The 130,860-nt window shown below is 44.3% G+C and overlaps 4 protein-coding genes and 1 non-coding gene across 6 annotated transcripts; 4 read left to right on the top strand and 1 right to left on the bottom strand.

Annotated features, from left to right (window-relative positions):
• Positions 1 to 12,469: 12,469 nt before the first annotated feature.
• Positions 12,470 to 41,580, top strand: LOC139010978 (zinc finger protein 14-like). Of its 2 annotated transcripts, XM_070416116.1 has the most exons (4): positions 12,470 to 12,536; positions 36,311 to 36,437; positions 36,841 to 36,913; positions 37,721 to 41,580. In XM_070416116.1, the coding sequence occupies exons 1-4, from the start codon at positions 12,534 to 12,536 to the stop codon at positions 39,582 to 39,584; spliced, it is 2,067 nt and encodes a 688-aa protein (XP_070272217.1). In that variant the 5' UTR covers positions 12,470 to 12,533; the 3' UTR covers positions 39,585 to 41,580. The 2 variants fall into 2 exon arrangements, with proteins under 2 accessions (XP_070272217.1, XP_070272218.1); XM_070416117.1 differs by lacking the exon at positions 12,470 to 12,536 and having other exon boundaries at positions 36,352 to 36,433.
• A 21,704-nt stretch (positions 41,581 to 63,284) lies between these two features.
• On the top strand, positions 63,285 to 80,817 carry LOC139010979 (zinc finger protein 14-like). Its single transcript, XM_070416118.1, has 4 exons — positions 63,285 to 63,379; positions 77,221 to 77,347; positions 78,225 to 78,297; positions 79,142 to 80,817. Exons 1-4 carry the CDS (start codon positions 63,377 to 63,379, stop codon positions 80,424 to 80,426), a joined length of 1,488 nt encoding a protein of 495 aa, XP_070272219.1. The 5' UTR covers positions 63,285 to 63,376; the 3' UTR covers positions 80,427 to 80,817.
• An 11,099-nt stretch (positions 80,818 to 91,916) lies between these two features.
• Positions 91,917 to 102,407, top strand: LOC139009836 (zinc finger protein 709-like). The gene is made up of 4 exons (XM_070413957.1): positions 91,917 to 91,987; positions 99,162 to 99,288; positions 99,488 to 99,548; positions 100,149 to 102,407. Exons 1-4 carry the CDS (start codon positions 91,985 to 91,987, stop codon positions 101,554 to 101,556), a joined length of 1,599 nt encoding a protein of 532 aa, XP_070270058.1. The 5' UTR covers positions 91,917 to 91,984; the 3' UTR covers positions 101,557 to 102,407.
• Positions 94,806 to 94,954, bottom strand: LOC139011886 (small nucleolar RNA SNORA57). The gene has a single exon (XR_011471701.1). It is a non-coding gene; the product is annotated as a small nucleolar RNA SNORA57 (small nucleolar RNA).
• A 6,705-nt stretch (positions 102,408 to 109,112) lies between the features above and the next one.
• LOC139010974 (zinc finger protein 709-like) lies at positions 109,113 to 123,898 on the top strand. The gene is made up of 4 exons (XM_070416111.1): positions 109,113 to 109,192; positions 121,550 to 121,676; positions 121,882 to 121,942; positions 122,335 to 123,898. The coding sequence occupies exons 1-4, from the start codon at positions 109,190 to 109,192 to the stop codon at positions 123,806 to 123,808; spliced, it is 1,665 nt and encodes a 554-aa protein (XP_070272212.1). The 5' UTR covers positions 109,113 to 109,189; the 3' UTR covers positions 123,809 to 123,898.
• Positions 123,899 to 130,860: the final 6,962 nt, after the last annotated feature.

Raw genomic sequence — 130,860 nt, 5'->3', positions numbered from 1 at the left:
CAGCCTTTGGTTCTCCACCTTCTAAGTTCTAAGAGTTTTTTGCTTTGAATGCTTATTAATTTCTGAACGTCTGCCACCTGCTTCTTCCGGAGCTCAGTGTAACTGCTGAGCCTTTGCCTGTGATGACAGGCAGCTCCCTCCATGGGCCTCTCCTGGTGGTCAGGGGGCAGATTGCACAGGTGACACAACAGCTGTAGGTCCTCCTCTCAGAAGAGGGTCAGGAGCATGTGCTTGTGCAACAAGCACCTCTTTCTGCCTCCTCTTCTTGCCCCTGGTGGTCTGGAGGAGCTTGGTCATGTCCACCATCCTTCCCAGCTGGGTGTTGCTCCTCACATGCCTCTCTTCACATGGGTGACGGCACACAGGGCAAGGGAACCTGTCCTGTAGATCAGCCCTGGACTGCTGGATGCAGGAGTGACGGACATTGTGCTCACCTTCGATAGTGACAGGCTCTCAGGTCATCCAGACAGATGGGATCATTGATTTCTGCTGGGAGTCCTGCCAGAGCTGCTTCAACCGCCAGTGGGCCCTGAAGGCATGGACTGAGGTGGGTTTCTTCGGGAAGCTGGGCTCTGCAGTGAGAAGTGGATGCCCGGGAAATCTCAGTCCTCACTCTGCTGCTGGCCTATGAGTCATGCAAGTCCCCTGACCTTTTAATTCCAGCTGCCAACAGAAGGCCTTCCCCCAACCTGCAGCCAGTCAGAGCTCAGCTGGACAACTGCTCCTCCAGATTTGGGAGCGGAAAGAAAATGAAGCCAGCTAAGCAGCTTTTTGGTCAGAGGAACAGTCGTTTCCTGAAATCATTAGTTGTTGTGTGTGAGAAAATATTTCTTCCTTCAACCCCTGAGTTTATTTCAAGTGGTTCCAGTCAAACAGATTTCTCTCCGGGCACCACCATCCATGAATCCCATCAACTTTCCATTCACCCACCTGGGGCTATGGAAAGTGCACACGCTCTGGGATAGAGGGATGGACCACACCCAAGTTACAATGCAGCCTTCGTCACCTATCCATATATTTTGAAAGAATTTATCTCCTTAAGGGGTTCAGAGCATGGCACCTCAAAACACTGAAACACAAAAGTTGGACTGGAAAGCATGGTGTTCTTCTGGGCAGGATGATTCCCAGGTCCTTGTCCAAGTGGAGTTGAAGGAAACCATGGACAACCGATGGTATAATAAAGGATGGAAATTTATTGAGAAAGAAGCACAGACTCCCATGTGGGGAGAGTGAGAGAATCCCACTATGTCCCTTTTTTCTATGGCTTATAAAGGGTGTACTTCTTTGGGCCTTGATATCCCCTCTGATTGGTCACTATCCCCTCTGATTTGTCACTATAGCCACTCCAGAGCTCAAACCACAAGTGAGGTACCTGAGGTTCTCTTCTTCTCCCTTATTGGTGTCCTAGTCCCTTTGGGCTTTCTTCTTCCCTCTCTGAAGAAGGGGCTTCCTTCCCTTTATTTTGTAAGTGCATTTCTTCTGCAGCTCTCAGCTCCCTTATTCTATGGAAATGTGTACCTTCTGGCAGCTCCCTTATTCTGTGAATGTATGGTCTTTGTAGCCCTGTGCTTTCCCTATAGACCCCTTCATTTTTTAAAATTTCCTAAACCTGCCTATTTTGCCCCCAAAAGCTCCTTTCACCATTTTGGATGTGGCTTATTTTGAGTTGAAGGCAATCAAAACCCAATAGACTCAGGAAAAGCCCTTAGTTCTTCCTGCACTGCCCCCCACCCTAAGAAAGTATAACATTCCCCATTTGTGAGATAATCAGCAATTATAAAGGAAATTTACACTAGGAAAGGGGCCTTTGTACCTGGAAGAGAACTATTGTCAGAGACTAGAGACCCAATTCACAAATTTGTGCACCAGTGGGTCCCTTGGGGTGTTCTGTGGGGATCGAAGCCCCAGCATGCGCCCGCAGCCCCTCCTGGCTCCCTTAGCACCTGGGAGCCAGGTACCAGCCTCAACCCCCGTGGCCACCACTGGTCTCCATCTACGAGGCTATCAGGCACCCACTCACACATGCTTTGGATTGCCCAGCCCGCTCACCTCCATGCCACCATGGTCCTGCTCTCTTCAGGGCCCATCGGGGCAGGAAGTGCCTCCACTGCCACCCACTGCCAGTGCCGCAACACTGATGCCTACCAGGTTCCATGCAGCCTCCTTGTGGTCAGCACACGTCATAGCGAATGGTCAGACTCCAGGTCGAACTCCTTCAGAGGGAAAAATTTGCATATTTAGCTCTTTTTATATAGGACTAGAGGCCCGATACACGAAATTCATGCATGGGAGGGCGTCTCAGCCCAGCCTGAACCCTCTCCAATCCAGAACCTCTCAGGGTATGTATGACTGCCGGTTTAGGCCCAATCAGGAAACCGGCCTAAACCGGCAGTCAAACATCCCTCTCACAATCCAGGACCACTGGCTTCTAACTACTCACCTGCCTGCCTGCCTGATAGCCCCTAACTGCCCCCCTGCCAGCCTGATCACCCCTAACCACCTCTGCCTGCCAGACTCATTGCTGCCAACTGCCCCCCCCCCCCACAGCCTTGTCATCCCCAACTGCACCCCCTGCTGTCCTGGTCACCCCTCACTGCCCCCCTCTGCTGGCCTAGTTACTGTCAACTGCTCCTCCCCTCCCCCCCCCCCCCCCCCCCGCCCCTGCTGGCCTGGACACCCCACACAGCCTGCTGTTCAGTCGTTTGGTCGTCCCTCACTAACACCCCTGCCGGCCTGGTCACCCCACATGGCCTGCTGTTTGGGCATTTGGTCATCTCTCAATAAGCCCCCTGCCAGCCTGGTCGCCCCAGGCAGCCTGCTGTTCTGGTTGTTATGTGTGAGGGCATCCCAGACAATTTGCGTATTCCTCTATTATTAGTATAGATAACTTTTTAAGCTAAGAGACTTGCCTATTAACTGGACCACCTTTGCTTAACAAACATTGCTTCCTCTCACCTTCAAGTGAATTGCCTCCCATAACCCCAGAAGCTCCAGACCCCTACCTTCCTCACCTCCAGATGGCATAGAAGTCTCACTTCTCTGACTGCCAGTTAAGTCTCAAATCTTTGTGAAATTTCTGCATGTAAAAAATCCCAATGAAATTTTTTTTGTTTCTTGATAACCTGTGTTAGGCAGTTAGGCATGAGGGGTGCAAGGAAGCAGGGCCAGTACAGAAGGTCACCAGGGTGGAAAAGCCCCAGGTGCCCAGCAAGGAACAATCCATTGTAGGGTGGGACCCTCCCCCCGGGTGACTTCCTCACCCTGCATATCCACACAGTTTGGGCCCCCTGACCTTTCCTCCCTGTAGACAACCTCTATTCCTCAGTATTATTTCAGCTCCAGGCCCAGAAAAGCAATAAAATCAGCCTGAGGACCAGCTGCATTGAATAATGAGTCCTTGCCCTGGTGCCTGCCAATCAATCAGTGGTGACTTCAACCCTGAAAGGACACACCTGGAAAACTGCAGAATATTCTATTGAGCTCTTCCCCTGGGGCCTCCCCTAAACTCTCCACCCCCTCCCTAACCAGTGTGGCTCAGTGGATAGAGTGTCAGTCTGTGGACTGAAGGGTCCTGGGTGTGATTCTGGTCAAGGGAACATACCTGGGTTGCAGGCTCAACTCCCAATAGAGGGTATGCAGGAAGCAACTAATCAATGATTCTCTCATCATTGGTGTTTTCTATCTCTCCCTTCCTCTCGGAAATCAGTAAAAATATATGTATTTTTTAAATCTCTACCCTTAAAACTCTTCGGTTTGAGAAACCTGAGAGCATCCGCATCACTTTTCCTTCATCCTTCCTCGCCCGCCCCCCTCCAGCCCCAGGAACGGTACCATTCGCTTCCTCATTTCCAAGCTCCCAGGGACCTTCCTTTATCTCTTTAATTTGTTTCCTCAGCCCATCTGTTCTAGGAATTACTTCTTCTATCTGTGATTTACCAAATAAATGTTCTCTTACAGTCTGGGGTGTTGGCTCCTAATTCTTTCCCAGCCAGAACCCAAGTACCGAGGTTGCTGAACCCAGGTTTGGTCTGACCCTACCAGTCAGACATCTATTGTTGTTCCCATTTCCTGCAACAAATGTTTCTTATGTCCATTCAATTCTTAGACCAGCCTAGAATGGTATACGGGAAATTTGTTCCTCCCATACAATCCCAAACTCTTAGAGTCAGGTATATAAGAATAATAATATCACTATAATTTTTTGTTTTATGAGGCTATAGAAGTTTTTAAGAAAACCCTGGTCTTGAGACAGTATTTATAATGGCCCCAAATTCACATTTACCAAATTTAGTTTGCTTTTTCAAGCGTACTCCTCTACAGTATATTGTATAAGGAAATACAATTGTCCCTCTACCCTCCTAGGTTCTGAGCTGAGAAATTCCTGTAACAAAAAGACATACTAAGCCCTAGCCAGTCTTGCTGAGTGGATAGAGCATCAGCCTGGGGACTGAAAGGTCCCAAGTTAGCTTCTGGTCAAGGGGTCACTTAAGACCATCCTGTATATCAGATATTTACATTACGGTTCATAACAGTAGCAACATTACCATTATGAAGTAGCAACGAAAATAATTTTATGGTTGGGTCACAACATGAGGAACTGTATTTAAAGGGCCAGAAGGTTGAGAACCACTGGTTTAGAGGAAGCTGTAACAAATCCAGTATAAACAGCCACCACAATTGTGTTCCTTTTAGTCGATGGAGAGTTCTCTGTCTTGGTGGTGATGTAATTGTATTACTGAAAACTCATAACTACTCCAGAAACTGTGTGCAAACATTAAAAACAATATAAAATAACAAAATTGGTCCTAGCTGGTTTGGCTCAGTGGCAAGAACATTGACCTGTGACTGAGGGCTCCCGGTTTTAATTCTATTCAAGGGCACATGCCCAAAGTGGGCTTGATCTCCATAGGCAGCATGCAGGAGGCAGTCGATCAATGATTCTCATCATTGATGTTTCTACCTGTCCTTTTCCAAGCCTCTCTGAAAGCAATAAAACTATATCTATAAATAAATAAATAAAACGACAAAAGTGTTTCCTCTGCTGGGAGAATGCTCAACTGTCCTGAGCTTGGAGCGCTATATGTGCAACACTTCCTTCCCCCACCTTGGGGTTCTTATAAAGAACAGAGTTCTGGGGGAGGACACAACAGAATTGAATTTCAGGAAACACCCTCTCAGGCAACCTCTGCCCTCATTCACACAACTGCTGAGACAGTGATAGGCTCCTGGCCCCCACCTTTGAGGTGATGCCAGGGTTCTGGAGTCCTATTCAGGAAATGGTATGATCTGAAATGGGGAATCTAACTGGTCAGCACAGGTGAGGTCAGCCTGGGAATGTCCTAATCCAATCCTTGGGCATCAGCAGGTCTTGAGCCTGTTTACAGCTCTTAAGTTTCCCATCTCAAGCCGACTCTGCCTGCTCTCTGGGTAACGTGTTTATAGGCAACATCAGTCCGACTCTGGAAATTTTCTGTTGCCACCTCAGGTGACTGTAGTGAAGCAGTGATAGAACCCAGAGCCCATGTCATGAGGAGCAGGCCCCTCACACACAGTGATCCCCACTGTTGCGTGACCATCACTCCTGTACCAAGAAACACGTTGCACAGGAATCTCAAACCCCCCAACAATGTGAAAAGGAGATGCCCTGCCTGCCCTAGCTCTAGGAGTCCCTCAGGAGCCGGGCCATCCCTAGAGCGCCTTCCCTGATCCTGTGGGCCATCAACCCTGTGGTTTCAGAAGGGAAGAAGCTGACCACACCCGACCCTCTCTCCTCAGAGTTGCCTCCAGAGTGAGTGTGGAGCCCACCCACCAAGTCTGGTGCCTACTCTTCTGGAACAGGACTCCCCCTGCAGAATGTCAGCCCCATGGACGATGGGAAATAACATCCCAGCCAGGAACTCAGCATCCCTGTGGGATCCCCCCTTGCCTCACGTGGCTTGCAGAATGCAGTGCAGCACCACACCTAATAAGGGGCTGAGAATACCAAGTATTTTGCCTCTTCCCTGAAGTGAGCAGGCACAGCAGGTGGCTCCTCGTCCCCTTGTTTGAACCACGCCCCTGTTCTTGCAGGAAGAGTGAGAAAAGAGCCCAAACTCCTCCCATGGTCTTACAACAGCTTCCCGTGTTTTCCTGGGTCACCAAGGTCACCTGTCTGTGGTTCAAGGCCCCCAGGCTACCACCCATCCCCATCAAGGGACATTCAGTGAGAGGCAGAGATGAAAGGCTGGGTGAGGACAGGCTCAGGGGGGCTGACCCAGGGAGGCCTGTGCACAGGGGTGATCTCAGGGAGGTGGTGGACACCTTGTCCATGAACCTGCAGCTGAGGATTTGGCAGCTGAGTGAGGACATGTGACTCTTTGTTATCCTCCCTGAGCTTCCAGTGGGGAAGCAAAGTGAGGAAGGGCCCGTGCTTTGTCTCAATTGAGATGATCCTGTCGTTTCTGAGGTTTATTCTATTAATGGTATGTTACATTAATTCATTGTCAGATGCAAAACCAACCCTTCTTTCCTGGGTTAAATCTCACTTGGTCATGGTGTATAGGTCGTGTTATATATTGCTCAGTTCATTTTGCTCTTATTTTGGTAAGGCTTTTGCATGTATATAAAAAGTGTTCTCTGATCCTAGTTGGTTTGGCTCAGTAGTTAGTGTGTCTGCCTGTGGACTGAAGGGTCCCGGTTTCGATTCTTTTTCTTTTTTTGAAGTATATTTTATTGATTTTAGAGAGGAAGGGAAAGGGAGATAGAATCAACAATGATGAGAGAGAATCATTGATTGGCTGCCTCTATCCATTGACCAAAACCAGCTAGGACCCAGGTTTGATTCTAATCAAGGACACATGTCTGGATTGTGGGCTCTGTTCCCAGTTGAGGGTGTACAAGAGATAGCTGATCAATTATTCTCTCTCATCATTGATGTTTCTATCTCTCTCTCCCTCTCCCTTCTTCTCTGAAATGAATTTAAAATTTTTTTTAAAAAATGGTCTCTGTGTATTCTATTATAATGTACTAGAGGCCCAGTGCACGGAGTTCATGCAAGGGTCTTGACCCTTGCAGCCCCAGCTACGTCTGGAAGGTCGTTTTTCCATCCAGTCTAATTAGCTTATTATGCTTTTATTATAGATTATCTAGAGAAAAATTACTATATACTAGAGGCCTGGTGCACAAAATTTGTGAACCCAGGCGGGGGGGTGTCCCTCAGCCCGACCTGTGCCCTCTTGCAATCTGGGAGCCCTCAGGGGATGTCTCCCTGCTGTGGAGGTGGGAGAGGCTCCCGCCACCGCTGCTGGGCTCACCAGCCATGAGCCCAGCTTCTGGCTGAGCAGCACTCCACCTGTGGGAGCACACTGACCACCAGGGAGCAGCTTCTGCATTGAGTGTCTCCCCCTGGTTATCAGTGCATGTCATAAAGACTGGCTGTTCCCCTGTTTGGTCGATTTGCATATTAGCCTTTTATTATATAGGATAGTTTGTATCTATGTGCATCTGTGTATGTATATATGATGTAGAGTGTGGTATATTTAGTATATTTTTATAATGTTGGTAATATATAGTACAGTAGTATATCTTAGCATATATTTTGGATCATTAGAAAAGTTATATAATTAACATATAATTTATTTTACAGGGTTTCGTATAGCATAATTTTACAGAATAGTATTGCAGTCTTCTCAGCCTACAGTGTAGTGGGTGTCATTTCCATGTCTGTGCACAGAAATATTAACAACCCTATTACATCCTCCCTTAAAGCACAGGGACACCTCGCTATCTTGATACTACAACCTCGGGTTCTCTCACCCCTGTTTTTCTCTCTACTTCTGAGTGCACCTGAAGTGTCAGTGTGTTTCAGAAACTTGCACTAATTTTTCTGGCTATGATGGAAATGAAGCCCTGCGGTTTCATTTGTCCTCCGTGCAGAGATGTGTGACATTCCCTTCTTTTTGAGTAATTATGAGTAAAGTTATTCCAGAGCGCTTTATCCCAAAGGGTGATCTTCGATTAGGAGTTGTTGTTCTTGGTGCCAGACAGCCAGACCATTGGCAATGGCCTAAAAGTTGTAAAAATGTACAGATGAGGTCAATTATTTGCCAAGGCATCCTGTGGCATGATTGCCTGGAGGTGACTAATCTTGCTGTTCATTGGGTCCCATTTCAGAGCAGGGATGGCCGGGTTAGGGTCAGTCACAGCAGCTCTCCAGGGTTCTCTTCTCCATCTCGTGTGCTGGTGGCACAGAATCATGGACATGAAAATTAGAGCAGGATTTGTTTTTAAATGAACGAGAGAGGAAAAGCATCTTTCAAAACATCTGTGGAGAGGGAACAGTATACTTTACATGGTGTCCTTTTGCATGAACACTGAAAAGATTGAAAAGAAATAAACTCTATTGCTCTCTATAAGGAAACCAGCCCCCTTTGTTCAAGGACAAGCTAGAAGTGTTTCCTCAGGCACACTTCTCCATCTCAGCTTTAGGTTTTGACACTTGATCTTAAAATAAACAATTGATGATGGAAAATGTTGTATTACCCATACTGTACTTCTGATTTATGGGTTGACACTCAACCACTGAGCCATGCCAGCTGGGCCACTCATGAGTTTTAAGTGGCAGTTTTTAAAAAAATATATACATATTTTATTTGTTTTTTACAGAGAGGAAGGGAGAGGGATAGAGAGTTAGAAACATCGATGAGAGAGAAACATCGATCAGCTGCCTCCTGCACAACCCCCACTTGGGATGTGCCCACAACCAAGGCACATGCCCTTTACCGGAATCGAACCTGGGACCCTTCAGTCCATAGGCCGACACTCCATCCACTGAGCCTAACTGGTCAGGGTTAAGTGGCAGTTTTAATAAATAAAGGAATTTCTATACCAGGTTGGTCTAGGGTGGACAGAAGAGGAGTAGACCTCCACCCTGCCCATCAGATAATTCAGAATTTACCTAATCACTTTCACTGGGTCATGTACACAGTTCAGGTGGGGTCAGCAACACATTGGTCTCTCAAAGCTGTGTCCTTTAAATGGCTTTAGTTCTCCATCCGTGGGCAGAACATATATCCCAAGGACAGGGGTGGGAGGAAGGAATCTCATTGCCCAGCTCATGGGTTGACCAGCTGTCACGTTTTCTCAGTGACCCTCCCACAGAGCAGCTGCTTAAACCTTGTGTGACTCTTTCCATTAGAGCCATATGCCAAGGCTACGGGGAAAATCTCTCTGTACATACAAGGAACTCCTTGTGCCTTTTCAGTGGGGCTCTTTGGCTGAAAAGACCATCTTGTAGGGTGAGTCTTGAGACCTCATGGTTTCCATGGTGCAGGTGGATGCAGCAACACTAAGTCTATTCTGGCCCTTGTGTTTGCCGTGATGGAGATCACAGGAATCACCTCTTCTTACTAAACACAACCCAGTAATTCCAGCACCTTGAAGAGCAGCATGAATTGGTCTCAGCAAAGCGACCAGCTCCCCCAGTTGTTACTCGTGAGAAGTGGAGCATTCTCTACCCAGATGGGGCCACAGCTGGAACTATACAATTCCCACAGGTGCAAGTACCAGCAGGGTGTGGAAGGGCAGGGATGGGATGTAATTTCTGCAGCAGCAGGTTCCTGAAGTTCAGCCGTGTGAGAGAAGAGACCAAACATGTGCATCTTCCCCAATGAACTCGAATTCTTAGTAGGAGGTCATTTATTTGAGGTTGAGATGAGAGAGGAAACAAAACAAAAAACCAGAGGTATTCCAGACTAGAAAATCAGAATGATTTCTAGAAAAAATGCCTCGAGACTATTGTTTTTGAGATAGCTGTGAAAAGGAAGGTGAAAAAAAGGTGATGAAATGCAAATATATTCTCCATCTCAGTTCATGGTGAATACCCACAGACCGTTCTTCCTGCTGTGTATGGTGACTGATGCCGCTCCTCCCCGTGTGGTCCTCCTGGTAAGCTGAGTCCTGGGTGAAACGTGTGCCCTCCTTTCCTCTCTCCATGGAGGTCACCTGTGGTTCTGTGGCTCTGCCCTCAGGCTGCCTGTGTCAGATGGCCTCCAGGTTCTTCTGTGTCCCAGGCTGGATGGGGTTATTGCTGCAGTTTGGGTGGGGCTGTTTGTCTCAGATGATACTAAAGGTGAGCATTTCCTCAGGGACTGGAGAGAGGCAATGGTCAGAGCCAGGAAGCTGTGATACTCTATGGAGAGGATGCCTGGCAGGGAGTGCTTCCATCATGGTCAGAATGAATGTTATGCTAGTATCACAGACTCAGCAATCAGGGGGATTATTGAGATTGGGGATGAAAAGAGTCCACATGCTAACCTGCCAAGTTCAGGGAAGGCCTGTGTGTGATGGCCTTGCAAATTAAAAGACCTAAAATAACCACAAGAGCTGGTCTGAAATGAAAATATTTTAACTAGAGGCAGTTTATGATAGATAGTCATGTTCCAGAGTAGAATCCCCCTAACAAACTCAACCTTTCCCTTCCCTATGCTTGCCCATTGTCTTTTCCATATATGATTACATATCTTGGCATTGTCAGGGCAACTCCCCCTATTTCAGACCTTTCAGTGCTCAACCAATGCAGAAGAAATGAGACCATATCTCCTCTCATTGTTATTATGTTAATCATTAACTATTACCTACTTTGTACCCACCTATGTAAAATATATATGTATGTCTATCATTTTACTTTTCATCGTAACCCCGGGGCACCCTGCTTTACTTTCTCCCAGCTCCCTAATCTATCCCCAGTGGATTTCATGTAACCCACTTGAGTCTTCTCTTTTGATTGTAATGTATAAAATAAAGCACCAAACTGCCATACTCCGGACATTATCTCAATTCATTGACACTTTGCTTCCTGACATGAACTCATAAAAATACTCTATAGGTTTGAATGATTCTTACATTGATGGGAACCAATTTTCAGTTAAATTTCATTATTGCTGGATTAAACAGTGTAACCGTGGTGGCAGCAGGAATGGCACCAGGTTTCTGATTGGGCTCAGACCAAATGTGAGTTCAGCAGCCTGGGTACTTGGGTTTTGGCTAGAAAAGAATTCAGAGCAAGACCCAAACTGTAAGAGAACATTTACTGGGTAAATTACAGAGGTAGGAGAAGTGATTCTGGAAAGAAATGGGCTTAGGAAAGGAGTTAAGGAGTTAAGGGAAGGGCCCTTGGAGCTTGGGAGGACAAGCTAATGGTAACCTGCCTGGGGGAGGAGGAGAAGGAGGGGAAGGGAAAGGTACAGGTGTGCTCCAGGGAGGGAGAGCGCACTGGGTCCTCCTTCCTGAAGGTTTTAAGGGTGGAGATTTCAGGGGAGGTCCCAGGGGAAGAGCTGAATGGCATATTCTGTAGCTTCCAGGTGTGTCCATTCAGGGATGTGGCCTCCACTGATGGATTGGCCGGCACCAGAGCAGGGGTCATTATTCAATGCAGCTGGTCCTGATGTCAGCCCTGGCATTTTGTTGCTTATCTGAGCCTGGGGCTAAATTCAATGAGGCATAGGTGTTTTCTCTAGGGAGGAAGATCAGGGGGTCCAAACTGTAGGACCAGTGATCTGCTAGAGGAGGAAAAGTCACCCTGGGGACAAGGCCCCACCCTACAATTGGTTGCCCATTGCTGGACACCTGGGCCTTCCACCCTGGTGACCTCTGTGCCTGGCCCATCTCCTTGCTCTGGGTAGGTCTGTGGAACTGCCCACAAGACAACCACAAGGAAGGGATGGCTCATGGCCTCAGAGGACCTTGACTGAATCACCAGTGGGAACACATGTTTTCATGTGAAAAACATTTTCTAAAGTTAACCATTCTAGCCCTAACTGGTTTGGCTCAGTGGATAGAGCATCGGCCTGCGGACTGAAGGGTCCCAGGTTCGATCCCAGTCAAGGCTATGTACCTTGGTTGCGGGTGCATCCCCAGTGGGGGATGTGCCGGAGGCAGCTGATCAATGTTTCTAACACTCTATCCCTCTACCTTCCTCTCTGTAAAAAAATCAATAAAATATATTAAAAAATAAAGCTAACCATTCTAAATGCACAGAAGTCACTTTTTGCACTGGAAATGATGGCTTGTTTCTGGTTTCAATTCTCTTTTTGGGAATGTGGCTGTAGTTCTGGAAGGATAACACCCTAACGTATCTCTGCTACCTGAGCCTGTGCACCTTTTTGGCAAATGCACACGTCAGACTCCAGTTGTCAACAAAGATGAAAATGGAGCCAGAGTCATTAGGAGCCTTTTCAGTGTGTGTGTTTTCAAGGAAGGACCGCTGTTCCCTGGGGACTCTCAGCGCTGCCTCTCAGTGCAAAGGTCCCTGGACAGGAGATCTGGCTGCTTTGGGCTCAGGTCTGTGCCCCTCAGCTGCTAGGGGGTGAAGTCGTGTAAAGTGTGTGTCCTATGAGTAGAGGTCGGAGCGGGCGGGTGGGGCTACGCTCTGCCACAACTCGGCTGTTCCTTTGCTTCAGCTGCATTGGGATCGCATCTCCCTTGTTCTGTCCTCATCTGCGACCCATAAGGTGGTGGGAGCTGCAGGCGGGACTCGGGAGGCCCAGGAACTAGAAATGGTGAGTGTGCGGCCGGGCGCGGGGACGGGGAGGAGGGGCGGGTGGAGCCGCTGTGGCGGGACCGTCTGTCCACGGTCAGGTCCGGAGCCTGCGGACCCGAGGCGCCGGGGGCTCCGCTGAAATTGCAGGCCCCTCGGGCTCGCAGGGTGGGGCCCAGCGGGGACCCGGGCGTCCAGTGTGTCCCCGCGGCAGGGCCTTGGGCTGCGGAGCGCGTCTGGGCAGCTCTGCACCCTCATCCCCGCGGCTCCGCAGTCGGTGCGGTGACCACGGGGAGGGTCATTGGGGACAATGGTGACTCGGTCCCCGCGGTTCGTGCATGGGAGGAGCTGTGGTCTGGCGGGCCCCCTGTCCCTCCTTTCTCCCCAGAAGGACCCCGTTTTCTCCTGAGTTTAGATGTTTGTGGAGCAGGCTCTCAAGTCCATCTGCTGCCCCCCAGGCCTAGCTCTGCAGCAAATGCCTGCATTTCCAGTCTCTTCCCCGAATCCTAAACGCCATCTTCCCTTCTCTGAGTCACAGCATCTTTATCAGCTATTTGTTTTGTGGTGGTTTTCAAACGGTTAAAACAAAATTCAGCTGAATAAAGTGGAACGTCTAACTGGCTTGATTCTCCGTTCCAGAATCCGGCCGCATCTCCTCTAGTAAATAGAATCTGAGTGTCTGTACAATAGGCAGAAAGGAAGTGGCTTTGAGAGGTTATTAGTAAAAGAAAAGAGGGGATTGCTTCAGGCAGGGTCACCCTTCCTTAGGGGAAGGAACAGCAGGAGTCTTTGGACAGATTAGTGTTGTCAACGTAAAAAAACCATTGAAACCTGTAACGAATTTTTGTGAGGTTATTTGAGCCAAACTGTCGACATATGCTGGGAAGCAGAACCTCAAGGAATTGAGATAGTTCTCCGGAGAATGGCAGGGTTACATCCATATTTATACATGAAATTCATTGGTGACAGATTTAAGGAAGTGGGATTAAGCTAAGCCGGGAAACCTCTAGGATAGGATAAAAAGTAAAATGATGGACACATACTTAGGTGGGTGCAGGAACAATTAACATGATAAATGAAAGAATCTGCTGCATCTGTCCTGGGCCCAGCACACCTGGTTGTGCCCCAGGGGTTCCATAAAAAGGGAAGTCACAAGTTACCCAGATATCCCAAGGATATGTTATCTTAGATGCAAAAAAACAGATAGGCTCAGTTACGGTAAAGGTTGACCTTGTCAGTGAAGAAACTGGCCTAGGGCGTAACTGCCCACCATAACTGCTTTCAGTTTCAGTTTAATTTCAGACCATCCTTTGTGGTTATTTTAGGTCTCTGAGTCTGCTAGGCTGCCACGCAGGCCTCTCCTGAGCTTGTCAGGTCAGCATGTGGCCCCTTTCGTCCACAGTGTTGAACAAGTTGCAGAGTGACTGGGCTAAAATTTTACTCCTGGGAGAGGTTGAAACTGCAGTTACATACAGTCCTGCACCCCTGAACCTGGGAGGACATCCTGAGGCAGTTTTGTTGTTTTCAGTTCTCTTACAAACCTGCATGGTGTAGCCTGCTACACACCTAGGCCATATGGTGTAGCCTGTGGGTTCTACGCAACAAACCTGTACAACATGCTACTGTACTGAATGCTGTAGGCAATTGTGATGCAGTGGTAGGAAGCATTTATGAAAAGGTGCAGTAAAAATGTGGTGTGCAAGATACAAAATGGTACAACAGCGAGGGACACTGACCCTGAATGGGCTCCAGGACTGGAGGCTGCTCTGCAGGAGTCAGTGATTGGTCAGTGAATATGAAGGCAGAGAATGTTACTGTACCCGACTGTAGACTTTATGAAAGTGTAGAGTTAGGACAGGAAATTTACAAAAAACAGATTCAAGCAAGCCTAGGAGGCAATGATGCAATCAAAATGTATAGTCAACACAAGACCTCTGAGGCTGCTGCCCGCATGTAACAGCATACTGCTTCACAGCAAAAAATTTTTCACTATGTAGGAAGCTCACAAAGATAAAGAGGATAGTATAGCAAATGCATAAACCAGTTTATCATCATCAAGTATTCCGTGTAGTGAGTGTAACTGTATGTGCTGGACTTTCATAGGACTGGCAGCACAGGAAGCTTGTTTACACCAGCGTCATCATAAACATCTGAGTAATGCATTTCCCTATGACATTCTGATGGGTATGACATCACTAGGTGATTGCAATTTTTCAGATCCACTGAAATCTTTTTTCTAGAAGGGATTTTATTTTTATTTATTTCTTTTTTGAATGTAATTTATTGATTTTAGAAAGGAAGAGAGAGGGAGAGCGAGATAGAAACATCAATGATGAGAGAGAATTATTGATAGGCTGCCTTCTGCATGCCCCCTACTGGGGATCAAACCCGTAACCCAGGGATGTGCTCTTGGCCAGAACTGAACCTGGGACCCTTCAGTCCTCAGGCTGATGCTCTATCCACTGAGCCAAACCACCAGCTAGGGCAGGGATTTTATTTTTCATTAAGATACAATTGCTGCCGAAACCAGTTTGGCTCAGTGGATAGAGCGTCGGCCTGCGGACTGAAGGGTCCCAGGTTCGATTCTGGTCAAGGGCATGTACCTGGATTGCGGGCACATCCCCAGTGGGGGATGTGCAGGAGGCAGCTGATCGATGTTTCTAGCTCTCTATCTCTCTCACTTCCTCTCTGTAAAAAATCAATAAAATATATTTTTTAAAAAAGATACAATTGCTATATAACATCATATTAATTTAAGTTTTACATCACAATGATTTTATATATATATGTACATATATATATATAAAATTTGTGCACAGTGGGGTAGGGGTGGGGGCGGAGGGTCCCTCAGCCTGGCCTGCATCCTCTCTAATCTTGGAACCGTTGGACTAAACTGGCTGTCGGACATCCTTCTCACAATCCAGACCACTGGCTCCCTACTGCTCACCTGCCTGCCAGCCTGATCACCCGTAACTGCCCTCCTCTGCCCGTCTGGTTGCCCTTAACTGTCCTCACCTGCCGTCCTGGTTGCCCCTAACCACCTCTGCCTTGGTCCCGGCCACCATGGCTTTGCACGGAAGGACATCCAGATGGATGTCCGCAAGGTGTTTGGTCTAATTAGCATACTACCCTTTTATTAGTATAGATTATACAACATAAGCTTTAAGGCAGAATTGCATTATTACAAATGAAGAGACATTTCACTTAAAAATGTATATTGGTTTGACATGATTCAAATCCACTTATTTATGACAAAAATCAAGTCTTTAAGAATAGGATTGCTTGCCCTAGCTGGTTTGGCTCAGTGGCTAGAGCTTCAGCCTGAGGACTGAAGGGTCCTAGGTTTGAACCTGTGCTCTGTATCTATGGACTTGCTTTTTTAAAGGTTCCACAGATAATTGAGAACACATGGCATTTCTCTTTTTCTGACTTATTTCACAAAGCATCCTGCCCTCAAGGACCATGAATGTGTTGTTACAAAGTGGCAGAATTTCTTTTTCTAATGGATGAATAATACAGTAATTGTCCTCTGTGTGTGCGTGCACCATTTTCTTTAAAAAAAATTTTTAAAAAGTTTTACGTGAGGATATTTTTCCATTGATTCTTGGAGAGAGTGGAAGAGAAAGGAAAAACAGAGAGAAATATTGATGTGAGAGAAACACATCTACTGGTGCCCTCCTGCACATGCCCCACCAAGACTCAGGCCAGCGAGGGCACTTGCATCCAAGGTCCTTGCCCTTGACCGGGACCCATCAGTCCACAAGCCGACACTCTATTCACTGAGCCAAACTGGCCAGGGCTTAAAAAAATTTTTTTTCAATAAGTTGACACAATACATTAGTTTCAGGTGTCAACATAGTGGTTAGACATGTACATAACTTATAAAGTCTAATACCCATCAGATACCACACATAGTTAATAGAATATTATTGACTATATTTCTTGTGCTGTACTTTACATCCTCCTATTTTGTAACTACCAGTTTGTACCTCCTCTTTTTAAAAAAATAATTTTTTATTGTTGAAAGTATTACATATATCACCTCCCCCCCCCCCCAGACCTCCTCTATCCCTCTTCCGCCCCCCCCCCCCCCCAACACAGCCCCCTTCCCAGTTGTTCAGCAACCTATTGCCTGTGTTCATGGGTTATGCATATATGCATTCATGGCCTTTGGTTGATTAAATCCCACCCACCCACTGTCCCCCACCTTCCCTCTAAGATTCTGCACTTTCTCCCATGCTTTCATGTCTCTGGATCCACTCCTTTTATCAGTTTACTAGTGGCCCAGTGTACGAATTTGTGCACATTGAAAGGAAATTAATAAGAAGAAATATTTTAATATCGCTATTCTCCCTTTCTCTATAATAGAACTGTCAAACAAACTCATGATCAATAATGACAGATTGAAACACACGTGTGCGATTGGCGCCAGTGAGAGCTTTATATATATCGTGCAGGCGCGACTCAACTTAGCCTTTTATAGATATAGAATAAATTTACTTAATTAGACCTGCTTTCTGATGTAGCTAAACTTTTTCCAGCCCAGTGAAGCACCCCTATTTCTCCTTTAGGTAATTGTCAGCAACACAACAGTGAATATCAACACAAAGCAGATCATTATTATAGATCATGCAGGGAGAACAAAGAGTGAAATATTTAACTGCAGCAGTGTTTGACTATATTCTGTGCAGTGAGAAAACCTGAAGTCATTTTCAAGGTCCACCATTTCTTACTTCTTTTCAGTCAGGTCAAGTTCCTAAGCTTTCTAAATCTCCGTTTTCTGGCTAATGAAAAGAAAATAGGATTCCATTGAGTCTCCTATCTACCTACTCCCAGACTTCTGTGAGGATCAAATGAGATGAGGCACGGGAAACGCTTCACAGACATTTGGTTACAGTGTAAATGTTCCCACCTGCTATAAAGCAAGTTGTGTACCTGTGCTGAAGAAACTGCAAGGAGGCTAGTCACTAGGGAGAGGAAGCTGGGTATTGCTACATGATGTCATTACCAGGACGGTGATACTTAGCATATTAGCCTTTTATATATATACTAGAGGCCCGGTGCACAAAAATTTGTGCACGGGAGGGGGGGGGTGTGGGAGGGGGGTCCCTCAGCCCGGCCTGTGCCCTCTTGCAGTCTGGAACCCCTCAGGAGATAATGACCTGCTAGCTTAGGCCTGCTCCTGGGTGGCAGAGGGCAGGCCCAATCCCTAGGTGCAGCCCCTGGTCGGGCTCAGAGCAGGGCTGATTGGGGAGTTGGGGTGCCGCCCCGTCATGCACAGAGCAGGGCGGATCGGGAGATTGCAATGCCACCCTCAGTCACGCTCAGGGTGGTGCGGATTAGGGGGTTGGGGCACCGCCCCCTGTCACAGTCAACGCAGGGTCGATGAGGAGGTTGCGGCACCACCCCCTGTCACGCACAGAGCAGGGCCAATCAGGGGGTTGGGGCGCTGCCCCCTGTCACGCACAGAGCAGGGCCCATCAGGGGGTTGGGGAGCTCCCCCCTGTCATGCACAGAGCAGGGCCGATCAGGGGGTTGAGGAGCTCCCCCCTGTCACTCACAGAGCAGGGCCCATCAGGGGGTTGGGGAGCTCCCCCCTGTCACACACAGAGTAGGGCCAATAGGAGAGTTAGGGCACCGCCCCCTGTCATACACAGAGCAGGGCGGATCAGGGGGTTGGGGCACCGCCCTCTATCACCCACAGAGCAGGGCCGATCAGGGGATTGGGGCGCCGCCACTGTCACACTCAGGGCAGGGCCAATGGGGAGGTTATGGCTCTACCCTGTCACACACAGAGCAGGGCCCATCAGGGGGTTGGGGCACCTTCCCCTGTCGCAAACAGAGCAGGGCGGATAGGAAGGTTGTGGCCCCGCCCCCTATCACACACAGAGCCGCAGGGCGATCAGGGGGTTTGGGCGCTGCCCCCTGTCACGCTGATCTGGTGCCAGGAGGCCTCGCGGCTCTGCTGATCCCGGTGCTGGGAGCCATATTACCCTTTTACTATATAGGATAGAGGCCTGGGGGCCGGCTGGTTTGCCCTGAAGGGTGTCCTGGATCAGGGTGGGGGTCCCCACTGGGGTGCCAGGCCAGCCTGGATGAGGGAATGATGGCTGTTTGCAGCTGGTCACACACCCTTCAGGGTGGGGGTCCCCACTGGGGTGCCTGGCCAGCCTGGGTGAGGGGCTGAGGGCTGCTTTCAGGCTGGTGGTTGTTGACTGAAGCTCCCAACCCTTCCTTTTTTTTCTCTTTTTAAATTTTATTCTGGGCCAGCTTTAGCTCTGGCTCTAGGTCTGAGGCTTCCTTTCTGGTTTGTTTGCCGTTCTATAATCGAAATAATGTATAACTTCAGCTCTGAGATCCCGGCAGGCTGAAAGCTGGTTTCTGGGGTTTTGTTTATCTTCTTATTTGCAACATAGTACATAGTTGCTTAGAGTTGCAACTCAGGCCGGCAAGTCAGGCGGGGAACGTTGGAGTCTGCAGTCACTGGAGCAAGCAAGCCTCATGTTCGCTTCCAGCTGCCTGGCTGCCGGCCGCCATCTTGGCTGACAGTTAATTTGCATAAGGATATGCTGATTAGCCAATGGGAAGGGTAACGGTCGTACGCTAATTACCATGTTTCTCTTTTATTAGTGTAGATATAGATATAGATATAGATATAGAAGATAGATGTTTTGTTAAGTACATTCCACATAATGGTGAAATCGTGTGATACTTGTCTTTCTCTGACTGACTTATTTCCCTTAGCATGATACTCTCCAGGTCCCTCTATGCTGTCTCAAAGAGTAAAAGATTCTTCTTTTTTACTGTTGCATAGTATTCCATGGTATAAATGTACCACAGCTTTTTTTAAAAATATATTTTATTGATTTTTTACAGAGAGGAAGGGAGAAGGATAGAGAGTTAGAAACATCGATGAGAGAGAAACACCAATCAGCTGCCTCCCGCACACTCCCCACTGGGGATGTGCCCAGAATTGAACCTGGGACCCTTGAGTCCGCAGGCCGACACTCCATCCACTGAGCCAAACCAGTTAGGGCTCCTTTTGTTTTATTGATGGTTTCTTTTGCTGTGCAGAAGCTTTTTGATGTAGTCTCATGTGTTTATTTTCTCCTTAGTTTCCTTTGCCCTAGGACAGTGGTCGGCAAACTATGGCTCGAGAGTCACATATGGCTCTTTGGCCCCTTGAGTGTGGTTCTTCCACAAAATACTGACTTCTGCACATGGGCCAAGAAGTTTCAATCACACTGTACATGCGTGCCTGCACGTGGTATTTTGTGGAAGAGCCACACTCAAGGGGCCAAAGAGCTGCATGTGGCTCGCAAGCCGCAGTTTGCCAACCACTGCCCTAGAAGATATGAGTATAAACGTATTGCTACAAAGATGTCTCAGATTTTGCTGCCTATGGTTTCTTCTAGGATTTTATGGTTTCATGACTTACATTTAAGTCTTTTATCCATTTTGAGTTTACTCTTCTTTATGGTTTAAGTTGGTGGTCTAGTTTCATTGTTTTGCATGTACCCAATTTTCCCAACACTTTTTATTGAAGAGACTCTCTTGACTCCATTGTATTCTCTTGCCTCCTTTGTCATATCTTAATGGAGCATAATGGGTTGGTTCAATAACTGGGTTCTCTGTTCTGTTCCATTGATCTATATGCCTGTTCTTGTGCCAGTACCAGGCTGTTTTCATTTCAGTGGCTTTATAGTATAACTTGAAATCTCCTGTTGTGATTCCTCCGACTTTGTTTTTCTTTCTCAAAATTGTTGCAGCTATTCAGGTCTTTTTTGATGCCATATAAATTTTTGGAGTATTTGTTCCAGCTCCATGAAATATGCCGTTGCTATTTTAATGGTATTTCATTAACTCTGTAGATTGCCTTGGGTACTATGGGCATCCTAAGTATCTTTTTTTTTTTTTTTTTTTAACCAGAATTTTTTTTTTTTTTTAATTAAATCTTTATTGTTCAGATTATTACATTTGTTCCTCTTTTTTCCCCCCATAACTCCCCTCCTTCCAGCTCCCACCCCACCCTCCACCCTCTCTCCCCACCCACTGTGTTCATCCATAGGTGAATGATTTTTGTCCAGTCACTTCCCGCATCTCCCACACCCCTTTCCCCCCCAAGAATAGTCAGTCTATTCCCTTTCTATGTCCCTGATTCTATTATAATCACCAGTTCATTTTGTACATCAGGTTATTTATTCACTTGATTCTTAGATTCATTTGTTGATAGATGCATGTTTGTTGTTCACAATTTGTATCTTTACCTTTTTCTTCTTCTTCCTCTTCTTAAAGGATACCTTTCAGCATTTCATATAATACTGGTTTGGCGGTGATGAACTCCTTTAGCTTTTCCTTATCTGTGAAGCTCTTTATCTGACCTTCAATTCTGAATGATAGCTTTGCTGGATAAAGTAATCTTGGTTGTAGGTTCTTGGTATTCAGCACTTTGAATATTTCTTGCCATTCCCTTCTGGCCTGCAAAGTTTCTGTTGAGAAATCAGCTGACAGTCGTATGGGTATTCCCTTGTAGGTAATTGAGCCTCTTTCTCTTGCTGCTTTTAAGATTTTCTCTTTGTCTTTTGCTCTTGGCATTTTAATGATGATGTGTCTTGGTGTGGTCCTCTTTGGATTCCTTTTGTTTGGGGTTCTCTGCGCTTCTTGGACCTGTAAGTCCATTTCTTTCTCCAGATGGGGGAAGTTTTCTGCCATTATTTCTTGAAATAGGTTTTCAATATCTTGCTGTCTCTCATCTTCTGGCACTCCAATAATTCTGATATTAGACCGCTTAAAGCTGTCCCAGAGGCTCCTTACACTATCTTCACACTTTCGGATTCTTTTTTCATTTTGCTTTTCCAATTGGGTGTTTTTTGTCGAATCTTTTGTTTGATTATTGTGCTCCTCTGGTCTGCTATTGGGTATAATATTCTTTATTTCAGTCCGTGTATGCTTACTTTCTAATTTCTTTATCGTAGCATCGAGGGTCTCATTAGTTTTCGTGAGGTTCTGCACAAATTTATGGCAAGCCCTCAAAATTGCGATTCTTAGCTCCATATCCTCCATTTCTGTCATGTTTTTTTGTCTCCGCATCTTTTATGCTTTCTTGGTGCACCCCCTTGTGGTCTCTGTGCGCAGTCTTGTTCTAGCCAAGCCTTAATTGTTGTAGTTAACACTAGAGGGGTTTGACCACCAGGCCGACTGGCTATAGGAATCAGCTGTATGGAAAACGTCTGCCTTCTGGGGAGGCGCTAATCCAGCCTTTGCCTGAGGCGATCGGCAAATGGCTGTGCGCAGAGTTTGGGCGGGGCGGGCTCAACAGGGCGGGCGGAGGGAGCAGTTATGGCCACGCTCAGTCCCGTTCCCAGAGGCTCTGCTTCACAGAACCCCGGGAGCCGCTGCAAACTTCGGAGAGAAAGCTGCCCTCAGGTTCCAACTGATGCCGGATAATCCCGCTTCTCCCGTTTGAGTCTGGGTCCCTAGAGACTCGCCCGGATCTGGAGCCCAGAGTCTGAGACTCACTCCCGACAGAAAACGACAACCGCGCCCTCAGCCACCAGCCCGCTTTGCGTGCGCACCTCGGTACCTTTGTATTTTCCACACTGCGCCGCCTCTGAGCCTCGATTTGCTGTTCTCTTTCCTTCTAGTTGTAGAGTCTCTCTTCAGCCAGCCTTCCTGTGGTTCTGGGTGATGTCCGTTCAGTCTTTTAGTTGTATTTTTGAAATGGTTGTTTGTGGCAGCGGTCTCCGGTGTTTACCTACGCCGCCATCTTGGTCTCCTCTCCTCCATCCTAAGTATCTTAATTTTTTTTCGTTGCCAAAGTAAATTGGATTGCTTGTTTAGTTTCTCTTTCTGGGAATTCATTATTGGTGTATAAACAAACTATCGATTTTTGGGTATTGATTTTGTAACCTGCTACATTGCCAAATTCATTGATTAAATCTAGTACCGTTTTGGTGGAGTCTTTAGGGTTTTCTGTGTACAATATCATGTCTTCTGTGAATAATGAGAGTTATACTTCCTCCTTTCCAATTTGGATGCCTTTTATTTCTTCGTGTCTGAATGCTGTGACTAGGACTTCCAGAACTATGTTGAATAAGTGGTAAAAGCGAACATCCCTGTCTTATTCCAGATGTTAGGGGAAATGCTTTTAGTTTTGCCCATTGAGTATTATGCTGGCTGTTGGTTTGTCATATGGCCTTTTTCATGTTGAGATATGCTCTTTCTATTCTCACTTTGCTGAGAGTTTTTATGAAAAATGGATGTTGGCTTTTGTCAAGTGCTTTTTCTATTGATATGATCATGTGATTTTTGTCTTTCAATTTGTTTATGTGATGTATCACATTTATTGATTTGCACATATTGTACCAGCCTGGAATAAATCCCACTTGGTCATGGTGTATGATCTTTTTAAGATATTTCTGGGCATGATTTACTAATATTTTGTTGAGGATTTTAGTATCTATGTTCATCAGGGATATTGGCCTGTAATTCTCTTTCTTTGTAATGTCTTTTTCTGCTTTTGGAATTAGGATAATGCTGACTTCATAAAAAGTGTTTGGAAGTGTTCTTTCCTCTTGGATTTTCTGAAATAGTTTGAGGAGTAAAGGTGTTAGTTCTTTGAATGCTTGGTAAAACTCCCCTGTGAAACCATCGGATCTGGGCTTTTGTTTAGTGGAAGTTTTTTGATTACTGCTTCTATTTCATCAGTTGTTATTGGCCTATTCAGGTTTTCTGATTCCTCCTGATTCAGTTTCAGGAGATTGTATTTTTCTAGGAATTAGTCCATTTCATCCACATTGTCCAGCTTGTTGGCATAGAGTTGTTCATAGTACTTTCGTACAATCCTTTGTATTTCTGTGGTGTCAGTGGTTACTTCTCCACTTTCGTTTCTGGCTTTATTTATTTGAGTCATCTCTCTTTGTTTCTCAGTAGGTCTGGCTCACAGTTTATCAATTTTATTTATCCTTTCAAAGAACAAGCTTTTGGTTTTGTTAAAAATTTATATATATATAGCCCTGCACACGAATTCATGCACCAGTAGCTCTCTGCAGGGCCTGGCCGCTCTGCTCCCACTGCCCAGAGGCTACCTGTGGCCCAGAGGCCCATCTGCAGCTGGGTTTGGAATTATTGCCTTGTCGCCGTAGCGACAAAGCAAACATTGTACCAGGCCGCTCACGCTGCCCGCTCTCAGCAGCTGCCCCCTCAGCCCCGACCCCCTGGGACTGGGGGACTCCAACAGGGCTGAGAGGACTTGGCGCCACCATCTTTGTGACAGAGTGATGGTTAATTTGCATAGTACCCTTTTATTAGATAGGCTGTGTTTTAGTACTATGTTATTTGTTTCTGCTCTAATCTTTATTCTTTCCTTCCTTCTACTTACTCTGCTCTTGTTCCCTTTCTAGTTCTTTAAGTTGTGGGGTTAAATAATTTATTGCAGGTTTTTGTTTTTTGTTTTTTTGAGGTATGCCTGTAGTGCTATTAACGTCCCTCTCAGGACTGCTTTTGGTGTGTCCCCGAGGTTTTGGTTTGTTGTGTGTTCATTTTCATTTGTTTCCATTTCGTTCTTTACTTTGTTGGTAACCCATTCATTTTTAATAATGTTCTCTTTAGCTTCCATGTGTATGAAAGTTTTTGGGTGTTTTTACTGTAGTTGATTTCTAATTTCATTCCACTTGATCTGAGAAGATGTTTGATGTGATTTTAATCTTCTTGACCTTGTAGAGACTTGTTTTGTGTCTTAATGTGGTCTATCTTTGTGAATGACCCATGTGCACTTGAGAAGAGTGTATATTCTGCTGGTTTGGAGTGAAATGTTCTATAAATGTTCATTAAATCCATCTGATCCAATGTGTCTCTTAGAGTTACTGTTTCCTTGTTAACTTTTAAAAAAATATTTTTATTGATTTCAGCAAGGACAGGAGAGAGAGAGAGAGGTAGAAGCATCAATGATGAGAGAGAATCATGGATCAGCTGCCTCCTGCATGCCTCACACTGAGGATTGAGGCCACAACCCTGGCATGTGCCCTGACTGGGAATCGAACCCTGACCTCGTGGTTAATAGGTTGACACTCAACCACTGAGCCATGCGGGCCGGGCTCCTTGTTAAATTTTTATATGGAAGATCTATCCAGTGAAGTCAGTGGGGTGTTGAAGTCTCGTTCTATGACTGTATTGTTGTCAATATCTTTTTTAAGTCCTCCAGAAGTATTTTTATGTTTTTAGGTGCTCCTATATTGGTATATTGGGTGCGTATATGGTTAACAGGGTTATATGCCCTTTTTGTACCGATCCCTTTAGTACTGTGCAGTGACATTTGTTGTCTCTTGTGATGGCCTTCATTTTTAAGTATTTTGTTGGATATGATTATTGCTACTCCAGCATTTTTTTTTTCCATTTGCATGGAAAAATTTATTCCATCCCTTCACTTTCATCCTGTGTGTGTCTTTTGTTCTGAGGTGGGTCTCTTGTAGACAGCATATAGTTGTGTCATGTTTTTGTATCCATTAAGCTGCCCTATGCCTTTTGATTGGAGCATTTAATCAGTTTACATTTGGGGTTATTATTGCTAGGTAGCTATTTATTGCCATTTTCATTCTGTATGTCTAGGTTTCTCTCTCTGTTTCTTCTTCTCATTTACAGGAGTCTCTTTAGCAATTTTTTAAAATTTAAATTCTTTATTGTTTAAAATATTACATATATCTTCTTTTTCCCTCATTGAACTCTTCCTCGCTACTCCCACCCCCTGCACTTGCCCCCACCCTCCTCCTTTTTGTGGCCATTACCTATGCTTCTATGCATGCAGAGGGCCTTGACTTACGAGTGTCCTGACTAACGAGTTTTTTGAGATACCAGCTGTCTCTCGGCCGATTTTTTGCATTGAGTTGATAGAGTAATTTGAGTTAATGAGCTCCTTAATGAGCTTGGTCTCGGAACGAATTAAACTCGTAAGTCAAGGCCCCACTGTAGAATATTCAGCAGCTTTCCAGATGTGTCCCTTCAGGGTCTGAGTCTCCACTGATTGATTGGTTGTGGCCAGGGCACAGGTCATCATTCAATGCAGCTGGTCCTGAGGTCAGCCCTGGCATCGCTTTTCTGGTTTTGCTGCTTTTCTGGGCCTGCAGCTAAAATAGAAGTGTGGCCTAGAGGTTATTTCTAGGGGGAAAAGGTCGGGGTCTAAACTGCATGGCCAGCGATATGCTATGGGATGAAAGGGGATGAGGTCTGTCTGTTGCTGGGCATGACCTTCTGCCCCTGGCCCATTCTCCTTGCTCTGCTCATGTCTGTCTAACTGCCCACTACATTTCCATTATTCCCCAGGGAGAGGAGGTATTGGAGCTCCCAGACTTCATTCCTGGGGTGGCTGCTCAGATGTCATCCTCTGCTTCCCCAGGGACTGTAACACTCCAGGGGTTCTGTCTCAGCCAAAAGAGTGTAGAATGTGGAACCTTCTGAAAGTGTCTTTCCTCTGTCCTGTGGGAAGCAGGCTGCTCATCTGTGCTGAATCCAATGGATGTGTTTCTTTCCTTCAGATCCTTTATCCACTGACTAGGGAAGCCCTTTCACTCTAGTTTCCCTGAGAATGAAGATGTCAGTTGTTTGCAAGAGAGCCCTAACCGGTTTGGCTCAGTGGATGGAGCGTCGGCCTGTGGGCTGGGGGGTTCCAGGTTCGATTCCAGTCTGGGACATGTGCCTTGGTTGCGGGCACATCCCCGTTGTGGGCTTGATCCCCAGTAGGGATCAAGCAGGAGACAGCTGATCAATGATTCTCTGTTATTATTGACTAGAGGTACGATGCAAGAAATGTGTGCAAGGAGCTCAGCCCTCGCAGCCTCGGCTTTGTCAGGAAGGTCATCTGGATGGTTGTTCTGCTATTCCGTCTAATTAGCATATTAGCTCTTTATTATATAGGATTAGAGGCCCAGTGCACAAAATTTGTACACTGAGGTGGGGGGTTATCCCTCAGCCTAGACTGCACCCTCTCCAATCTGAGACCCCACAGGGATTGTGCCTAAAGTGGCAGTTGGACATCCCTATCACAATCCAGGACTGCTGGCTCCCAACCACTCACCTGCTTGCCTGCCTGATTGCCCCTAACTGCTTCTGCCTGCCATCCTGATCACCCCCTAACCACTCCCCTGCCAGCCTGATAGACGCCTAACTGCTCTCCTTCCAGCATGATTGCCCCAACTGCCCTCCCCTGCTGGCTTGGTTGCCCCCAACTGCTCTCCCCTACCAGCCTGGTCACCCCTAACTGCCCTCCCCTGCTGACCCGGTTGCCCCTAACTGCCCTTCCCTGCAGGCCTGATCGCCCCCAACTGCCCTCCCCTGCTGGCCCTGTCAACCCTAACTGCCCTCCCCTGCTGGCCTCATCTCTCCCCACCTGCCCTCCCCTGCAGGCTTGGTTGCCCACACCTGCCCTTCCCTGCAGGCCTGGTTCCCCCCCTCCCACAACTGCCCTCCCTCCCCTGCTGGCTGGGTTGCCCCAAACTGTCCTCCCCTGGAGACCATCTTGTGGTGGCCATCTTGTGCAAGGGCATGGCGGTCAATTTGAATATTATCTCTTTATTATGTAGGAGGCCTCTATCTCACTCTCCATCTCTCAAATCAATACAAACATTTTTTTTAAAAAATATGTAAATTTCTTAAAATTCAATACACATTATGTGCTAAGCTGTTATTATTTAAAAGAATTACATTCTAGAATGGTTTATTAAGTGCAAAATATAAAAAGAATATATAAATTGCCCTAGCTGGTTTGGCTCCATGGATAGAGCGTCGGCCTGCGGACTGAAGGGTCCCAGATTTGATTCCAGCCAAGGGCACATGCCTGGGTTGCTGGCTTTATCCCCAGTGGGGAATGTGCAGGAGGCAGCCAATCAATGATTCTCTCTCATCATTGATGTTTCTATCTCTCTTTCCCTCTCCCTTCCTCTCTGAAATCAATAAAGATATATTTTTTAAAAAAGAATATATAAATTTCTGCATTTATTTCCAATAAGTCTGTAAAATAAAAAGGTCCAACTTAAGGCTCACGGCCCACATACGCTGATGTTGTAATGTGCCCCACGACTAACACGCAGGATGCAAGATCAAATCAATGAGTCATTTAATCAATAAAGCCGGCAACTTCGAGGGAGAAGCGGCTCCAAATCTTGTAGTGCCCCGTGGCCAAAACATCAGACTTATATAGGCCAACATCACAAAGGTATTGATTACATCTCGAGGTTTGGAATGAGGAACCTGGTTTGCAAAAAGCAGTTTGTTAAAGAAGCTAGATTGAGCAAGTTAGTTAACTACAAAGATTAATTATAGTTTCAGGTCTTGGGACCACTGAGTCAACGGAAACACATTTTCTGGAGCCACTGGGGCAATTTAAAGTAATTGTGCTGTCCTGGTCTCCAGGTGCAGAGGAATGTGTTTTTGAAAGACCAGTAAAACCACAATCAATGGGGTATTCAATCCACAGTCAATGGAGTATTCAATCGAATGGGATGATTTATATAAGTTCAGAAAATCAAAATAACTTTTCTACTATTTTAGTAAGCAAATAATTACAGAAGCCAGAACAGCAGGGTTAGAATATTAAACAGCAATTTTTACCCGAGATGGTTGCTACCATGCTTCACTGATACCTCCAGCACTTGTTACTCTAATCCCCCACAAATACAGTTTTGATCATTTCTTAGGAAATGTCCCAACATGTACCAACTTTAGCCACTACCACTGGATGCCCCACACCGTTGTGGTGGGGCAGGGCCTCAGGAAGTCCTCAGGATGAGGCCAGCAGAGTTTAACAGATGCAAACAGAAGGGAGGACTCTGTACAGGTGGTGCCTGGAAAGGAAAAATGGCCCCAGACCATGAGCCACACAACTCAGTCTGTGCCAGATTCTCCAGGAACCTGATATCTGCAGGGCTGGCCCACCAAGTGTGAGGCAGGTGGGGCTCAGGGTCTCCCTTGAGGGGGAGGCACCCGTCAGGCTTGGGGGAAGGTGGGTGGAGTGGCACTCAGCCTTGAGCACCCAACTCAGGCTGTCCTGGATTCTGCCCACCCCTCAGCATGGTGGAGACACCAGGAGGGGTGTGCTGCTGGGAGTCCAGAGGTGGAACTAGGGCATCTCTCTTGAGGGGGGGGGACCAGTTAGGTTCACGGGAAACTTTGGGAAATGACCCTTGTCCCAAAGGCACACAACTCAGTCACTGACACCTTAGAGTCTGCCCACACTCAGGCAGGCAGTGACTCCCCAGCAGAGCACAAGGTCCGCAGGGTTTGTTTTTTGTTTTTTTTTTTTACCTTGTAATAAGCAGCTGGACTAGGCATTTTTTGGTGGTTGCCTGCTACAGCTTGAGCCACAGTCTGCACTTGTCCCTATTGCCTCCCACTTGAACAAGCTGATAAGAAAGCCTGGGTGGTGTCTCCTATAGAGCAGGCAGGTGATTCCAACCACAGAATCCCTGTCTGTGCAGAACTCTTGTCCCGGACCCATCTTTGAAGCCCCACATGACCTCACCAGGCTCCATTTCCGGCTCTGAAGCCAGGTCTCAGCTGCTTGAGAGGCCAGCCCGGCCCTCCTGAGACCTCTGTGTGAGTCCTAAGGCTTGTCCTGCTCTCCTGGTGTGGGTGTGAGGGGTGTGACACACTGAGCATCACTCTCATTCACACCTCTGCAGGTGAACATGACACTTGCACTTGCTGCCAGGAACAGCACATGCCAACATTACCAGCCGTGTGGGTCTGACTTCTGTTTCTCAGCCTTGCTCACCTGTGGCTGCCAGGCAGATGGTGCTGGGAGCTGTGCTGCCCCATGTGGCATTGCTGAGCCTGTTGCACCTCACTTCTATGTACCAGAGTGGGCAGTTTCATGCATTTCAAGGCAATGGGCAGGCAGAGTATGGTATTGGGACCTCTTGAAAGTGGTTCTGGAATCATTTGCTCTGGCTCTGCCAGTTAAATAAATGTGTGACCATCAAGGGGAGAAAAAAATAATACTCTTTGTAACACTTTAAGCAATAAAACAATTAAAAATAAATAAATACCTAAATAGATAGATAGATAGATAGATAGGTAAATGTGTGACCAGCTATAGCAGACTAATATTTAAGTTGATGATATTGTATGGATCATGAATGATGTTATAACTATCCAGATGGCCCTTGGCAAAAAGAAGGTTCCCACCCCGAGCTCTGTAGAAAAAATAATGAGGGCTCAACCAGGAGCTCGTCTTATTCCTTCCTCTCCCTGGACCTAAGACAAGAGAGGTTTTTCTATTTTGTCATTGCTCTACTGCAGTGGTCGGCAAACTGTGACTCAGAAGCCACATGTGGCTCTTGGGCCCCTTGAGTGTGGCTCTTCCACAAAATACCACGTGCGGCGCGCACGTACAGTGCGATTGAAACTTCGTGGCCCGTGTGCAGAAGTCCATTTCGGCCTGGGCGAGTCTATTTTGAAGAAGTGGGGGGTGTCGGTTGGTTGGGCGAGGGGAGATGCCGGGCAGGTGGGCCGCGGGATATGCAGCGTGGGGGAGGCGCGCGCGATTCGTGCGTGAGTTGAGTGAGCCAGTCAGCAGTCTCATGTGCAGTGGTTAGTGCTAGTCGCATCCGCAAATCGCACGCGGGTGACAAAAGTACCTACTCGAAGCATAAAGTTACCTGTATTTTTCCAACCAGCTGCAAATCCTACAGGTATTTTTGTCATCAGTTTAAGAATTGTAATTCTTTTGTGTTGGTGGCTTTATTATTATAAAATGAAACATTTTTGTAGGTGCCCTGTTTGAGATGGCTACAAAGAAGAAGCAAAGAAATACAGAAGACGAAAACCGTGAATTTAAAGTTGAATATACCTACCTATATAGTTTAAGTTTAAAAAATTTGGCTCTCAAAAGAAATTTCAATCATGTACTGTTAATTTTTTTTACTCTGTTGACTAATGAGTTTGCCGACCACTGCTCTACTGAATAGATCATTGGTTTTTCTGGCATCGCAAGTGGTGAGTGGGAACCTTTTCTCTGTCCCCTATACATAGACATCAGTGGGTATGATGTCTCTCTGGGAGCAGCATTAAGGGAATTATGCTGTTGGGCAGGTCCTGTGCCTGGGATAGACTGTCCTGCTGCTGGATCTCACAGGAGAGCTCAGAAATGAGACCAGTTGGGAGAAGAGCCTCTAGAGTAGCATCAAGTTCTTGGAGAAAATCACTTTTGTAAGTTTTATATTTTCAGATTGGAAAAATTTTTAACCTATTGGGATGACATTGGCTAGGAAAATTATATAAGATTCAAGTGTACAATTCTATAACACATCATGTGTATACTAGAGGCCCGGTGCACAAAAATTTGTGCACTCGGGGGGGAAAGGGGGTTCCTCAGCCCATCCTGTGCCCTCTCCCAGTCTGGGACCCCTCGGGAGATAATGACCTGCTGGCTTAGGCCTGCTCCCGGGTGGCAGAGGGCAGGCCCAATCCCTGGATGCAGCCCCTGGTCGGGAGTTGGGGCGCCGCCCCCTGACACGCACAGAGCAGGGCCCATCAGGGGGGTTGGGGCTCCATACTCTGTCACACACAGAGCAGGGCCCAACAGGGGGCTGAGGAGCTCCCCCCTCTCACTCACAGAGTAGGGCCAATAGGGGAGTTGGGGCACCACCCCCTGTCACACACAGAGCAGGGCGGATCAGAGGGTTGGGGCGCTGCCCCCTGTCATGCACAGAGCAGGGACCATCAGGGGGTTGAGGAGCTCCCCTCTGTCACTCACAGAGTAGGGCCGATAGGGGAGTTGGGGCACCGCCCCCTGTCACACACACAGCAGGACAGATCAGGGGGTTGGGACGCCGCCCTCTATCACCCACAGAGCAGGGCCGATCAGGGGGTTGGGGCGCCGCCACTGTCACACTCAGGGCAGGGCCAATGGGGAGGTTATGGTTCTACCCTGTCACACACAGAGCAGGGCCCATGGGGCGGGGGTGGGGGGGGGTGGGGGTGGGAGTTGGGGCACCGCACCCTGTCACACACAGAGCAGGGCCCATCAGGGGGTTGGGGCGCAGCCACTGTCACACTCAGGGCAGGGCCGTTGGGGAGGTTATGGCTCTACCCTGTCACACACAGAGCAGGGCCCGTGGGGGGGTGGGGGGGTTGGGGCGCCACACCCTGTCACACACAGAGCAGGGCCGATCAGGGGGTTTGGGCGCTGCCCCCCGTCACGCTGATCCGGTGCCAGGAGGCCTCGCTGCTCCGCTGATCCCGGTGCTGGGAGGCATATTACCCTTTTACTATATAGGACAGAGGCCTGGGGGCCGGCTGGTTTGCCCTGAAGGGTGTCCTGGATCAGGGTGGGGGTCCCCACTGGGGTGCCTGGCCAGCCTGGGTGAGGGGATGATGGCTGTTTGCAGCTGGTCACACACCCTTCAGGATGGGGGTCCCCACTGGGGTGCCTGGCCAGTCTGGGTGAGGGGCTGAGGGCTGCTTTCAGGCTGGCGGTTGTTGATTGAAGCTCCCAACCGCTCCTTTTTTTTATTTTATTCTGGGCCAGCTTCAGCTCTGGCTCTAGCTCTGAGAGCAGGTATCTGGTTTGTTTCGGTTCTATAATTGAAACAATGTATAACTCCAGCTCTGAGATCCAGGCCTATATTTGTTAGAATGTTTCAAACTGCCAGCTCAGAGGCCAGGCAGCAGCAGGCGGGGAACGTTGGAGTCTGCAGTCCCTGGAGCAAGCAAGCCTCATGTTCGCTTCCAGCTGCCTGGCTGCCGGCCACCATCTTGGCTGACAGTTAATTTGCATAAGGATACGCTGATTAGCCAATGGGAAGGGTAGCGGTCGTACGCCAATTACCATGTTTCTCTTTTATTAGTGTAGATTGTATTGTGTGTTCCCCACCCAGAGTCTCCTTCCATCACTATTTAATCCTCCCCTTTTCCCCCTTCTACCTCTGCACACCCCCCCTCACCCCCTTTCCCTCTGGTAATCCCCATGCTGCTGTCAGAGTCTGTTTGTGTTGCTTAATACCTTCCCCTGTTTTCATCCAGTCTCCCTTCTGACAGCTGTCAGTCTGTTCTCTATATTTGAGTCTTTTTATACTTGGTTAGCATTTTTTTCTTCCTTAGGTTCCACAGGTAAATGAAATCAAGTGATATTTGTGTTTTTCTTGCTGGTTTATTCACTTAGCATAATGCTCTCCGGGTCCATCCGTGCTGTCACAGAGGGTAAGATTCCCTTCATTTTTATGGCTGAGTAATACTCAATTGAGTTGGATCACGGCTTTTTTATCCACTCGCCTACTGATGGGCACTTGAGCTTCTTCCAAATCGGGGCTGTTGTAAATAATGCTGCAATGCACGCAGTGGGGCCTATTTTCTTTTGAATTAGTGCTTTGAATGTCTTTGGTATAATCCCAGAAGTGAAGTCACTGGGTCAGGAGCCAGTTGTATTTTTAAGTTTAGAGGAAACTCCATGGTGACACTCTATGTCCTCTTTGTGGAAGTATCTATCCATGTCCTTTGTCCATTTTTTTTTTTAATATATAAGCTATTTTCTATGTTGTTTTTTATTTCATGTTTTTAAGGCCGCACTGGCGGGTATGTTTTTTACTGATTTTGGAGAGGTAGCTAGGGTGGGAAAGAGAGAGAGATAGAGAAAAACATCTATTGGTTCACTCCTATTCACACCTCAATTGGGAATCAAACACAAAACTGGGGCATGTGCCCTAATCGGGAACTGAACCCACCACCTTTTTAAAATTATTTTTTTGGTGTTGGGTTGTATAAATTCTTTATAAATTTTGGGTAATAACACCTTACCAGGGGTGTCATTGGTGAATATGTTCTCCCACTGGGTTGTTTGCCTTTTTATTTTGTTGATGGTTTCCTTTTCATTTGATGCAGTTCCATTTGTTTATTTTTTCTTTTTTTCTCTTTCCCGTGGAGACATATCAGAAGAAGTATTGCTAGGAGAAATGTCCACGATTTTATTGCCAGTTTTTTTGGCTAGGATTTTTATGGTTTTGAGTCTTACATTTAAGTCTTTTATTCTTGTGTATGATGTAAGATGCTGTTCTAGTTTCTTCTTCTTCTCCTTCTTTTTCTTTTTCTTTTTAAAATATATTTTATTGATTTTTTTACAGAGAGGAAGGGAAAGAGATAGAGAGTCAGAAACATCGATGAGAGAGAAACATCCATCAGCCGCCTCCTGCACGCCCCCCACTGGGGATGTGCCCGCAACCCAGGTACATGCCCTTGACCGGAATCGAACCTGGGACCTTTCAGTCCGCAGGCAGACGCTCTATCCACTGAGCCAAACCGGTTTCGGCACCTTCTTTTTCTCCTCCTCCTCCTCCTCCTCCTCCTCCTCCTCCTCCTCCTCCTCCTCCTTCTTCTCCTCCTTCTTTATCATTTTCTTAGCATCATTTATTGAATATACTATCTTTACTTTATTGTGTATTCTTGCCTCCTTTGTCAAATATTCTGTGACCATAAAGGCATGGGTTTATTTCTGGGCTCTCTGTTCCGTTCCAATGATTTATATGCTGTTGTTATGCCTGGACCATACTGGTTTGATTTCTATAGCCTTGTAGTACAGTTGGATATTAGGTAGTCTGATTCATCCACATTTGTTCTTCCTCAAGATTGCTGTTGCTATTCAGGGTGTTTTGTCGTTCCGTATAAATTGTTGAATATTTGTACTAGTTATGTGAAATACACCATTGGTATCTCAATATGAATTGCATTAAATCTATAGATTGCTTTGCGTAGTATGGACATTTTAATGATTTTCATTTTTCCTACCCATAAACACCATATATGCTGCTGCTTATAGTTTACATTATAATTACAATTTACATTTTATTTTATTTTATATTAGTTTCAGGTGTGGAACATAGTGTTTAGACAAATTTTACAGTTCTCTGTCTGATATTTTCAGTACCCCCAAGACCCCTTATGTATATTGGAATCATGTGCCACTTCAACATGAAAATATTGCAGATTTCAATAAAGGGCCTTGCACATGCCAAGTCTTAAATTATTCCTCAAGGTCCAGGCCCCTGTTAGAGTGTCACAATTCTGCCGGAAAGACTTCTTTTGAGTGTGATCTTATGATTTCAATATATGTCTATGTGTCCTAAAAATCAGTTTGAAGTAACCCTCAGGCTCAAGAGTAGGACTTTTGTAGAAAGCTAAGTTGCCCTATCTTGCTCATGCCTGAGCTCTAACTCTAACATCCTATCTCCATGAAATGAGAGAGGCAAAAGAAGGTCAAACTGAGTTACTAACAAATAATATAAAAAATAAATGATCATTCATACTCCTTCACAGGAATATTTTCATTCATTCAGGTGTATCTGACTACTTCTAAGAATCTGGAGTACTTCTGGACAATATGGCCAAGTGCATTTTCTTCCAAGTTGAGTTTCCACACACTGCCTGTTGGTGATGAGAATAGAAGAGAAAGCTACCAGGCCCTTATTGTATTCATAGTTATGAGTCTTCTCTCCTGGCTGGGACCAGCACGGCTAGAGAGTGGATGAGTCCTGAGTAGGGGCAACTGGGTGTTGAGAAAAAGAAAGAGACAGTAGGGAGAGCTGAGACCAGGTGGGACACTATTCTCGGATGGAGAGACAGTGAGTGACCCAAGTTAGTGCAGCGCATTTATTATATACAGCAGGACACCAGAAAGTGTTACTACAGTTTGAGACAAAGGAAATTATGTGAAGTCATGGTAAAAGATCAAGCTGCAGTTCTTCATTCTTGTGGCTTCTCATAATCCATAATCCAGGCCTGACTGGTCCCTGATAATTGCATCCACACCTGTCACCTGGCTGAACATAGATATTACACCCACCCCCTGGCGCCTGAGCTAAATGTCAGGACTGACAACATTCCTGCCTTTGGCAAGGTATGTCTCCAGGACATGGCTTTGCTGACTCAGCCGATGACCCTTGGCTCGGGCACTCCCTACAATAGTCATTAAAACTTTATGCAGATATGACAGTATGCTTCATGGACTGCTGCATCAAATGGTGGTTATAATGGAGATGAGTCTTCTCACAAGGAATTGATGAGCTTAAAATAGGAGTATTTTAATTTATTAATATAGAAGTTGTTTAAGGTGCTCTTTACCCTGACATTAGAGAGCAATGAAGACTTGAAGTGATCACAATAAAATAATATCAATAAATTTCATGTGTTCATGAGGAAGGGAGTGTGGCAAATAAATAATGGTCTTACAATCAAGTGATAGACTGAATATTGGGGAACACATGTCCTATGTGAACTTCTTTAAAAAAAATTTTTTTTATTGATTTTTTACAGGGAGGAAGGGAGAGGGATAGAATCAGAAACAGCCCTAACTGGTTTGGCTCAGTGGATAGAGCATCGGCCTGCAGACTCAAGGGTCCCAGGTTCGATTCCAGTCAAAGGCATGTACCTGGATTGTGGGCACATCCCCAGTAGGGGGTGTGCAAGAGGTAGCTGATGGATGTTTCTCTCCCATCGATGTTTCTAACTCTCTATCCCTCTCCCTTCCTCTCTGTAAATATCAATAAAATATATATTTTTTTAAAAAGAGTCAGAAACATCGATGAGAGAGAAACATTGATCAGCTGCCTCCTGCACACCCCCTACTGGGGATGTGCCCACAACCAAGGTACATGTCCTTGACTGGAATCGAACCTGGGACCCTTCACTCTGCAGGCCGACGCTCTATCCATTGAGCCAAACACTTTAGGGCCTATGTGAACTTCTTATGAATTATGTATATATCCCCAGTGCTGTCTGTTCACCCATTCTCCTATATGCATATGTGGGATGTTTTAGGACTCAGTGGCCTTTGAGGATGTTAATGTGGAGTTCACCATGGAGGAGTGGGCTTTCCTGGATCCGACCCAGAAGAAACTCTACACAGATGTGATGCTGGAAACCTTCTGGAACCTGGCATCAGTAGGTAGTTATAGCAAATTCTTTTTTTAAAAAAAAATATATTTTCATTGATTTTAGGGAGGAAGGAGTGGGAGATAGAAAAATCAATGATAAGAGAGAATCACTGATTTGCTACCTCCTGTGCGCCTCACACTGGGGATCTAGCCTGCAAACTGGGCCTACTGGGAATTGACCTGTGACCTCCCAGTTCATAGGTTGACCGTTAACCACATAGCAACTCTGGCCTGCAACACCTTGTTACTTATTTAGTGAATTAGAAAACTAGTGTTGCTTGCTCATCAATGCTGTTTCAAGAACTGAAATATCGAAAGGGAATACATTGGTAATTAGGAATGATCACAGCTCATTGTGTATCTAAAACCTAACCATTTTTTATATTATTTAATAATTTATAATGCTTTTTCTAGCATGTATTTTAGAAGACAAATGTGAAGGCCATGTCAATGAAGATCAGCATGAAAATCCTGGGATGAATCTTAGGTGAGTCGCATTGACATGAGAAAGCATTAAGAGCACTTTTGTGTTTTTTTACACATGTTTTTACATATTTATTTTATTTATTTATAATTTAATTTTTAAAATTTATTTCAGAGAGGTAGGGAGAGGCAGAAAGAGAGACAGATCTATGATGAGAGAGAATAATTGAAGGCTGCCTCCTGTACGTTCCACACTCATAATCAAGCCAAGAACCTGGGCATGTGCCCTGACTGGGAATCGAACTGTGACCTCCTGGTTCAGAGGTCAGAGCCGATGGTGTGAAAATATATTTTTATTGATTTTAATATATGGAGGTGAGAGGGAGAAATAGATACATCGATTGGCTACCTCCTGCATGCCCTGTACTGGGATTAATAAGTCTGCAGTTTGGCCATGGTTTCTTTTGGAGCATTGAACTGGCAACTCCTTGGTGGGTGGGTCCATGCTGAACCACTGAGCCACAAAACATTCTTAAAAACAGGTAATCCAATTGTATCAGCCTAGTTTTAAATTTATTGACTCTTAGAATAATCTCCTCAAAATTTTTTTTTCTGAAATATGACCTAATATTTAGTGTATAAACAATAAATACACTTCGAAACAATATGTAGAAGTACCATTAAGAAATATAAGTGTTTTTATAATATCTATGATTCAGCCTATTTCAGAGGTTTTAGGATATCCACTTTCAAAAATCAGAAGGTACAGAAACCTGGCACTTTCCTTGAAAACAGTAAAAATGTCATTGTCATGCTATTAATAAATATTAAATCGTTAACACTATTAATAATATGGTTCTGATTTTTACAGCAGTCATGTGGTAGAGAGACTCTGTACAAGGAAGGATGGTTGTCAATGCAGAGAAAACTTCAGCCAGATTCCAAATCATAATGAGAAGAAGGAAACTCCTACTAAAATAAAACAACCTAAAGCCACATTGTGTAGGCAAATCTTCATGGATTATTTATCCTTGAATAACCACCTGAGCTCTCACATTGGACTCAAACTATACCTGTGTCAGGAATATGAAGAAAACCCTTATAAATTTATGGAACCTGAGAAACCTTTCAAGCCTCACCAACATATTCAAAGACATGAAGGCAGTCCCAGTGGGAAAGCTTTCCACTATTCAGCTTCCCTTACAAATCATGAAAGAATGCATATTCCTGGGAAACTGTATGAGTGTAAGCAATGTGGGAAAGTCTTTAGTCGTCTCAGTTACTTTAAACTTCACAAAAACACTCATAATGGAGAGAAACCATATCAGAGTAAGCAATTTGACAAAGCTTTCAGTTCTTCCAAGTACTCTGGAGAAAATGAAAGAACACACACTGCAGAAAAGCCCTATCAGTGTAAGAAATCTGGCAAAGCTTTCAGTTCCACTTCTCTTAGAAATCCTGGCGAGAAACCTAATGAATATAAGGAATGTGGGAAAGTCTTCAGTTGGCTCAGCTCTCTTGAAGCACATAAAAGAAGTCATGACAGAAAGAAGCCTCATGAATGTAAGGAATGTGGTAAAACATTTTCTTATCCCTCTTTTCTTAGAATTCATGAAATAATTCATACCCGGGAAAAACCCTATGAATGTAAGCTTTGTGGTAAAGTTTTCTCTTATTCAACTTCTCTCCAATATCATAAAATAACTCATAGTGGGGGAAAACCCTATGAATGTAACCAATGTGGGAAAGCCTTCAGTTTTCCCAGCTCTCTTGCGAGACATAAAAGAAGGCATGACGGAAAGAAGCCTCATGGGTGTAAGGAATCTATTAAAACATTCTGTCATCCCTATGCCCTGAGAAAACATGAAAGAACTCATATTGGGACAAAACCCTATGAATGTAATCAATGTGGTAAAGTTTTCAATATCCGATCTTCCCTCCGACGTCATGAAAGAATTCATACTGGGGAAAAACTCTATAAATGTGAGCATTGTGGCAAAACTTTCTTTGATCTAGGTGACCTCCAACGTCATGAAAGAATCCATACTGGGGTAAAACCCTATGAATGTGAGCATTGCGGTAAAGGTTTCTGTTATTCAGATTCCCTCCGAGATCATGAAAGAACTCATACTGGCGAAAAACCATATGAATGTAAGCAATGTGGAAAAGCCTTCAGGTATCCAAAGTCCTGTCGAAGTCATGAAAGAATACATACTGGGAAGAAGCCCTATATATGTCAGCAATGTGGTAAGCATTTTAGTTTTTCCACATCTCTTAGAAATCATGAAAAAATGCATTCTGGGGAGAAACCCTATGAATGTAAGCAATGTAGGAAAACTTTCAGATATTCTGCTTCTCTTCGAAATCATGAAAGAATACACACTGGGGAGAAACCCTATGAATGTAAGGAATGCGAGAAAGCCTTCTTTTCTACCAAATGTCTTAGAGAACATGAAAAAACTCATTATGGAAAAAAGCCTCATGAATGCAAGGAATGTGGTAAAATGTTCCTTTATCCCTCTTTCCTTAGAAATCATGAAAGAATGCATACTGGGGAAAAACCCTATGAGTGTAACCATTGTGGTAAAGCTTTCTCTTATTCAACTTCCCTCCGATGTCATGAAAGAACTCATAATAAGGAAAAACCCTATGAATGTAAGCAATGTGGGGAAGACTTTCTTCATTCCAGTTCCCTTCAAATTCACAAAAATACTCATAGTGTAGAGAAATCATAATGGATGAAGGAACTCACACTGAAAATAAGCCCTATCGTGTAAAGATTGTAGAAAAGCCTTTGACCATCCTAATTCTTTTTCTTTCTTTATCCTCACCTGAGGATATTTTTCCTTTGAGAGAGTGGAAATTGGAGAAAAAGACAGAGCGATATTGATGTGACAGAAACACATCAATTGGTTGCCTTCTGCACACACCCAGACATTTAAGCACACATGGAGAAAAACTCTAGGAATGAAAGGATTGTTGTAAAGCTTTCACTTTCTCCAAGTCTCTTAGGAAGCATGGAAGAACATATACTGGGGGAAAACCTTATGATGTAAGCAATTTGGGAAACCTTCAGTTGTATCACACATCTCGGAAGACATAAAAGAAGACATGATGGAAATAAGCCTCTTGAGAGGGCCTGGCCTGGGCCCTGGGGTTGTAGGAGGAGACACCAGGGTGGGATGGAGTCCCCATCCAGCCAGCTTCCACCTTATTTTCCCAGGTCTCCACTGGGGTGGGCTGCTGTGTGGTGGCTGCTGGGATGCCCGGGCTGAGGGAGGTGGCCAACTTATGTGCAGTGCGCATCTGCTCTGGGAACTGAGCACTTCACCTGACCTGCACCTGGCCTCTCAGTCCTGGCTCCATGCGCATCCTGGCCGCTGAGCTCCACTCTATCCTGCCTGGGCACGTGGGGCGAATCTCCCCTTCTTGCAGGTCTCCTGCCTTGGCTCTGAAGGGTTGTGGGACCTGGAGCAGCTACAACAGGCAGGCCAGCCACCAACGTCCCATGGGAAGACCTGTGGCTATCATCCCCAGGAAACCGACTTTGGAGAACAATGGGATGTTTTGAATTTAGGCAGGCATGGTAGGAATGCAAGGATTTTTGAGTCTCCTTTCTTAGATGGATCCAAAATAGATTACTAGAATACAGTGCCGTATTTTACAGTGTACAGAGTGATAGCATAATTGCAAAAAATCTTTTCTTAAGTATATTGCAACACTTTTAGGGGAAACATATTTGTGCCTAGATTTAACTGAGTTACCCTGCTGGCACAAAATAAAATGAGTGACCTTGAAAAATGCAAAGTTGAGACATTAAAGACTAATTTGGATTAATAAATTAATAGAAATGTTACTGTGATGTTATCACTATATGAGGTCCATCAGGCAAGACATGAAATACAGTTCCAGCCCTACGAGAGCTTAGATGGTAAATAGTTACCATGGATTCCTAGCCATTTTGGCTCAGTGGATAGTGCGTTGGCCTGTGGACTAAAGGATCTCAGGTTTGATTCCAGCCAAGGCCACATGCCTGGGTTGTGGGCTCGATCCCCCCAGTAGTGGATGTGCAGGAGGCAGCCAGTCAAGGATTCTCTCTCATCATTGATGTTTCTAACACTCTATCTCTCTCCCTTCCTCTATGAAGTCAATAAAAAATATTTTTTTAAAAAAATTTACCATTGTTCAATTAATCTTGAGTAAATAATGACCAAATAATTCCTAATAAGACTAAAAATTCCTCCTTTTTTACTTGGAAGTAGATTTGAGACTCATATTTAAAGACAATGTGGCCCTAGCCGATTTGGCTCAGTGGATAGAACATTGGCCTGGAGACAGAAGGCTACCAGGTTTAATTCTGGTCAAGGGCACATGCCTGGGTTGTGGGCTCCAGTTGGGGTCGTGCAGGAGGCAGCAAATCAATAATTTTCATCATTGATGTTTCTATCTCTCTCCCTTCATCTCTGAAATCAATAAAAATATATTTTTAAAAGTATATCTCTGAGAGAATGAAATAAACTTTAAAGACAATTTGATTGTTTCTAAATTTTTAAGTGTGGCATTCATGAACTGACAATGTATGGAAATAAAATGAATAAGTAAATTGAGAGATTTACAAAAAAGCATGCAGTAAATTGTTCTTTTTTTTTTTCTTAAAACCTTCTTGGTTGATGCTAAGCTATGCCAGAGTTCTTGGATCTGTAGCAACAATTACATAGCTAAATCACTTTCAATCTGAGTAAGTTGCCTGCTTTGGTATTTTATGGATATAAATTCTACCATTCAATAAAAAGCTAAAAATGATCTGCCATCCCATAGGCGCTCACACTTCAATGACTTCAAAAGGTGAAGGCTTTTTAGTGGAGGTTAATTGTTTGCAAGCAGTGAAACCAACCCTGGCTAATGTAAGGAAGGCAGGCATTTCTCTGAAATGGGGCAGATGAACACAGGCCTGTGAAAGGACCCAACAAGGGCAGCTCAAGTCCTGTCAGGGTCTGCCTGGAATGGATCTGCGATAACCAGGGTCTCCCTTGGCTTTACTACCCACAGAGTTGAATTGCCCAGATCCCTTTACTTCCATGACCAACCCTAGGCCACAGGAGGGGGAAGACTATTGAAAAATGTTCCCATTGAGACTTAATGCAGAGGTAGATGGTGGGTCCCCCGTGAAAATAGTATTGTTACAAAAGAAGAGAGAAGAGATATGGTGTGGGCAAAAACAAGAGATATGTTCTATAGGTAGGAAATGAAATTATTTGTATTCGGGAGGCATCTTCCCTTTCACTTGCAGATGCGAATTAGAAAATGATAGGGTGCTACTTGTATGGATTTATTATTTCCTATCAGATCCATTGGACAGTGTATTTAATGTAGGCATGTATTTATTGAACATCAGATGGGAGACAGAAGACACTGTATTGTAGGACCCAACACCTTCAATGTAGTCATGCAAAATAAGACAAGGCAGTGTAATAAATATTGCAACTAAATATTAAGGGTAGTATGTTTCATAGGAGTTTTCAACTAGAAAGAAAAGACTTGTCTGGACAAGTTTTACAGAGAACAAGTTTTGTTTGGTTGGGATCTTGAAAGATGAGATGGATTTTAAAAGGAAATAAGAGTGTATTTGTGGGGCTCTCCAGAAAGTTCATTCAGGCTAGAGGAGAAGGAGCATGAAATGGAAGTTGTGGGAGATAAATAAACAGCCATTCCACTTCCCTCAGTGCAGTGCACTCTACTACCTTACTTAATATGTCTTTGGATGTGGATTTGTACTTTGGAAATGCAGTTATATTAGCTCTGAGTTTCTTTTCAATAGCCTTTTCTTTATCAGCTAATCTTGAAAGATCTGCTTTTTAAAAAAAAATATTGATTTTTTACAGAGAGGAAGGGAGAGGGATAGAGAGTTAGAAACATCAATGAGAGAGAAGCATCAATCAGCTGCCTCCTGCACGCCCCTCACTGGGGATGTGCCCGCAACCAAGGTACATGCCCTTGGCTGGAATCGAACCTGGGACCCTTCAGTCCACAGGCTGACCCTCTATGCACTGAGCCAAATCGGTTAGGGCAAGATCTGCTTCTTGATCATGTTCTGAAAACCGCCTCAGGTGTTCAGATTCACAGAGTAATTCCAGCCTTTGGTTTTCCACCTTCTCTCTCAGTTCTAAGAGTTTTGTTTATTTTTTGCTTTGAGTGCTTATTAATTTCTGAACATCTGCCACCTGCTTCTTCAGGGGCTCAATGTAACTGCTGTGCCTTTGCCTATGATGAGAGTCAGCCTCCTGCATGGGCCTCACCTGATGGTCGGGACTGAGTGTACAGGGGACACTACAGCTGTATGTCCCCCTCACAGAAGAGGGTCAGTACCTTGTGCTTGTCCCACAAGCACCTCTTCCTGCCTCTTCTTGCCCCTGGTGGTCGAGAGGAGCTTGGTGATGTCCACCATCCTTCCTGCTGGGTGTTGCTCCCATGCCTCTCTTCGCATGGGTGACGGCACACAGGGCAAGGGAACCTGTCCTGTAGATCAGCCCAGGACTGATGGATGTAGGAGTGAAGACATTTTTTTTTAATTGCTAAAAGTATTATAAAGGGTATTACATACGTGTCCTTTCTCCCCCCCACGCCCCCTCCCTTGACAATCCCCTGGCCTCCCTTACCCCCCAGTGTCTTATGTCCATTAGTTATGCTTATATGCATGCATACAAGTCCTTCGGTTGATCTCTTACCCCCCTCCCTCCTGCCCGCCAACCCTCCCTGGCCTTCCCACTGCAGTTTGACAATCAGTTTGAGGCAGCTCTGCCTCTGTATCTATTATTGTTCAAAAGTTTATAATGGTCTTTACTATCCATGAATGAGTGAGATCATGTGGTATTTTTCCTTCATTGGCTGGCTTATTTCACTTAGCATAATGCTCTCCAGTTCCATCCATGCTGTTGCAAATGGTAAGTTTCTTCTTTTTTACAGCAGCATAGTATTCCATCGTGTAGATGTACCAGTTTTCTAATCCATTCATCTACTGATGGGCACTTAGGCTGTTTCCAGATCTTAGCTATGGTGAATTGTGCTGCTATGAACATATGGGTGCACATATCCTTTCTGATTGGTGTTTCTGGTTTCTTGGAATAAATTCCTAGAAGTGGGATCACAGGGTCAAATGGGAGTTCCATTTTTAATTTTTTGAGGAAACTCCATACTGTCTTCCATAGTAGCTGCACCAGTCTGCATTCCCACCAGCAGTGCAGGAGTGACAGACATTGTGCCCACCTTTGATAGTGACAGGCTCTCAGGTCATCCAGACAGATGGGATAGTTGATTTCTGCCAGGAGTCCTGCCAGAGCTGCTTCAACCACCAGTGGGCCCTGAATGAAGGACTGGACTGAGGTGGGTTTCTTCGGGAAGCTGGGCTCTGCAGTGAGAAGTAGATGCCCCAGAAATCTCAGCCCTTACTTTGCTGGTGGCCTATGAGTCCTGCTAGTCTCCTGACCTTTGAATTCCAGCTGCCAAGAGAAGCCCATTTCCCTACCGGCAGCCGGTCAGAGCTCAGCTGGACAACTGCTCCTCCAGATTTGGAAGCTCAAAGAAAATGAAGCCAGCTAAGCAGCTTCTTGGTCAGAAAAACAGTCCTTACCTGAAATCATTAGTTGCTGTGTCTGAGAAAATATTTCTTCCTTCAGTCCCCGAGTTTATTTCAAGTGGTTCCAATCAGATTTCTCTCTCCTAACCCCAATCTTCCATTCTCATGCTTTTATCATCAAGCCCATCTACTTCCTCCCACTGGACACCACCATCCCTGAAACCCAACTACTATCGATTCACCCATCTGGGGCTATGGAAAGGGCACGGGTTCTGTGACAGAGGGATGGACCACACCCATATTACAATGCTGCCTTGGTCACCTATGCATGTAACCTGAAAGAATTTATTTTACATCCTGAAGGGGTTCAGAACATGCCACCTCAAAATATTCCATTGAAACTCAAAAGTTGGACTGGAATGTGTGGTGTTTTTCTGGACAGCATGATTCCTGGGTCCTTGTTCAGGTAGAGTCCAAAAATGAAACCATGGACAACAGATGGTATAGTAAAGATGGAAATTTATTGAGCAACAAGCACAGACTCCCATGTGGGGAGGGGGAGAGAATCCCACTATGTCCCTTTTTTCTATGGCTTATAAGGGCTGTAGTTCTTTGTGCCTTGACATCCCCTCTGGTTGGTCACTATCCCCTCTGATTTGTCACTATAGCCACTCCAGAGCTCAAACCACACGTGAGGTACCTGAGGTTCTCCTCTTCTCCCTTATTGTTTTCCTAGTCCCTTTGGGCTTTCCTCTTCCCTCTCTGAAGGAGGGGCTTCCTTCCTTCCACCATTTTGGATGTGGCTTATTTTGAGTTGAAGGCAATCAAAACCCAATAGACTCAGGAAAAACCCTTAGCTCTTACTTCTCTGCCCCCCCCCCCCAAGTAGAACATTTCCCATTTGTGAGATAATCAGCAATTAGAAAGGAAATTTACATAAGAAAAGGGACCTTTATACCTGAAAGAGAAGTATTGTCAGAGACTAAGTTTTCAGGTGCATGAAGTTGTGCCCCTGTGAGTCCCTTGAGGTGGCCGGTGGGTATTGGCCCTCATGCTCGCACCCCGCACTTGCACCCACAGCCCCACCTGGCTCCCCAGCGCCTCAGAGCCAGGTGCCGGCCTCACCCCCCTGCCGCTGCTGCTGGTCTCCATCTACCAGACCATCGGGTGCCCACTCACACTCGCTTTGGGCTGGTGCTGCTGGCTCACCTGCTCCACCGTGCCACCATAGTCCTGCTCTCTTCAGGGCCCTTCTGGGCTGGCAGTGCCTTCACTGCCACCCGCTGCCAGTGCTCCATTGCCGATGCCCGTGATATTCTGTGTCACCCCCCGGTGGTCAGCACACATGATAGCAAGTGGTCAGACTCCCGCCAGACTCCTTCACAGAGGACAATTTGCATATTTGGCTTTTATTATGTAGGATACTTTTAAAAAATATATATTTTACTGATTTTTTTACAGAGAGGAAGGGAGAGGGATAGAGAGTTAGAAACATGGATGAAAGAGAAACATTGATCAGCTGCCTCCTACATCCCCCCTACTGGGGATGTGCCCGCAACCAAGGTACATGCCCTTGACCGGAATCAAACCTGGGACCCTTAAGTCTGCAGACCGACGCTCTATCCACTGAGCCAAACCTGTCAGGGCAGTAGGATACTTTTTCACCTAAGAGACTTCTCTATTAACTGGACCACCTTTGCTTAACAAACATTTCTTCCTCTCACCTTCAAGTGAATTGCCTCCCACAACCCCAGAAGCTCCAGACCTCTAGCCTTTCCTCACAGCCAGATGTCATCGAAGTCTCACTTCTCTGACCACTAGTTGAATCTCAAATCTTTGTGAAATTCCTGCATATAAAAAAATCCTAATTAAAAAGGTTTTGTTTTTTGTTAACCTGTGTTAGGCAGTTAGGCATGAGCGGAGCAAGGAAGCAGGGCCAGTACAGAAGGTCACCAGGGTGGAAAAGCCCCAGGTGCCTAGCAAGGAACAATCCATTGTAGGGTGGGACCCTCCCCCAGGGTGACTTCCTCACCCTGCATATCCACACAGTTTGGGGCCCTTGATCTTTCCTCCCTGTAGACAACCTCTATTCCTCAGCATTATTTCAGCTCCAGGCCCAGAAAAGCAATAAAATCAGCCTGAGGACCAGCTGCATTGAATAATGAGCCCTTGCCTTGGTGCCTGCCAATCAATCACTGGTGACCTCAACCCTGAAAGGACACACCTGGAAAACTGAAGAATATTCTATTGAGCTCTTCCCTTGGGACCTCCCCTAAACTCTCCACCCTCACCCTAACCAGTTTGGCTCAGTGGATAGAGTGTCTGAAGGGACCAGTGTTTGATTTTGGTCAAGGGCACATGCCTGGGTTTCGGTCTCAGCCCCCAGTAGGGGGTGTGCCAGAGGCAGCTGATCAATGATTCTCTCATCATTGGTGTTTCTATCTATCTCTTTCTCTCCCTTCCTCTCTGAAATCAATAAAAATATATTTAAAACAAAATCTCTACCCTTAAAACCCTTAGGTCTGAGAAACCCGAGAGCATCCCCATTCCTTTTCCTACACCCTTCCTTGCCATCCCCCCCCCCCCCCACACACACACACAAACACCCTAGGAATGTTACCATTAGCTTCCTCACTTCCAAGCTCCAAGGGACCTTCCTTTACCTCTATAATTTGTTTCTTCAGCCCATCTGTTCTAGGAATTACTTCTTCTATCTCTGTGATTTACCAAATAAATGTTCTCTTTCAGTTTGGGGTGTTGGCTCCTAATTCATTCTTAGCCAGAACCCAAGTACCGAGGTCGCTGAACCCAGGTTTGGTCTGACCCTGCCGGTCAGACATCTGTTGTTCCCATCGCCTGCAACAAATGTGTCTCATGTCAATTTAATTCATAGACCAGGCTAGAATGGCATACGGGAAATTTGTTCCATGCAATCCCAAACTCTTAGAGTCAGGTATATAAGAATAATAATATCACTATAATTTTTTGTTTTATGAAGCTATAGAAGTTTAAGAAAGCCCTGGTCTTGAGACAGTATTTATAATGGCTCCAAATTCACATTTACCAAATTTAGTTTGCTTTTTCAACCTTACTCCTCCTACAGTATATTCTATAAGGAAATACAATTGTCCCTCTACCCTCCTAGGTTCTGAGCTGAGAAATTCCTGTAATTAAAAGACATACTAAGCCCTAGCCAGTCTTGCTGAGTGGATAGAGAGTCAGCCTGGGGACTGAAGGGTCCCAGGTTTGATTCTGGTCAAGGGTATATGCCTGGTTTGCGGGCATGATCCCCATTAGGGCCATTACAGGAGGCAGCTAATCAATGATTCTGTCATCATTGATGTTTTTCTCTCTCCCTTCTCTGAAATCAATAAAAACATGTAAATAAAAAACTATTCCAGTGTTAGAAACCAAAATCTTGGATAATATTTGGAAATTTTTTGAGAGCATTGGTAGAGAGGTGAAAGACAAACGGCTTCTTCTTGATAGGGGAGGAGACAAAGAAATAGACACTTTATTTCTCTTGGTCCAGAAAACTTTTTTAATGTGATAATAATTGTTTTTTGGAAGATGATGTCACAGGAAAAATGATCAGGTTTCTGTGTTTTATTATAGAGTCATTGTATCTAGTTTCTCTACCATATTATAGATGAAGGAAATGTTCCTCACCTGAGGTCGAAATAGCTATCATGTAATTTGTTCTTTCCAAGTCCCAGGCACTGTTTTTAAAAATTGTCATATATATATCTCCCAGTCAGTGTGGCTCAGTGGTTGAATGTCAACCTACATACTAAGAGGTCATGGTTAGACTCCTCCTCAGGAAACCATGAGCTGAGCCTAATCTCTCAGTGTTTTCAGTTATCTTTGTTTGATGTGATTAAAATTATGTGCATTTCCCCCTGTAATCAATGCTTCTGTACTTTTTAAAGAAATACGAACTGTTTGCCAATCACTCTTACGCTCACAGCTATTGCATTTTATTGTTTCCTGAGATATGTTTAAATGTCCCAATGTAATTATGTATTTTCAGACTGACATCTAATCTTTTCCACTTAATCATACAATCTGAGTCACAATTATCACGTGTGTATAAACTCAGACATGTTTTCGCAGGGAAATTACATTTTTTATATTAATTTGACACAGACTGCTTTCTTATTCGTTCAAAATATTAAAAACTTCAATCGTGTTTGTTTGTTTTTTGTTTTCTTGTTTTCTTTTTAGTTTCTTATTGTATTTTGCCCTGTGACAGATCATTTGTTTGCCATTCAGGGAAGACAGACATTTTTCTGCATTGGATTCTGTGATATTCTTTGGAAACTTGTACTCTTCCATCAGGCATACAGACATGAATGCCTTTTTTTGTTGTTGTTGTCTTGATTCATCGTGGTCATGGAGTAGCTCTGTGTGATGATGGACATGTGTGACCTTTTCTTTTCAACCAGGTATGTCTAGGGCTGGCACGGAGTGCAAGGCCTGCAACTCCTCTGGAACAGCTTTTGCCTTTCTTGTTATATGAATACTGAAATATTTCCTACAGGGTATTGGGTGCATTTCCAAAAAGTGATATGTATGTAATTTCTAATCATTTATTACTTGAAAAGTTACCTCCTCTATGAGTCCACTGAAGTTCATAAATTTAGGAATATTGTCAAAGAATACAAACCAAGCAGGAAAACAAAGTTAGAGTCTCTCTTCCAAAGAAGCTGTTCTTAGTGATGGAGTATGGCTTTCTTTTACTTTTTATTTTTAAATATGTTTTTATTGATTTCAGAGAGGAAGGGAGAGGGTGAGAGAGATAGAAGCATCCTTAACCGGAATCTTACCCAGGACCCTTTAATTGGCAGGCCGAGGCTCTATCTACTGATCCGAACCAGCTAGAGCTCTCTTTTATTTTTTTTAAATATAATTGATTTGAGAGAGAGACAGAGACAGAGAAATATCAATCATTCTACTTATTTATACATTCATTGGTTGATTTTTGTGTGTGAACTGGGATTTAACCTGCTATTGGCACATTGGGATGATGCTCTAATCATCTGAGCTTCCCGGCCAGGTTGAGAAACAACATGGTGATCCACATGTTGTTTGGTTTGGCTAGTGTGGTTCAATGGTTGAGTGTCGACCTATGAACCAGGAGGCCATGGTTCGGTTTCAGGTCAGGACACACACCTGGTTTGCAGACTTGATCCCCAGTAGGGGGCGTGCAGGAGGCAGCCAATCAATGATTCTCATCATTGAGGTTTCTATTTCTCCATTTCCCTTCCTCTCTGAAATCAATAAAAAATATTTAAATAAGAAAATAAAAAAGGTAAAGGTTTAGAGGAAGCTGTAACAAATCCAGTATAAACAGCCACCACAATTGTGTTCCTTTTGGTTGATAGAGAGTTTTCTGTCTTGGTGGTGTTGGGGGGGGGGGGGGGGGGGGGGGGGGACCAATTCCAGCATGACAGCAGGGCTGAATCTGGGAATGGCTGAGGGCATTTCCCCAAATCTGAAAAGGGATGATTGCTTGGCTGCCAGATAGCTAAAGGGCAAATTAATCTACATGTTATTGCCTCTAACTGGCCAAATACCTGAACAGCCTTAGGCTAATTCCCCCATTCTTACAATGCTTGTAAAGTGTATATCTCTGCCTCGCCTCAGGACTGAGTTGTGTTAATAAAAAGCATGGGGTCCTGGGATGAGGAGACCTTAGACCTTAGACCTTAGAATTTAGATCTTTTATTTATTTATTTATTTATTTATTTATTTATTTATTTATTTATTTTTACAGAGAGGAAGGGAGAGGGATAGAGAGTTAGAAACATCGATGAGAGAGAAACATTGATCAGCTGCCTCCTGCACACCCCCTACTAGGGTTGTGCCCGCAACCAAGGTACATGCCCTTGACCGGAATGGAGCCTGGGACCCTTCAGTCTGCAGGCTGACGCTCTAGCCACTGAGCCAAACCGGTTAGGGCAGAACTTAGATCTTAGTTTCCTTTAAACTAGGCTCCTCTGACCCCCAAATGCCTTTCAAAATTATGCTTCATCTCTGGACTCCTATTTAATCTACACACAGCCTTCTCCAGATTACTGAACACTTCTTACTGCTGGAACAAGATCCCCGGCAGTGGTGGTGTAACTGCATTACTGAAAACTCATAACTACTCTAGAAACAGTGTGTGCAAATTTTAAAAACAATATAAAATAACAACAGTGGTCCCATGGTCTTACAACAGGTTCCAGTGTTTTCCTGGGTCCCCAAGGTCACCTGTCAGTGGTTCAAGGTCCCCAGGCTACCACCCATCCCCATCAAGGCACATTCAGTGAGAGGCAGAGATGAAAGGCTGGGTGAGGACAGGCTCAGGGGGTATGACCCAGGGAGGCCTGTGCACAGGGGAGACCTCAGGGAGGTGGTGGACACCTTGTCCATGAACCTGCAGGTGAGGAGTTGGCAGCTGAGTGAGGACAGGCGGCCCTTTGTTGTCCCTGCTGAGCTTCCAGTGGGGAAGGGCCTGTGCTTTGTCTCAATTGAGATGATCTTGTCATTTTTGAGGTTTATTCTATTAATGGTATGTTACATTAATTCATTTCCAAATGCAAAACCAACCCTTCTTTCCTGGGTCAAATCTCACTTGGTCATGGTGTATAGGTCATGTTATATATTGCTCAGTTCAGTTTGTTCGTATTTTGTTAAGGCTTTTGCATCTATATAAAAAGTGTTGTCCGATCCTAGCCAGTTTGGCTCAGTGGATAGTTTGTCTGCCTGTGGACTGAAGGGTCCCAGGTTATATTCCGATCAAGGGCACATGCCTGGATTGTGGGCTCAGTTCCCAGTTGGGGGTGTATAGGAGACATCTGATCAATTATTCTCTCTCATCATTGATGTTTCTATCTCTCGCCCCATCTCCCTTCCTCTCTGAAATCAATTAAAAACTAAAAAAACAACAACAACTGGTTCTGTGTACTGTATTATAATGTACTAGAGGCCCAATGCACGAAATTCATGCAAGGGGCTTGGCCCTCGCAGCCCCAGCTTCGTCCAGAAGGTCATTCTTCCTTCCAGTCTAATTAGCATATTGTGCTTTTATTATTATAGACTAGAGGCCCCGTGCCCCAAATTCTTGCATGGAGGGGGGCGTTCCTCAGCCCGGCCTGCACCCTCTCCAATCTGGGACCCCTCGGGGGATGTCCCTCTCTCATCCCCCTCACAATCTGGGATGGCTGGCTCCTAACCACTCACCTGCCTGCCTGCCTGATTGCCTCTAACCCTTCTGCCTGCCTGACTGATCACCCCTAACCACTCTACCTACTGGCCTGATCTCCCCTAACTTGTCCCCCTGCTGGCTTGATAGCCCCTAACTGCCTGTGTTTCAGCCCCCAGTCTGGCCTCCCTCTGTGGGAGGAGACCTGCCAGATCAGGGGAAGACACCACTCCCATTACCCCATTGCTGCTGCCACTGCAGGTCTGAGCCTCAGCCCTTCGCAGTCGTCCATGGCTGCTTGAGCCTTGGCCCTCCCATCCAGCTGCTGCAGCTTTGTCTGGAAGGACATCTGGAAAACGACCACTCTAATTAGTATATTACCCTTTTATTAGTATAGACTTGGGGACCATTACAACCATGCAGAACTTAAAGAAAACACATGGCCCTGGCCAGTTTGGCTTAATGGAGAGAGCACTGGCCTGTGGACTGAAGGCTCCCAGGTTTGATTCTGGTCAGGGGCACATGCCTGGGTTGCAGGCTTGATTCCCAATAGGGGGCCTGTGGGAGGCAGCTGATCAGTGATTCTTATCACTAATGTTTCTATCTCTCTCTCCCTCTCCCTTTCTCTCTGAAATCAATAAAAATTATTTTTTTAAAAAAGAAAACACATCATCTTCACTTTGGGCTTTGTCATTTTACAATATCCTTTGTGCAGTATTTCAAATTCCCTCAACTTTCCTTTACCCACTCTTAAAATGCAATCTGTTTTGAGGAAGATGATCAGGAAAGTAATTCTAGTGGGTAGAAGTTTTTTTTTTTGGAGGGGATAGGGTCATGAAAATATTTAAAAATTGATCGGGGACTAATGGGAAATGAGGACACATTTGTAATACCTTAACCAATAAAGAAATTTTTTTAAAAAAATTGAGCATGGTGATGGTTGTACCACTCTGAATTTACTTTAAAAAACCAGTTCATTGTACACTTTAGGTGACATGTACAGTATTTGAATTGTATCTCAACAAAGCTGTTCTTTTATTTACTTTTAAATAAAGACCAGTCTTATAATCAATTGCAGGTGCTTTCAGAGGCCCCCCAGGATTTGCTTATTGCGTCCCAAACCATGGCTGCAACTCCCAGTTGCCTCCAGTCCTGGTGGATCTGGATGGTGTGGTTGGTGAAGGAGAAGGTGGCAAGAGGCTTATGGAGTTTCTGCAACCCCATTCCCGCGGTCTCCGCATAGGGCACCAGGGCAGTTTCCACTGTGCCAGCTCTCGGCTCCCTTTAACCCGTTGGGCAAAAGAATCCTGCACGCTCTGTCCAGAAAGTGCATTCTCTCTTAGGTGGCCCGAATGCTTTTCTTAAGGTTGTTTTAGGATTCAAAAGAATAAACAGAGATGTGAAAAGCTTTTGTTGAATCCCCTTTACATGGTTCTTCCGGTCTCACGGGAAGTGAGATGTGGCTCTGAATTTATCCCAAAAGGTGTCTTTGGGCAAAAGCACCCAGAACGGCACAACTCCTTCAGGATGCCCTGCACACTTCGCTGTCAGGACTCAGGGGGGGTTGAGGGTGAGCCAGGCAGCAGTGCCAGCACAGGACCCGGGAGAAGGTAGCGCTTTCTACACTGCCCAGGCCACGTGGACTGCAGCTGCACCCACCGAGGTGGGCAGCACGTTTCTGCTGTTTTATTTTGGTCTGGCCTCCACCCCGTCAGCCACAGACCTGTGACTGCACTGAGACTGTGAACAGTTCGATGGTCCTACTTTTTGGTGGACAGTGGATGCACTTCCACCTCCCAGACTGGCAGTTAGACACTAGCAGCTTCTAAGTTGTTCACAGGGAGAACCCGGCTCTAGTTTAGAACAGACTCAGGCGTCCTCGGCTAGGAGGCCTCCTTAGGTTAGGGCCACCACAGTTTGAAGGCCAGCCACTACCCCAATCCTGGCAGGGGTCTCCTCTGGGGCGCTGCCCGGCCTGGGCTAGGGCTAACAGCGGTTTGGAGGCCAGCCACGCCCCCTGATCCTGCTGGGGGTCTCCTCTGGGGCACTGGATGGCCTGGGCTAGAGCCGCTGGCAGTATGGAGGATGGGCACTCCCCTGATCCAGGCAGGGGTCCCTTTATGGTGACCTTTCATCCTGCTCCTTCAGTTCTCTAGCCTGGTGTTCAGTCAAGCCTCTGGTCGTTTTAGACGTGAGGGACCCTGACTCTTTCTAGATATAGATCATATAGTGCAAAATTATTATATAGTGTGTGTATCTATGTGTATCTGTGTATCCTATCTAATAATAGACAAACATGGTAATTGACCATACCTTTGTTACACCTCCCATTGGCTAATCAGTGTGATATGCAAATTAACCGCCAACAAAGGTGGTGACTAATTTGCATACTGCAGACAGGGTGGGCCAGCGAGAGCCACCATCTGGGCCCCCGTGTACCATCTAAGCCCCACCCCCAGCCGGGACTCCTGTATGCCGCCCTGGGAGGCGGGACTCCCGTGTGTGGCCCTGGGCGGCGGGGCTTGGTGGTGCGATTGACCCGAGGAAGCCCTATTCTTGCAGGGGCTGCTGGGGGCCCGATCAGAGACACAAACATGCAGGCCCGGCACCCAGCAGACCCAAGCCCTGCCACCATGGCGCTGGAGCTGCTGGGGGCCGGATCAGAGGCACGAACCCGCAGAGGGGCCCTGAACCCAGCAGCACCAAGCCCCGCCACCACAGTGCTGGGGCTGCTGGGGGCAGGATCGGAGACACAAACCCGCAGCGGGGGGGGGGGGGGGGGCGGTACCCAGCAGCCCCAAAGCCCACCACCTTGGCGCTGGGGCTTCTGAGGGCAGGATGCGAGCCCTGCATAGGATGGGTGCTCTGCTCCAGGTGAAGTGCTTTCCCTACAACCCAGCTGTCCCTGGGAGTCTGGCGTGGAGAGTGTTCTCCCGGGGAACCCGGAAATCTGCCTCTGGGGCGACTGTGCAGCAGCCACGCCTGGCAAGCCATGGAGAGGGTGACCTACCCATGCATATGTGTACACTGGCGGAGGCCACGCAGCTACCATAGTTGAAGTCGTCCTTGATGTAGGAGCGGGGGTAGTGAGGATGAGAGTGGGCCAAGTTGGCAATGGAACCCCAGCTCCCCACCGAATGACTAGAGCACACGGTCCTCAGTCACTTCCTGAGCAGCAGTCAGCCCCGACTGGGGATCAAACCTGAAACCTAAATAGGTGCCCTGGCAGAATGGAACCCAAACCTTTGCTGTAGCAGAGGAGCTCCGACCCACAGCAGGGGCCAGGGCAGCTGGCGAGTGCAGCGGTGGTGGTGGGAGCCTTAGCAGCAGCACTAAGGAGCAACAAGCTGAGCGGTAGGAAGCAGCAAGCAGGTGGGTGGTCAGGAGGGAGGTGTCCCGGACTGCGAGAGGGCACAGGCCGAGCTAAGGGACCCCCCCACCAATCCCCAGTGCACAAATTTTGTGCACCGGGCCTCTAGTGTATATATGATGTAGAATGTGGTGTATTTAGTATATTTGTATAGGGTTGGTAATATATAGTACAGTAGGATATCTTAGCATATATTTTGGATCATTGGAAAAATTATGTAATTAACATATAATTTATTTTACAGGGTAACATATAGCATAATTTTACAGAATAGTATTGCAGTCTTCTCAGCCCACAGGATAGCAGGGATATTTCCATGTCTGTGCACAGAAGTATTAACAACCCTATTACATCCTCCCATGAAGCATAGGGACACCTCCCGGTCTTGGTACTACAACCTCAGGTTCCCTCACCCTTGTTTTTGAGTGCACCTGAAGTGTCAGTATGTTTCAGAAACTTGCACTAATTTATCCCGCTGTGATGGAAATGAAGCCCTGCGGTTTCATTTGTCTCACGTGCAGAGACGTGTGACATTCTCTTCTTTCTGAGTAATTATGAGCAGGGTTATTCCAGAGTGCTTTATCCCAAAGGGTGATCTTCGATTAGGAGTTGTTGCTCTTGGTGCCAGACAGCCAGACCATTGGCAATGGCCTAAAAATGTACAGATGAGGTCAACTATTAGCCAGGGCATCCTGTGGCATGATTGCCTGGAGGTGACTAATCTTGCTGTTCACTGGGTCCCATTTCAGAGCAGGGACGGCCGGGTTAGGGTCAGTCACAGCAGCTCTCTAGGGTTCTCTTCTCCATCACGTGTGCTGGTGGCACAGCACCATGGACATGAAAATTAGAGCAGGATTTATTTTTAAATGAACGAGAGAGGAAAAGCATCTTTCAAAACATCTCCTGTGCTTGTCAAAGAGGAGAGAAAACAGTATACTTTACATAGTGTCCTTTTGCATGAACACTGAAAAGATTGGAAAGAAACAAACTATATTGCTCTCTATAGGGAAACTAGCCCTCTTTGTTCAAGGACGAGCTAGAAGTGTTTCCCATAAAGTTGGGGCCTGAGAATAGGAGTTTATTTGGTGGAACCATAGCTTCAAGGTGGTGGTAATCCACTGTGAGGTGTCATTCATTCTTTTCTGGTTTAAGATCAGGTCTAATTAAGGTGTTCAAAAGACAAACACTGGGAATAATCCTTTGTTCCTAAAATGTTTCTTGTCCCATGTAGATCCCGGGAAAGGATCTGGGGCATTTTTCTAAGGCGTCCCTTTTGATAAATTTTAACCGTGCAGGAGTTGGGACATTCAAGTAGTTGCTAGCAAAGAGGCTACTCCACGCTAGCAGGACCAAGGACAGGCTTAGGACCAAAATGACCAGAAGCTTTACTTTAAATTTTAAGCGTATGCAAAATAATTCAATTACCTGCTGGAGGAATTACACCACATAAAATATATGTAGTTGCAAATTACACAGCATTTTATTACACACTCAATTTCCTGATGCTGCAGGTATAGACTTAATTGGGGATCCCGGTGGTGCTGTCCTTTGTGGTTCGGCACTTGGGCTGGTCTGGTTCAGATGCAGGGGGCCAGAGTTCCTCACCAGCTTGGTTGCGTCTCGATCAGGAGTTACTAGCTGTTCTTCTGTTGTCTGGCAGGAAGAGGATTGTGGAGCGGGGTCGCTTGCTGGACTGACAAAAGGACATGCCTTTGTGGCTGTCTCAACAGGCGAGCATCGTTAGCTGGCCGGGATTTATTTTTAAAGCCTACTCTGCACCCATAGCAGTTCAGGTGGCTATCAATGAATTACGTCAATGCATACATGTTAATCTCAAACAGGGTGAGGGGCTACATGTGGTTAGGGAGAGTATATCACTCACACAAATGGTTATCTTGACAAGTCACTCTGAGTCCGTTTAAATCTTTATTTCTGGGGTACACATGCTTCAGGGCAGTGGGGAATGTGTCCTTAATATCACACTTTAAGTTTCAAAAACCATCCTAATGTTTTTAGACAGTCTTTAAGAATTTTTAAACATTTCTATATTTTACTACAACATTTCTATAACGGTTTTCTTCCATTGTCTTTTTGTTTTGTTTTGTTAATCCTCACCTGAGGGTACACTTTTTCCATTTTTTTGCATATAAAACTTCCTTGGGTTAATAGGCTTGATGTTTTTGTTTTGTCTTAGCTTTGTGTTTCATTCGTTGGTTTTTTTTTCTTGGAAGAGAGAGAGAGAGACAGAGAAAGGAGAGTGAGATCACTTGGTTGCCTACCATCTCAGGGATTGAACCCACATTCTAGATATGTGTCCTGACCGGGAATAGAACCCACAAACTGTGGTGTATAGGACCACGTGCCACCAACTGGGCCATGTCATCCAGGGTGGTTTTGCTTTGCATTCTTTGTTGTTGTTGTTGTTATTTTTTAAAGATATATATATATATATATATATATATATATATATATATATATATATATATTTGTAATGATTTCAGAGAAGGGAGAGAGAGAAATATCAGTGAGGATAAAGAGGGTCATTGATCGTCCGCCTTCTTCACACCCCACACTGGGAATGGACCCACAACCCAGGCATATGCCCTGACCGGGAATTGAACCGTGAACTCCTAGTTCATAGGTTGAGGCTCAACCACTGAGCTACACAGGCTGGGCTTTGCTTTGTGTTTAACCAACATCCATCTCACTATAAATTGAAAGTAGGTTTTGACCCTGCATCATTTAAATTGTGCCCCTCTCTGGAAAATGTTTGCATACAATGTGCTTGGTCATTTAAACCAAAATTTAGGCCCATGCTGGTTTGGCTCAAGGGATAGAGCGTAGGCCTGCTGACCGAAGGCTCCCGTAGTTCAATTCCGGCCCAGGGCATGTACCTCAGTTGCAGCTCCTACCTGGCCGGGGCCCTGGTCGGGGTGCGTGCAGGAGGCAATCACTAATGTGTTTCTCTCACATTGCTATTTCTCTCTGTCTTTCCCACTCTCTAAAAATCAATGGAAAAATATCCCCAGGAGAGGATTAAAAAAATAAATAAGTTCAGTTCTGTAATCAGATAGCATCTCATCAGTTAGTTTTTCCTTAATCTCTTTGGCATCAATAATTGTAGTTCTTTTCTTTCTTTATCCCTCCTAACCTCTCATCCTCCATCCCTCCTCTCCTTCTCACGGTCTCTGTCCTGGCCTGACTGTTTCTCACATCACCTACTTATACCTAACACCTTATCAGACATTCTTTAGTCTAGTGGGGTGGCTGGTGTCCAGAAAGGCACTGGCTTACACAGGATATTAGCACCAACAAGTGACTCTAGGGAACCCTGAGTTAGTGCTGAGCTATTTGGGGAACTAGTTGGTTGGGCCTGGCACCTGGTCTCTGTGAGTTGAGTCGCAGATACTAACTATGATGGGATGAGTGGGCAGATGGCTATCTGAGCCTCTGGATTGAAGGCAGATTACACTGATTCCATGGGTATATCTACTTCATTAATGGCTTTTGTAGCCAGAGGAATGAATGGGATGGCCCAGAAAGAGTGTGGATGTAGAACAAATGTGAGAGCAGGACTGACTTCTAAGAAGTGTAGATTGCATTAAGTCAGATAAAAGAGCAGAGATTAAGGGGGAGGAGTAGGAGGAGACAAGGAGGGTTAGGCAGATTATTTACAGTGGAGGAAACTGATGAAAAAGGAAACTGATGAAAATACACTATTTCTGCCATAACGGGTTTGGCTCAGTGGATATAGAGCGTCGGCCTGCAGACTGAAGGGTCCCAAGTGTTCAATTCCAGTCAAGGGCATGTACCTTGGTCGTGGGCACATACCCAGTAGGGCAGTGGTTCTCAACCTTGGCTGCACATTAGAATCACCTGGGAATCTTTTTAAAATCCTGGTTTCTGGGCCTCATTATGAGAACCACTGCAGTAGGGAGAGGGCAGGAGGCAGCCTACTGGTGTTTCTCTCTCATCGATGTTTCTAACTCTCTATCCATCTGCATTCCTCTCTGTAAAAAATCAATAAAAAATGTTTTAAAAAAATATGGTATCTCTGAGTTACAGTAAAGCCTCCATATAAAAGATAAATTTGGGAAATGTGGGGGTGTCCGTTAAAGCTGAAAATATATTATATAATAAAGTAGGCTTTCTGAATGTGTATGTTAAAAATTTGACAGCCCTAACCTATTTGGCTCAGTGGATAGAGCGCCGTCCTGCTGACTGAAGGGTCCCAGGTTCGATTCCAGTCAAGGGCATGTACCTTGGTTGCTGGTACATCCCCAGTAGGGGGCCTGCAGAAGGCAGCCGATCAATGATTCGCTCTCATCGATGTTGCTAGCTCTCTATCCCTCTCCCTTCCTCTCTGTAAAAAAACCAATAAAATATATATTTAAAAAAATTTTACAAAGGCTCCCGGGCGGTGTGGCTCAGTGGTTGAGCATTGACCCATGAACCAGGAGGTCATAGTTTGAATCCCAGTCAGGGCACAGGCCTGGGTTGTGGGCTCAGGGATCCCCTGTAGCAGGCTTGCAGGAGGCAGCTGATCAATGATCTTCTCATCATTGGTGTTTCTATCTCTCTATGAAATCAACAAAAACATTGTTTTTTAAAAAGGAAAATTTGACAAATTAGACTACCTGTATTTACATATGTAGACACATTTGTGTAATTTAAATTCAATATATATAAATGTTTAATTTCACAGAACTCTTTTCAATATGTATTACAGCTGTTTTAAATATACACTGAATAGACTTGGTAAATCAATGTCACCTACAGCAACAAATGCACAGGTCTGGGGCTGGCTTAGCGTAAGTGGGAACATGGACTTTCACCCATTAAAACTGCTGCAGAAAGTCACCCCACAGGACAACAGAACCAATTACCTCGCATGATACAGTGGGATCATGTGCTAATCATTCACTGAACACTGTTGACCAGCAGTGACTCTTAGACTTAAATATGAAGACTATTGTTGTAGATATGTGGGCCGAGCCAGCACAGCCAAGGCTGATCCTGAGTGGGGGTGATGAAAGGATTGAGAAAAGACAGACAAGAGAATGAAAGCTGGGTCTCGGTGGGATGCTGCTCCCTGATGAGGAGACAGCGCCAGCACCCACAAGCCGTGTCTTTATTTTATAGCAGATGCCACGAGGCAAAGTAGGGGCATGATCAAGTTGTTTACAGCATTCTCGTGAGTTCCAACCCTACTCAACTACATGCACCTGAACTCTAGCACAGGGCACATGGGGCCATGTTTTCGGACCATAGGTTCAAGCTTACAACCATAGCTGTTGGCTATAATTGTGCTGGGAGGGCTCTGCCCTCCAGCTGGGACTTGCACGTGGCCACGAGAGGACTGTGCCCTCTCATTAGTCCAAGGCTTGCCTGTCCAAAACACTGTAGCCGTGCCCCATAGATATGTAATACTATTTACGTTGGTAAAATTGCTTCAGTATTTTCTCCAACATTTGGCCTATTCACTAAAATTTTGTTAAAAATAACAGTGACCCAGGCAGCGTGGTCTGTGGTTGAGCATCGACCTATGAACCAGGAGGTCACAGTTCGACTCCCAGTTGGGACATATGCCCAGGTTGCAGGCTTTATCCCCAGTGTGCAATGTGCAGGAGGCAGCCAGTAAATGATTCTCATCATTGATGTATCTATTGCTCTCTCTGTCTCTCTTCCTCTGTGAAATAAAATATATATATTATTTAAAAATAAGTGAATTAATTGTTGTGGCAGAATGCATGGGAGAATGATCAGCCAGCACTCTGAGGGAGGAAAGTTTAACCTTTATTTCGCAGATCTGCTAGTCCAAGGGAATTCTGGATCCAAGGCCTGAAATGAACTCATGGGAAGGCTCTGACCTATATATCTCCTCCTGTGGCGGCCCCTGAAAGCCCCCCACAGCTCTGCCCAAGTTAGTCTTGGCAGGGCCTTGGGGGCATGCTCTGCAGCTCCCGCCCCAGTCAGCTGTGGCCTAGCACTGAGGTTAGGCTCTGCAGCTCTGCCCAAGTCAGTCAGAGTGGGGAAGTAAGACTATGGTTTTAACCAGATACTGAACTAGGTTGCAAGGACCCCCGCCCCCACCCCATTTTCCTTTTCAGTTAGAATGAGTGTTATGCTAGTATCATAGACTCACCAATCAGGGGGATTATTATTGAGATGTGGGCATGAAAAGAGGCCACATGCTAACCTGACAAGTTCAGGGAAGGCCTGTGTGTGATGGCCTTGAAAATTCAGAGAGCTAGAATAACCACAAAGGATGGTCTGAAATTAAACTATTTTAACTAGAAGCAGTTTATGGGAGATAGTCATGTTCCAGGCTAGCATCTCCCTTACCTATGCCTGTCCATTGTCTTTTGCATATAAGATTGCATACCTTGGCAGTGTCAGGGTGAATCCCCCTATTTCAGACCCCTCAGTGCACAACTGATGCAGGAGGGCTGAGACCATAACTCCTCTCATTGTTATTGTTATCATGTTAACCATTAGCTATTAATTACCCTGTACCCAGCTATGTAAAATATATATGTATGCCTATCCTTTTACTTTTCATCCTATCCCAGGGGTTTCCCTACTTAGCTTCCTCTCAGCTCCCTAATCTATCCCCAATGGATTTCATGTGACCCACTTGGGTATTCTCTTTTGATTGCAATGTATAAAATAAGGCACCAAACTGCCATTCTACAGACATTATCCCAATTCATTAGATTTTGCCTCCTGGCAATGATCTCATAAAAATTCTCTACAGGTTTGAATGATTCTTACATTGATGGAACCCAGTTTTCTGATAAATCTCATTATTACTGGATTAAACAGTGTAACTGTGCTGGCAGCAGCAATGGCACCAAGTGTCTGACAGCGGGGGGTCAGACCCAACCTGGGTTCAGCAACCTTGGTTCTTGGTTCTGGCTGGGTAAGAATACAGGGCAAGACCCAAACTGTAAGAGAACATGTACTGGGTAAATTACAGAGGTAGGAGAAGTAAGTCTTAGAGGAAATGGGTTTAGGAAATGAGTTATGGAGGTAAAAGAAGGGCCCTTGGAGCTTGGGAGCACAAGCTAATGGTAACCTGCCTGGGGGAGGAGGAGAAGGAGGGGAAGGGAAAGGTACAGGTTTGCTCCAGGGAGGGAGAGCGCACTGGGTCCTCCTTCCTAAAGGTTTTAAGGGTGGAGATTTCAGGGGAGGTCCCAGGGGAAGAGCTGAATGGAATATTCTGTAGCTTTCCAGGTGTGTCCATTCAGGGATGTGGCCTCCACTGATGGACAGGTCGGCACCAGGCCAGGGGTCATTATTCGATGCAGCTGGTCCTGATGTCAGCCCTGGCATTTTGCTGCTTATCTGGGCCTTGAGCTAGAGGAGGAAAAGTCACCCTGAGGACAAGGCCCCACCCTACAATTGGTTGCCCATTGCTGGACACCTGGGCCTTCCACCCGGGTGACCTCTGTGCCTGGCCCATCTCCTTGCTCTGGGTAGGTCTGTGGAACTGCCCACAAGACAACCACAAGGAAGGGGTGGCCCATGGCCTCAGAGGAGCGTGACTGAATCACCAGTAGGAACACATTTTTTCATGTGAAAAACATTTTCTAAAGTTAACCATTCTAGCCCTGGACAGCGTGGCGCAGTGGATAGAGCGTCTGCCTACGGATTGAAGGGTCCCAGGTTCGATTCCAGTCAAGGGCACATGGCCAGTTTGCGGGCTTGATCCCATTGTGGGGCATGCAAGAGGCAGCTAATCAGTGATTCTGTCTCATCGTTGATGTTTCTATCTCTCCCTTCCTCTCTGAAATCAATAAAAACATATATATTTTTTAAAAAGTTAACCATTCTAAATGCGCAGAAGTCACTTTTCGAGCTGGAAATGATGGCTTGTTTCTGGTTTCAATGCTCTTTTTGGGAATCTGGCTGTGATCTGGGAGGATAACACCCCAAAGCATCCCTGGTCCCTGAGCCTGTGCACCTTTTGGGAAAATCCACACGTCAGACACCAGCTGTCAACAAAGATGAAAATGGAGCCAGATTCATTAGGTGCCTTTTCAGTGTGTGTGTTTGCAAGGAAGGACCGCTGTTCCCTGGGGACTCTCAGCGCTGCCTCTCAGTACAAATGTCCCTTAACTGGAGATCTGGCTGCTTTGGGCTCAGGCCTGTGCACCTCAGGCGCTAGGGGGCGTGTGGTGCGAAGTATCTGTCAACAGAGCTGAGCGCCTGGTGGGCGGGGCTGCGGAGCGGAGTGGGGGCGGGTCTATTGGTGGCAGGTGGGTGGGGCTACGCTCTGCTACCACCCGGAAGTTCACATAGATCGCATCTCCCTTGCACTGTCGTCATTCGTCCTGAGATCTGTAAGCCGTTGGGAGCTGCTGGCGGGACTCGGGAGGCCCAGGAGCTAGAAATGGTGAGTGTGCGGCCGGGCGCGGGGTCAGGGAGGAGGGGCGGGTGGAGCCGCCGTGGCGGGACCATCTCTCCACGGTCAGGTCCGGAGCCTGCGGACCCGAGGTGCCGGGGGCTCCGCCGAAACTGCAGGCCCCTCGGGCTCGCAGGGTGGGGCCCAGCGGGGACCCGGGCATCCAGTTTGTCCCCGCGGCAGGGCCTTGGGCTGCGGAGCGCGTCTGGGCAGCTCTGAACTCACATCCCCGGGGCTCCGCAGTCGGTGCGGTGACCACGGGGAGGGTCATGGGGGACAATGGTGGCTCGGTCCCCGCGGTTCGTGCACGGGAGGAGCTGTGGTCTGTGGGGCCCCCTGTCCATCCTTTCTCCCAGGAAGGACCCCGTTTCCTCCTGAGTTTAGATGTTTGTGGAGCAGGCTCTCAAGTGCACCCTGTCCCCCAGGCCTAGCTCTGCAGCAAATGCCTGCACTTCCAGGCTCTCCCCCGAATCCTAACCGCCATCTTCCCTTCTCTGAGTCACAGCATGTTTTTTTGTAATTAGATTTTTATTGTTCAGATTATTACATTTGTTCCTCTTTTTTCCCCCCATAACTCCCCTCCTTCCAGCTCCCACCACACCCTCCGCCCTCACTCCCCACCCACTGTCCTCATCCATAGGTGCACGATTTTTGTCCAGTCTCTTCCCCAATCTCCCACACCCCTCCCCCCGCAAGAATAGTCAGTCCATTCCCTTTCTATATCCCTGATTCTATTATAATCAACAGTTCATTCTGTTCATCAGATTATTTATTCACTTGATTCTTAGATTCATTTGTTGATAGATGCATATTTGTTGTTCATAATTTGTATCTTTACCTTTTTCTTCTTCTTCTTCTTCTTAAAGGATACCTTTCAGCATTTCATATAATACTGATTTGGTGGTGATGAACTCCTTTAGCTTTTTCTTATCTGTGAAGCTCTTTATCTGACCTTCACTTCTGAATGATAACTTTGCTGGATAAAGTAATCTTGGTTGTAAGTTCTTGGCATTCATCACTTTGAATATTTCTTGCCACTCCCTTCTGGCCTGCAAAGTTTCTGTTGAGAAATCAGCTGACAGTCGTATGGGTATTCCCTTGTAGGTAACTGACTTTTTTTCTCTTGCTGCTTTTAAGATTCTCTCTTTGTCTTTTGCTCTTGGCATTTTAATTATGATGTGTCTTGGTGTGGTCCTCTTTGTGTTCCTTTTGTTTGGGGTTCTCTGTGCTTTCTGGACCTGTAAGTCTCTTTCTTTCACCAGGTGGGGGAAGTTTTCTGTCATTTCTCCAAATAGGTTTTCAATATCTTGCTCTCTCTCTTCTTCTGGCACCCCTATAATTCTGATGTTGGTGCGTTTGAAGCTGTCCCAGAGGCTCCTTACACTATCTTCGTATTTTCGGGTTCTTTTTTCATTTTGCTTTTCTGGTTGGGTGTTTTTTGCTTCTTCGTATTTCAAATCTTTGACTTGATTCTTGCGATCCTCTGGTCTGTTGTTGGGAGTCTGTATAATATTCTTTTATTTATTTATTTATTTTAATTTTTAAAAAATATATTTTATTGATTTTTTACAGAGAGGAAGGGAGAGAGATAGAGAGTTAGAAACATCGATGAGAGAGAAACATCGATCAGCTGCCTCCTGCACATCTCCCACTGGGGATGTGCCCGCAACCCAGGTACCTGCCCTTGACAGGAACCGAACTCGGGACCCTTCAGTCCGCAGGCCGATGCTCTATCCACTGAGCCAAACCGGTTTCGGCAAGTATAATATTCTTTATTTCAGTCCGTGTATGCTTAATTTCTAGTTGGTTCTTTATCACAACATCGAGGGTCTCATTAGATTTCTTGTAGATCTCAATAAGTTTATCTGCGGCTTCTAGACAGTTCTTGAGAGACCTTAAAAGTGTGGTTCTGAACTCAATATCCTCCCTTGATAGTTTTGTCCTGTTTCTTTGTCTCCGCATTTTTTACGCTTTCTTGGTGCACCCCTTAGTGGACTTTGTGCACAGTCTTGTAGTTAAGCCTTGATTATTGTAGTTAATACTAGAGGGATTTGACCTCCAGGCCGACTGGCTGTGAGAATCAGCTGTGTCTGCAGTGGGAAAACTTCTGTCCTCCAGAGAGGTGCTAATCTAGCCTTTGCCTGAGACTATCTGGCAAATGGCTCTGCGCAGGGCTTGGGCAGGGCGGGTCGAAAGGGGTCAACAGGGCGGGTGGAGGGAGCAGTTATGGCTGCTCTCAGTCCCGTTCCCAGCTCAGAATCCCAGGAACCGCTGCAAACCTCGGAGAGAAAGCTGCCCTTGCGTTCTGACCGATGCCAGACAATCCCGCTTCTCCCGTTTGAGTCTGAGTCCCTAGAGACTCGCCCGGATCTGGAGCTCAGAGCCTGGGACTCCCTCCCAATTGAAAACGACAACAGCGCCCTGAGCCACCAGCCCACTCCACGCGTACCTCCGTACCTTTGTATTTTCCACACTGCACCTCCTCTGTGCCTCGGTATGCTGTTCTCTTTCCTTCTAGTTGAAGAATCTCTCCTCAGCCAGCCTTCCTGTGGTTCTGGGTGATGTCCGTTCTGTCTTTTAGTTGTATTTTTGAAGTGGTTGTGGGAGGCAGCAATCTCTGGTGTTTACCTACGCCGCCATCTTGGTTTCTCCCACAGCATGTTTATGGGCTATATGTTTTGCGGTGCTTTTCAGATGGTTAAAAACAAACTTCAACTGAACAAATTGAAAGGACTAATTGGCTTGATTTCCCTTTCAGGAATGAGGCAGGATCCCATATAGTAAATAGAATCTGAGCGGCTGTTCAAAATGGAAGGCTTTTACTATTCTTTTAATTAAATCTTTATTGTTCAGATTATTGCAGTTGTTCCTCTTTTTCCCCCCCGTAGCTCCCCTCCACCCGGTTCTCACCCTACCCTCAGCCCTTACCCCGGCACACACTGTCCTCATCCATAGGTGTACGATTTTTGTCCAGTCTCTTCCTACACCCCCCACACCCCTTTCCCCCCCAGAATAGTCAGTCCACTCCCTTTCTATGCCCCTGATTCTATTATATTCACCAGTTTATTCTGTTCATCAGATTATTAATTCACTTGATTTTTAGATTCACTTGTTGATAGATGTGTATTTGTTGTTCATAATTTGTATCTTTACCTTTTTCTTCTTCTTCTTCTTCTTCTTAAAAGATACCTTTCAGCATTTCATATAATACTGGTTTGGTAGTGATGAACTCCTGTAGCTTTTTCTTATCTGTGAAGCTCATTATCTGACATTCAATTCTGAATGATAGCTTTGCTGGGTAAAGTAATCTTGGTTGTAGGTTCTTGGCATTCATCACGTTGAGTATTTCTTGCCACTCCCTTCTGGCCTGCAAAGTTTCTGTTGAGAAATCAGCTGACACTCATATGGGTACACCCTTGTAGGTAACTGACTGTCTTTCTCTTGCTGCTTTTAAGATTCTCTGTTTGTCTTTTGCTTTTGGCATTTTAATTATGATGTGTCTTGGTGTGGTCCTCTTTGGATTCCTTTTGTTTGGGGTTCTATGTGCTTCCTGGACTTGTAAGTCTATTTCTTTCACCAGGTAGGGGAAGTTTTCTGTCATTATTTCTCCAAATAGGTTTTCAGTATCTTGCTGTCTCTCTTCTGGCACCCCCATAATTGGGATGTTGGTACGCTTGAAGCTGTCCCAGAGACTCCTTAAACTATCTTCATATTTTTGGATTCTTTTTTCTTTGTGTTTTTCCAGTTGGGTGTTTTTTGCTTCTTCATATTTCAAATCTTTGACTTGATTCTTGTGATTCTCTGGTCTGCTCTTGGAACTCTGTGTAATATTCTTTATTTCAGTCAGTGTATGCTTAATTTCTAGTTGGTCCTTTTTCATAACTTCGAGGGTCTCACTAGATTTCTTTTTTTTTAAATTCTTTACTAGTTAAGGTATTACAAATGTGTCCTCATCCCCCCTTCCCCACCCCCTCTCATGCTCTCATCCAACTGTTGTCCATGTCCATTGGTTTGGCTTATATGCATGCATACAAGTCCTTTGGTTGATCTCTTCCCTTTGTCCCCTCCCTCCCCTACTTTCCCTCTGGGGATTAATAGTCTGATCGCTGTTTCTCTGTCTTTGGATCTGTCCCTGTTCATCAGTCTATGTTGTTCTCTATATTCCACAAATGTGTGAAATCATCAGGTATTATCTTTCTCTTACTGGCTTATTTCACTTAGCCTAATGCTCTCCAGTTCCATCCATGCTGTTGCAAAAGGCAAGAGTTCCTTCTTTTTTACCGCAGCATAGTATTCCATTGGGTAGATATACCACAGTTTTTTAATCCACTCATCTGCTGATGGGCCCTTAGGCTGTTTCCAAATCTTAGCTATTGTAAATTGTGCTGCAATAAACATAGGGGTGCATATATCCTTGCTGATTGGTGTTTCTGTTTTCTTGGGATATATTCCTAGAAGTAGGATTACTGGGTCAAATGGAAGTTCCATTTTTAATTTTTTGAGGAAACTCCATACTGTTTTCCACAGTGGCTGCACCAGTCTGCATTCCCACCAGTGACTTTGAGCATGTTTTCATATGTCTCTTGGTCTTCCTTATGTCCTCTTTTGAATGGTGTCTGTTTAGGTCCTTTGCCCTTTTTTGATTGGATTGTTTATCTTCGTATTGTTAAGTTGTATGAATTCCCTATAAATTTTGGAGATTAATCACTTATAGGAGATAACATTGGTAAATACAGTCTCCCATGCAGTGGGCTTTCTTGTTGTTTTGTTGGTTCCTTTTGCTGTGCAGAAGCTTTTTATTTTGATGTAGTCCCATTTGTTTATTTTCTCCGTAGTTTCCATTGCCCTAGGAGCTGTTATCAGTAAAGATATTGCTACGACAAATGTTTGCTATTTTGCTGCCAAAGGCTTCTTCTAAGATTTTTATGGTTTCCCGTCTTACGTTTAAGTCCTTTATCCATTCTGAGTTTATTTCTGTGTATGGTGTAAGTTGGTGGTCTAGTTTCATTTCGTTTGCATGTGTCTGTCCAGTTTTCCCAACACCATTTATTGAAGAGACTGTCTTGACTCCATTGTATGCTCTTGCCTCCTTTGTCAAATATTAAGTGAGCATATTGGCCTGGGTCAATTCTGGGTTCTCTGTTTCGTTCTTTTGGTCTATATGTGTGCTCTTTTGTCAGTCCCAGGCAGTTTTAAGAACAGTAGCTTTGTAATATAACTTGATATCTGGTATTGTGATCCCTCCATTTTTCTTCTTCTTTCTCAAGATTGCTACAGCTACTTGGGGTCTTTTTTTATTCCAGATGAAATTTTGGAGAGTTCTATATTTTTGAAGTATACTGTTGGTATTTTAACAGGGATTGCATTGAATCAATAGAATGCTTTTTGGTGGGATGGACATTTTAATGATGTTGATTCTACCTATCCATGAACACTGAATATTCTTCCATTTGTTTATGTCTTCCTTTATCTCTTTTTTTAGTGTCCTGTAATTTTCTGAATACAGGTCCTTTACCTCTTGGTTAAATTTATTGCTAGGTGCCATAATTTTTATGTTGCAATGATAGATGGGATTCTTTTTTTTTTTTTTTTTTTTTTTTTTTTTTTAGTTTTCTTTCTGTGAGTTCATTACTGGTGTATAAAAAAGCCATAGATTTCTGGGTGTTAATTTTGTATGCTGCTACATTGCCGAATTCATTTATTAAGTCTAGTAGTTTTATGATGGAGTGTTTCGGGTTTTCTGAGTACAATATCATGTCATCTGTGAATAATAACAATTTTACTTCTCCTTTTCCAAGTATGCCTTTTATTTCTTCTTCTTGTCTGATCACAATGGCTAACACTTCCGGTACTATGTCATACAAGAGTGGTGAAAGGACTGTCTCGTTCCGGTTCTTAGGGAAATGGTTTTAATTTTTGCCCATTGAGTATGATGTTGGCTGTAGGTTTGTCATATAAGGCTTTTATTATGTTGAGGTATGATCCCTCTATTCCCACTTTACTGAGAGTTTTTATCAGGGAAAGTTGTTGGATTTTGTCAAATGCCTTTTTTGCATCAATTGATATGATTATGTGATTTTTGTCTTTCAATTTGTTAATGTGATTTATCACATTTATTGGTTTGCGGATAATGTACCAGCCTTGTGTCCCTGTGAAAAATCCCACTTAGTCATGGTGTATGATCTTTCTAATGTAATGCTGGATCCAATTTAGCATCAAGTTTTTGGAGAAAATTACTTTTGTATGTTTTATGTTTTCAAACCTATTGGGATGACATTGGCTAGGAAAATTATATGTTTCAAATGCACAAGTCTATAATACATCATGTGTACATTGTATTGTGTGTTCCCCACCCAAAGTCTCCTTCCATCACCATTTAATCCTCCCCTTTACCCTCTTCTGCCTCCTCACACTTCCTTTTCCCTCTGGTACACCATGCTGTTGTCTGAGTCTAAAAGTTTGTTTGTTTTGCTTAATCCCTCTCCCTTTTTCATCCATTCTCCCAACCCCTTTCTCTTCTGGCAGTTGTCTGTCTGTTCTCTGTATCTATGAGTCTCTGTAGACTTTGTTAATTCTCTTCTTTACATTCCAAATATAAATGAAATCATGTGATATTTGTGTTTTTCTCACTGATTTACTTCAGTTAGCATAATGCTCTTCCGTGTCTGTCCATGCTGTCACAGAGGATAAGATTTCCTTCATTTTTATGGCTTGAGTTATACTGTAGCTTTTTTATCCACTCACTTACTGATGGGCACTTGAGCTTCCTCCAATCTGGGCTATTGTAAATAATGCTACAATGAACGCGGGGGTGCATATTTTCTTTTGCATTATTGTTTTGAGTTTTTTTAAAAGTTATTCCCAAAACTAAAATTTCTGGTTCATTGCCGGGGCTGACCAGCAGACCCTGAATGACGGATTTATGGATTACTTTGAGACAACATTTACTGTGAAAGAGAGGTTAAGGGACTGCCCTACTAAAGGAACCAGACAGCCTTGATTGCCTGCCTGGTTGGGCTTATATTGTAACAGCAGTTTGAGATAAAGTTTATCTTTTAGATACAATTAGTAGATACGTAATTTTGGGAGGACACCTGTGTTTGTAATGTCCTTTAAGCAAGAACATCCGAAGATCAAGTATAAGGATTCCAGTATGCACCCAGGTGTCAGCACATGCACAGTCTTGTTTTTGAAAGGTCAAGGGATAATTAGGAGCATCACCTTCAGTACTCCCCTAAGTTGGAATTCCAATAAACTGGGCAGGTGGCCTTCTGCACAACTTCATGTTTTTCGGGATGTCCTCCTTACAAACTTTCCAACCAAGTCTCGTGTGCTTCCCAACATCTCCCCCTTTTTGTTTTGCTGAATGTAGAAGACAGAGGGAGGTGGTGAACTTTCTGGGTCAGGGCCCGTGAAGTGCTTTACTGCTCCAGTTCCAATTTTACAGATTATAAGAAAAACAAAAAGAGTAATGGTTAGTTATCTGGAATGGGTGGAGTTTGAGTGTGCTCCAATAATTGCTCAGCCTCTGCCATCAGCTTCATCATGATTTCCCAGGTTATTCCGGGGGCCACCTGGGTCCAGGGAAGGTGCATTGTTCCGAGTCCACAGGTCCAAATTCTTCATTTCTGGAAGAGGATTAGTCCTGTGCCATGCCATGGCAGGTTTTAATCTGGCGAGCTGGAATCCACAGCGGCCCTGCGGGATTGAAACACATGCATATCCTCTCCCCCATGTTAATTCACTGGGTCCCATCCAGTTATTAGTGTCCACATCTTGTCACAAAACTTGTGGTTTCTGAGATGGGATTAATTGGGGTAAAGTGCTGTTCTACAGAGGATTGAAAAGTATTATTCAGATTCAAAAAATTAAGGGTAAAGAATGCTTTAGATCAGGGGTGGGCAAACTTTTTGACTCGAGGGCCACAATGGGTTCTTAAACTGGACCGGAGGGCCGGAACAAAAGCATGGATGGAGTGTTTGTGTGAACTAATATAAATTCACAGTAAACATCATTACATAAAAGGATACGGTCTTTTTTTTTTTTTAGTTTTATTCATTTCAAATGGGCCGGATCTAGCCCGGGGGCCAGAGTTTGCCCACGGCTGCTTTAGATAGAAGTATAGCAAGATCCTTGAGTCCCACATTCCCCCTTTTTTTGTTTTACCAGCATACCTTTCAGGTTACCTTGGGCACGTTCAATGGTGGCCTGCCCTTGTGGATGTAAGGGATTCCCATGGAATGCTGGATGGACAAAGTTCTGCAAAAGGTGCTGAAGCCAAGGCTGCTATAAGCAGGCCCATTATCAGTTTATCTTGATATAGCTACATTGGAAACAGGTCTTATTGAATTCATGCAAAGAACTGTATTGCTATTTATTAAGAATTGCCAAATACTGGAGGGACAGGTAGGAGAGAAATATATAATTTACCAAATTGCTTTTAAAATGCTTTCTTATATCTGAAACACAAAAAGTTTAAGAATCAGTAATACTTGCAAATGACATGGAATCTTGTCCTTTCTGCAAAACACAGTATTCTTGAATAACAGAGCTGTAAATGAAAGCATAATATAGTTATTATTTGACAAAGCTTCCCATGTTCTTCAAGGAGAAAATTTTCCTTCATGAGAGAGAAAACAAATACTCGAGGCATTCCAGAGCCAATTGGAGTGATCTAAAGCCAATTGTAGGTAAAGAAAAAGTTTCTTAAAATTCAAACCCTGGAAGGATTGTCAAGTTTATTTTCCAAAAGTTCATATATTGAAGTGTATTAGGTACAAACATAGGCTAGCAAACTTCACTTTCCATGATTAAAAGATGGCTTTTAAGAAAATTCCTGCTTAATACAACATATAACCAATTTTTTGCTTTATCTTTTTTTAAATTTATATTTATTGCTGAAAGTATTACAGATGTTCCTTTTTTTCCCCATTGACACTTTCCACCCCGCAACTGTCCCTCCCAAGAACTTCTATATATATATAGACATAGCCCATGGACACAGGCAATAGTGTGGTGAAGTCCTGGGAAGGACCATAATTTTATTACATAAAATATGTTCTCTTAAAACAAAAAGGCTAAAATCAAGCTATTTTCAAAATAACATTTTGAAAGGTTACTAATAACCCCAAATAAAGATGACCACCTGACCAAAGAGAATTAGGGGATAAAGAAGAAAGAAGAGAAAAAGAAAAAAAAGGAGTGCAAAAATGAAATTGGGAAAAGGGGGAAAAAATAAGAGAGAAAAGAAAGAGAATGAAAATAGAAGAGGGGAAGAAACTATTTATATGGGGAGAAAACTCCAATAGAACATCCACTAATCCCAACAAATTCCAGCAACAGATCCCTGGGGATGAATGCAAACTACAAACAACAACTAATATCAAGCGAGGCGAGGGAAAACAGAAGCAAAAAAAATAACCGGGGAAAAAAACCAACAGAAAAAGAAAAACAATCTCACAAACAAGCAAAAAAAGAAAAATCCAATATACTCAGCAATCAAGCAAACAGCAACAAAACAACAGAGAGAGAAAAAACTTTGGATAGTGAAGAAAGAGAAGAGAGAGATGTATATGGATTTAGAGAAGGGGATTGGAAACTAGATATATAAGTAGGGTGAAATTTTAACAAGGTAAAAATTAGGAATAGGGAAAATCTAAAGCAGGAATAGGGTAAGAGAAACGGGACAACAAAAGGGGAAAAGTGAGGAAGAGAGTTTTCGCATAAAGGTAAAGTTGAGGTAGAGTGAAAGGATGCTAAAGGAAAGATGAAAATAGAATGTAGAACACTAATCCCAAAATATTCACCTTAACAAGACATGACCCAAAGGGAACAAAGCATGCATGTACTCATGGCACCGATAACCCCAATATAAGCAACCACCTGAGAAAAGATAATTAGGGGAGAGAAAGGAGAGCACAAATGATATCTAAGAGAGAGAGAAAAAGATAAGAGAGTGAAGAAAGCCAAAGCCGGTTTGGCTCAGTGGATAGAGCGTCGGCCTGCGGACTGAAGGGTCCCAGGTTCGATTCCGGTCAAGGGCATGTACCTGGGTTGTGGGCACATCCCCAGTAGGGAGTGTGCAGGAGGCAGCTGGTCGATGTTTCTCTCCCATCGATGTTTCTAACTCTCTATCTCTCTCCCTTCCTCTCTGTAAAAAAATCAATAAAATATATTTAAAAAAAAAAAAAAGAGAGTGAAGAAAAAGGAGAATATATATTTATGGAGAAAACACCACAGAGCCAATAGATAAACCAAACAAATACAAACACCAAACACTCAGTAAAGAGGGTGGGGGCAGAATATATAGAGGCTGAGCTGATATACAGGAAATAAGGTTAAGAATTAGATAAGTATGGGGAGGACCTCAATTCAGTATAGAGGAAGTAGGAAGGGGATGAGTGGATAAGAAGAGAAAGAAAGGGAACAAAATAATATATTTACAAAAAAATTGATTTAAAAAAATGGTATAAAAATAGAAAATAGCAAGTAAAAATAAAATAAAATTGAGTGATGAAAAAATAATGTGAAAAGAAGTAGAAAATAAAGCAACAAACAAAAAAGGAAAACAAAGAAAAAGGCAAAAAAAAAAGCTAACAAAATAATATAAAAATAAAAATGGAAAATTGAAATGTCAATCCTTTGACTGGCTTAAGATCCCAGTTTTCTGGAATGTCTGTGATTTTTTTTCTTCTGTTTCTGGGACTGAAGGCCAGACCCTGTTAACTCCCAGGGACTAATCAGATTATTTTATTCCTTTGTACCATTCAGGGTGGAATCTGGGTGTAGCTATATTCCTTGCCTGGGGGCTGGAGGGAGGGGTTATAACTTTAGGAAAAAATGGCTGCCCAGGTCTTGGGCTTAGGCGTGACTCAGCACTCAATTTGCTACCACCTCTCCTGGACCCCCTTCTTTCTCCAGCCTCTCCCCAGAGTCCACTTGTCTGCACCTTCTCCCACTCCTCAGCATGGGTGAGTGTCTGTATCCGAAATGTCTTATGAACAGCGTTCAGTGAAAACAAACAAACGCCAGCCACAGAAACAGGGAAGACTGAGTCTCTGGGAGCTCCTCTTTTACCAGCACTGCATGGTCTGGTCAGCGCTTCAGGCTGCCCCCTCTGGGCTCAGTCTTTCGTAATTATGGCACCCAGATCTCAAATCCCCTGGCTCCAACAGTCCTGCAGATCTCCTTTCCCCCATCAGAGGCTGAGCCTGTCCCAAGGGATGCGGCTGGCTGCCGCGAGGTTTCCCTCTGACCCTCTGGGCTCAGAGATCTGTCAAACTTACCTGCCCAGAACCCTGGTTTTTACCTTTCCAGGGGAACTCTGCCCTTCCCGGCTGCAAACTGTCTCACTAGCTGAGTCTGCTTTGCCAGTTCAGGGTAGATATTATTCGTTTCAGCTGCTCATTCTGTTTGCTCCGGGACAAGCGTTGGGACACATCTGCCTATTCCGCCACCATCTTGTCTCTTCTCTCAATAATATGAACATTTTAATGATCTTAATTTTTCCTCTCCATAAACACCATATATGCTTCCATTTATAGTTTACACTAGAGGTGAACATTTTAATGATCTCAATTTTTCCTCTCCATAAACACCATATATGCTTCCATTTATAGTTTACACTAGAGGCCTGGCACACGAAATTCATGTGTGTGGGGTGGGGAGGACGGGGAGGGTATGTCCCTCAGCCCAGCCTGCACCCTCTCCAATCTGGGACCCCTCAAGGGATGTCCTACTGCCCGTTTAGGCCTGGTCCCATACCGGGATCGGGCCTAAACAGGCAGTCAGACATCCTTCTCACAATTCAGGACTGCTGGCTCCCAACCACTTGCCTGCCTGCCTGCCTGATTGCCCCTAACCGCTTCTGCCTGCCAGTCTGATCAGCCCCTAACCACTCTGCTGTCAGCCTGATCAACACCTAACTGCTCCCCTGCTGGCCCGATTGTCCCCAACTGCCCTCCCCTGCAGGCCTGGTCTCCACCAACTGCCCTCCATTGCCAGCCCGGTCACCCCTAACTGCCCTCCCCTGCAGGCCTGATTGCCCCCAACTGCCCTCCCTTCCAGGCCTGGTCCCTCCCAACTGCCCTCCCCTGCTGGTCTGGTTTCCCCAACTGCCATCCCATGCTGGCCATCTTTAACCACATGGGGGCAGCCATCTTGTGTGTTGGAGTGATGATCAATTTGCATATTACTATTTTATTAGCTAGGATTCCAATTATAGTTTACATTTAATTTTATTTTGTATTAGTTTCAGGTGTAGAACATAGTGTTTAGACAAATTTCACAGTTTTCTGCCTGATATTTTCAGTACCCCTAATACCCCTATGTATTTTGGAATCATGTGCCACTTCAATATGAAAATATTGCAGATTTCAATAAAAGGCCTTGTACATGCCAAGTCTTAAATTGTTCCTCAATGTCCAGGCTCTGGTTACAGTGTTAGAGTTATACTGGAAAGACTTCTTTTGTGTGTGATCTTATGATTTCAATATACGTGTCCATGTGTCCTAAAAATCAATATGAAGCAATCCTCAGGCTCATGAGTAGAGGACTTTTGTAGAGGATTAAGTTGTCCTGCCTTGCTCATGCCTGAGCTCTAACTTCCTAACTCCATGAAATGAGAAAGGCAAAAGGTCAAACTGAGTTACTAACAAATATTATTTAAAAAAATGATCATTCATACTCCTTCACAAGAATATTTTCATTCATTCAGGTGTATCTGACTACTTCTAATAATCTGGGGTACTTCAGGACAATATGGCCAAATACATTTTGTTCCAAGTTGTATTTTCACACACCTCCTGGTCTCCCCTGTTTGGTGATAAGTATAGAAGAGAAAGCTATAAGGCCCTTATTGTATTCGTAGTCATTAAAACTTTATACAGGTATAACAGTATGTTTCATGGACTGCTGCATCAAATGGTTATAATGGAGATGAGTTTTCTCACAAGGAATTGATGGGGTTAAAATAGAAGTATTTTAATTTATTAATATAGAAGTTGTTCAAGGTGCTCTTTACCCTGACATTAGAGAGCAATGAAGACTTGAAGTGATGGTTCTGACTGGTTTGGCTCAGTGGATAGAGCCTTGGCCTGCAGACTGAAAGGTCCCAGGTTCGATTCCAGTTAAGGGTGTGTACCTTGGTTGCAGGCACATCCCCAGTTGGAGATGTGCAAGAGGCAGCTGATCGATGTTTCTCTCTCATCGATGTTTCTAGCTCTCTATCCCTCTCCCTTCCTCTCTGTAAAAAATCAATAAAATATATATATATATTTTAAAAAGAATACACTTGGCATAAAACACAAGTGGGCAACTCAGCTAGTCTGAGCATTCCACCTGGTGGGTGGGGGTTCAGGGGATTAAAAAAACACCAAAACGACTTGAAGTGATGAAAGTAAAATCATATCAATAAATTCCATGTGTGCCCTACTTGGTTTGGCTCAGTGGATAGAGTGTCGTCCTGTGGACTGAAGGGTCCCAGGCTCAATTCCGGTCAAGGGCACATGCCCAGGTTATGGGCTCGATCCCCAGGGTGGGTGTGTGCAGGAGGCAGCGGATCAATGATTCTCTCTCATCATTGATGTTTGTTTCTGTCTCTCTCTTCTCCCTTTATCTCTGAAATCAGTGAAAATATATTTTTTAAAAAATAAATAAATAAATTACATGTGTCCTTCTGGAAGTGAGTGTGGCAAATTCATAACAGTGTTAAAATCATGCTATAGACTGAATGTTGGGGACCATGTGTCCTATGTGAAATTCCTATGGATTAATGTGTAGATCTTCAGTGCTATCTGACCCATTCTCCTCTATGCATATGTGGGATGTTTTAGGACTCAGTGACCTTTGAGGATGTTAATGTGGAGTTCACCATGGGAGAGTGGGCTTTCCTGGATTCGACCCAGAAGAAACTCTACACAGATGTGATGATGGAAACCTTCTGGAACCTGGCATCAATAGGTAGTTATGACAAATTCTTTTTTTAAAATATATTTTTATTGATTTTAGGAAAGAGAGGGAGAGAACGAGAGAAAAATCAATGATGTGAGAGAGATTGGCTACCTCCTGTGCTGCTCATGTTGCAAAAGAGCAGAGAAAAACTAAGCAATGCTTTAGAGAAAAAGAATTACACTGTTTATTTATGCCGGTGGATTCAGGGAATAACTTTCCAAATCTGGGTAAAGTCACACGCAGGGGGCTTCTCTTTTATATCTTTCTGGGGTCTTTGTCCCAAAAATATGGATTATGCTTCTGGTCCTTTTCATGGGCTTTGCAGGAAGGCCCCCAGGTGTTCAGGGTCTCCAGGCCATATCTGATGGTCTGGCCTGGCGCCAGCATTAATAACCCTCCCTCTGGGGCAGTGCACTGTTCACAGTTTTATGGCCTCTGTAACAGGTTCTGCAAGACCAGTTTCTGTGAAAGAGGTAGTGACTTAATTATAGGTTATCAAGAATGTACACTGGGCTGGCTGGCATTGGATTCAGATTGCTAGTCCCCCCGCGCCCCTCCAAATATCAGGGTTACATTGGAATCAGCCTTTTAGCCTCCTCACTCACACTATGGATCTAGCCTGCAAACTGGGCCTACTGGGAATTGACCTGTGACCTTCTGGTTCATTGGTTGACTGTCAACCACAGAGCTACTCTGGCCAGCAACAACTTGTTACTTACTTAGTCAGTTGGAGAACTAGTGTTGCTTGCTCATCAATGCTGTTTCAGAAACTGAAACATGGAAAGGCAGTACATTGCTAATTAAACTAGGAATGATTCTAGCTCATTGTGTCCCTAAAATTTAACCATTTTTTATATTCTTTAATCGTTGATAATGTTTTTTCTAGCATGTATTTTAGAAGAAAAATGTGAAGACCATGATAGTGAAGATCAGTATGAAAATCATGGGATGAATCATAGGTGAGTCACATTGCCATGAGAAAGCATTAAGAGCATCTTTGTTGTTGTTGTTTTTTAAATGGTTTTATATACTTATTTTATTTATTTCTTTAATATTTTAAAATTTGTGTCAGATAGGTAAGGAGAGGGCGAAAGAGAGACAAACATCAATGATGAGACAGAATTATTGGCACCTTCCTCCTGCATGCCCCTCACTTGGAATCAAGCCCAGAACCTGGGCATGTGCCCTGACCGGGAATCAAACTGTGACCTCCTGGTTCAGAGGTTGGCGCTCAACCACTGAGCCACACTGGTGATGCAAAAATATGTTTTTATTAATTTTAGATTGTGGAGGTGAGAGGGAAAGATAGAAACATTGATTAGCTGCCTCCTGCATGCCCTATACTGGGGTTAATAAGTCTACAGTCTGGCCATGTTCCCTTTTGGGGAATTGAACCACCAATCCTGGTGCGTGGGTCCATGCTGAACCAGTGAGCCACATGGGCCCAGTCCACAAAACAATCTTAAAAACAGGTAACCCAATTGTATCAGCCCCATTTTAAATGTATTGATTCTTCTAATAATCTCTAAATGGTTTTTTTTCTGAAATATGACCTAATGTTTAGTGTATAAAAAAATAATTACACTTGGAAACTATATACAGAAGTACCATTAATGAATATAAGTGTTTTCATAATGTCTATGATCCAACCTATTTCAGAGGTTTTAGGATATCCACTTTCAAAAATTGGAATTTACAGAAACATTACACTTTCCTTGAAAACAGTAAAAATGTCATTGTCATATTATTAATAAATATTAAATCATTAACTGAGTATTAATAATATGCTTCTGATTTTTACAGCAGTCATACAGTAGAGAGACTCTGTACAAGGAATGATGGTAGAGAATCCAGAGAAAACTTCAGCCAGATTCCAAATCATAATGAGAAGAAGGAAACTCCTACTGAAGTAAAACAACCTAAAGCCACGTTGTGTAGGCAAATCTTCATGCATTATTTATCCTTGAATAACCACCTGAGCTCTCACATTGGACCCAAACTATACCTGTGTCAGGAATACGAAGAAAACCCTTATAAATGTAAGGATCCTGAGGAAGCTTTCAAGCATCACCAACATATTCGAAGACATGAAGGCAGTCCCAGTGGGAAAGCTTTCCGCTATTCAACTTCCCTTAGAGATCATGAAAGAATGCATATTGGTGGGAAACTGTATGAGTGTGGGAAAGGCACTAGTCGTCTCATTTACTCTAAAATTTACAAAAATACTCATAGTGGAGAGGAACCATATCAAAGTAAGCAATGTAGCAAAGCTTTCAGGTCTCCCAAGTACTCTGGAGAAAATGAAAGAAGACACAGTGGAGAAAAGCCCTGTCAGTGTAAGAAATCTGGTAAAGCTTTCAGTTCCACTTCTCTTAGAAATCATGAAAGAACATATACTGGCGAGAAACCTTATGAATGTAAGCAATGTGGGAAAGATTTCTCTCGTCGAGCTTCCCTCCAACGTCATGAAAGAATTCATACCGGGGAAAAGCCCTATAAATGTCAGCATTGTGGCAGAGCTTTCTGTGACCTAGATGCCCTCCAACGTCATGAAAGCATTCATACTGGGGGGAAACCCTATAAATGTGAGCATTGTGATAAAGATTTATCTAATCAAACTTCCCTCCGACGTCACGAAAGCATTCATACTGGGGAAAAACCCTATAAATGTGAGCATTGTGGCAAAGCTTTCTGTGATCGAGGTGCCCTCTATCGTCATGAAAGAACTCATACTGGGATAAAACCCTATGAATGTAAGCATTGTGGCAAAGGTTTCGATTATCCATCTTCTCTCCAAGATCATGAAATAATTCATACTGGGGTAAAACCCTATGAATGTAAGCATTGTGGAAAAGCCTTCAGTTATCTACAGTCCTGTCGAAGGCATGAAAGAACACACACTGGAAAAAAGCCCCATGTATGCCAGCAATGTGGTAAGGCTTTCAGTCTTTCCATGTATCTTAGAATTCATGAAAGAATTCATACTGGGGAAAAACCCTATGAATGTAACCATTGTGGTAAAGCTTTCTCTGATCCAAGTTCCCTCCGACGTCATAAAAGAACTCATAATAAAGAAAAATCCTATTAATGTAAGCAATGGGGGAAATCCTTTATTCATCCCAGTTCCCTTTGAATTCACAAAAACATTCATAATGTAGATAAATCATAAGGAAAGAACGCACAGTGAAAATAAGCCCTATCATTGTAAAGGTTGTAGAAAAGCCTTTGAGTATGCTAGTTCTTTTTTTTTATCCTCAACCTGAGGATATTTTTCCATTGAGAGAGTGGAAGTCAGAGAGAAAGGCAGAGAACAATATTGATGGGAGAGAAACACATCAATTCATTGCCTCCTGCACGTGCCCAGACATTAAAGCACACATAATGGAGAAAAGCTCTATTAATGTAAGGAATGTGGTAAAGCTTTCATTTTACCAAGTCTCTTAGAAAGCATGGAAGAAAGAACACATACTGGGGGGAAACCTTATGAATGTAAGCAATGTGAGAAAGCCTTCAGTTGTCTCACACATCTTGGAAGACATAAAAGAAGTAATGGAAAGAAGCCTCCTGAGAGGGGCCGGTCCTGGGTTGTAGGAGGAGGCACTAGAGTGGGGTGGGGTCCCTGACACACTGGCTTCGGCCTTATTTTCCTGGGTCCCCACTGGGGTGGGCTGCTGGGTGGTGGCTGTGCAGGTGCCGGATTCCAGGGAGGTGCCCAGCCCACATGCAGTGCACATCCGCTCCGGAAACAGTGCTTCACCTGACGTGCAGCTGACCTCACAGTCCTGACTCTGTGTGCATCTTGGACGCCTGGCCACTGGGCTCCGCTCTATGCTACTGGGGCACCTGGGGCAAAACTGCTCTCTTTGCAGGTCCTCTGCCTTGGCTCTGAAGGTCTGTGGGACTTGGAGCGGCTACAACAAGCAGGCCAGCTGCCCGAATCCCATGGGCAGACCTGTGGCTCTCATCCCAAGGAAACTGACTTTGGAGAAGAACAATGGGATGTTTTGGATTTAGGCACACATGTTAGGAATGCAAGGATTTTTGAGTCTCCTTTCTTAGATGGATTCAAAGCAGATTACTGGAATACAGTGCCTTACTTTACAGTGATGGCATAATTGCAAAAAATATTTTCTTAAGTATATTACAACATTTTTAGTGGAAACATTTTTGCCTAAGATTAACTGAGTTACCCTACTGGCACAAAATAAAATGAGTGACCTTGAAAAATGCAAAGTTGAGAGACATTAAAGCACTAGTTTGGATTAGTAAATAGAAATATTACTGTGATCTTATCACTGAATGAGGTCCATCAGGCAAGACACGAAACATTTCTAGCCCTATAAGAGATTAGATGGTAAATAGTTACCATCATTAAATTAATCTTGAATAAGTAATGACCAAACAATTCCTAATAAGACTAAAAATTTCTCCTTTTTTACCTGGAAGTAGATTTGAGACCCATATTTAAAGACAATTTGGCCCTGGCCAGTTTGGCTCAGTGGATAGAGCATTGGCCTGGGGACGGAGGGTACCAGGTTTAATTCCTTTCAAGGGCACATGCCCGGGTAGCAGGCTCCAGTAGGGGGCTTGTAGGAGGCAGCTGATCAATGATTCTCATTGACATTTCTCTCTCTTTCTCCCTCTCCCTTCCTCTCTGAAGTCAATAAAAAATATATTTTTTAAACAGTATATCTTTTACAGAATAAAATAAACTTTAAAGACAATTTGATTGTTTCTAAATTTTTATGGGTGGGATTCATGAACTGACAGTGTATGGAAATAAAACGAATAAGTAAAGTGGGAGACTTAGAAAAATGAATGCAGTAAATAGTTCTGCTTCTTGGTTGATGCTAAGCGACCCCAGAGTTATTGGATCTGTAGCTTTCAGCTTTATAATGAGTACAATCCTAGATACCTGTTTCACCAACAATTACATAGGTAAATCACTTTCAATCTCAGCAAGTTGCTTGCTTTGGTATTTAATGGATATGAATCGTACCGTTCAGTAAAAAGCTAAAAATGATCTGCCATGTCATAGGCCCGGACACTTCAGTGACTTCAAAAAGGTGAAGGCTTTTTAGTGGAGGTTAATTGTTTGTAAGCAGAGAAACCAACTCTGGCTAATGTAAGGAAGGCAGGCATTTCTCTGAAATGGGGCAGATGAAGACAGGCCTGTGAAAGGACCCAACAAGGGCAGCTCAAGTCCTGTCAGGGTCTGCCCTGGAGTGGATCTGCATTAACCAGGGTCTCCCTTGGCTTTACTGCCCACAGAGTTGAATTGCCCAGATCCCTTTAGTTCCATGACCACCCCTAGGCCACAGGAGAGGGAAGAGTATTGAAAGATGTTCCCGTTGAGACTTAATGCAGAGGTAGATGGTGGGTCCCCAGGGAAAATAGAGTTATTGTCACAAAAGAAGAGAGAAGAAATATGGTGTGGGCACAAACAAGAGATATGTTCTACAAGTAGGAATATAGTTATTAATAGTGAAAATGAAGAAATATTGGTATAAGGAAGCATCTTCCTTTCACTTGCAGATGTGAATTAGAAAATGATGGTGTCCTATTTGTATGAATTTATTATATTTCCTGCCTGTCAGATTCATTGGACATTGTATATGATATAGACATTATGTATTTATTGAACATCAAATGGGAGACAGAAGAAACTGTATTGTAGGCCCCAACCCCTTCAATGTAGTCATGCAAAATAAGACAAGGCAGTGTAAGAAATATCGCAACTAAATATTAAGGGTAGTACAGTATGTTTCATAGGAAAATACTTTTATGGACAAGTTTTATAGACATTAAGTTTTGTTTGGCTGGGATCTTGAAAGATGAGCTGGGTTCTAGAAAGAAAAAAACAGTGTATTTGTGGGGCACTCCAGAAAGCTAATTCAGGCTAGAGGAGGAGGAGCATGAAATGGAAGTTGTGAAAGATAAATAAACAGCCATTCTACTTCCGTCAGCACAATACACTCTACTACCTTTCTTTTTTAAAAAAAATATATTTTATTGATTTTTTACAGAGAGGAAGGGAGAGAGATAGAGAGTTAGAAACATCGATGAGAGAGAAACATCGGATCAGCTGTCTCCTGCACATCTCCCACTGGGGATATGCCCCCAACCAAGGTACATGTCCTTGACCGGAATCGAACCTGGGACCTTTCAGTCTGCAGGCCGACGCTCTATCCACTGAGCCAAACCGGTTTCGCCTGCTACCTTTCTTAGTAGGTCTTTGGATGTGGAATTGTAATTTGAAAATGCAGTTATATTAGCTCTGAGTTTCTTTTCAATAGCCTTTTCATCAGCTAATTTTGAAAGACCTGCTTCTTGATCGTGTTCTAAAATCTGTTTCAGGTGCTCAAATTCAAAGAGTAAATCCAGCCTTTGGTTTCCCACCTCCTCTCTCAGTTCTAAGAGTCTTTTGCTTTGAATTGTTGTGTCACAAATCAACAAACTAGACAAGACGCCTTAATGAGCCAATTAGTTAGGAGTCAATTTATGGCACGCAGGTTCAGAGCAGATTACCTCTGTCAAATTCTGAACACCCAAAGGAGGAAGCATTCTCTTTTTATATTTTTTAGGGCCTTTGTGTAAGTTATTTTTATAGTCAGCTTATAGCCTTGACTACATATCATATCTAGCAAACACCTGTCATATCTATAAAGACAACTTGTAACCTCGAGTGTCATATCTATATAGGCACCTAGCATCAATATCAGCGTACCAGTTCCTTTAGATGGCTAGCTTGCAAGGTCAGACAATTAAGTTTATCTTTTCTATTATTCAAGCTAAAAATCAAAGTTATTTTACAGTCTAAAAATAAGAGAATTTCAAAATAGCAGAGAATTCTAAAACAGCAGTTTCAAACAGCAGTTTTCCCTAAGGAGGGATTATTACTATGCTTCATTCCCTACTGATTTTATGTAAATGAGTCAAATCATTGACTTGTGGGTTACTGTTGGGTAGGAAGTCATATCGGCTCCTGAGGACCATAAGGCTTAATGGAATTAATTTTCTGTTGAATAAAGTTAATAAACCAGTTTATAAGACAGGGGTCCAGAATGAGGGCCAGGAGTATGTGCGAGTGACTCTCGGCTTTAGTGGGTCTGATGAAGAGTTCTGGATTCTCTATTCTGCTGGTGCTGCCTTAACCCTTTGAGTACCAACCAATATCCTAGGAACTATGCAAAATTGCCAAGGCATTTTGATGATTTTACAGCAGTTTAGGGAAAAAAATTATGAATCGCAAGTAAATGAAGTTACATATTCAAAAACTTAAGGAAACCTTTACTACATTTGTTTTCATCTTTGACATATATTGTTTGCTGATTGTATTATAAAATACTAGTAGCAAAAAAATTTGACTTAGAACTGGACGCCATTTCGAAGCTTTAGGGCTACAAATCTGAGTAAACTTCATAAAATTGTAGTACCTGTAAAAAACTAGGCAGATAAATGCCAGTGGTCAATTTTAGAACTACAAACATTTGGCATCATAAGTAATCTGCACTTATGTGCCATCTGTCAATAAAGAGTGAACTATTAGCATCTAATAGTGACACTGCAGGAGGAGCACGATAGCACTCCCGGCAATTTTGGCACTTTTGGCAAAAGACAGGAGGAGCGCTATCACGCTCCCCGGCACTCTAGGGGTTAAGCTGGGTGTGATGAAGCCGTATCAAAATCCTATTGACCTTGACTGCTGAGGGGTGGTCAAGATGATGGTGTGTGGTCCTCTCCAGGTAGGAGTCAGACCATGGGTGGTAAATTTCTTTACCCAAAAAGAGTCACCAGGGTGGAAGGGATGAACCAGATCAGACATTGGTACAGACAGAGCATCTTGGACATGCTTCTGGATTCTTTCTGGGTCAACTATAAAGCCTGTAAGAACTTGACCAAAGATTGGTTATGGATTTCAGCTTTTCTAGATTGGGTTTCTGTGTAAGCTGGTGAGGTGGGTAGGTCAGGGTCTGGAAGAGTCACTAGAATCTGTAGAGGCCCCACTGGTTTTAGGGCAGCCTCCTGGGCTGCCTCATCTGCAGCCTACTTTTCTCTTGCTTCTGGGGAGTCCCCTTCTCTCACATAGGTAGAGGTGGAAAGACTTAGTTACATTTGGTAGTGCCAGTTGGCCCATTGTCCTTGCTCTGCTCATGTCTGTCTAACTGCCTAATATATTACCTCAAGGATCCTGGCTCTGAATTCTTTCAGGGAAAATGGACGTTGGATTTCTTCTGTAATTACTTCCTGCTGAGGCAGGTCAGAGGTTTTTTTCAGAGCCAAGAGATCCTTGCTGTCTGTCAGAGGGATGAGGCTTGGCCACAGAAGGAGGTGGGCTTGTACTTGGTGGAGACAAACTATTATAAAATTTAGTATTGAGCAATTAGAATAGCAAGAGTTATAACAAATGGTCTGGTGGAAGGGAAAGAAAACATTTCAGTTTTAATAACTTTTATTGAAATAGAATTTTTCTCCTTAAAATTATTCCTCTGTTTATTAAAAGAGCCAAATCAAGACTAATTTATTTATTGCATTTAATTTGGTCTGATTGTTTGCATAAACACAATAAGAATGGTAACTGACCACCTTTGCTGGAATTTCATAATTGAATCTTAATGTGCCCCATAAGGCCAGGAAGCCAAGCTATCCAGCTGCCATCAAGCCTGCCTGCAGTATCTATTGAGTTAGGTGAATCTCTCACCTGCAGCAACTCCACTCAGGCCCACGCTCTAGGCTTCAAGGCCTATCTCAGCAGCCCTCCTACTCATTGCAGCCTAGAGTGCATGGGGGTCCACGGGGACGCAGAGGTGCCCTTATTGCTTCCCTTCTACTCTAACTGCCAGTGGTGGTAGGGTATGGGCCTGACGCTCCAGCACCAGCTATTTTCAGGGCTACTAAGCAGGACACCAGACTTTTTCCGTGGCACTTTTATTGGCTTCAAGTCTTCAGAGTTTAGACAGGGCTCTTTAAAACATGACACTCCAGTCAAAGTTTTTGGTCAATAAAACCACTATTGGAAAATAGTCTTAATTGAATTTATGCAAAGAAATGTATTGCCATGATTTATTAATTAAGTATTGCCAAATTTGGGGGGAATTATATAAGGAGAAAAATATACTGACCTGCTTTAAGATCTTATGATTTCCCTTGTCAGTCCTTTTCATGGACTCTTCAGAGTAATATAACTGTCTTCAAATGGAAAGAAAAAATTAAAAATGTGTCTGTATTCAAATAGTTACAACTGTCCCTGTAGCAGGGTTCCCCCTACTTGACTTGTCCTTAAACTACATATGGTCTCTGGGAGGGGTGACACCCTCTCATAACGGACTAAGGGAGTTCTAACCCTTCACGTGTCACAGGACCTCACAGGGTCTGTAATTTCTATGACAGCGGCTGGTACTCTACTTTTCTCTGTTCTAAATAGGCCTCCCCCACTTTCCTAAAGTTGAGGTTTTTGTCACCCCTGACATGTGCATGGTCACACAGGCCTGCAAGGCAGTATACAGGCTGCCAACTGTCTCTCAATAGAGACCAAAACCTGATGAGTATTTTTCCTTGCCCATTTGGGCACCTGCCCTTTTGGTAACTGCATTCAAATCTGTAAGAGAATCAAAGGTTAATACAATATTATTAAAACAATGACGTACAATATTGGCACTGTGGCCACCTTAGGTAGCCAAATATCCTGCTACTAAACATGACACATGGTAGGGCTATACAAACATCCTAGGGGGAGGTGACTAAAGTCCATTTTTTACCTTCTTTGTCTTTCTGGAGCCATGTTCATGAGAAGAAAGCATTAGCCAACTCCATCATGTAGGACAGGGGTCCTCAAACTACGGCCGAGGGGCCACATGCCAATACAAATATTGTATTTGTTCCCGTTTTGTTTTTTTACTTCAAAATAAGATATGTGCAGTGTGCATAGGAATATGTTCAGAGTTGTTTTTATTAAACTATAGTCCGGCCCCCCAACGGTCTGAGGGACAGTGAACTGGCCCCCTGTTTAAAAAGTTTGAGGACCCCTGATGTAGGGCATTGCTCTAATTCCATGCAGGGTGATCCATGCTCTTGGCTACAACCAGCACCTGGGAGTGTAGTAGGGGAGTCATGCTGCACAGTTCTCTGTAAGCTACTGTCAGGGCTTGTGTGCAGCTGTCAGTTCTTTCTAGCCATAAACACAGTCTGTCCAATTTTTCTAAAATGCATTCTGGCATGGGAGAAAGTTGTTTTACTGTACACAGGCAGCTTAACCACTTTACAACTGGGCTTGGATTTCTGCCTAGAAAACTGTAGTCTATAAGTTCAATATGCAGTCTCTGGACCTCCTAACCCAACGGGGTCTCGGCCAGTCCCTCAATTAGACTCCTCCTCTCAGAGAGTCTGAAAGTCTTGAGCTGCTCTTTGCTAATGCCTTCCCTCCGCCCTCTCCTGTTAACCCTGTTTATCAGTTACAGGGCTTTACCATCCCTATCTCTTACTACTGCTTGATTCCTAGTGGTGAGCCAAACACAGCCAGGGCTGCAGGGAGAGACAAGTTTGCACATAGCTAAGCGCTCCAGTGATGGCTTGGGCATCAGGCCCTTGCCTTCCCACCTGTCTTCTTTCCAGGCAGAGACCGCGGCCTCCTCTGCGGGCTCCCTTGCCAGAATGTGGCATCTAGCCCCCGCTTACCCAGATGTCTTGGCCCACCCCTTGGTCTAAGAGGTTAACTCTCTCTACTGCTCTGGAAGAGTTCAAAGTCCTGAGCCCTCCATCTCAAAGGAGTGTCCTTTTTCCCATTTCTTGCAGTACCAGAAGCTGCTGCTGAAGTCTTATCTTAACCCTTTCAGTACATTTGCAACCAGGAAACTTTTACCAGCTCTATCTGCTGGTTTTACAGATCACAGGCTCGCTGCTCTATTCCTGAGGCTGCTGGAAGGCTAATAGTAGTCACTGGCTTCTGGTTTAACTGCTGTAGCAGGCAAGCCAAAGGCCTAAGTCTTTTATTGCTTTTTATAAAATGCTCATTACTCACTGGGCAGCAGATGGGCAGCTCCAGTGTCAGGTAAATGTCTGCTGTTCTCCACTTGCCACTGTTGCTGCTGTTTGGCTTTTGGGTGTCTGACCTTCCCTCCCACTTGCTGTCCTTACCCCCCCTTACCCACTCTCACTCTAGGCAAGAGTTTCTACTGGGGCTGAGGGATCTCTGGATTGCCTGACTGCAGCTTAGATATTTGGCCCTTCTACCTTCTTTGCCTGTTTTTGCTTCTCTAGTGAAGGTCTTTCCCAAGCCTCCTGTTCCCCACTGCTCTTTGGGGATCTCATTCCAAGTCCACAAGGGGTGGGGAGCCAACATGATCTCCCGACAGGGTACTTATCCCTAAAGCCTTGTCCTGACACCTAGTGTTGGGAGCACTGGCGCCTGCTAGGACCCATACATCTTCTAGATCCTTTCAGCAAAGCCAAGTGTCAAGCAGCAGGGGCACAGTTGCTCTGAGTTGTTCTGAGTTCCTATAATTTTTTAAAGATTTTTATTGATTTTTTGCAGTTTTAACCTTTTAACTAGTAAGCCAAATGCTTAAGTTCTTTATTGTGTTTTGTAAAACACTTATAATTTACTTGAGGCCCAGTGCATGAAATTCGTGCACGGGGTGTGTGTGTGTGTGTGTGTGTGTGTGTGTGTACCTCAGCCTGACCTGCACCCTCTCCAATCTGGGAGCCCTCAGGGTATGTCCTACTGACAGCTTAGGCCTATTCCCCGTGGTTCTCTGCTCTCTGCAGGGCCTGTCTGCTCCACACCGCAGCGACTGCCAAGCAGGCCATGCTGGGTGCTGCCTCCTAACTGCTGTCAGTCTCCACGGAGGTGATGAGGTTAATTTGCATACTCACCCAAAAGCCAATGGGTACTGCAGATTGGCTGGTGAGCGTAGTGGAGGGATGGTCAATTTACATGTTTCTCTTTTATTATATAGGACTAGAGGCCCAGTGCACAAAAATTTGTGCACTCGGGGGGGGGCCCCCAGCCCGGCCTGTGCCCTCTCACAGTCTGGGACCCCTCAGGAGATAACGACCTGCTGGCTTAGGCCTGCTCCCGGGTGGCAGAGGGCAGGCCCAATCCCTAGGTGCAGCCCTCGGTCAGGCTCAGAGCAGGGCCGATTGGGGAGTTGGGGCGCCGCCCCATCATGCACAGAGCAGGGAGGATCGGGAGGTTGCAATGCCACCCTCAGTCACGCTCAGGATAGACTGATTGGGGGGTTGGGGCACTGCCCCCTGTTACACTCAAGGCAGGGTCAATGGGAAGGTTGCGGCGCCACCCCCTGTTATGCACAGAGCAGGGCCGATCAGGGGGTTGAGGCGCTGCCCCCTGTCACTCACAGAGCAGGGTCCATCAGGGGGGTTGGGGCGCTGCCCCCTGTCACTCACAGAGCAGGGCCCATCAGGGGGTTGAGGAGCTCCCCGCTGTCACTCACAGAGTAGGGCCGATAGGGGAGCTGGGACACCGCCCCCTGTCACACACAGAGCAGGGCGGATCATGGGGTTGGGGCGCTGCACCCTGTCACACTCAGGGCAGGGCCAATGGGGAGGTTATGGCTCTACCCTGTCACACACAGAGCAAGGCCCGTGGAGGGGGGTTGGGGCGCCACCCTCTATTACCCACAGAGCAGGGCCGATCAGGGGGTTGGGGCGTCACCACTGTCACACTCAGGGCAGGGCCGATGGAGAGGTTATGGTTCTACCCTGTCACACACAGAGCAGGGCCAATCAGGGGGCTGGTGCGCTGCACCCTGTCACACACAGAGCCGCAGGGCAATCGGGGGATTGGGGAGCTCCCCCCTATCAGGCATAGAGCAGGGCTGATCAGGAGGTTTGGGCGCTGCCCCCTGTCACGCTGATCCTGGTGCCGGGAGCCTCGCTGCTCCGCTGATCCCGGTGCTGGGAGGCATATTACCCTTTTACTATATAGGATAGAGGCCTGGTGCATGGGTGGGGGCTGGCTGGTTTGCCCTGAAGGATGTCCTGGATCAGGGTGGGGGTCCCCACTGGGGTGCCTGGCCAGGCTGGCTGAGGGGCTGAGGGCTGTTTTCCCGCTGGCAGTTGACTAAAAGCTCCCAACTGCTCCTTGTTTTCTTTTTTTTTTTATTCTGGGCCAGCTTTAGCTCTGAGGCCTCGCTGCTGAAAACATGGATACAATGTTGTGGTCCGGGGCTGACTGAAAGCCGGTTTTGTTTAGCTTCTTATTTGCAACATAGTAATAGTTGCTTAGAGTTGCAGTTGAGAGGCCGGCAAGTGAGGCGGGGAACGTTGGAGTCTGCAGTTCCTGGAGGAAGCAAGCCTCCCTGCTCGCTTCAGTGCATGGCTGCCGGCCACCATCTTGGCTGACAGTTAATTTGCATAAGGATACGCTGATTATCCAATGGGAAGGGTAGCGGTCGTACGCCAATTACCATGTTTCTCTTTTATTAGTGTAGATTGGGCAGCAGCTTGGGTGTCAGGTCACTTGCCTGGCATCCCCCACTTTCTTGCTACTGCTGCTGCTGCTGCTGCTGCTGGGTTTTTTTTTCGGTGGCTGCACTCGGCTTGGGCATCCAGCCCCTCTGCCTTCTTTCACCTGGCTCTCGGGGGCTCAGTCTCTCGTCTGGCTGGCAACAAGGTCTAAATCACCAGGATGGCTGTGGACTTCATCTGTACCTCTCCACTGCCTGATTCCTGAGAGTTCAGTTTTTTCCAAGCTATGCCTGCTCCTGTCCTGACTGTTTCTTTTCTGTCCATTACACGAAGTGCAACAAAGGCTACATTTTTAATGGCGGTCTTGCAAGATTGGGTGTCTGGTAGGCAGGCACAACCCCCCCCATGTTCCCACCCTGTGGTTACAAGAAGCAAGTTATCCCCAGTGCACGGAATCCCTCCCCATTGGCTGAGTACTTTGGGGTGCACAATCTTCTCCAACATCGCCTAAGTTTCATGATTTCCGATTGGGTTATTTTAAAAGTGGACTATGGGCTGTTTAGTTGTCTCCACCTCCCTTTGTCTCTTTGTGGCAGAAAGGCCTTCCTGGGGTATGTGCTTTCTGACATGCCTACAGTCTTTACCCACTTCCTCATTTCGTCATAGTTAGCTCTTTCTGACATCCTGTTTGCTCGGGGGGGCTTTCCAGGTGCATGAGCCTCCCTGCAAGCAAACTACCAGTAATTTTCCATTCAAGGCTAAATGCCTTGCCTTGAAAATGGACCACCACTGACTTTATTTCTAACAATCTGGAAACGAAACCGGGATTCCCTATGCACATCTGTGCCCTCTCCATCACAAAGAGTTGCGGACAAACAATACAAGCAGCCCAGGAGTAGAAAAAATCTGTTTATGCTAGGTCGGGCACACAAGCGAAGGCAGTTTCAGAGGTGCCGGCGACTCCCGCGGGCTGTCACTCAGGCACGAGGGGGGCGAGGCCTTAGAATTTGTCCAATCAGGGGCACCGCTGCGGCAGGTGGGTGGGGCTATGTTGAGCACTGGTGTGGACAGTTCAGATCCCTCCAGGGGGTGGGGTCAGGGTCTGGTGTCCCTCCCTTTACCGGCCCCTCGTGGCTCTGTCGCTTCCTCTGTTGTGTTTGATCGGCACCGATCGTGGGAATTGTAGGAAGGACTCAGGGACACCCGCGAAACCTAGACATGGTGAGTGTGCCACTCCGAGCGGGGAGGCAGGGAAGACGGGCGCGTGGACCTGCCTTGGCGGAGCCCGGCCTCCCGCGGTCAGGTCCGGAGCCCGCCTCTGGACTCAGCCTCCGCCCGTGGCGCCCCGCGGACCTCGGTCCCCTCCGCTCGCAGCCAGGGGTCTGGGCCTGCTGCCGGGACCGGGCGTCCTGTCCCGTCACTGCGCGGCGGCTTGGGCTCCGGAGCCCCTGTGAGCAGCTCCGCGCCCGCACGCAGAATGTGCGGTGACCCCTGGGAGGGTCATCAGGGGACCCTGTGCCTCGGTCTCCCGGGATCGTGTGTGCCAGCAGCTGTGTTCTGTGGTCCCCAGTCCCTTCTGTCTACCCGGTGGCGCGGCGGGGACGCCGTTTCTTCCAAGTTTTCCAAATGTTTGGGAAACAGGGTCTGAAATGCATGACCCTACTCCCACCCGATCTTCCTAGGGGTGACGATAGTCCCTGAATTTCCAGTTCCCTCAGGCACTCCCTAAGGCCAATGCCCCCTCTCCGATTCTCAGAATTGTATCCCTTTTTGTCTTATGGGGTGCATTTCAAACAGACCCAACATTTTAATTGTTTATCTCCCCTCCTCACCCTCCACCCCTAGAGCCTTGCACATGCTCTTTTAAAAAGATTTATTCTGTAGATATTTTGCGTGAGAGGGAACCCGACAAGAACCACCTGCAAGACGTTGTTCCCCTCCCCCAGGGTCTTTCCTGGGCACAGACATCCTATGGGAAGTTCTTTGAGTGGAGGTTCGTCTTTGGAGACTTTCGTGGGTGCTGTGTCCTGTCAGCACTGCCCCTCCCTGGGTTTGTCTCTTGAAAACATTTATTTGTTTTTGTTTTTAAATATATTTTATTGATTTTTTACAGAGAGAAAGAGAGAGAGATAGAAACATCGATGAGAGAGAAACATCGATCAGCTGCCTCCTGCACATCTCCTACGGGGGATGTGCCCGCAACCCAGGTACATGCCCTTGACCGGAATCGAACCTGGGACCTTTCAGTCCGCAGGCCGACGCTCTATCCACTGAGCCAAACCGGTTTCGGCAACATTTATTTGTTTTAAAATATATGTATTTGTATTGATTTCAGAGAGGAAGAGAGATAGAAACATCAATGCTGAGAGAGAATCATGGATTGGTTGCCTCCTGCACGCCCCCTACTGGGGACCGAGCCTGCAACCTGGGCATGTGCCCTTGACCAGAATCGAACCTGGGACCCTTCAGTATGCAGGCCAACGCTCTATCCACTAAACCAGCTGGGGTGAAAACATTTATTAACTTAAGTAGAATATATTTAATCAACAGAGCTTGAAACAATATAAAATAGTTCTAAACAGGCAGGAAAGACTTGAATTTAGGAAAAAAAAATCCCAGTATTACATTCCATTTTTATAAAATTCGTGCTTTCTTCCTGTGCATGTGTAGTAAGTTTCACAGGTTTGTTTTACTTTTGGGTGTTTTACAATTCCAGGGCTTAGCCTTGCAGAGAATTGTTCAAGGGTGATTATTTACGAATTACCTACTTTCCCTGGAAATATAATTAACTGACATCTTTTTCTTTAAAAAAAAAAGATATTTGTTTTTCAGTTGAACTAGTAAAAGTCCTTTACAATTTTCTTCCTTCCTTTCTACATAAATACTGTGTTTAAGTGATTTTGGTGGATTGCTCAAACTCTGGGTTTAAAATGTTGATAAATGGTGGCAACTCCAGCAGAGGCCTGTGGTCAGGGACTCAAGCCAAGGTTCCTTTGAACCTGTAAAGTGCTGACCTAGCAAACAAACAAAAAACATCTTTCAGAGTGAGCAGCAACAAGCATCTATTTGAGATCAAGAAGACTAGCAATCTGGAAAGCACTGATTCAGACAGAAGCTCAAATCATGTTCCACTTAGGAGAGAAAGGAAGAGGTATTTCTGAGAAAGGAAAGGGGAATAAGTACATCCATAGAAGGAAGGCGCATCTAGTGGTGCAAGTGATGTAGCACAGCGTTTTAAATGTTCGGTTAGGCAGTCATCAGTCCAGTAGTCATAATATCTGCTTTCTTGCTACCCTTGCAAGCAGTTCTCTGGGACACAGTGTTGCTTTAGGTCCAGTCTAAGGGTTATCTGTGCCCTGTTTTAACATTCCAAGGTTTGAGGCATAAGACATGCACGGCAGTTCTTCTGGGATGGCAGCTCCAACTCCACTTCAATGTGGTTCCGTTTATTTATTTTACAAAGTGCTCGAAGGCCCAGTGGTTTTACCTGGAGAACCTCCCCCTGCAGGCGTCCTACCTGCACACACCCACCATGGAAGGAGTCTTTGCACTGAGAGAAGCCACAGCTGTGGAAAGCGGGGTGGGGGTGAGGGGGTGGCGCAGGCGCACATGTGTTTGGGGGAGAAGGGGAGGGCAGGAATGATGCCCTTTCTGAGGTTTTGGTTGTTTAGGCCTAGACATTTGTAGATCTTACGTTTGAGTTTTGTGAGTTTTGCATCCATCGTGTAGGTAAGCTGAGTGTAATTTGTGCACAGTGAGATTCTGTGAAGATCAGATGTTCTATCTCATGGACAAAGGGTTTATATTGGGAGTTCATTTGGGTCAGGAACTTAAACTGAATCAAGCTGAGAGGTTGTTTTTTTTTTTTAATTAAATCTTTATTGTTCAGATTATTACAGTTGTTCCTCTTTTTTTCCCCCATAGCTCCCCTCCACCCGGTTCCCACCCCACCCTCTGCCCTTACCCCCACCATCCACTGTTCTCATCCATAAGTGTACAATTTTTCTCTTTTATTTTATTTTATTTTATTTTATTTTTCCCGTGTCCCGGCGCTTGAGGATAGAACCGGCGGACTGGCAACCGTCGGCACCGAAGACATGACGCCGAGGGGGCCGAGCCCTCTCCCTCTGCCTCCGTACATTATGGGGACCGGGACCCGCACACCCGAACCCCGCCAAGAAAAGGAGGGTCATAGGTGTACAATTTTTGTCCAGTCTCTTCCCACACCTCTTTCCCCCCCGAGAATAGTCAGTCCACTCCCTTTCTATGCCCCTGATTCTATTATATTCACCAGTTTATTCTGTTCATCAGATTATTTATTCAGTTGATTTTTAGTTTCACTTGTTGATAGACGTGTATTTGTTGTTCATAATTTGTATCTTTACCTTTTTCTTCTTCCTCTTCTTAAAGGATACCTTTCAGCATTTCATATAATACTGGTTTGGTGGTGATGAACTCCTTTAGCTTTTTCTTATCTGTGAAGCTCATTATCTGACCTTCACTTCTGAATGATAGCTTTGCTGGGTAAAGTAGTCTTGGTTGTAGGTTCTTCGTATTCATCACTTTGAATATTTCTTACCACTCCCTTCTGGCCTGCATAGTTTCTGTTGAGAAATTAGCTGACAGTCGTATGGGTACTCCCTTGTAGGTAACTGAGTTTCTTTCTCTTGCTGCTTTTAAGATTCTCTCTTTGTCTTTTGCTCTTGGCATTTTAATTATGATGTGTCTTGGTGTGGTCCTCTTTGGATTCCTTTTGTTTGGGGTTCTCTGCACTTCCTGGACTTGTAAGTCAATTTCTTTCACCAGGTAGGGGAAGTTTTCTGTCATTATTTCTTCAAATAGGTTTTCAATACCTTGCTCTCTCTCTTCTTCTGGCACCCCCATAATTCGAATGTTGGTTCGTTTGAAGTTGTCCCAGTACTCCTTACACTATCTTTATATTTTTGGATTCTTTTTTCTTTGTGTTTTTCCGGTTGGGTGTTTTTTGCTTCTTCATATTTCAAATCTTTGACTTGATTCTTGCGATCCTCTAGTCTGCTATTGGAACTCTGCATAATATCCTTTATTTCAGTCAGTGTATGCTTAATTTCTAGTTGGTCCTTTTTCAAAACCTCAAGGGTCTCACTAGATTTCTTGAGAGTCTCACTAAATTTATTGGCGGTCTCTAGAAAATTCTTGAAAAACCTTAAAAGTGTGGTTTTGAACTCTATATCCAGTAGTTTGCTTTCCTCCATTTCTGTCATTTGTGTCCTTTTTCTTTGTCTCCGCATTTTTTATGCTTCCCTGTGTTGATAGAGTGACTTTCTGTGTTAGGTGTCCTATAGGGCCCAGTGGCTCAGCCTCCCCAATTACCTGAGGTGGATACTCTTGGTTCACCCCTTTGTGGGCTTTGTGCACAGTCTTGTTGTAGTTAAGTCTTGATTCTTATAGGTATCACTGGGAGGAATTGACCTCCAGGCCAATGGGCTCTGAGAATCAGCTGTGTCTGCAGTGGGAGAACTTCTGTGCTGGAGACACTCTTCTGGGGCAAGACTTGCTTCAGTGGGGCTTTGGTGCTCACTGAGTCTGTCCCCTGAGTGTGTCCCTTATGGATCTGAGGAGTTGTAATCTGGATGGTCCCACTCTGACCACTGGGTACACTGGCTCTTGGATCTCTAAGGAGGTGCTAATATAGCCTCTGACTGAGGCTACCCAGCAGGAGCTATGGAGAGATTCCTCTTCTTTTTGGGGGGTTTGGAGGTGCCCAGATGAGGCCCAGCTATGAAGCAATGCAAGCTTCTGTGGGGCCTTGGACCTTCTTTTGGAAGTTCTGGATCTCTCTGAATCAGCTGCAGTTTGTTAGGTAATTTTCAGGATGCAAAGGGCCAGCCTTTCATATGCAAAAGCCTCTGTGCACAACTTGGGTGGGGCGGGGTCTCAGGGAATCAACAGGGCGGAGCAAACAGCTATGGCTGCTCCTCTGTCCTACCCTAAGAGGCCCCGCATCTCAGTGTCCTGGTAATCCCTGCAAGCACCTCTGAGAGAAAGCCGCCTTCGAGTTCTGCCTGATGCCAGACAGTCCAGTTTCTCCCCGTATGAGTCTGGGTCCCCAGAGACTCACCCAGAACTGCAGCTCAGAGCAGTCAGGAGCTTGAGACTCCCTCCTGATTGAAAAAGACAACCGCGCCCTCAGCTGCCAGCCCTTTCCACATGGGCTGCGTCCTCAGCTGCCAGCCCTTTCCATGTGCGCCTCCGTACTTCTGCACTTTACTCCCACACCTCCTCTGAGTCTCAGTGCTTTTCTCTTTCCTTCTAGTTGTAGAACAGCCAGCCTTCCTGTGGTTCTGAATGTTGTCCATTTTGTCTTTTAGTTCTATTTTTGAAGTGGTTGTGCGAGGCAGCAATTTCCGGTGTTTACCTATGCCGCCATCTTGGTTTCTCTCTGAGAGGTTTCTTTGTTTCGTTTTGTTTTTCAATTGAATTTTATACTCAACTAGTATTGTCTTCAAGAAGTGCAATAGCTTTATTCAGTTTCACTTTCTTGATATTTCTGAGAATCTGGGAATGCTTCCATTTCCCACAAATCCATCCTGATTGACGCTAACATCCATTGACCAGGCAGCTCTTCTGCTGGTCTGTCTGCTGCTGCTCTCTCTGTTCCTCTTTGTACTCAAGCAAAGACCCAGACTCCTCTCTCAGTTCCGCAAAGCACACCTAATACCAGAAGGTTCAGCTTAAGGAATTTTACTGTGGTTTTCCTGATAGCATCATTATTACCTCTCAGAGAAGGCCAGGGGGTAGTCTCTGTCAACTTATCCCTGCCTCTGCGGTGAGCACTCAGAGGCTCAAAGACGTTGAGAAACTTCCCCATGGTTAAAGAGAGCAAGGTCCAAAGCATTTTCCAGCATTTGGCTAGTATCAGTGGTTAGGTAGTCATCAGTCCATTTAAGCTGTTTCACACAAAAGCATTAAAGTAACGGAACCACATGGTGAGATGATATTCTATTTTCAATTATCTCCCATTTCTTCTCATTCCAGGGAGGAAAGCCCCAGGTGGTTTCTAATACCCTTTGAAAAGTTCTCTAGCATGTGTCAATCTCCTTTTCTAACAGAGAGCAGGCAAGTATCTAGCTTGAGTTTAATTATAGAGTTTTGTTTTCCTTGTATTTATTTATAAATATTTTTTATTGATTTTAGAGAGGAAGGGAGAGGGAGAAAGAGCTAAATTAGAAACATCAATGATGAGAGAGACTCATTGGTCGGCTGACTCCTGCACGCCCCACACTGGGGATCGAACCTGCAACCCAGGCATGTGCCCTGACTGGGAATTGAACCGTGACCACCTAGTTCATGGATCGATACTCAACCACTGAGCCAGCCGGGCTTCAGACACACATTTTTAAAAAATATACTTTTTTAAAATTGATTTCAAAGGGAGAGGGAGAGAGAGAAACATCAATGATGACAGCCATTGATCAATTGCCTCCTACACACCCCCTACTGGGAATTGAACCCAAAATCTGGGCATGTGCCCTTGACCGGAATGTGCCCAGGACCCTTCGGTCTACAGGCCGACGCTCTATCCACTGAGCCAAACTGGCTAGGGCTACCCTGTTACAGTTTGATCGTAAAGAGCTCTCCTGGCCCATTCTCCCACTCTTTGTTCTAAAATTGTCTGGAAACATCCCTCAGCACATGAGTACAGGGATTTTGTGGTCTAACTTGTCTGAGCTATAAGTTTTAAATAACTTTCCAATCTCATTACACTGGACAGAGAGAGAAGGAAGCACTGAGTCTGTGATAAATACTGAACAAGTCACAACAGTGCTTCTCCACAGCATATTCACCCTGAACCAGCTGCCCCTGATTAGGGAAAAGGCCTGGAGAACTGTAGGACACATGGTCAGCTGGCTTTGTTGGAAGTTGATTTTCATGGACCTCCTGGATTCTCATGTTTGGTGATGGGATAAGAAGGAAAGACTTCCAATTTTTCACTATACTTTATTCATTAATCCTTTATACATGTTTTGCCCTCTGCCTCCTGGAGTCTTGTAAATGGTGGGTAATAAGGAAGAAAATGAAAGAAATTTCTTTCACAAAGAGTCAGTGGTTTTAAAATGACAATATATGTTTCATCTGTATAGCATTTCAGTTATTTTCCTACATGCTCGGGACCCTAACAGTGGAGATAAATAAGATGTAAAGTGACCACAGGAAAAAGGTGTGATTTCCATGTGTTAATGATGGTATTAAATTTATGAGAAAGTAAGTGTGGACACAGAATACATTTTTGATGATCAAATCATAAATGAGATGTTTGCAGATGAGTCATACATAACCTTCCTATAAATGGAGTCTAGGTGTCCAGTTCTGTCGGTCTCACTCATCCTTCTGTACACATATTGGGATGTTTTAGGTCCCAGTGGCCTTTGAGGATGTGGCTGTGAACTTCAGTCTGGAGGAGTGGGCCCTATTGGAGCCTTCACAGAAGAAACTCTACAGAGATGTGATGAGGGAAACCTTTAGGAACCTGGCCTCCATAGGTAAGGATGAGGACATTTCTTCAATTGTCAAGTAGAGAACAAGTGTTTCTTGTTCATCAGCATAATTCTATGATGTGTAATGTATAAGGGAGCATGGTAAATAAACTGGGCATGGTCTCTGCTCATCATAGATCTAGAAGCTAATAATTTTTTTATAATTATAATGATTTGGAATGATTTTTCTGGTTCTGAATTTTAGGGGGAAAATGGAAAGATCCATACTTTAAAGATCAGTACAAAAACCAGGGAAGAAAACTAAGGTGAGTTGCACAATAGAAAGCAGTGTCTCATGTGAGAATTCTCATTTGTTATGAAATCTTAAAAAGCAGCAAACAAAACTAAATAAATCTTGCTAAAATGTCTTTCTTAGAACGGTTTTACTAAAATTACTTTCTCAAATGTAGCACACATGTTCAGTTTGCAAATTTTATCACTTGGAAGCTGTATTAGTAAACTGTATATATGAATATCACAGTTTGATAATAGCATGGGTGAAGTTTTCTTGGAGAGCATTCAATACATTCAATTTAAGACAATTTAGACAAGAAAGGATACCTGTGGAAACCAGTTTGGCTCAGTGGATAGAGCGTTGGCCTGCAGACTGAAAGGTCCCAGGTTCGATTCCGGTCAAGGGCATGTATCTGGGTTGCGGACACATCCCCAGTAGGAGATGTGCAGGAGACAACTGATGGATGTTTCTCTCTCATCGATGTTTCTAACTCTCTATCTCTCTCCTTTCCTCTCTGTAAAAAATCAATAAAATATATTTTTAAAAAAAGAAAGGATACCTGAACTTTTCCTATAAATCATAATAAATATAATGAATATGAAATCAATAATGTGCTTCTTGATTTTTATAGAAGTTATATGGCAGAGAAACTCGGTGAAAGTAAAGAGAATAGTGAATGTGAAGAAAACTTCAACTTTATTTCAAATTTTAATCAAAAGAAGAAGAAGAAGAATACTACTGGAGTAAAACCATATGAGCACAGTCCATGTGGAAAAGCCTTTATGTGTCATTCATCCATTGATAGACTTACTAGATGTCACACTGGACAATATGAGTACCTGAAATACGGAGAGAAGCAATATAAATGTAAGGTATGTGGGAGAGCCTTTAGTTATCTACAGTGCTTTGAACAACATGAAAGAAATCACAATGGAGAGAAAACCTGTAAATGTAAGGCATGTGGGAGAGTCTTCGTGTGCTTCAAAGCCCTTCGAAAACACATGATGACAAACACTACAGACTCTTCTTATAAATGTAAGGAACGTGGAAGAGTCTTTAGTTGTTCAAATTCATTTCTATTACGTGAAAGAATGCACACAGGAGAGAAACCCTGTGAGTGTGAACAATGTGGGAAAGCTTTCAGTATTTCTAGCTCTCTCCAAATGCATGAAATAGCTCACAGTGGACAGAAACCCTATGAATGTACGGAATGTAGAAAAGCCTTCAGATATTATCAAAGCTTTCAAACACATAAAAGAAATCACACTGGAGAGAAACCCTATGAATGTAAAAAATGTAATAAAGCATTTAGTTGTCTCAGTTATCTTCGAAAGCATGAAAGAATTCACGTTGTAGAAAAACCCTATGAGTGTAAAATATGTAATAAAGCATTCAGGTATCCTAGTTATCTTCACATACACGAAAGAACTCACACTGCAGAGAAACCCTATGAATGTAAAATCTGTAGTAAAGCATTTAGTTGTCTCAGTTATCTCCAAAAACACAAAAGAACTCATAGTGGAGAGAAACCATATAGATGTAAGGAATGTGGAAAAGCCTTCAGGTGCTATCGAAGCCTTCAAACACATGAAAGAAGTCACACTGGAGAGAAACCCTATACATGTAAAATATGTAGTAAAGCATTCAGGTGTCTCAGTGATCTTCAAAGACATGAAAGAACTCACAATGCAGAGAAACCCTATGAATGTAAAATATGTGGTAAAGCATTTAGATGTCCCCGTTATCTTCAAACACATGAAAGAAATCACCCAGGAGAGAAACCCTATGGATGTAAAATATGTAGTAAAGCATTCATGTATCCCAGTTATCTTCAGAGACATGAACGAACTCACACTACAGAGAAGCCCTACGAATGTAAAATATGTAGTAAAGCATTTAGATGTCTCAGTTATCTTCAGATACATGAAAGAAATCACACAGGAAAGAAACCCTATGGATGTAAAGTATGTAGTAAAGCATTCATGTATTCCAGTTATCTTCAGAGACATGAAAGAACTCACACTGGAGAGAAACCCTAGGAATATAAGGAATATGGAAAAGCCTTCAGTTATCACACAAGCTTTCGAAGACACCTGACAATGCACACAGGAGAGAAACCATATAAAAGTGTAGAATGTGAGAAAGCCTCAGTTATCCCAGTTCCTTTCAAACACATGAAGGGACTCTCTGGATAAAAGCTCTTGAATGTAAACAGCATGGAAAAGACTTGAATTGGCTCTCGTCCTTCCATGTGAAAATTCCCATGGAGAGAAATAAACATGTAAGTAACATGAGAAAGCTTGATAGAAATTAATCCGCGTATAAGGTGCCAGAAAACTTTCAACATGAAGAAGTTTTTCTTGAGGTTGTAAATACATTGTATTTATTAAACCTCTTTTTGAAGTGCATTATTGGACCTTGGATTTCTACTAATTGCTTTCAGCAATGAATACTCAGGTGAGATAATTCTAAGAGTTGTCATTCAACAATAGTACATAAGATTAATAGTGCTTTCCCCTTAAGCCCTAGCCAGTTTGGCTCAGTGGATAGAGCGTCAGTGTTCCAATTATCTATAGGAACGTAAGCACAGGTGACCCAGAGCGTTTCATTTGGATATACCAATACAAACGTCAAAGGGTACTTACTATTAATTAATATGCCCGAGCTTAACCAAAAACTAAGAAGAGAGAGAGAGAGACACAGGAGATAAACAATGCAAGAAATCACACAGGTTTATTTACCAGAGAGCTGATGGGTTTCAGTCCTTGGCAGGCCACCCGGAGACACTCGCCGACAGAGGAGAAACACGGAGGTCGGAGGTCGTCAAAATACGCTGCAGCAAAGAGCTCGGTCTCTTGACTCGAAGAGAGAGGCCTCTAGCAGTTTGGGCTCAGGCAGAGCAGGAATGGCAGTTTCACAGTTCGGCAGTTTTCAGGGGGGAGGAGAGCATCCTGTCTGTGGAGGGCAGACAAGCGTCTGAACCGCAGCGGATTTGCTCTCCTTAAATCCTTGAAGCTGGGCGTCTTCAGTGTCTCATATCGGGTGCCATACACGGGTGCCGCCCTGTTATCTAGGTATACACTCAGGCGGGAAAGTTGTGACCATGTTCAGAGCTTATCAAACATACATACATCTTATTTTTTGGAGTTGTTTACAAGTTATGGTCTAAGAATAAAATGGGGTCTACTTATGCTAACTTATACTAATACAAAGTGGAGTCTACTTTATGCTAACTAAACTTATTACTATAACAGGCTTCTTCAGTGTCTCCTGTCAGTGTGTTCCGGTGGCCTTCTGGGCTTATCAGGATGCACACGCAGGGGGTTACAAGTTTCTTATCAGGAGTTAACATGCTGGGAGTTGTTTACAAGTAATTTGTCAGGAGTTAGCTTGCAGGGCGTTACAAGTTACTTATCAGGGTCTCACACACACACACAAGTTAAGTTTCACCTCTAAGTAAAGTTTAAAATTCACTCTAATAAAGAAATGAAATTTGATTATACTATCTTATACTCGCTAAACTTATTACTGTAACAGTCAGCCTGTGGACTGAAGGGTCCCAGGTTTGATTCCGGTCATGGGCACATGCCCAGGTTGTGGGCTTGGTCCCCAGTGATTCTCTCATCATTGATGTTTCTATCTCTCCCTCTTCCTTCCTCTCTGAAATCAATAAAAATATATATTAAAAAAGTAGTACTTTTCCCTTAAAATGTTTAATATTTTTCTTCATGTTGAAGTCTTTTAGATCCATAGATATTTGAAGTATATTTCTTATATGCAGTTAGGTTAATTTTTTGTTTACAATGTTTCATTGTTCCGTGTTAAGGAGCCATTTTAAAAAGAACAGTTTGCTAATTTTTTTTTAACAGTTTGCTAATTTGATTTTCTTAGTGGTCTTGTGGCAATCCTTTATATTCCTAGATTATTATTATATAAATTCTATTTTCCCTCAGACAAAGCTCCTTTTTGGAGGTGATGGGTATAAGAGCCTTTCCCATTTTTATACTAATAAATATTTAGAATAAATTTTATGTATCACAATTTTATTAAATAAAGTGGTTTTATGTGAATACTATTTTTATATTTGTGCCTTTGATTTTTTTAAATATAAATTTTTTATTGTTTAAAGTATTACATGAGTCTCCTTTTCCCCCCATTGACCTCTCCCCAGTCCCTCCCACCCCCCTAGAACATGCCCTCACCCCCCAACTGTCTGTGTTCATTGGTTATGCTCATATGCATGCATACAAGTCCTCTGGTTGATCTCTTAACCCACACCCATTCCCACCCTGCCTTCCCTCATAGGGAAAATAAACAAATGAGACTACATCAAAATAAAAAGCTTCTGCACAGCAAAACAAATAGTCTCATTTGTTTATTTTCTCCTTAGCTTCCATTGTCCTAGGAGCTGTATTGGTAAAGATATTGCCATGCTGTTGCAAATGGTAAGAATTTCTTCTTTTTTCTTTTTTTTTTTTTTACAGCTGTGTAGTATTCCATTGTGTACATATACCACAGTTTTTTTCTTTATTGATTAAGGTATTACATATGTGCCCTTATCCCCCCATTACCCTCCTAGCCCTCACTCATGCCCTCACCCCCCTGGTGTCTGTGTCCATTGGTTAGGCTTATATGCATGCATACAAGTCCTTTGGTTGATCTCTCTCCCTTACCCCCACCCTCCCCTATCTTCTCTCTGAGGTTTGACGTCTGATTGATGCTTCTCTGTCTCTGGATCTGTTTTTGTTTATCAGTTTATGTTGTTCATTATATTCCACAGATGAGTGAGATCATGTGATATTTATCTTTCTCTGACTGGCTTATTTCGCTTAGCATAATGCTCTCCAGGTCCATCCATGCTGTTGCAAATGGTAACAGTTCCTTCTTTTTTACAGCAGCATAGTATTCCATCATGTAGATGTGCCACAGTTTTCTAATCCACTCATCTACTGATGGGCACTTAGGCTGTTTCTAAATCTTAGCTATGGTAAATTGTGCTGCTATGAACATAGGGGTGCATATATCCTATCCGATTGGTGTTTCTGATTTCCTGGGATATGTTCCTAGAAATGGGATTACTGGGTCAAATGGGAGTTCCATTTTTAATTTTTTGAGGAAACTCCATACTGTTTTCAACAGTGGCTGCACCAGTCTGCATTCCCACCAGCAGTGCACAAGGGTTCCTTTTTCTCCACATCCTTGCCAGCACTTGTCTTTTGTTGATTTGTTGATGATAGCCATTCTGACAGGTGTGAGATGGTACCTCATTGTTGTTTTGACTTGCATCTCTCAGATGATTAGTGACTTTGAGCATGTTTTCATATGTCTCTTGGCCTTCTGTATGTCCTCTTTTGAAAAATGTCTATTTAGGTCCTTTGCTGATTTTTTATTGGATTATTTATCTTCCTTTTGTTAAGTTGTATGAGCTCCCTGTACGTTTTGGAGATTAAGCCCTTATTGGACATAACATTGGCAAATATGTTCTCCCATGCAGTGGGCTTTCTTGTTGTTTTGTTGGTTTCTTTTGCTGTGCAGAAGCTTTTTGTTTTGATTTAGTCTCATTTGTTTATTTTCTCCTTAGTTTTCATTGCCCCAGGAGCTGTATCAGTAAAGATATTGCTACGATATATGTCTGCTATTTTGCTGCCTATGGCTTCTTCTAAGATTTTATGGTTTCCTGACTTATGTTTAAGTCCTATATCCATTTTGAGTTTATTTTTGTGTATGGTGTAAGTTGGTGGTCTAGTTTCATTTTTTTGCACGTGTCTGTCCAATTTTCCCATCGTTTATTCAAGAGACTGTCTTGACGCCATTGTATGTTCTTGCCTCCTTTGTCAAATATTGATTGTGCATATGTGCCTTTGATTTTTGTCCTTCCTTCGGACTGATATTTGGTGAATTGACTTTGATTAAGAGGATGGACCTATAATAGAGCAACAACATCTAGAATTGGAAATAGTCCCCTTGTGGGTAATGTTAGGAACTTGATTTTCCAGAATCCATCTTCTTTATAATTCCATGTTAGAATTTGTTAATAGCCTTACTTGTATTAGATTTAGAAGGCAAAAACAAAGAAGGCATTAGTCAGATTTTGGAGAACCATTTGGACAAATAAGTACATAGAAGTTTTAAGAACACCATCTTCCAGCCCATTTTTTAATTCTTTGATTTGTCAAGACTATCATCAAGCCCAGCCAGTATGGTTCAGTGGTTGAGCATCAACAAATGAACCAGGAGGTCATGGTTCGATTCCTAGTCTGGGCACATGTCCAGGTTTTGGGCTCGATCCCCAGTAGGGGGCGTGCAGTAGGCAGCCAATCAATGATTCTCTCTCATCATTGATGTTTCTCTCTCTCTCTCCCTCTCCCTTCCTCTCTGAAATCAATTATATATATATAGCTCGGCTACAGTGTTTTGGCCAGGTTCAAGCCTCGGACTAATGAAAGGACAGGGTCCTCTCATTGCCACGTGCAAGTCCCAGCTGGAAGGGCAGGGCCCTCCCAGCACAATTATAGCCAACAGCTATGGTTGTAAGCTTGAACCTATGGTCCAAACACATGGCCCCACATGCCTTGTGATAGAGTTCGGGTGCATGTAGTTAAGTGAGGTTGAAACTTTCAAGAATGCTGTAAACAACTTGATCACGCCCCTACTTTGCCTCGTGGCATCTGCTATAAAATAAAGACACGGCTTGTGGATACTGGCGCTGTCTCCTCATCAGGGAGCAGCATCCCACAGAGACCCAGCTTTCATTCTATTGTCTGTCTTTTCTCAATCCTTTCACCGCCCCCCCCACTCAGGGTCACTGAACCAGGCTGAGCTGGCATGGCACATAAGGCACCCTGGGGCTGAGTATGCCATGGCCGTGCCAGATATATATATATATATATATATATATATATATATATATATATATATATTTTTTTTTTAAAGAAAACATAGAATTACCATATATTCAAGCAATTCACTCCTTAGGTATATGCCCCCCCAAAATAAAAATATATATCCAAACAAAAACTTGTACATGTAGGTTAATTGCAACATTTATTATTCAGAATAACCAAAGGCTCGAAACAAACTAAATGCCCATTAATAAAGGAATAAACACAATGTGCATTGTTCATAGAATGGAATGACATTTGGCCACAAAAAAGAAATGAAGTATTCATACTTCTACATGCTACTACATGGATGTTCCTTGAAAAAATATGCTAAATTACTAAAGTCAGTTACAAAGACAACATAAATCAAGAACAGGAAAATCTATAAAGACAGAAAGATTAGAGGTTGCCTAAGACCGCAGCTTGGAGGTGGAAAATGGAAAGATGGAGAATTGATAAAGGGCACAGCGCCCCTTTTTTGTGTGTTAACCCTCACCTGAGGATATTCTTTGCATTGATTTCTAGAGTGAAGGGAGGAAGGGAGAGAGAAAGAGGGAACAAAAAAGAAAACATTAGCCCTGGCTGGTTTGACTCAGTGGACAGAGTGTCAACCTATGGACTGTGGGGTCCCGGGTTTCATTCCGGTCAAGGGCACGTGCCCAGGTTGCAGGTTCGATCCCCAGTGGGGGACGTGCAGGAGGCAGCTGATCAATGATTCTCATCATTGATGTTTCTCTCTCTCCCTCTCCCTTTCTCTCTGAAGTCAATGAAAGAAAATATATATATATATATATATATATATATATTAATATATTTTATTGATTTTTTTTTACAGAGAGGAAAGGAGAGGGATAGTTAGAAACATCCATGAGAGAGAAACATTGATCAGCTGCCTCCTGTATGTTATGCCCAGGTTTCAGGATCCCCAAGAGACCACCAGGGAGCCAGCCGTGTCCGATGCAAAAGCAAAGAGTCTTTATTCGAGCTAGCTCGAGCTCCCCCACCCTCGCCGACGCAGCGGCAGGAAGCAGAGAGAGAGACAGCTCCGTGGAGAGAGGGGTTTTATAGTAAGGGGAGTAGAGAGGACTGTGGGCCCTGCTGATTGGCCAGGCGCAAGTCTGGGTCTTGTTACACAGGATGTGGTTGTGTCTATGGCACGCACTTCCCTTGATTATCACTGGTTAGTTTAAAGAAATCCTAGGTGTGGCTAGCAGAGACTTGGGCTTCCGGGAAGAAGCTCCTTGCTGAGCACATGGCTCTGCCCAAAAATGGAGGATTCGGGGCAAGATGGAGGGTGTAGCCCTCGCCCTTTCACTGTACACCCCCTACTGGGGATGTTGTCCGCAACCAAGGTACATGCCCTTGACCGGAATCGAACCTGGGACCTTTTGGTCCGCAGGCCAACGTTCTATCCACTGAGCCAAACCGGTTAGGACCAATGAAAATATATTTTTTTAAAAAGAACAAAGAAAACATCACATGGATTGGTTGCCTCCCAGGTCTGCCCCAACCTTGACCTGCCTGGGATAGAACCTGCAAACCAGGAACCTGCTCCTTGACCAGGAATCGAATCCAAGACCCTTTAGTGTCCTGGCTGATGCTCTAACCACTGAGAACACCAGCCAGGGCTAGTCCCTTCTTTTTAAGATAACAAAAATGTTAAAAAATTGTGATGATTGCACATTATCTGTGAATATACTAAAATACAACCCCGTTAAATTATATACATTAAAGGTATGCATTCCTTGGTAGGTGTATGTATATTAAGCTATTCAAATAAATAAATTAGATATTTGAACCACTGTGTTAAGTATATTGAGTTTTCAGGTACATCCGACCTTTCCAAATCTTTCTTTTTGTTATATTGGTGAAAATAGGAATTCATTTGCTTTAGGGATATTATGGCCATTTTATATTTCAACATTTCTAAGGACACAGTCGAAAACTAAGGAACATTTCCTTTGAGTGTAAAATGTCCAGGTTATGGTTGGTCGGGAAGAATTCCTGCTCCTAGATGACGCTGCCATCAGAACCGGCCCCTTGGGAGGTCCCGGGACCCTAAACCGCCACAGATATGGAGGTGGAGGAAGGATGGATGGAGGTCTCAACCTGCCAGCATTCAAAGATCAAATGGAGCCAGACTATTTACGTTACGTTAAATGGGTTTGTAAACAAGCTCCATCTGGAAACTGGGTCTGGAATTCCCTTCGCACACCTGTGTCCCCACATTCAGAAAGCGGGGCAGGGAGATGCCAGGGCCCCTGTAGAACCAGGACAAAGTGGTGTTAAAAGTATAAACGGCCCTGGCCTGTTTGGCCCGGTGGATAGAGCGCCGGCCTGCAGACCGAGGGGTCCCGGGTCGGACTCCGGTCGGAGGCATATAGCTTGGCTGCAGGCTCCTCCCCACCTGGTCCCTGGTCAGGGCCTGTGCAGGAGGCCACCTGTCCATGTGTTTTTCTCACATCGAAGTTTCTCTGTCTTTTCCTCTCTCTAAAAATCAATGGGAAAATAGGATTAAAACAAAAAGAGAGTATAAACGGTTTGGGAAGGGACAGGCCCCGCCCACCAACCAAAGCTGGTTCTGCCGAGCGTTGACCTGCACCGCCCGCCCCCCTACCTTGTCACTCAGGAATAAGGAAGGCAGAACTGTCCAATCAGGGAAGGTGGGTGGGGCCACGTCTGCCAGAAGCGTGGGTGCTCCTGTCGTGGGTGCTCCTGTCGTGGGTGCGCTCCCGGCCCCATAGCCTCACCAGTGTTTTAAACAGTGTCGGACCCTGGGAGCCGTCGGAAAATGGTGAGTGTGCGCGGGGGCGTCCTCAAGGCGCTGGGTGGACTCGACTGTGAGGGACCTGGCCGCCACGCCGGCAAGTGAGGAGGCTGCGGCCCCAGTCGGCTGTGGAGGCGGCTCTGCTGGGTCTCGGACCTCTCGGACCCCCCCGGGCGCTCCCCGTCCCCCCCGGGCGCTCTCCGTCCCCCCGGGCGCTCTCCGTCCCCTCACTCCCCGTCCCCCCCGGGCGCTCTCCGTCCCCCCCCACCCCCACCCGGGCGCTCTCCGTCCCCTCACTCCCCGTCCCCCCCCGGGCGCTCTCCGTCCCCCCGGGCGCTCTCCGTCCCCTCACTCCCGGTCCCCCCCCGGGCGCTCTCCGTCCCCCCGGGCGCTCTCCGTCCCCTCACTCCCCGTCCCCCCCGGGCGCTCTCCGTCCCCCCGGGCGCTCTCCGTCCCCTCACTCCCCGCCCCCCCCCCACCCTTCCGTCCCCCCCCGGGCGCTCTCCGTCCCCCCCGGGCGCTCTCCGTCCCCGCCCCCCCCCCCACCCGGGCGCTCTCCGTCCCCTCACTCCCCGTCCCCCCCCCCCCCACGCTCTCCGTCCCCGCCCCCCCCCCCCCCGGACGCTCTCCGTCCCCCCCCCCACCCCCACCCGGGCGCTCTCCGTCCCCTCACTCCCCGTCCCCCCGGGCGCTCTCCGTCCCCTCACTCCCCGTCCCCCCCGGGCGCTCTCCGTCCCCCCGGGCGCTCTCCGTCCCCTCGGGCTCGCAGCGCGGGGCGGGGGCAGCCTGGAGCCGGATGCCCTGTGCCATCGCGGGGCGCGGGGACTTGGGTCCCGGAGCCTCTCCCGGCAGCTCTGCACCCACAGCCCCGCGTCTCCTGGATGGTGCGGGGACCACGGGGAGTTCCCACGGGTCATTGTGACTCTGCCTCCGGGGGTTCGTGCGTGGGAGGAGCTGTGGTCTGTGGTCTCCGGTCCCTTCTTCTCAGAGACCTGAAGTTTTTGAAATGTTCGGGGGGCGGGGTCTCAAACCCAGGACCCTGTCCCTCCGGCCTGGCTCTTCCTGGGACTGGCACTAAATCCATAAATGTTCATATTTCTGCCTGCATTCTCGAACGCCGCCTTTGGTCTCCGATTCAGAGCATCCACTGTTTCTCTTCCAGCGGGCATTTCTAAAACAGATATATATTGATTGTTTATCATTTTTCTACATTCAGTGGATGACTCACTTTATTTCGTTGTTGCCCTGCCCGAGTCGCTCAGTTGGCTTCAGCGTTGTGGGTTCGATCCCAGGTCAGGGCAGACAAGAAGCAACAAACGAATGCATAATGAGTGGAAAACAAATCTCTCTCCCTCCCCCCCCCCCCCTTCCTTTCTCTCTAAACTCAATTCTAAAAATAAATATTTTTTGTGTGTAGTTGTGTTTACATGAGAGGAAAGCTGAGGATCACCACCTGGAATACGGTGTATGAAATCCCTGCCCCCTGTCCCAGGACCCTCCCTGGGCACAGACATCCCAGGAAGTCCTTGGCTGGAGATCCTCTTTGGAAACTTTTCTGGGTGTTCGGCCCCTTCCCTGGGATTGTCACTTAAAAAGACGTATTTACTTTGTTTTTGGTGTCCATTTGTCAATGAGAATAAAATGCATTTAATCAATACTCTTGAAAGGTGATATAAAATAGTTATTTCCAAAGAGGTATGAGAGATCAATTTCAGGAAGAAAAAAAATTCCAGTGTTACATCGAATGCGTTTGAACTTCGTGTTTCTCATTTTCCCCCCCTGAGCGGTGCCTATAAATTTCTGTACTTTTCTGAAGTGCCTTCGTTCTTTTGTTTTGAGGAGGGAGGGTGCTCAAATGGAATTCCAGGGCTTAAGATTTGAACATCAGAAGTGTTCAAGTGTGCTTATTTAAGAACTTTCTTCTTGTCATAGAAATAGCAAATCATTATTTTCCGAAAGTAATAAGTACTTGTGGTTTTTCTTTTTTTTTCTACAACACATCACCTGTCCACTGAATTGTGTGTTAGCCTCCCCAAGTCAAGTCTTTGCCCATAAAAATTTATCCCTCCTATATCCTCCTTCCCCTCCCTCCCCCTGGCAGTACCAGTGTTGTCCCTGTTCATGAGTTTTTTTCTCTTTTCTTTTTTTTTTTTTTTTTTGCTCAATCCCTCCATTCACCCCTCCCAACACCCCCTCTTGCCCGCCCACCCGCCTCCCCTCCCCCAGTGGTTTTTCTTGTTGAACTAGAAGTATGGCTTACAGCAGAGGTTCTTAACTTTCTGGCCCTTTAAATACAGTTCCTCATGTGACCCAACCATAAAATTATTTTCGTTGCTACTTCATAACTGTAATGTTGCTACTGTTATGAATCATAATGAAAATATCTGATATGCAGGATGGTCTTAGGTGACCCCTGTGAAAGGGTCGTTCAACCGCCAAAGGGGTCCCGACCCACAGGTTGAGAACCGCTGGGACTCTAGGATGTGGAACCTTCTGAAAGTGGCTCTCCTGTCCTGTGGGAAGCAGGCTGCTCCTCTGAGCTGATTCCAATGCTTGTGTTTCTTTCCTTTGGATCCTTTATCCACTGACTAGTGCAGGCCTTTGGCTCTAGTTTCCCTGAGTGTAGGGGACAATGCTCCAATCAACCAAGCCACACTGGCCAGCATGTAATTGTTCATATTTTCCCACCTTCAATGGATGCCTCACATTAAAGATTATTTTATGTGAGGGGAAAGTTGTGAATACCACGTGGAATATGCTCTGTGAATCCCCATTCCTTTACCCGCAGGACCTTTCCTGGGCACCGGTATCCTATGGGCAGTCCTTTGGGTGGAGGTTCTTTTTTGAAACTTTCCTCCATTTTCTGTCCTGTCATACTGCCCCTCTCTGATACTGTCCCGGCCAAGAGACAGACAAAAGAGGCTGACAACTCCAGCATTGCATCACGAGTTTATGAAGGGAAACGACCTCCAGGGGGACCCTGTGTGGGTGCAGGCAAGACCATGCGGTATCCTGCCATGGCCAGCGTTATGTAATTAAATAGAACAGGGCAGGAAGGACTGGTGTACTGGTGCTTGCCCACCCCGGATTAGGAAAAAACACTTTATTTATTTTTAAAATATATTTTATTGATTTTTTACAGAGGGGAGAGGGATAGTTAGAAACATCGATGAGATAGAAACATCGATCAGCTGCTTCCTGCACACTCCCTGCTGGGGATGTGCCTACAACCAAGGCTCATTCATGCCCTTACCGGAATCGAACCTGGAACCCTTGAGTCCGCAGGCCGACGCTCCATCCACTGAGCCAAACCTGTATGACAAGGAAAAACACTTTAAATACTTGCCCTGGGGCAAAGCAATGGCCTGTTCCCGTAAGCAACTCCCTGTGGGACACAGGGAGGGAGTCTATCCGGTCTGAGGGGATTTAGGGCGTCAGTCTCTAATCTGCCTAGATCTAACTTGTGTACAGTCTTCTCTACACCCTCCCTGGGTTTGTCACCTTGAAACTATTTAGTCACTTTTCTTCATTATCCATTTTTCAACAAATGTAAAATGTATTTAAGCAAATCTTGAGCCCTGGTTGGTTTGGCTCAGTGGATAGAGCGTTGGCCTTCGGACTGAAGGGTCCTAGGTTTGATTCAGCCAAGGGCACATGCCCAGGTTGTGGGCTCGATCCCCAGTAGGGGGTGTGCAGGAGGCATCCGATCAATGATTCTCATCATTGGTGTTTCTATTTCTCCCTCTCTGAAATCAACAAAGATATATATTTTTTAAAAATCTATTTTATTGATTTTTTGCAGAGAATAAGGGAGAGGGATAGAGAGTTAGAAGCATCGATGAGAGAGAAACATCGATCAGCTGCCTCCTGCACACTCCCTACTGGAGATGTGCCCGAAACCAAGGTACATGCCCTTGACCGGAATTGAACCTAGGACCCTTCAGTCTGCAGGCCGACGCTCTATCCATTGAGTCAAACTGATTAGAGCTAAAAATCTTGAAAGACCTTTTAGGCTTCAGTTCTTTCTCTCTCTCCCCCCTCTCTCCCCCCCTCCCTCCCTCCCTCCCTCCCTCCCTTCCTCGCTTCCTCCCTTCCTCCTTTCCTTCCTTCCTTCCTCTCTCTCTTTCTTTCTTTCTCTTTTCTCCCTCCCCCGCCCCCCCCCCCTCCCCCAGGCTTCAGTTCTTACGTTGAGGAAACTGTCAGCTGGATTCAGTTTAAGGTTCTCATGCATCCCTGGGCTGGAGCTTCTCTCAGTTTAGAGGGCTAATTCCAGAGGGCTCCCCAGGTATTAAGTACCTTTACTGCTGCTCCCCCTGCCTATGCTGCATTAAAGATCCTGACCCTCAGGGTTAAGGGGACAGCACCCATGGCACCCCTGCGGCACGGCCAAAAGATTGGTTCAAGCCAACTTAAGTCAGGGGTCCTTAAATTCTATAAAGCAACCAGTTGTTGTGGGGGAGGGGCCTAACCCTGATGGCATTGATTTGAGGCCCTCCGGAGGAAACATATATATAAACACGAGTAGAGAGGGATACCTTTTCATTGGCCTATATTCAGTGACCAAACGAAACAAAACAAAGTTGGGAAAGACAGAGGGAGGGAACAAAAACAGTTTGATCCAGTTGAAAATCCAAAGTACAGTATACTCAAAAAGATCAAGGGACACTGTTTAATTCGGGGCCTTTACCACAGGTTCTGAATTAATTTTGTCATGTCCTGTAATGCACAAAGCTTTATACAAGTAGTCAGTACTAAGTTTCAAATTACAGTTATATTAGGATCACACTAAATGTAAATAAGGTGCCCCTAGTAATGTTAGTGGGGTACTGAATATAAATAGGGAACAGAATCTTTGAGAACAGGCCTCATTAAAAAGAGCAGAATATCGTAGGTATATTTCAGCCTGGTTATCTTCTGTCTCTTTCCAATTCTGAAGGTGGTGGGTTGCCCTGTGACCTTAATTCTGTGACAGATCTTAGAAGAGTCATTGATTTTAAGTTTCTTTGCTATTTTCTTGTGAGAATGGGAATAGCACCTCCTGAGCTCCATAGTGCTACATGAAAAATCAGAGCTCTCTGACTCCACGTTTCAATGTTTCACTGCTGATGTGTTGGAAAAACCCAATATTCATCCTGAGTAGGGAAAACCCCAGTTCTTCCCTCTGGCAAGTCTTTACTTTCTCTCTCTCTAACTTTCACTTCTGACAGTTCTAGTCATCAAATGTGTGAAAGGTTTTCTCACAACAAGCAATTCTCAGTGATCCCAGCTGGGTGTCCTACACCTTAACTCAAATAACACTATCTTCCCAGAGAAATGTCAGATCCCACTGGTTAAGGGCTCAGTCCCATAAAACATCCCCCCCACCAACACCCCCAAACAACTTCAGATAACTATTGCAGGTAGTATGTCCCAAGTTTTCTCTCAACTTCTGTCCAAATCAAAGGTTCCCATAACTTCCTGCTTGGGTTCAATCAGTTTGCTAGAGTGGCTTATAGAATTCAGAAAAAAGACAGTTACATTTACCAGTTTATTACTAGTAGAGCAGCGGTCGCCAACCATTGGTCCGAGGGCCACTGGTGGTCCGTGAGGTCCGACAGGTTGTCGATCGCTGTATTAGAGGATATGATAAAGGATCCAGATCAATACCCAGATGAAGAGTAAGACTGAGTGAGGTCTGTTGGGGTGCCTCAACCTCCCACTACATGGATGTGCTCACCAAACTGGAGGCTCTCCGAACCCCATCCTTACTGGGATTTTATGGAGATTTCCTTGTGTAGGTATGATCAGGTATTAACTCCATTTTTAACCCCTCTGCCCTCTCTGTGGGATGGGAGTGGGGCTGAGAATTCCACACCCCTATTTATGGTCTGATCTTTCTGGTGAGGGCCCTTATTCAGATCCCCAACCAGGGTTTATTCACTGGAACAAAATGTGCTCCTAGTGCCCTTTGGAATTTAGAAGAATTTTAGGAGCTCTGTGCCAGGAACTTGGTCCAGAGACCAAGAGATATATTTTCTATTATTTGACAGCTGACAACCCTTTCATTTCCCTGTGTGTCCCACATTTGTACAAGGTGATATAAAAACCTGGCTGCTCACTCCTTTGGTGCTGCAGGAGATCCAGCCCATAAAAGCCCCCTCTGTGTCTGTGTATAGGAACTCTCACCCTATCCCACCCCTAACCTCAATCAAAACCCCAGGCCAGCCCAGCCGACATGGCTCTTGTTCAGTGTCCACCTATGAACCAGAAGGTCATGGTTTGATTCCCTGTCAGGGCACATGCCCAGGTTGTGGGCTCGAGCCCCAGTGTGGGGTGTGCAGGAGGCAGCCAATCAATGATTCTTTCTCATCATTGATGTTTCTCTCTCTCCCTCTCCCTTCCTCCCTGAAATCAATAAAAATACATTTAATTTAAAACAGCAACAACAAAAAAAACAGGCCAGGCTCCTTTCCTTGCTCTCTCAAGGCAATTTGCACCTGCTTGTGAGGCCTGCCCTGCTTTCCACAAGACTCTGCCTCAGTTATGTAATCATAAACCCCTTCATCCTGTTAGACGTGTGTTAGTCTCCACAATCAACCAAACCTTGGATGGGGCCGGGGGTCTCATCTCTGCAGGTTATAGGAAATGTAACATGGCATATATATTGCAATTATTTGTTCTATTGGCAAATCCTCCAGATATTTTCATTATCAATAACCTTGTTTTGAAATAGTATATATGATGATGAGTTTATGTAACCCATTCTTTTTAAAGACACTTGGCTTGTTACCAGTTTTTCTGTCCGAACCATGAATAAAACCTCAGATTGCCACATTACAGGACAAACATATAAATTATATTCTTTTCCAACCTTAGTTACTTCTTAAATTTTTTTCATCAAATATATTCAGAAAAGATTGTACAGCCCTGGCCAAGTGGCTCAGTTGGTTGGCGGGCCATCCTGTACACCAAAAGATTGCGGGTTTGGTTCTCGGTCAGGGCACATACCTAGGTTGTGGGTTTATTCACAACCTCTCTCTCTTTCTCTCTCTCAAATCAATAAACATATCCTATAAAAATAATAAAAGACTGTACAACCTGTATTGGGATAAGACTTAGTAATAACAATATGAACACCTTTGGAGTCGTCAAGATTTATAAACGGCCTGTGGGCAGTGGTGAGGGTTTCCTAGTGTTCCCGTCTATGACTCATCTCTGTCCTGCCCCATGGATGACCACTGTCTCTATTCGTTATTCTTTTTTTTAAACATCTTTAATATCATGGGTCCCCCTTTTAAAAAATATGTTTTTTATTTGTTTGAGGGTAAAGGGAGAGAGAAATAGAAACATTGATTGGCTGCTTTCTGCACTCCCCTACTGGGGATCAAGCACACAATGTGCCCTGACCAGGAATCAAACCAGCGGCTTCTTGGTGTATAGGTTGATGCTCAACCACTGAGCAACACTGGCTGAGCTCCATTCTTTATTCTTCATAAAACCTTGAAAATGACCTGCAGTTCTGGCTGCCTGCTGCCATGAAAGCCAAACTTGTGAGACAGGTTCTGGTTGAGAAGTAATGAGGTTTATTCAGGTGTTGACAACCTGAGAAAATGGCAGGCTCATGCCTTCAAAACCATCTTAGCATCTCAGTGCAGGCAGGGTTTTTATATATAGAGAGAGAAGTTATGTAAAAGATGCTGGTGGGCCACCATTTCCCACCATGGTAGGAGAGTTTAACCAAGGAAGTATTCATACCAAAAAAGAGATCAGGTGGAGGGGATGTGGATGTGCAGGCAGTGTTCTTGGTAGTTCCTATATGGAACTTTAATGTCAGCATACAGGAATTGGTTAGTGCTAGTCAAATCTGCATATGCCAGATTTGTTACTACTTTAAACCATATAATTTCTTCATTAGTTACTACTTTATCAGTCCATCCAGGAAATGAGACCAGCCACTAACTTGTTCAAGCTATTTATTCAAGTAGCTTGACATGTTCCAGGATACATTCTTCATAGGGATGAACATACTTCTTTGGTTATACCCTCCTGCCATGGTGGGGAATGGTGGCCCACCAGCATGTTTTACATAACTTATCAAAAACATTGATAATTATAGTCAACAAAACTGCTACTTTGCTTGCCAATCTGCAAAAACCTTTAGATTCTCTATCTAAAGTTGTCATAGAAAATAAAATTGCCATCCAGCCAGGGCTATTATTTCTTTATTTGACAAAGCTGTGCACATACTTTAAACATATCAAATAGGCCTAATTAGTTTAAACTTTCTTTTTTAGAAAGGAGAGAGAATAAATCCTTGAGATATTCCAGGAGCCAGTTGTAATGATTCAAAGCCAATTCTAAGTCAAGAAAAAATCTCTTAAAATTTAAAACCCAGGCCCTTGCTGGCTTGGCTCAGTGGATAGAGCATAGGACTGAAGGGCTTCGGGTTCAATTCCAGTCAAGGGCACATGCCTGAGTTGTGGTCTCGATCCCCAGTAGGGGGCGTGTGGGAGGCAGCCGATCAATGATTCTCTCTCATTATTGATGTTTCTATCTCTCTCTCCCCTCTCCCTACCTCTCAAATCAATAAAAAAATATTTAAAAAAAATTTAAGACCCGGGAAGGTTGTGAAACATACTTGGCCAAAAGATCATATGTCATTATGAAACAAATTATTTACCCAAGTAACAACAATAGGAATCACACACAAACACAGGCTACAAAACTTGACTTCTTAGGATTAAAGAGAGAGGTTTTTAAGGAATCAAGTACCTGATTAACACAATATGACATATGATTATTTAATGATATGTAGAATCTTTGCTCTCTAGGCAGATATAGGAAAAATATTTTTCCCTTTTAACAGACTGAAAAAGAACAAAACAAATTCTATATTAGCTTACTTTTGATAGATTCATTTACCTAATTAAATTCATTACCTATGTATTTCCCTCAAGATCTTTCTTTACAAACCTTATCCATTCAGAAATAACCAGCTTTAGAGCAATAAGTATTTCATATTTTATATCTTCTACCTGCTGGATGTTATGCCCAGATTTCAGGATCCCCAAGAAACCACATCAGGGAGCCAGCCATGTCCGATGCAAAAGCATAAGAGTCTTTATTCGAGCTAGCTCGGCTCCCCCACCTTGCCGACACAGCAGCAGGAAGCAGAGAGAGACATAACTCTGTGTGGAGACGGGTTATATAGGCGGAGTTGGAGTAAGGGGAGGAGAAAGGACTGTGCTCTGCCGATTGGCCAGGCACAAGTCGGTGTCTTGTTCCTGGGTGTGGCTAGCAGAGGCTTAGACTTCCGGGAAGAAGCTCCTTGCCAAGCATGTGGCCAAGGTAAGATGGAGTGCTTACCCTGGGGCAAGATGGAGGGCATAGCCCTTACCCTGGGGCAAGGTGGAGGGCGTAGCCCTTACCCTGGGGCAAGGTGGAGGGCGTAGCCCTTACCCTGGGGCAAGGTGGAGGGCCTAGCCCTCGCCCTTTCACCGGAGTCCATTCATTGTCTTCCCTAGCTGAGTTTAGACAGAGACCCCCAAAAGCTAGTAACCTTTGAAGTCCTAGCAAAGGTCAGAACTGCACCACCCAGTTAATCTAGGAACCACCCAGTTAATTTAGGTAATAATAGCTGAAGCATCCTCACCTTAGTTCCCTTAATTCCTTAGATACTTGTGTAGATCCTTGTTGATTATTGTTGATCATATATTCTGCCTATTTCTGGAAATTGTCTACCAATGAGCTAATCCATGTGTCATTCAAACCTCCTTACCCTAAGGCTACCCCAGACAAACCTCCTTACCCTAGGGCTACCCAAGATCAAATAAAAGCTTGGAGCGGCCTGAGCATCAGTGGAAGTCCTTCGGGACTTGCCCGCCTGGTCCCCCAATATTGCAAAATTATCTCGTGTCTTTTTCTTTCACTTGTGTGCGGCTCCTCTTTCAGATACCGAACCCTATTCCACGCAGAACGTGGAGGGAGAGAACGTGGAGGGAGTGTTACTCGACACTACCAAACCATATAATTTCTTTCCAATTTAATTATAATTGTTAACTCAGAAACCTTGATCTTTCTTAATGGCAACTAAAAGCAATCAATTAACATTCTTTATATTGATATTTTATGAATACGTTCCATAATTTCTAGAAAGAGGCAAAACACACTCAGATTTTCAAGAGACATATTTCAAATAAAATGTAAGATATATTAACAGACCTAAATCTGCCCTCTAGCTTCTCTGCAATAAGAAGCTTCATCTACTCTACTGTTGATTCCTTATGTATTCTGCATTTCTGACTGCGGTCTATCTCCATTTTTGTTTCCTATCTCTTTGTTGAAATTCTCACTTAAGTATATCTACTCTTCCTCTATGTTTATTGAGCATTTTTATGACCAATGTTTTGAATACTGCCTGTGGTAGATTGCTTGCCTCCATTTCGTTGAGTTCTTTTTCTGGAATTTTGTCTATTTCATTTGGGACATGTTTCTTTCTCTCCTCATTTTGGCTGCCTCCCTGTGTTTTTATGTCTCCTGATCTTGGTGGAGTGGGCTTCTGTAGTGGATATTCTGTAGATCCCAGTGAAACAGTCTCCCCAGTTACCTGAGCTGGGCACTCCAGATGTTCCCTTATTTGGGCTGTGTGCACCCTGGTGGTGTAGTCTAGCCTCAGTTGGGGTTGGCATGTCAATGGGAGGATTTACCCTCAGGCCAATTGGCTAAAATATCTGGCCTCAACCACAGACTGCCCCTTGAGTATGTCGCTCATGGAAGTGGTTGCATGGTGCTCTGGCATAGTCTAAAGCTGACCACCAAAAAAATAAAATAAAAATAAATTTAAAATAATAAAGCTGGCCACTAAGTGTGCTGTCTCTGTGGCCTCATTGGAAGTTTAGGCTAAGATCAGCTGCCATCTGTACCCTGCCCAAGGCCACTCGGTATGAACGACAAAGTGATCTGCAGATGTCTGCTATTGTGCTGGGCTTGGAGGTGCCTAGGAGAGGCCAAGATGCAATCTGTGGTGGTCTACTGCTAGTGTCAGGTCTGGGACCACTTAGCAAGAGGTATGGGGCACATTGAGGCCAGATGCTTTGGTGGTAGTGAGGGGGTGGGGGGGAGAGTTATGAATCTTTGAAAGATTTTAGGAAAGTCAGTAGCATGATCCAAGACAGGCTTTTGTGTGGAAAATTCACTGGAAACAGTTTGGCTGGACCTGCAAGATGAGTGGGGCAACATTTCAGAGAGTCACCAGGGCAGTTTATCCAGGTTGATGGAGACTCAGGTATGGCCACCTACAGGCTCTATGGGGAAAGGCTCAGCAAAGGAACAATGGCTTCTTCCAGCATTTCTGTCTGGGAAAAAGCTGCCCCTCTAGCTCTTGCCTTAAATCCAGACAATTCAGTTCTTCCCTCCTGGTGTCTTTTTAAAAGTATATGTATTTTATTGAGTTTTTACAGAAAGGAAGGGAGAGAGAGTTAGAAACATCGATGAGAGAGAAACATCGATTAGCTGCCTCCTGCACACCTCCTATTGGGGATGTGCCCACAACCAAGGTACATGCCCTTGACTGGAATCGAACCTGGGATCTTTCAGTCTGCAGGCAGATGCTCCATCGACTGAGCCAAACCGGTCAGGGCCCTGGTGTCTTTTGAGCTGCTGACTCGGCAGTGGAACTCAGATCAAGTGAGTTTGAGTAAGTGCATGCACAGGACCTTTAGGAGGAATATTTAGGACTCCAGCAGCCCTGTCTCACTCAGCCGTCATCCCCACTGGCTTTCACAGTCAGATGTTATGGGAACTTCTTTTCCCAGCGCTGGGAGCTCTTGCTCCTCAGGGGGGAACTTCTGTAGCTGAGATAGCCCTCCTAATTTTTAACCATCACACATGGGTGAGAGAACAGCTCGTTGCACATTTCCACCCCTTATAAGTCTCAATGTGGCTTCTTTTTTATATTCTTAGTTATAGGAATTTTGTTCAGCCAAATTTTAGGTGGTTCTCAATGATGGTTGTTCTATAGTATAGTTATAATTTTGATGTGCTTGTGGGAGGATGCAAGTACAGCATTTACCTACTTCACCATCTTGACTGGAAGCCCTCAGGGTGGAAGTCTTAAAATTATAATATTGGTTTTATTTGAATAGCATTTGTCATTTCTCATCATGCTCTGCCATTAGAGAAAAATAAGATGTAATGTGATCACTGTAAAGAAGTATTAATTTTCATGTGTTTATGATAAGGTTAAATTTATATGGAAGGAAATGTGAACCCAGAATATTTTGATGATAAAAGTCATAGACTAAATATATGGAGACAACAGAATTATATGTAACCTTCCTGTAAATAAAGTCTGGGTGTCCAGTGCTGTCAGTCTCATGTACTGTGCACGTATTTGTACTATTTTAGGACTCAGTAACCTTTGAGGATGTGGCTGTGAACTTCACTCTGGAGGAGTGGGCTTTAATGGCTACTCCACAGAAGAAACTCTACAGAGATGTGATGTGGGAAACCTTCAGGAACCTGGCCTCCTTAGGTATGGATGACAACTTTCTTCACCTTGTTAATTAGAGGACAAGTGTTTCTTGCCCATCAAAGTTGTTCTAATGTGTATAATGTGGGAAGGGAGGACACTGATAAATAAACTGGGCGTGGTCACAGCTCATCATAGAAATAGAATCTAATGATGTTTCTGTAATTTCTACCACTTTTGGAATAAATTTTCTGGGTCTGTATTTTAGGAAAGGATTGGAAAAACCATGACATTGAAGATCTGTACAGAAACCAGAGGAGAAAACGAACGTGAGTCACACTCAATAGAAAACACTGTTTTACATGAGAAACCTGTTATGCTATGAAATTTTAAAAAGAAACAAACAAAAAACCCTGCTTCAAAATTGACCTCTCAGAAAATTTCCACCAAATTACTTTCTTATGTATGACAAAGGCATTCAGTATTTGAAAACTAGTTCAAATGAAGAACAGCGTTAATAAACCCTGTATATGAATGTCACTGTTTGATAATAGCAAGGCCGAAGTCCTCTTGCACAGCATCCCGTTTATTCAATTTAAGCCATTTAAATAAGGCAGAAAACCTACTTTTTTGCTATAAATCATAGAAATATAGTTCAAATATTCTAATAAATATAAGATCATAAGTAAATCATGAAGAATATGCTTCTTCTTTTTTCCAGAAGTCCTGTGGTAGAGAGAATCTGTGATGGGAAAGTGGGTTGTCAGTGTGAAGACAACTTCATCCCTATTTCAGATCTCAATCTGAATGAGAAATCGCTTGGAGGAAAGCCATGTAAATACAGTGTGTGTGGGAAATCCTCCATACAACATTCGTCTCATAATGGAAACGTCAGATGTCACACTGAACACAAGCCATGTAACTATCAGAAATATGGAGAGAAGCCATATACACGTTATCTCCAGTGTATTAAAAAACATGAAAGGAATCACAATGGAGAGAAACCTTTTGAACATAATATATGTGGTGAAGCCTTCAGTCCCAGCTATGTTGAAGTAGATGAAAAAACTCATACTGGGGAAAAACTTTTTAAATATAAGGAATGCAGGGTAGCATTTAGTGATCTCTCAATCCTTCCAGCACACGTGACCATTCACTCTGGAGATGAACTTTATAAATGTAAGGAAAATGAGAAAGCATCCATCTCTCCCAGTTTATATCAAATACCTGGAAGGAGTCACACTGGAGAGAAACCCTGTGAATGTAAGCAATGTGGTAAAGCCTACAGAGATCGCAGTTCCTTCAAAATACATGAAAGAAGTCACTCTGGAGAGAAACCCTATAAATGTAAGCAATGTGGTAAAGCCTACAGAGATCGCAGTTCCTTCAAAACACATGAAAGAAGTCACTCTGGAGAGAAACCCTATAAATGTAAGCAATGTGGTAAAGCCTACAGAGATCGCAGTTCCTTCAAAACACACGAAAGAAGTCACTCTGGAGAGAAACCCTATAAATGTAAGCAATGTGGTAAAGCCTACAGAGATCACAGTTCCTTCAAAACACATGAAAGAAGTCATTCTGGAGAGAAACCCTATGAATGTAAAACCTGTAGGAAAGCATTCGCTTGTCTCAGTTACCTTCGAAAACATGAAAAGATGCACACAGGAGAGAAACCCTATGAATGTAAGCAATGTGGCAAAGCCTTCAAATATTGCAGTTCCTTACAGTCTCACAAAATGAGTCACACAGGAGAGAAGCGCTATGAATGTATGGGATGTGGTAAAGCTTACAGTGGTCACACTGCCTTAAAAACACACCAAAGAATTCACACAGAAGAGAAACCCTATAAATGTAAGGACTGTGGATCAGCCTTTAGATATTACAGTTCTTTACAAATACATGAAAGATCTCACACTGGAGAGAAACCCTATGAATGTAAAACATGTGGAAAAGAGTTCAATTATCTTAATAATTTTCGAAGACATGAAAGAGTTCACACAGGAGAGAAACTCTATGAATGTAAGCAATGTGGTAAATGTTACAGCGATCACACTTCCTTCAAAACACACGGAAGAAGTCACATGGGAGAAAAGCCCTATGAATGTAAAACATGTAGTAAAGCATTCGGTAGTCCCAATTATCTTCGTAAACATAAAAGGAATCACACTGAAGAGAAACCTTATGAATATAGATGACATAGTAAAGCAAGATATTACACTACCCTAGAGTCACATGAGTGGATTTCCATAGCAGAGAAACACTATGACTGTAAGCAATGTGGTAAAGGTTATAACAATTACACTTCCTTAAAAACACACAAAAGAAGTCACATTGGAGAGGAACCCTATGAATGTAAAACATGTGGAAAAGAGGTCACTTGTCTTAATTATCTTCGAAGACATGAAAGGACTCACACATGAGAGAAACCCTATGAATGTAAGCAATGTGGTAAAGGTTATAGTGATCACACTTCCTTAAAAACACACGAAAGAAGTTACACTAGAGAGAAACATTATGAATGTAAAACATGTGGAAGAGTTCAGTTGTCTTAATTATCTTAGAAAACGTGAAAGGACGCACACAGAAAAACCCTATGAATGTAAGCAGTGTGGCAATGGTTACAGCGATTTCACAGCTTTAAAAACACACAAAAGTAGTCACACTGGAGAGGAAATTTATGAATGTAAAATATTTAGAAAAGTGTTCAGTTGTCTCAGTTATTTTCAAAAGCATGAAAGGACTCACAGGAGAGACACACCATGAATGTAAGCAATGAGTTAAAGCTTTCCATTCTCTACAAGGTTTTCAAAGACACAAAAGAAATCACACTAGAGAGAAACTAAATGTAAAAAACTGTGGGAAAGTTTCCATTTTGCACACAAATTATTGAACAGAAGTGAGCATGCACTGTTCTAGCCTATCCTAAATTTTTTTTCTATGAGCCGAGTGGTATTTATACAAGCCCAATGTTTTTCCCCAGTGGAAGCACCAAAAAGGAAAGGGAATGGATCTGTGAAGGCAATCATCCAAGTATTAATTTGATTGTATTAAGTGACCTGTAGGGAGAGGTTATCATTTTCATTGATGATCATAATTTAGTATAAAAGGAGATGTGGACCCAGCTGGTATGGCTTAGTGGTTGAGCATTGACCCATGCAACGAGGTTGCCAGTTTGATTCTCAGTCAGAGCATATACTCAGGTTGTGAGTACGATCCACAGTGGGGAGCATGCAGGAGGCAGCCAATCAACGTTGATGTTTTTGTCTCATTGATGTTTCTATCCCTCTCCCAGTCTAAAAATCAATAAATTTTAAATAATAGGTATATAAGGAATGTGGGAAATTTTCAGATACACTATATCTGAATGTAGGGGAAGACTTAAGTCATCCCAGGTCCTTCCAAGAGCATGAAAGGAATCACTGGATAAAACCTTTGAACATAAACAGTGTGAGGAAGGCTTTAATATGCACACATCCTTACATGTGAAAAATCTCAGGGAAGAGAGATAAAATTACATGTGACATGAGAAAGCTTGATGGAAATTAATCCATGTAAAATGTTCCAGAAAACTTTCAACATGAAAGAATTCATCTTAAGTTTGTATATACATAGTGTTTATCAAGCTTGTTTTGTAAAATGCATCATTGCAATATAGACTTATAACTTAAGAAATAAATATTGAGGTGAGATAACGAAGTTTTCTTTCAGCAATAGTACATAAAATTACTAGATAACGCTTTTTCCTTAAATGAATTAATATTTTCTTTCCATTTTGAAGCCTGTTAGATCCCTGGGTGAACTGAAGTGTATTTCTAATGTGCAATTAGATTAAATTTTTTATACTGTTTTATTTGTCCTGTGTGAAGGTGCTATTATAAAATGACAGTTTGGTATTTGTTGGGATTTTCCTATTGGCTTTGTACAGTTCCGGGTATCCTTAGTCCACTAATATAGTCTACCTTTTTTTTCTTTTTTCTTTTTTTTTTTTACTGAAAAAGCTCTTTTTCTGGGGTGACAGGAGTAAAATATTGAACACTTGGAATAAATTTTATGTATGGCAAGTTCATGAAAGAATATAGTTTCATGGAAATTAATATTTTCACATTTGGGTCCTTATTGTTCTTTATTCTGACTGATTATTTGTTGAATAGACTTTGATTTTAGAAAAGACATAAAAAGAAGGAGAGAGACCTGTAGAAGGGAAAAAAAATCTAGAGTTGGAGATATTCACTCCCCTGTCAGTAATGTTAGGACCTAGATTTTTTAGAATTCACCTCCTTTATGGTTCCATCTTAGGATTCACAAGTAGCCCCACTTGCATGAGATTGAAAAGGAGAAATGAGTAACACATCAGATTTTGAAACCACCACACAGGGAAGAGACAGTTGTATAAGACTTTTGAGTATGATCCTTTGCCCTTCCAATTAAGACTATCCTCATAACCACCACCAGTTATTTGATTTACACTTTCTTAGAGGTGTAGGTTTCCACTGATGTTTTCTCAAGATTCACATCAAAGATCCATCATGTTGGATTTTTCTGTAAGCCATCATGTGTCCATCTGGAAACTGGTGTCTGAATCCCCTCTTCTCCAGATTACATCCGTATAAGATGTAATTTGTATAGAAAATATGCTGTTAATAGTGCTAGGATGTGTTCTTTATTGACCATGACATCTATAATGTTACAGCCAAAAAGGACCTGGGAGTTTGTTTCTCTGCTGCATGTGCAGTGGCTGCCTTAACCTGGTCCTTCCATGTGAGAATCTGCCTCTTCCTCCTGTCAGGAAGACTGGATGTTTCCTGTTACTTGAAGCTGAGTGAATCCCTCAGTATGTTTCCAGTTATGTTTGATTGTATGTGATTAAAAGTTTGTGCATTGTGCCTGGCCAATGTGGCTCAGTGGTTGAGCGTCAGCCTATGAACCAGGAAGACACATGCCTGGGTTGTGGGCTCGATCCCCAGTAGGGGGTGTGCAGGAGGCAGTCCATCAATGATTCTCATCATTGACGTTTATTTCTCCCTCTCTCTTCCTTTCTGAAATCAATAATTAAAAAAAAAATTAAGTATGTGCATTTTTTTGTCAAAATAGCATTTTTGTAGTTTCATAGGAATATTTTATTAACCATTTTCTAAGCTGTTGTATGTCACCAAATGTTCTTAATTTCCTGAGGGGATATATGAAAATGTCCCCTTATAATTATGAATTTCTAGATAAACTGCAAATCTCTTCTTTAATTATTGTATCATGTGCATTCAAGTTCAGGTAATTTTATTTTGGTAAATTGCTTTCCTGCCCTCTGAAGTCTCAAGCCACAACCTACCCCCTTTCTCCTTCGTTCAAGATGACTTGTAAGCCTTAACTGCTTGATAAGTCTTGGGATCTCATATTCTTAGAGAATGCCCATATGTACATACATAATAAATTTGGTCACTTTCTGCTGTTAAAAAAAAAAAAGTTCAGGTAATTTTTCCTCAAACATATTTTACTTTAAATTCTTTTATAATTACAATTTTGTCATGAAAGTCTCATTGATTTTTTAAATATTTTTTAATTGATTTCAGAATGGAAGGGAAAGAGAGAGAGAAACAATGATGAGAGAGAATCATTGATTGACTGCCTCCTGCATGCCCCACACTAGGGATCGAGCCCACAACCTGGGCACGTGCCCTGACAGGGAATTGAACCATGACCTCCTGGTTCATAGGTTGATGCTCAACCACTGAGCCATGCCAGCTGAGCTTAACTTACATTTTATTTTTTTATTTAAAAAAAAACTTTATTGTTGAAAGTATTACATAGGCCCTCCATTTACCCTCATTAACCTCTTCCAGCCTGCTCCTGTCCTCACCACTCCATTGTCTGTGTCCATGGGTTATGCAAATATGCATACAAGTTCATTGGTTGATCTCTTCCCACCCACCCTCCCCTGCCTTCCCTCTGGGGTTCAGTAGTCTGTTCATGCTTCTATGACTCTGGACCTGTTTTTGATCATCAGTTTATTTGGTTCGTTAGATTCCACATATGAGGAGGAGGCCTGGTGGTATGGAGAAACTGAACCTTAGTTCTGATAAAACAGCCTGTCTTCCACTTACTGGCTTCAGCGTAGGAGAAGAGCAGGAAAATGCCTAGGCCAGGAAGCTTCATTTTATGGCTTTTTTTTTTTTGGTCCCCCAGACTGTAGGGCAGTGGTTCTCAACCTGTGGGTCGCGACCCCCCCTCCCACCAGCCTCCATAGCTCTGTCACGAAGCAGCCCACCACTGATATTTTAATTATACAAACCCAATGTTTGAACAACCCTTTAAAAAACTCACTCAAATCCAGTATTTATGTGTAAAGAAGAGAAGAAAATTGTCATTTTACTAGTTCAACCAGAAAATCCCAAATATCTATTCCTTTCAGGGGGAAAAAAAGAGTTAATTATTATTTCCAGGGCAAGTTTCTCATATAAGTAATGAGTCATACTTGAACACTTCAAGGTGTTTTTAAAATATATATGTATTTTAGTGTAGTTTTATTGACTTAAGAGAGGAAAGAAGGAGCCCTAATCGGTTTGGCTCAGTGGATAGAGCATCAGCCTGCAGACTGAAGGGTCCCAGGTTCCATTCTGGTCAAGGGCATGTACCTTGGTTGCGGGCACATCCCCAGTACAGGGTGTGCAGGAGGCAGCTGAATTGATGTTTCTCTCTCATCAATGTTTCTAACTCTCTATCCCTCTCCCTTCCTCTCTGTAAAAAATCAATAAAATATATTTTTTAAAACAAGAGAGAGAGGAAGGGAAGAGAGACAGCAACATCACCGATAGGAGAGAATCATTGATTGGCTGGCTTCCTGCACATCCCCCATTGGGGATGGAGCCCTGATAGGCAATCGAGCTGTGACCTCCTGGTTCATAGGTCAATGCTCAATCACTGAGCCACACCGGCCAGGCAAAACCAAGTTTAGACCCTAAAATTTCACTTGAGATTATCCAAAAGTAAAAAAGAGTCCTCAGAAACTGACTATGTAGGCACAGGGAGAAAAGAAAAATGAGAAAGGAATTTTTATCAAAAGCAATGTAATACTGGAATTTCTTTTCTCAAAGTCACTTCTTTCCTGCCTTTTTGTAACTATTTTACACTATCTTTCAAGTTGTATTAATTACATGCATTTTACCTTAGTGACAAACGAAGACAAGGGGGCCCTTGATGGGGGGAGGGTGGGACTGGATGTGCCCACTGGTCCCCATGGCTGTTGCAGAGCCCCAGCCTGGGAAGGAGAAGCCCTTTAAGTGCCTAGTAATCTTAGATGTTGAGAACGTTCCCTGTGCACAGGACTTGGGATTATAGGGTTTGTTAGGATCAGTTGAGGCTGACCTTGGACTTTTTTTTTTAACCAGTAGAATCAGAAGATCATGTGATGTTGGAGTAGAAGAGTTTATCTTGGTGACTTTAGGATACTCGTTCCATTGTAGGTATAATTATGCAAAGGTAAGAATCCAGGAAAGAATCACCAGAGAAGGAATTAAAAATAAGATTTTATATGAAAGTACCCACCTTGCCGAAACCGGTTTGGCTCAGTGGATAGAGCGTCGGCCTGCGGACTGAAAGGTCCCGGGTTCGATTCCGGTCAAGGGCATGTACCTGGGTTGCGGGCACATCCCCAGTAGGAGATGTGCAGGAGGCAGCTAATCGATGTTTCTCTCTCATCGATGTTTCTAACTCTCTATCTCTCTCCCTTCCTCTCTGTAAAAAATCAATAAAATATATTTTAAAAAAAAAAGAAAAGAAACTACCCACCTTGATAACAAGCCAACAGCAACAGCAGCAACTGAGTAGTCTCAGCATAGAGACTCAAATACAACTAACTCACGTTGGTGTGAACAAAGTTGAGATCAACTATGTAAAACATCGTATGTACTAATAGAGGCTTTTAATCAAGTGAATAAAGTATGTGTAAGTTGTAGAAAGAAAGAAAGGAAATAAGAAAGAAAGAAGAAAGAAAGAAAGAAAGAAAGAAAGAAAGAAAGAAAGAAAGAAAGAAAATAAGAAAGAAAGAAGAAAGAAAGAAAGAAAGAAAGGAAGGAAGGAAGGAAGGAAGGAAGGAAGGAAGGAAGAAAGAAAGAAAGAAAGAAAGAAAGAAAGAAAGAAAGAAAGAAAGAAAGAAAGAAAGAAAGAAAGAAAGAAGAAAGAGAGAAAAGAAAAATGAAGATAAGTCATTACAAGCATACATTGGATATACTGTTTAGGTTCCAGACCATCACAACAAAGTGAATATCACAGTAAAACAATGCTAATCTTACTCATGGAGGATATTGCTAACTGGACAGAACAGCAAGGCAGTGTCCAAGAAAGAACGTCCATGCAAAGATTTTCTAAGATGATGTCTGACCCCAGGAACGATCAATAAAAATATATAAAATATATAAAATATTGAACCCGAAACCTGAACATGTGCCCTGACCGGGAATCGAACCTTGACCTCCTGGTTCATAGGTTGATGCTCAACCACTAAGCCATGCTGGCCAAGCCATTTATATTTAAAGAGAATCTTTTTCTGGCCTGGAGGTGACACCTTCCTTCTCCTGCAGTTTCTTTGTGAACTCAAGGGCACCAGTGCACACAGGAAATTTCTGATTCTGTCTCAAGATGGAGCAAGTACAGCTATGAGGCTGGGCAAGGCCAGATCACCCTGACAATGGTCGTGGAGGCAATGGAAAGAAATGATGCTGATGCACATGACGGAGGATGTCCCCAGGCAGAACCCACTTGGGATGTTCTCTTATGTTTCAGAACCACAGTCCAGAGATCTGTCCAATGAGACTGGGTGTTTATTTTCCATACTTCCAAATCTTTAAAATAAATGCTGAGATTGTTATCTATGGCAGCTCATGCTTTCCCCACAAGATAGAAGAATTTGGCTGATTCTCTCACTACTACCTCAAACGTCATGGTACTATTTCAGTCAGGCCATGAAGAAAAAAGTAGTTTAAGTACAAACACATATATTGATGTCCTGCCACTTAAAGGTACTTCATGCTTTAGACCACAAAAAGAATGAATTTCCTCCTAATATTTTCTCAGAGCCAAGAGCACTTTCTAGAACTTTAGATAATTTATTCCATTAGCATCATTTTCCAAGGTCACGAGAAAAATCTTTCTCTCTCCATGTGTACAAAGGATTCTCTGAGCTCCTCTGGAGCTCATTGGCTGAGAAGACCATCTTGTAGGATGCCCTGAGTTCTCGAGGGTTTGCCGTGTTGCAGGT

This window comes from Myotis yumanensis, unplaced genomic scaffold (assembly GCF_028538775.1).
Source record: "Myotis yumanensis isolate MYYU_CA2020_CCGP unplaced genomic scaffold, mMyoYum1.0.hap1 SCAF_5, whole genome shotgun sequence".
NCBI classification, from domain to species: domain Eukaryota; kingdom Metazoa; phylum Chordata; class Mammalia; order Chiroptera; family Vespertilionidae; genus Myotis; species Myotis yumanensis.
Note: the sequence above shows the minus strand (reverse complement) of the source record. Positions and strands in the feature narration are given on the sequence as shown.

What these genes read in the sequence shown, in the direction of transcription:
- LOC139009836 (XM_070413957.1), top strand. An exon ending in TAGGAACCTGGCCTCCATAG is followed by an intron (nt 99,289 to 99,487) that starts GTAAGGATGAGG and finishes TCTGAATTTTAG; the next exon opens with GGGGAAAATGGAAAGATCCA. An exon ending in AACCAGGGAAGAAAACTAAG is followed by an intron (nt 99,549 to 100,148) that starts GTGAGTTGCACA and finishes TGATTTTTATAG; the next exon opens with AAGTTATATGGCAGAGAAAC.
- LOC139010978 (XM_070416116.1), top strand. An exon ending in CTGGAACCTGGCATCAGTAG is followed by an intron (nt 36,438 to 36,840) that starts GTAGTTATAGCA and finishes TGCTTTTTCTAG; the next exon opens with CATGTATTTTAGAAGACAAA. An exon ending in AATCCTGGGATGAATCTTAG is followed by an intron (nt 36,914 to 37,720) that starts GTGAGTCGCATT and finishes TGATTTTTACAG; the next exon opens with CAGTCATGTGGTAGAGAGAC.
- LOC139010979 (XM_070416118.1), top strand. An exon ending in CTGGAACCTGGCATCAATAG is followed by an intron (nt 77,348 to 78,224) that starts GTAGTTATGACA and finishes TGTTTTTTCTAG; the next exon opens with CATGTATTTTAGAAGAAAAA. An exon ending in AATCATGGGATGAATCATAG is followed by an intron (nt 78,298 to 79,141) that starts GTGAGTCACATT and finishes TGATTTTTACAG; the next exon opens with CAGTCATACAGTAGAGAGAC.
- LOC139010974 (XM_070416111.1), top strand. An exon ending in CAGGAACCTGGCCTCCTTAG is followed by an intron (nt 121,677 to 121,881) that starts GTATGGATGACA and finishes TCTGTATTTTAG; the next exon opens with GAAAGGATTGGAAAAACCAT. An exon ending in AACCAGAGGAGAAAACGAAC is followed by an intron (nt 121,943 to 122,334) that starts GTGAGTCACACT and finishes TCTTTTTTCCAG; the next exon opens with AAGTCCTGTGGTAGAGAGAA.